The sequence below is a fragment of the Hibiscus syriacus genome, unplaced genomic scaffold, assembly GCF_006381635.1.
Source record: "Hibiscus syriacus cultivar Baekdansim isolate YM2019G1 unplaced genomic scaffold, ASM638163v2 tig00111398_pilon, whole genome shotgun sequence".
Taxonomy (NCBI): Eukaryota; Viridiplantae; Streptophyta; class Magnoliopsida; order Malvales; family Malvaceae; genus Hibiscus; species Hibiscus syriacus.
The window spans coordinates 2646421-2768316 of record NW_024063081.1 but is presented as its reverse complement, the minus strand read 5'-3'; the positions used below and the strand labels follow the sequence as shown (position 1 = coordinate 2768316).

The 121896-nt window shown below is 34.2% G+C and overlaps 13 protein-coding genes and 3 pseudogenes across 14 annotated transcripts; 7 read left to right on the top strand and 9 right to left on the bottom strand.

Annotated features, from left to right (window-relative positions):
• Positions 1-4201: 4201 nt before the first annotated feature.
• LOC120161226 lies at positions 4202-6098 on the top strand. The gene is made up of 3 exons (XM_039171489.1): positions 4202-4505; positions 4612-4849; positions 5790-6098. Exons 1-3 carry the CDS (start codon positions 4245-4247, stop codon positions 5912-5914), a joined length of 624 nt encoding a protein of 207 aa, XP_039027420.1. The 5' UTR covers positions 4202-4244; the 3' UTR covers positions 5915-6098.
• A 2478-nt stretch (positions 6099-8576) lies between these two features.
• LOC120161139 (expansin-A13-like) lies at positions 8577-9720 on the bottom strand. The gene is made up of 2 exons (XM_039171402.1): positions 9162-9720; positions 8577-8948 (listed from the first exon to the last, which is right to left on the bottom strand). Exons 1-2 carry the CDS (start codon positions 9647-9649, stop codon positions 8639-8641), a joined length of 798 nt encoding a protein of 265 aa, XP_039027333.1. The 5' UTR covers positions 9650-9720; the 3' UTR covers positions 8577-8638.
• Positions 9721-10819: 1099 nt separating this feature from the next.
• LOC120160997 (N6-adenosine-methyltransferase non-catalytic subunit MTB-like) lies at positions 10820-16306 on the bottom strand. The gene is made up of 7 exons (XM_039171305.1): positions 16001-16306; positions 13141-15887; positions 12796-12879; positions 12577-12681; positions 12344-12452; positions 11828-11979; positions 10820-11334 (listed from the first exon to the last, which is right to left on the bottom strand). Exons 2-7 carry the CDS (start codon positions 15793-15795, stop codon positions 10897-10899), a joined length of 3543 nt encoding a protein of 1180 aa, XP_039027236.1. The 5' UTR covers positions 15796-15887; positions 16001-16306; the 3' UTR covers positions 10820-10896.
• Positions 16307-24453: 8147 nt separating this feature from the next.
• On the top strand, positions 24454-25334 carry LOC120161133 (annotated as a pseudogene).
• Positions 25335-26298: 964 nt separating this feature from the next.
• LOC120161132 (protein DETOXIFICATION 6-like) lies at positions 26299-31774 on the bottom strand. Its single transcript, XM_039171398.1, has 8 exons — positions 31536-31774; positions 30912-31454; positions 30739-30825; positions 30522-30578; positions 30154-30392; positions 29914-30072; positions 26445-26572; positions 26299-26361 (listed from the first exon to the last, which is right to left on the bottom strand). Exons 2-8 carry the CDS (start codon positions 31319-31321, stop codon positions 26299-26301), a joined length of 1143 nt encoding a protein of 380 aa, XP_039027329.1. The 5' UTR covers positions 31322-31454; positions 31536-31774.
• A 12202-nt stretch (positions 31775-43976) lies between these two features.
• Positions 43977-44621, bottom strand: LOC120161188 (histone chaperone ASF1B-like). Its single transcript, XM_039171451.1, has one exon. It carries the CDS (start codon positions 44595-44597, stop codon positions 44265-44267), a length of 333 nt encoding a protein of 110 aa, XP_039027382.1. The 5' UTR covers positions 44598-44621; the 3' UTR covers positions 43977-44264.
• Positions 44622-53290: 8669 nt separating this feature from the next.
• LOC120161009 (loganic acid O-methyltransferase-like) lies at positions 53291-54539 on the top strand. Its single transcript, XM_039171318.1, has 3 exons — positions 53291-53386; positions 53470-54120; positions 54189-54539. The coding sequence occupies exons 1-3, from the start codon at positions 53291-53293 to the stop codon at positions 54528-54530; spliced, it is 1089 nt and encodes a 362-aa protein (XP_039027249.1). The 3' UTR covers positions 54531-54539.
• Positions 54540-55625: 1086 nt separating this feature from the next.
• On the top strand, positions 55626-60135 carry LOC120161010 (EEF1A lysine methyltransferase 2-like). The gene is made up of 7 exons (XM_039171319.1): positions 55626-55956; positions 57195-57320; positions 57630-57830; positions 58701-58797; positions 59173-59276; positions 59549-59600; positions 59879-60135. Exons 1-7 carry the CDS (start codon positions 55715-55717, stop codon positions 60080-60082), a joined length of 1026 nt encoding a protein of 341 aa, XP_039027250.1. The 5' UTR covers positions 55626-55714; the 3' UTR covers positions 60083-60135.
• A 7398-nt stretch (positions 60136-67533) lies between these two features.
• LOC120161131 lies at positions 67534-70285 on the top strand (annotated as a pseudogene).
• An 11898-nt stretch (positions 70286-82183) lies between these two features.
• On the bottom strand, positions 82184-85462 carry LOC120161322 (beta-glucosidase 44-like). Its single transcript, XM_039171598.1, has 11 exons — positions 85215-85462; positions 84795-84853; positions 84614-84689; positions 84431-84502; positions 84203-84290; positions 83836-84088; positions 83559-83674; positions 83006-83223; positions 82879-82910; positions 82647-82749; positions 82184-82498 (listed from the first exon to the last, which is right to left on the bottom strand). Exons 1-11 carry the CDS (start codon positions 85441-85443, stop codon positions 82224-82226), a joined length of 1521 nt encoding a protein of 506 aa, XP_039027529.1. The 5' UTR covers positions 85444-85462; the 3' UTR covers positions 82184-82223.
• A 1352-nt stretch (positions 85463-86814) lies between these two features.
• LOC120161324 lies at positions 86815-88743 on the bottom strand. 2 transcript variants are annotated; one of them, XM_039171600.1, is made up of 2 exons: positions 88576-88743; positions 86815-87592 (listed from the first exon to the last, which is right to left on the bottom strand). In XM_039171600.1, exon 2 carries the CDS (start codon positions 87582-87584, stop codon positions 87138-87140), a length of 447 nt encoding a protein of 148 aa, XP_039027531.1. In that variant the 5' UTR covers positions 87585-87592; positions 88576-88743; the 3' UTR covers positions 86815-87137. The 2 variants fall into 2 exon arrangements, with proteins under 2 accessions (XP_039027531.1, XP_039027530.1); XM_039171599.1 differs by having other exon boundaries at positions 86815-87589; positions 88576-88737.
• A 2372-nt stretch (positions 88744-91115) lies between these two features.
• On the top strand, positions 91116-93907 carry LOC120161243 (annotated as a pseudogene).
• Positions 93908-99903: 5996 nt separating this feature from the next.
• Positions 99904-100545, top strand: LOC120161039 (uncharacterized protein At1g66480-like). Its single transcript, XM_039171344.1, has one exon. It carries the CDS (start codon positions 99994-99996, stop codon positions 100528-100530), a length of 537 nt encoding a protein of 178 aa, XP_039027275.1. The 5' UTR covers positions 99904-99993; the 3' UTR covers positions 100531-100545.
• Positions 100546-102589: 2044 nt separating this feature from the next.
• Positions 102590-105573, bottom strand: LOC120161042 (U-box domain-containing protein 4-like). Its single transcript, XM_039171346.1, has 2 exons — positions 105219-105573; positions 102590-103597 (listed from the first exon to the last, which is right to left on the bottom strand). The coding sequence occupies exons 1-2, from the start codon at positions 105509-105511 to the stop codon at positions 102781-102783; spliced, it is 1110 nt and encodes a 369-aa protein (XP_039027277.1). The 5' UTR covers positions 105512-105573; the 3' UTR covers positions 102590-102780.
• A 6757-nt stretch (positions 105574-112330) lies between these two features.
• LOC120161130 (putative transcription factor bHLH086) lies at positions 112331-113871 on the bottom strand. The gene is made up of 6 exons (XM_039171397.1): positions 113749-113871; positions 113033-113590; positions 112840-112941; positions 112673-112738; positions 112523-112588; positions 112331-112441 (listed from the first exon to the last, which is right to left on the bottom strand). The coding sequence occupies exons 1-6, from the start codon at positions 113869-113871 to the stop codon at positions 112331-112333; spliced, it is 1026 nt and encodes a 341-aa protein (XP_039027328.1).
• Positions 113872-114882: 1011 nt separating this feature from the next.
• Positions 114883-115236, bottom strand: LOC120161174 (probable calcium-binding protein CML28). The gene has a single exon (XM_039171439.1). The coding sequence runs from the start codon at positions 115191-115193 to the stop codon at positions 114945-114947; it is 249 nt and encodes an 82-aa protein (XP_039027370.1). The 5' UTR covers positions 115194-115236; the 3' UTR covers positions 114883-114944.
• Between the last annotated feature and the right edge of the window lie 6660 nt (positions 115237-121896).

The following is a 121896-nucleotide window of genomic DNA, read 5'->3' as shown; positions in this document are numbered from 1 at the left end:
ACTATCGCAACGCGAATTAAACTATCGTTGCGATTTTCATTTCGCGTTGCGATCCTCGATTTCAAATAGTCATTGTCTAAAATTGAAACTTGAATGAATTGCATTACTTCAACCAAAAGACAAAACAAAGACAAATACTAACTTTACAAGGTTAAAGACTAAACAATTTAGCAGTATTGGCAGCAATCGAAAGAATTTAATAAGCAATCTACGTGAAATGGTTAATCTATTATTGAAATTACCAGTAAACTTATCATCAATTTCAATATGAAAAACCTAATAATAATGCAAAAATTTCAAAATAAAAATAATTAAAAAAACTAACCCTCGGTGGTTGATTTGGTTGATTTTCCATTTCTGACCGTGAATGATTATGAGGGTGGCTCTGAGAGATGGAGATAGACGGATTTCGCCGGATATGGGGACAGATTTCGTCGGAGATGAGGACGGATGTCGCCGTAGAGAGTGAGAATGGAGATGGGACTGAGTTGTGATTTAGGGTTTTAGGTTAAGAGTTGAAATTACGGGATGTATTAATATTCGTGTTTGAAATTTGAAAATAAAATACGCGTTGCAATACTAATGGCGCTTTGAAAATCGCATTGTGATTTTGTATTATCTCATTGCGATTATGTATTATCTCGTTGCGATAGTCATAATCGCGTTGCGATTTACATATTCGCATTGCGATTTTCTAAAATAGCAACGCGAATTTGGAAAATCGCAATATGATAGTAAAAATCACGTTGCGAATCTAGAAACTGATTTGCGATACTGGAGATCGCGTTGCGATTTAGAGATCGTATTACGATTTTGTTGGTCATTTTGGCAAAACGAAAAAAAGTTGGTCAAATTCGTATATTATAAGGAATTTTCGGTCACTGAGATTATTTTCTCTATTATTATTACCTTTTGCGGGTGACAGTGCAGATATTTGTAGTAGTAGTTTTACCTACTAGATTTATGTAGTCAATTTGTCATAACATAATTTTGATGCTCATTTAATAACTAAACCAACTATAACTTGTTTTCTTCTTTATAGCTAATAAAAAAACTTATGAACATTAATGATTTTATATTATTTAAAAGGTAAAATATCATCTTCATAGACTCAATTTATCATTTTTCGTCTCTATCGTATTTTCGCATCAATTTAGTTTTCGAAGTTGTTCAATTGCATCATTTTATACCCTACCCCTCCCTTGAAATCCTAAATTGAGGGTTTTAAGCTAGAGATTAAGGTAAGGTTTAGGGTTATCAATTTAGGATTTTAAGTTAGAAATAAATTATAGAATGTTGCAATTAAACAACTTTGAGTACTAAATTGATGCGAAAAAATGATAAGGATGAAAATGATAAATTAGGTCTACTACAAGGACAAAAATGACCCTTTCACCTATTTTAAAAATAGTTTCTTTACGGTTTTCGTACAATTATTACATTGTATAGGGTAAGATAAATGCAAGAAATTAACACAATGATTTTGGACCTTCAAAGTGGATAACAACTTTTCCTCTACCCCAATTTAACATTAGTTGTATTAGTATGAAACAAACGATCTCAATGATAAAAAAATTATTGTTATTCTTTTAGGTTCTAGGTTCAAGCACTATGAATACTAAGATTGCGAGCGATTGATGTTAAATGGTTGAGAATTATCTTTGAACAGATACTACTTTATACTTATCCCAGATTAATAAAAAAAATACTAGTTGTACTACAATGTTTATAGGGCACTCTAAACAACCAACTATATTATTACATAAACACTAAAAAATTGATTAATAAATATTGGATGCAATGACAAAACACGTTATATTAATTTTAAAAGAAAAATCAGATTTAAATATTGAACAAAATATTATTAGTATAAAAATTCGATAATATCTAGGTTAAATCATTTTATATTAACATATCGAACTTGAACAGATAATTTCCAATGATTTGTAGCATATAGCTGCCATTGATTTGATTGTAAGGTTTAACAGTATTATCTAATTTGATTAATATTTTAAATTTTATTAATTATAATTATCTCTTAAAATGGTTGGTTCAAAAAATATAAAAGATAAATATAGTTTATTTTAGGTTTTTATCTCTTTTTATTAATATGTCTCGTTATCAAACTAATGAAAGTTAATAATTTAATCATTAAATTATAACAAATCGATAATTTATGTAACAAAAATATAACCTTTTTTTAAAAATAATTATCAAAATAGGATAAACCAAAAATAAAAATAAAGTATAGTATAATTTGCACTTAATAAATTGATTAAAAATAAGAGATATTTAAATTCAGTATCTTAATTCCAATACCGGTAAATTTAATATTTTATATCAAAATATATTTTTCAATAGTAGAATGATTTTTTTTTTGGTAATAAAGGAGCTTTTAATAGACTTTAAATGTCCTCTATTAACATATTTATTTTATTTGGCTTAATGTATTGTTAAGCTCTAAACTATGTACTTTGCACCGTTATTTTTAAAATATTTTTTGAGATATTTTATTCTTTAAAATTTAAATTATTATTATATTTGTCTCAAATGTTAACTCCATTTAAAAGTAAGGATAAAATTACATATTTAGTCACTCAATTGTTTATGCAGTTCTATTTTAGTCACTTAACTATTCTTTTTCAAAACTATCATTAAATTTAACTTTTTATTTCATTTTAGTCACTAAATTATTTATGCGGTTCCATTTAGGTCACCCAGCTTTTTTTTTCAAAATCATCACTAAAGTTACTTTTTATTTCATTTTAGTCACCCAACTATTTTTTTCTTTATTTTTTTTATATATATGAACCATAAGCCAATTTGAAAAAATTTCCCCCTTCCTATCATGAGCCCAACCAACCCAACTCGAATTTTTTCAACATTTGATTCAACAAAAAAGCAGGATCTCAACGACTTCATTACCCACGTCTCCATCGTCGGCAATGACTAATCTTGCTAGGAACGCCGATGATATTAGCATCCCTTTATCCAACCGCAAGCCCTACGGCACTGCAACTGCTTCATCACCCCTTTATCTAAGACCAGACTATGGTGGAATCAACAAAACTCAATTTAGTTGATGAAGCTTCACTGAATAGCTTCTATGGAAGCCGATATATGGCACATACCTTCCCCAAAATTTCCCTTTCCATTTGATTGATGTATCAGTCGCACGTTCAAATCAATGAGAGACTCTTAAGCAGTGTCCAATACATATTCGGACATGAGTACAAAGATATAAATATCTTAAAAAAAGAAAAAAAAAATACACGTATTACTAAATCTCACTCGAATATTCATATCTAATACTCCCACTTAATTCGAGTAATAAGAATCCAAATTTACAACCGAGTTCATGTCCATATCAGCTAAGCACTGTTCTGAAGTAAGAGGAGGAAGTTGTCTGGTTTTGTGTTTTAAATTATGCATTGCATGTGCTGCACTTGTGTTGCTTTGCCTCCCCTGAAGACATGGCCGCATGCTCTTGCATTTTCTCATTTCGTTGGAGGACTGAATCAGAAGATTCCGTAGGTAAACCAAAGATTGAGCACTTGAACGACTCCTGGTTTTTAAATTGGGTTAGGGTTAATAATTTATATTAAAATAAAGATAAAAATAATTGAGTGACTAAAATGAAAAAAATTAATGATTATTTTAAAGAAAATAACAATTTGATGATCAGAATAGAATATATAAATATTTGTTTTATCATTATGTTTTTAACGAGTTTTAATGATTTAAATATACGTCTCAAAAAAGATATTTTAAAAAATAACTCAATATAAAATTTATAATTTAAAGGAGAATGATACATTTAAACTATTTTGTTTAAAAGTAAACCCACATGACATACAGACAACACACATTGAGTTATTGTAAACAAAGGCTTAATTAATGATTTTTCAAATCCCATATTTTTTTCACGTTCTGCATCTTAATTTTTTTCGTGGTTCGTCTCTTAAAGTATTTATTATAAGTTTGAGTTATACTGCATGGTGAACATCTTGGTCCTTTTATTATTAACTATTCACCTAAATGAAATAAATTATAGTGCATGGTGAAAGAGAGAGAGAAAAACATTAATTAAGCCTTAAAAAATTAAGATTAAATTATAATAATCATAAAAAAATCCCAACAAACAAACCAGAAAATATTATTTATATTCTACTTGTCGGTGATGTGGTCAACTTCAATCTTCTGTCATCATTCTTCAACTTACAGCCAGAAATTACACATCAACTATGGCAGTGAAAACGAACGGTGCGACCGTTGACGAAAATAACTTCATCCACAAAGAGGAAATGCTCCAGGATGCCCTCCACAGTTTGGTTTCGTCGATCATCTACCCCGAAGCATCGGCATCTACTTCGCTGCTGCAGCGTATCAAGATCTCTGTTTCGGAGAACTTGCCTCGCCTTGGCGAAGCCTCCAGAAACACTGGTCGTTCTGTTCTACAGTGGACCCGTAGTGGAAGCCCCCTTCGCGCTCTTCTCGTCATTTCTGTGAGTTTTTCCTGCAAATTGCTTGACTCTTGCTTCTTGTCTGCTAGCTGCCTTAATTTACATTCTTCAGAATCCTCTGACCGTCCCTTTACCAACACTTGTGCAGGTTGGAACCGTTACTTTTCTTACCTTGACTGGATTGCTTCTTTTTACGCTTTTCTTTCTAGCTGCGACTATCGATGCTATCATCATCTCTTCCCTCATCGCTTTGGCTGCTGCAGGCGTCTTCTTCGCTATTTTCTTTGCCTGCGTAACAGTTATTTACATTGTAGCCTTGTCAGTTGCTGCTTTTGTTATTTCTACTGCAACAATTTCAGCAATTATAGCTGCTGTTGTCGTTACAGGTATATCTTTCTCAGCATCTAATTTTAGTTTTTATTTTGCTTCATTCTTATAATGTTAAGATTATATGCTTGGCTTAGAAACTACAAGATGAAGTCTTTTCATTTATATCTTTTTATAGGGTTGAACCCCTTTATAATTATTTTCTGGAACCTATGTCCCTAAATGAATTTCAGTCCTATGAATTTGCTGTGGGTTATTTTAGATGATAATCAAAATGAAGTTTCAACAAGTATGCATACAGTATGTTGGGATAAAATCATTGCCATTATTTTCTCCTTGAAGCGTATTCACGTGGCGTCAAAACTTAGTAGAAAAGAAATATGATGAAAAACTAGTATGTGCAGAATTGGAAAACAGAATTTACTAATGCCTATAAATGGGGGATTTGAATTAGATTTATTACTCTGCACCTTCTATCATCATCATGTGCATGTTCATTAATCGGTCTGTCTCTCGCTCTCTCATGCTGTGACCAATATTCCTTTTACTGACCAAATTTGCTGATTGGTGTGAGTGAGCAAGTTTTTGTGAGTTTGCATGCCCTCGTATTACTGTATTTTTCTTCTTTTTACATTTCAAATTCAAGCTATTCTGGTGTTTTGTACCCTCAAAATTGGAATGAATGGTATAAGATGTTTCAATGGCAAAGTTGATATTCTTCATTGTGCACATTAAGTAGCTTTGCTATTGGGTGTATCTGCAATGTTTTCTGCGGCTTTTGCTAAAATTGCCGTCTGTTTTTTTTGGCACAGTTCACAATTTTTATACTAATTGGGTAATTATGAGTAATTACGTTGTTTCATGTCCTCCTAATTGCTATCTCAAACTGTCTGGACCTGAAGCTTGAAATTATCCAGAGTGAAAATCGTTTAAGGCTTTGACTAGGCAACTTAATTTTCTGGAGTAGTGCTTTTCATTTGATGTTTCGATATGCATCAGGCTGGATTGGATTCTTTTGGGCTCTATGGTTGGGTACTAAGAAAAGCATGGACCTGGCAAAGCACTCGTTCAGCATGACTGGATATGCTATTTCAGCTTGGGGGCCGAACAAAGTTTCAGACTGAAACACTTTGGTGAACGTAAGACCCCAACTCCACGCACTGGTTCAGCATGTATATGTTGTCGGATGCCATTGATTAATCATAGATGAGAAGCATGTGAATGCGTTTTGAGTTTTGACAATTTAGCAATAATATAGTCTGCTCGCGACCGGCTTGCAATGGATAGGATGTTTGATTTTCCGGTTTACTTTTCAAGTTTAGTTAGCCTGTTTTGGGTAAGCACAACTTTGGTGTCAGAAGTATCTGTCTGTGTTTGGGGTTCATTCCTTTACGGATGAATGGTGTTGTACTGCTGTTCCTCTAGAATTTAAATGGACGGATCATTAGGTTTTAGCCATGAACTGGATAGAATTTTATGTGATCACTGCTTCTTTATTATCATTACTAGATCTTGCCACTTTATATGAATTCATCATGAAAAACTGAGTTAGTGTTTAAGTTAATTTAATGGTCATTTTATATTATTCACTTCTCATAAAAAAACTATACGGGTGGTTCCTTATGTTTTTAGTCCGTCTAATTTTAGTCATTGGTAAAAAAAAACGGTTTTGGTCTCTTGCGTTGGCCCGTTCAGTTTTAGTCTTTTTCTTCTTTCGAAAACCCATTTAAGGAGCTGGGAAAGCTGTTGATCTGACTTACTGGGAGAGTGCTGCTCATATGATTGCTGATGTATCGAATCTAACAAGATTGTGGTTGAGAAATCAACTGTTCCTGTTAATACAGCTGAGGCGATAGAGAAAATTGTGAACCACAGTAGCAAAGGCATTGATTTTCAGAATGGATAACAAAGCATGGAGGTATGATCATTTCTACTCTGGAGCTCATAGTAAGCACTGCAAGAATGCCAAGAAACATGTTTTGTACAGTTATATGCCTTTAACTCATAAGTAACAGGATAATAAACACAAGAAGTTTAGCAGAATAATAATTTTAGTGTTAATTCAAGAAGAGCATGAGGGAGCAAATAGCCTACCAAATGTAAAAATTCCTCCCAAGGATATATTGCCAAGCCATGCTTCTTAGCTTCTGCCTTGTGCTCAGGTGTTACCTTCCCAAAACTAACAATGCCTGCATAACAAACATACATGCACATAAATTATTTGTAACACCCTATAAAAGCCCTGCCCCCACCCCCAAACCAAAAATAAATAAATTAAAAGAAAGGTTTTAAACAGTTGAAAGGGAAAAGAAAATCTTACATGAGAACCCAAAAAATCTGTGAATTTACAGATTTTCAATTCAAAACCAGCTATTGCAAAACTGAGCAGCATGCATAGAAGTAAATGTTGATGATAAGAAAACAATACTAGGATTTCAAATATAGGCGTAAATATGCATATCTCATTAATCTTCTTTTCCTCTACAAAAGCAATAGAAACTTGTGCATGGCATATGATCAACTCCACAGCACCAGCACCTATAAATAGATAACAAAGGATCAAATCAAGCATTCATAAACAGTAGCAGCTGTGTTGAAATGCACGAATAAGGTAAAGGGATGTTCATGATATCCAAAAATGAGGAAGCCTGTATCAATGTTGTAGCATTAGTAAACATTTTGGTAGCAAAATGAATGCTACACAGAAACAAGTTATAGTGTCATCTAAGTAACTGGAGATGTCTACTCCGCAAATCATACAAAACATGCCAGAAATGATCATACCTGCATGCTTATTATCCACTCTGGACAATTGGCACCAGAAATACCACATTTTCAGATTGGTTTGGAGAAGAAACATGGATTTTTTTTTAATTATCAACTCAGATTTCCGTAAATAAGAGTTAACAGTTGAGGGACTAAAATCGAACGGACCAATAACGTAAGCATCAAAACTGCTCTTTTTTTGAACTAGTGACCGAAATCAGATGGAACAAAAACATAAAGGATCATCTGTATAATTTACCCTAAAAAAATATATAGCGAATATAGTTGTTATTCTTCTAAACTTGAGCAAAAAAAATAATCAATAATACAGTGTAAATCTGAATGTGGCAGTTAAGTAGTAAGGTGACTATTATTTTAATATTTGGAAAAGAAAAATGAAAGCCACCTAACAACAAAACAAAAGAAATAACGGAAAATCAAAATATTTGATTTTTTTTTGTCTGTTATATTAAAATAATAATTTTGATTCCCAGTCATTGACTTGTAATTGTGGGCCGCATTGTACATCCGACGGTATGCATTACGATGGAGCAATCTACGAAGCCGCCGTTCAGATAATGCTAAATACGTTGCTTATTGAATCTCATCAGAGGTTTGATTATAATTATGATTTTACAGCAACCTTGAGAAAGACAGACCGCCCATCTACAATGTTTGGATTAACACACGAGTAAGCTCTTTGTATGGCAAAACTCTTGTTCTTTCGTATGTTTGAAAACCAAATATCCATTATTGTTACACTTTGTATGATTCACATCTAATTTTGCTTTGACCGAATTTGATGGTTGTACATCATTTTTGCAATATATAGAAACAACAGGCAATCGAGTAGTTGGAAATCGTGTATATAGTGGGCGTGCGTTTATTTAAAGAAGGAATAATGATGAAGAACAAAATTAATTAAATTAATGGCAAAATTTTAGTAACACGCTGAGAAACGTCACCACCTGAGCCTCCATTTCCAATCAGTGCAAAGCAACAGATAGCAGAAAGAAAAGAAAAGATGATGGCAGTGTTGTGTATATATATAATAATAAGACACATTGCATTACGTTGGGTGCTTAGGACTCGAATTGTTTTCCTTCGAAAGTTTGGCCGAAGTTCCAATTCTTTGGAGCAACATTGTAGGATGTGAGTGTGAGGCCGTCACTACTAGTGACCTCAAACGACAGTGCCTGATTCCTCAGATCAGAATTTATATGCCAATTCTGTCCCCAATTCCGGCCCATCTGCAACCACCCAGTTCTCGATCCCTTTATCTTCACTGCAACTATGTCCCCCGCTCCTGCAACGTTGCTTATGAGCACCGACACGAAGATCCCCGAACCATCAATAGTAAATCGAACACCTCCTTCCTTTCTGCACTTTATTCTGTTTTATACCCAACCAACAGATGTTTTAAGCGAAAGAAAAGACTGTTAATTAACCCATTCAAGACAGAGAATTCCACATGACACTACAATACAGTCCCCAGCCTTGGGTTTTGCCTAAATTGCAGCTTTACCTACCTGACTTGGTGGTGTTAATTAAAATCAAAAGGAGAAAATAGTTTATATGAAATGTGGGAAGAGTTTGTTATGTTACCTTTGGTACTGAACAGGTATGTTGCCAGCTTTCCAAATGGCTATCTTTTCAAAAGATTCAATGGGAAGCACAAAGTGTTTGTTGGGGGGATTACAACGGCCTCCGCCCTCCGCCGTGAACCCGTAGTTGGGAGCACAGAAATTGGTGGCGGTGACAATGATAGAGGTCCCAGGTATGCACCATCGCAGGTCATCCACGCACCTCAGCTCGAAGCACGCGCCGCAGATCTGTCCACGCTGAAAGAAAGCCTCGCTCAAACCTGCCGTGGCCATGCCGTAACCAGCCTTGACGAGGTCCCCATACCCGCAGGCACCACTCACGGCGCCCTGAGGATCCGAAGCTGCGTAGTAAGTGGCGCGTGCGGGATGCCAGAGGGAGGACTGCGACGGCGGAAGGGTGGAAGAAGAGGAGGAGTAATGAGAAGTAACGGTGGAGAGGAGTGTAGCGAGGAGGAGCGAGAGGAGAGGAGCTGCTTCAGTTAAAGACATTTCTCGAGAGACAGAGACAGTAAAGAGGAAAGTAGAAAGAAGCAGAAAACATTAATTAGTTTGGGTTAGTGGTCTGAATGAAAATATGCAAAAGTAATGCAAATAAATAATTACTAGTGCTTTTTTCCGGTCTTCTTTTCTTGTTTTGGGCCATCTTTTTTATTTATTCAAAAAGCACATGGGGGTTTGTGCATCACTCACTGATCCAGTTTCATTCACCACTCAAAAATAAAATTTTGTTTTATTTATTAAATCACTCTAATTTATTTCTTGTTAGAGTCAATTATAGGTTTGAGTCTGATTCATCACTTGCTAAAGGTACACTTTTTTTGTCCTGTTAAAATTTCGAGAACAAGCATAAATTCCCTGCATCCCATACTCAATACCTTGTTTGCATAATTTTTCCAGGTGATTAAAACAAGACACCGAGTCAGTGCTTTAGCATTGCAAATCACCATGATTATAACTTAACGTTGCAACCCATCTGTTGAAAATTGATTCGATTGGCATTTCACAAAGAAATCAGCCATTCTGTTGCTCGACTCATCTCCATTGGTGGGCTTAAAGTGGAAACCGGAAACCACAGTTCATTGCCTCCATGACCTTAAGATGGAATGTTTCATACAGAGCTGGCTGAACAAAAGCACCCTTTGTATCAGCGATGCAGCGGTAGAGTTTGCCATTTCTTTTCCGGCCGCTATTCATCTGAACTGGTCCTTGAGTTGATGCTTCTCTATAAGTGCATGCATCATTCTCTAAGCTTCCTGCGAGAATTTGAATGACTAAATTAGAAATAATTGATAAATTCAATTATCAAAATGAATTTTTAAAACTTTTACAATTAAAACAAAAGAAAAGAATTGAGTGACGATCGTATAAGAAAAATAATTTGAAGTATGGGTAGAAGGGATGAAATGTAAAACTTGCGTTTTCTCATTCAATTTAATCGATAATGATAGCATTTACAAAATATAAGATAAAATAGAGAATAAAAGAAAAATAAATGATTTAATTTCCTTTAACAATTATAATAAAAAAGAAATGTTCAATTTTCATACTAAATTTGATCAGAAACGCATTCCCCATATTTCCATTTTCCGTTGCAAATTTCAGACCAAAGCTCAACTATTAGATTTTGCCTGCTGAAAAATTGGCCTTTTGTCCACCTACAATGAAATTTACATCTCTCTATCCAATCGCATTTTATTTTAACTGCAAAAATCAAAACATTGTTTCACTGCAATTTGTTACATTAAATTCATTGGTCTATGAGAATCAAAATCCAGGTATTCCCCGTTTGTCTGGCCACCGTAGCCATACATATCAAACACCCTATCATCTGATGACATGTTTACGCCTTCCCTCCCCCTGAATGCCTCCATCGGTGAAGCCCAAGCAGCAGGAGTTGACGGGTTGGAGCTTGACCCTTCTTGATTCAAACCCAGCACGCTTGGGTTCTGAGGTGAATTTCCGGCAGGTCTTTTGCCGGAGGAATTGGACGTCAGAGATATAGATGTTGACTGTTGCTGTTGCATCTGCTGCTGATTCTTGATTGGCGACTTGGGACGCAGTGCCTCAATATCTGGGGTTGTCTTCACTAAATGAGGTGCATCCGGCGGCGGATTTCGTCCTCCCCCACCTTGCCACACTTTACCATCCTTGTCAGCAAAGTTTCTATTATATGCCTGGAGATCAACAGCAGAAGACATGAAGCTTATGATTTTATGCTCCACATGATTTTTATGTTTTGATTGATAGAACCAATCATCATCAAAGTAAAATGTATACGGGGTTTTTATTCTAAAGGGTTTGTATAGCTCTGTTTGAGTTTCACAGCAGTCAAATGCTATGTTACTCTCGACTTTTGTATTGAAGTATCCGTATCTGGAACTCATGTCCGACATATGGATATGAGGATACGACTCCCAAAGACCCTCCAAATATATGAAAAAACTTGGAAAATCTGATTATACCAGTATCCAACAAACCTAAGTCTAACATAGATTAGATGGTCATCAAAACACTGCTTTCATTTATACATACAATGCAAAGAACCTTTTTCCTTTTCTCTTTGGAATGTTTTGTATCTCATATAGCAAGTTTACCATTTGAAAGGATCAACCAAGATAAAAATAGTTCAACGATCATTGTCAATCTTGTTTCTAAAAGATAGCATACCTCTGCATTAAAATTTGATGAGGACAGTCCTTTACCAACAGTCAGCCAACCAGATCGAATATTGTGATCTTCACCGAAAAGCTCAAGCCTTCTGCGGCCAAGAGCAAAATGCTCAATAATTCGATACATATCTTCAGGCTTTTGAGTTGAACCTGCAGAACAGTTGGCACGAAAAATTTAAACAATTTCTCATCTACACAATTGACATTGCAAAATCAGGGAGTACACAATAAGACATTATCAATAAGTATTTTCCATCCAAAGCAAATAGTTGAGATAAAAATCCCAAAACACGAATACCCAATCCTTTCCAAGACTATGATTTGACTAGCAGAGTTATTTTTACTGCACTTATAATCTTTTTAACGAAAGGAAAAGACCATATAAATCTCAAACTGATCCATCAAACTTAGTCTCAATTGATTTGCAAAATTGCAAAGAAAGAAGTCAATATGCATATATCAAATGGTTGGATAGAAAAAGTCAATAAAGTAAACAATATGCATAAGTACTAACCATAAGAAGGTTCCTCCGCAATAATTACATCAGTATCAATGTTGGCATGAATTATATGACCATCAGTACTACGTCGAACAGTTCCTTTTATACCCATCAGGCAGTGTTCCTTCAGTGAAATAATGTGGGGTCCGTTTAGGAAAGAGTGCAGGGGTTGCAGATTGCTCAAGAAAATTCTATGAAAACAGAGTATAAAAGCTTTAAAACGTGGAGGGGGAACCAATATTACAAACCTTGGAGTGCTGAAATATAGAATGAGAATCATGACGTAAGCTTGGGGTTGAATTTGTTTTGTTAGTCTTCACCCAGCATATATCTTCACACCTCCGGAAACCCCACTGCAACACATAGAACAAGCAGCCAAAATATAATGCTATTACACCTATAAATTCCGTTAGTGCTAAAGGCAAAGAACAGCCAAATCGTATTCGAGCTAAATTTTAATCGTGTACCTTCTTTAAGCACTGACGACCCTGCTCAAGTCCCACACCATCACCCACCCAAAGGAAGAGAAAGGATGGAGTGTCAGCTATTGCCTACATACATGAAGTAAAAGCAATAGGTACATTTCTAGTTGGTAAAACGCTCATAGGTTAAAAAAATAATATGAACATAAAATAATAACTCTGATATCCATAAGCTATGTAGAGAGAGCCTGCATGGATGCTAATATATAAGAGACAGCAATACTAGAGATGTTAGCATTAAAACACTACCTGCAAGAATATATAACCGTATCTTTCTTTTCTTTTTTGGTAAAAGGTAATTAAAAAGAACGTGATGTAGAAATTGATTACCTCAATCTTAAGATTCATGATCTCTTCAAATGTCCAGTATTCAATATGGTCAGCAAATCCAGGAGCCCGGTGAACATATTCTTCCCAAGGGGGATCTATAAGAATAACATCAAATTTTGTCCCAAAGAAATCAGGAGACAATTCAAATTCACGGAGGTCACACTTCATATACATGGGAGGAGAGGCAGATTTAGCTACAATCTCATCCTTTTTCTGTATAAGCTCCCTTAGCTTTGGATAGTCCTCCACAACATTGGTAAGCTCTAGCTCCCTGATGAAGTTCTGCGGTCGCATACCAGTATCAACAAAATTTTGTGAATAATCATTTTGTTCTCCTCTTGAAGGAGCTTTACCAGGAGGACCACCCGTTCTAGGAGGAACCCAACCCCCAGATGTTCTCTCAGGTGGTGTTCCTCGTCCCATTGCCCCTGCCCCATTAAAGCTAGCCATAGACACATTTGAAGGTCCTCTTCCAGGTCCTGACTGATTAAAGTCCATACCAGGGTTTGGCAGACCTCCCATATTATGAGGGAACCTTGGTCCAGGGGGGACAGGAGAGAAACCAGGTGGAACACCTAGCATATTCATATCAACTGCTCGAGGCCCATGCCATACCACAGGCGGGGAAAACGGTGGAATGAAGACACCTGGAGAAATTGGAGGGCCAGGAGCAGGAGACATACTAGGGTTAATTTGTTGCATGGGTCCAGGTGGTGGCATCCCGAGATGGGCAAATGGTGATCCCGTCATAGGTATGGCAAGACCAATCTGTTGATTGTCCCTCCCTGAAGACCTTCCTCTTCCTCCTCTGCCTATCCTACTCCCTTTCATGCCTTGAGGAGGAACACGGCCAAAAGTTCCTACATCCTGATTCCCGTAAGGTGGTTGAGACGCCGCACTAGAATTTTGGCCACCAAACCCAAGGCCAGATAAGGTAAGTTTCTGGCCTCGCCATTTCCCTCCACCGTAATCAAGTTCATCATTCAGGACATTTGGATCTTGTGCTGAATTACTTTCCTCTGTATATTTCTCCCTTGAACCTTCATCCAAGGGACCAGAACCATATGCATCACTCCTCCTTCCTCTATTTTCTTGCATATATCCCCACTCTTCCTCATTTGGGGCAGACTTAATGTCAGACTGCTGACCAATTTCAGTTTTCCGGGGAAAGTTGGATCCAAACTCGGCTCTTCCATAATCAAGAGGCTTGGTTTGGATCTCTATAACATCATAATTATAATTTGAGATTCCAAAATTTGATGACGTTTTGAAAGCTTCACCTCGATTTCCATCTTTTCTATTTCCTGGCCGACCATGAGGCCTTTCATTTTCATTCTTTTCCCGGCCATGCCTTGGCAAATCCCAATCTCTACCACGATCATATGCATTGTCTCCATCTTTGGACTCTTTATCATTATTACTCGATTGCCTCCTTTTCCAGTTTTCCTTTGAATCTTCTCGGTCCCTACTCCTGTCACTCCAATTATCAACCCTGCTTTTGGATCTGTCATCCCTTTCAAATTCTTTTGTTTTGAGTTCCAAGCTTCTTTCAAAATCCATCTCAGAGGGATCTGATTCTTGATATCGCCTACTACTTCTCTCAGGGGTCCTAGACCTGTTTGTTTGCCCTCCTTCTCTTGAAATTTTGTCCCTCATAGATGCTACCCCATCATCACCCATATTGTATGTCTTTTCTCGGCTATCAACATCTCGACCAGGAGTTCTCTGCTGTCTGTGCTTCTCAATTTTCTCCCTACCTGATCTGTCTTCACGATTCAATGGACTAGGTCTATTGTCTTCTTCTAGGGCATCTGATCCACCTTTGCTCTTCTCATCATCAATTCTTCTCTCATCCCTACTGCTGGATTTGGCACTCTTCTCATTGTTTGAATCAGCAGCAATGCTTTTAATCTCACTAGGCTCATTTCGAGCAGAAGCACTATTCTCTCTAGCACTGTCATACTTCAGACCAGAATTTTTCCCACTAGTCGGATCAGGTTTTTCATAATTACTTTCTTCAGCTTTCTTGGAAGCATTCAACTCATCCCATCTTCTTTTAGAGTTTCTTGACAATTCAGAAGAGCCATGACCCTTATCACGGCTGCTTTCCCTCCTTTCTGAATACCTAGAATCTCTATCGAGTGACTTCTCAACTTCTCCATCATGGGACCTTTCTTCTTTGCTTCTACTTAGTTTCCAGGCCACCTTCTTTCTATCAGTTTCATCAGCCCAAGCATTTCCTTTACCAGAAGATTTCTCAGCACCATCTTGCCTGCTTTCGGGTTCTCCATCCTGGTACCAACTACTCAATTTCTCCAAGGAACTTTCCTCTTGTTTTCTTCTGATCTGCTTGGAACGGGAAGGTTTTTGTGCATCACAATCCTCTTCGTCGGTATCAGCTCTAGTGGAAGCACCTGATCTTTTACGGCTCTCACTTCTATCCCCAGAATTTCTCCTCCTTCCACTGCCGCTTTCCACTCCCTCACCTTCTTCGACATTGCTAGTTTTTCTAGACTTGCTAGACTTATGCTTCTTCTTACCATCAATTGCCTCCCATTCTTCTTCATCCCCAGCCGCCCTATCACTTTTCAAGTCTGAACTATCCTCTCTATCACGTCTTGCGTGACTCCGACTGCTACGCTCAGGAGAATCCATTGAAATGGAGACGTATTTATTTACTTTTCCCTTGAAGAAACCGATACAAAATAAAGGTCGAATCCGGTGCAGGTTCCCACTATAAGCAGAATCTAACGAGACAAATATGTGTTACAGAAAACCGCAACGATTTCGGTTCTAAGAATTCAAATTATCAAAATAAAAATAAAAAAAGAGGCAAAGGAAGGTTGAAAGGTGAAATTACCTGTACAATCGTAAGGGACAAGCGAGACACAAAGGTGTTGAGAAAGACAGAATAATTTCACTTATTTTAGGGTTTCAGATACTGCCTTTTGGGGATTAGTTGATTCTGGAGAAAGCTTGTAAATAAAATAAGAATATAAAGAAACAATGAAAGGAGATTGAGGGAACTGAGGTGGAACGCCGGTGAATGACGGCGGCAGTATAGAAATAGGGTTTTAAGAATATGAGGACGAGGCGGCCGATTCAATCGAAGAAAGAATTGAATGGTGGTAGTTTTTCCCCTAAAGGGCAGTTTTTGCATTTGCGCCTACACCCTTCGTTTGGATAAACTACACCATTCACTACTAAACTTTACTTTCTTTCCTATTTTACTCGTATACTTTTAATATTTTCCATTTACTCAACAAACTTTCGAATTGCTCCTATTTTGGTCACTCGAATTATTTTATTATTATTTTTGCATGACATGACATTTATTATTATTATTTAATATAAAAATAAATGAAAATATAAAATTAAAATCAGACGATGGTCGTCCAATGTTCGTATCGTTAGATGCCACCGTCGACGGTCGTAGATGGTGATTGTTCAGTTCTAAATTCCATCGATCGCTTCATCTCGACCCCCTGAGTCTGAATTCGACCTCCATTTTTTCATAACATGCTCTGAATCTGATCAAAAGTGAGGAAAATGAAACACTCACCGCCGTAGATGGTGGTCGTTTGGTCTCATATTTCATAGGTCACTTCGCCTCGGCCCCCTAAGTTCGAATCCGACCTCCTAAGTTCGAATCCGACCTCCATTTTATTTGAACATACTCCGAAGTCCACAAATAAGATAACGAAAGTGAGGAAATCCCAATGTTTTAGCTGAGATTCACGAGTTTTAGGACATTTTTCGGTGAAACAACCACCAGATTCGGACTCAACGTGTCAAAGCAAGCCTCTCGGTACAATTTGGAATCAAACAGTTGTCGATTCCGAATGCCAACGATCATCGATGGTGATGAGAAGGGGCGGAAGGAGCAATGATTATATTAAAGCTTTTTAAATTTAATAATAAAAATATTATTTTATTATTTATTTTATTATTTATTTTTATATTTTAATAATGATAAAAATACCACGTCATAAAATAATAATAATAAAATAATTTAATGTGATCAAAACATGAATAATTTAAAAATTTAGAGAAGTAAATTGAAAAAATTAAAAGTATATTAAGTAAAATATGAGAGAGCAAAGAACAGGGATTAATGTTATAGTTTATCCCGTTGCCTTTTAGAGTTTGGAGCTCACAATTCATAAGTCTAAGATATCTAGGGATGGGCATTTATCCATATCCAATGTGTTTCAACTTGATTTAATCTTATAGAAACAGATTTAAAAAGAAATTAAATTTGAGTCATGCTAATTCTTTTTAAGAACAAACTCATATCAAGTTAGGTTTAGTTTAAGATAAAAAAAAACTCTGATCTGACTTATCCTGAGATAATGGTATAATCAATTATTATATATTTAACGATAATTATAATAATATCTATTTCTATAAAAAAAATTCATTTAAATCTCTATTTTATAAGTTTTAAGTTTTTTGAGCTCGAGACAAACTTTAATTTTTTATTTTGAGTTCGAGTTGGTCTTGATAATTTTTAACACCTCGAGCTTTTCAACGAGTCGATATTAATTTAAAATTTTTCAAGTTCGAGTCGAGATTAACAATGCTCAAAATCAACTCCTCTCGTTTACACTCATAGTAGAAAGAATGTTGCAAAATCATATCTTAATTCTAGGTTGAATTATTGATATTTAAATAACATAATTAAAATATAAAAAAATTCTTAAAATAGTTGAATCAACAATGATTAAATTAACTTGATTATTGCAATAAAATTTAACATTTAGTACATTCAAGTATGATTGACGGTAAAATATGAGTTATGATGATCAAGAGCATTCCACTTTTTTAATTTAAACGAAGAGTTATAGCTTCTGATTCTGTAAGAGAGAAAGAGATAAGAATCATATGATAATATGTGGAAGAATATTAATAGTAGAGAGAGTTAGGATTTTGAGGGGGAAAAGAGAGTGAGTCCTTTTATTTTGTACGGCAACTTATATATCTCATCTTAGTATCGGTGTCAAACTTAGGGTAATGATGGTTATTTGTAAGTCAACAAGATGTGTAGACCTAACAATCATATAATAGATTTAGTCGGTGATAGAATTGACAACGTTCATATAAAAAAATCGTAACATTTTAGGGGACATGAAATTTCGCAGGCTTTTTAGGGACTCTGAAGGTTTTGATAGGTGAAGAATTAACAACGGATATATGATTTACGAAGAAGATCAAAATATCCCAAGGAGATACATCAAATATAAAATATCATAGCATTCAACACATTTGAAGGATCTCGTTAACCCATCATTTAGCACTGATGACAATGTTATATCCTTTAGATGAAGATACAACCTCTATAGTCATTGTTTGTCACCCCTTGGCCTTCCATTGATAACAGGGGATAAAGATATATCACTTTTCTTCTTCTTCTTTTGCATACAAATTAGCAACACGTTTGTATGTTTGGTTGTGAGTTATCTGAGCTTAAACAAGAGAAATTTTAGAAATAAGCTTGTGAGCTGAACTCTTACATTACAATGGTCCAATATGTGTAATAAAGTTGTATTGTGTGGGTGGTTGTTGGAAGTTGGAACTGTATGATTGTGCATCGTGTGAAAACTCCAAATATTATTGATTAGAATATAGAGAATAGTGATGGTGGTGGTTGGTTATATAACAAGATATTAGCCAATATATCTTGATTGAAGAGGCCCATGGTTAGTTAAAGCTGTGAAATAGAAGCAACAAACCCACAATTATCATTATTAATCTTACCTAAATATGAATGCATCCCGTAACTCACCATTTTAACACACTAGTGTAAATGTTTTAAAATCTATATCTCTTAACGACAAAGTATGTTATATTTTTAAGAGAAGAATCTAGGTTCAGATACTCTAAAAGATATTTACTAAATTTTGAGTGTAAATAGAGGAATTTTTTTTTTGATAATACAAGCATTCCCTCCTGTTGGGAAATAAACCAAGTACAAGTAATTTTCCTATAGTCAGATTTGTGAGAATACGAAATAAAAGCGAAAAAATAATACCCGAAATTGATAACGGAGTTCAGCCAATTGTTCTTACGTCTCCGGACTGCTGCAGATCTTTTACTAAGAGAGAAAATTTACAGGTGTTTACAAAACACTCACTACTCACAAGAAAGCTCTCTAGTATTGGGAGAAAGAAATGATTTTTGGGATGGTTTTGAAACTAAATGAGCTAGGGTATTTATAGTTGAAACTTAAGGACTTAATCTTATAAATACCCTAAAACCTAGGGATTAATTGTGATTATCCCATTATTATTTTTCAACAAACATCTACCAAACTTTGAAAAACTATTTTTCAAAGAAACATTTACCAAACTTTGAAAACCATTTTCAAAGAAACATTTACCAAACTTTGAAAACCATTTTTTCAAGGTTGGTTACCAAACTTGAAAACCATTTTAATAATTTCAACAATCTCCCACTTGAAGACTGATTTTAATCTGTCTTCACACCTCGATCAATGCAACAGCTTTTCTAGTCTTGTTACTCTAGCATGCCAACTGAAGTTGAACACAACTTCAGTTTGTCTGTAGTCACCGTCTTTGTCAACATGTCTGCCGGATTTTGAGCTCCACTGATCTTTTCAAGTTTCAAAATCCCATCTTCCAGAAGAGACCGGATAAAATGATATCACAATTGTATGTGCTTTGTCCTAGAATGAAAAGACGGATTCTTTGCTAGATGTATATCACTTTGACTGTCACAATACAAGACATTGTTTTCTTGTTTCTTGCCTAACTCTTCCAAGAAACTTTAGAGCCAAACCATCTCCTTACTGGCTTCCGTAACAACGACATATTCTGCTTCAGTTGTGGAGAGAGCAACTATCTTCTGTAGTTGAGAAACCTAACTCACTGCGGTTCCTTCTAGAGTATAGATATACCCTGTAGTGCTCCTTCTGATGTCAATATTTCCGGCTAAGTCAGCATCTACATAGCCTGTCAGTATCGTATCTCCACCTTTGAAACAAAGTGCTTTGTTTGTGGTACCCCGCAGATATCCGAGGATCCATTTGACTGCTTCCCAGTGTACCTTGCCCGGATTATTCATGTACATGCTAACAACTCCCACTGCTTGAGCAATATATGGTCTGGTACAAACCATGGCATACATCAGACTTCCAATCGTTGAGGCATACGGTACCTTCACCATGTGTGCACGTTCTTCCTCCGTCTTTGGTGACTGTTCTTTGGAGAGTCTGAAATGAACACCTAAAGGTGTACTTATTGGTTTAGCATCTTGCATGTTGAACCTGGAGAGTACTTTGTTGATGTACTCAGCCTGTGATAATATCAAAGTCCCCGACTTTGTGTCTCTCTTGATCCTCATCCCAAGAATCTGCTTTGCAGCGCCCAGATCCTTCATAGCAAACTGCTTTGACAATTTTTGCTTCAAGTTTATAATCTCTTGCATGTCTGAGCCTGCAACGAGCATGTCATCAACGTACAACAATAAAATAATGAAGCTATTATCGAACCTCTTAATGTAGCAACAATGATCTGCTTGGCATCTGGTAAAACCAATGCTACTCATGAAACTATCGAACTTCTTGTACCACTGTCTAGGAGCTTGTTTTAAACCATACAAGCTCTTCTTCAACTTGCATACCAGGTTTTTCTTGCCTACCTCTATGAAGCCTTCTGGCTGCCTCATATAGATTTCTTCCTCCAAATCACCATGAAGGAAAGTTGCCTTTACATCTAACTGCTCAAGATGTAAATTCTCTGCAGCTACAATTTTCAACACCAGTCTGATAGTAGACAGTTTCACGACTGGAGAGAAAATTTCATTGTAGTCAATACCTTCTTTTTGCTGAAAACCTTTGACAACCAATCTCGCTTTGTAGCATTTGCTCTCATCGTGCTCTTCTTTGATCCTGTAAATCCACTTGTTGTGAAGCGCTTTCTTGCCTGGTGGTAATTCAGCTAATTCCCACGTTTGATTTGACAAAAGCGAGTCCATCTCATCTTTCATGGAAGACTCCCACTTGACTGAATCCTCCACTTGCATTGCTTCATCATAGCACTCTGGTTCACCATTGTCAGTCAGCAACAAGTAGTGCAAAGAAGGAGAATACCGTTGGGTTGGTTTAGGAATTCTGGAGGAGCGTCTTAGTTCCGGTGTGCCTAGTTCTTCTTGAACTGCTTCAGGACTGATCTGAACATCATTTCCAAAAATCTCCTCAAACTCAGCAAATTCCTTTGTTTCAGCTTTGGTATTGGAGCTGCTTGATTCTACAGTTGACCTGTCTTTGTACATCACATTCTCATTGAAAATGACATCTCTGCTTCTAATGATCTTCCGATTTTCATAGTCCCAAAACCGGTAACTGAACTCATCACCGTCGTAACCAACAAAGGAACATTTTTTGGACTTAGCATCAAGTTTACTTCTTTCAGCAGAGTCTATGTGTACATAAGAAATACAACCAAACACTCTTAAGTGTGAAAGGTTTATTTCTTTCTTGCTCCAAACTTCCTCTAGTATTCTGCCATCCAAAGGAACTGAGGGCCCACGGTTGATCAAGTAAGTTGCAGTGTTGATAGCTTCAGCCCATAGAAATTTGGGCAATCCGGCATGTATCATCATGCTTCTGGCACGTTCATTCAGAGTTCTGTTCATGCGTTCTGCTACGCCATTCTGCTGCGGTGTCATGGGAACTGTTGTCTCCATCTTGATTCCATTGTTTGCGCAAAAATCTCTGAATCTCCTATTTCTGTACTCTCCTCCATTGTCAGACCTCAACCGCTTGACTTTCATACCAGTCTCGTTTTCCACCATGGCCTTCCATTTTCTGAAGGTATCAAAGACTTCTGATTTTTTCTTCATAAAATAAACCCACACCTTCCTTGTAGAATCATCGATGAAGGTGACATAATATAATGAGCCTGCAAGAGATGGAACTGGAGATGGTCCCCATACATCAGTATGAACCAATTATAACCTTTCTGCCTTGGGTGTCTTGCCAATCTTTGCAAAACTGACTTTCTTTTGTTTGCCAAAGATGCAATCCTCGCATAGTCCGACATCTACATTCTTTAGATCTGGCAGCTTCCCCTTTGACTAAAGTGTCTTCATCCATTTCTCGCTCATATGGCCAAGCCTTTGGTGCCATAGGTTTGATTTTCCATCAGCATCTGCTACTGTAATGATATTCTCTAAATTTGAGGTTACATAGAGAGTATCAGTCTTCTTACCACGAGCAATGACGAGTGCTCCTTTGGTAATCTTCCATTCACAACCTGAAAAGGTTGTATTGCATCCTTCTCCGTCAAGCTGTCCTACAGAAATCAAATTTCTTTTGAGATTAGGAATATGTCTCACTCCTGTCAGCTTCCAGGTGGTCTGTTTTTGCAGCTTTAGTCGGATGTCTCCTTTTCCGACGATCTTCAAGGTTTCATCATCAGCAAGATGAACCTTCCCAAAATCACCACTGACATAGTTCTCCATGATTTCTTGGCATGGCGTGGAGTGGAAAGATGCCCCTGAATCCAAAATCCATGATTCAATCGGACTGTTGACGCTTAAAATCATGGCATCACCTGTCTCCTCCGTCATGTTGGCAGATTCCTGTGCGCCGGTATTTTTCTTCGGTGCTCGGCAATCTCTTTTGAAGTGACCCTTCTTGCCGCAATTATAACAGGTAAAATCTTTATTTCCTGTTCTTGATTTTCCCCTTCTGGATTTCGATCTGCCACGATTTGAATTTCTTTCTGAAGTTCTCCCTATGGACTCCGTGTGCAAGGCTGAGGAGGTTGATGCTTCACCCGATTCTCTCCGTCGAATTTCTTCGCTCAGTACCAGATCCCGAACATCGTCGAATTTTAATTTGCTGTTTCCCGACGAACTGCTGACTGCTGTAACAATAGCATTCCAACTGTCTGGTAAAGATGATAAGAGAATTAAAGCTCGAACTTCATCATCAAATTCAATTTTCACTGAACTCAACTGGGTTGTGATTGTGTTGAGTTCATTTAGGTGTTGTGCCACCGATGCCCATTCCGTCATCCGCAAATTGAATAATCGCCTCATCAAATGAACTTTGTTTGAGGCCGATGGCTTCTCATACATACTGGAGAGAGTCGTCATAACACCCGCCATGGTCTTTTCCTTTGCTATGTTGAAAGCAATATTGCGGGATAATGTTAGTCGGATAACTCCGAGGGCTTGTTTGTCGAGAAGAGCCCAGTCATCATTCTTCATGCCCTCTGGTTGCTTTCCTGAAAGAGGTTGATATAGATTTTTCTGGTACAGAAAATCTTCAATCTGCATCTTCCAAAAGCCAAAGTCCGCACCATCGAACTTTTCAATTTTCACCTTCCCTTCTTCTGCAGCCATCGCTCCCACTCGAATCTGGCTTCGTTTGGATCGTTTCTGACAATTTTTGCGAACCGCCGTGTATTAGAACACATCCGTCGACAAACTCGTATCGCCAACCGAATTTCACTATTCACGTGAATAATAACCCGAATAGTAACCTCGAAAAAAATTGACAAAATTCACAACCCAAAAGCTCTGATACCAGTTGTTGGGAAATAAATCAAGTACAAGTAATTTCCCTATAGTCAGATTTGTGAGAATACAAAATAAAAGCGAAAAAATAATACCCGAAATTGATAACGGAGTTCAGCCAATTGTTCTTACGTCTCCGAACTGCTGCAGATCTTTTACTAAGAGAGAAAATTTACAGGTGTTTACAAAACACTCACTACTCACAAGAAAGCTCTCTAGTATTGGGAGAAAGAAATGATTTTTGGGATGGTTTTGAAACTAAATGAGCTAGGGTATTTATAGTTGAAACTTAAGGACTTAATCTTGTAAATACCCTAAAACCTAGGGATTAATTGTGATTATCCCATTATCATTTTTCAACAAACATCTACCAAACTTTGAAAAACTATTTTTCAAAGAAACATTTACCAAACTTTGAAAACCATTTTCAAAGAATATTTACCAATCTTTGAAAACTATTTTTTCAAAATTGATTACCTAAATATGAATGCATCCCGTAACTCACCATTTTAACACACTAGTGTAACTGTTTTAAAATCTATATCTCTTAACGACAAAGTATGTTATATTTTTAAGAGAGGAATCTAGGTTCAGATACTCTAAAAGATATTTACTAAATTTTGAGTGTAAATAGAGGAATTTTTTTTTTTTTTTTGATAATACAAGCATTCCCTCCAACCAAACACCTTTTGCCCCCACTAGTCTTTGTAACTAAAATCTCCATATAAATGTCTTTATTTTATCCTTATTTCTCACCTTTTCTTTCTTCTACGCCAACCATCTTCCAATCTAAACGCCACCTTCGCCACGGTGGAGAACACTAACTATGTGTCGCCGGCGGCATCTCCATTTCAATATTATTATGATCAAGATCTAACCACCGACTTCTCCTCGATATATAACTTCATTTTCTCACCCAGTTCTACTCTCCCTCAGTCCCTTTCCATCACCCCTTCCTCTTGCTCTTCCTCCGATGACATCAAGCATGCTTCCGATGATGTAGCCACCGAGCACCGCCTGAACCACGCTCGTCTCATCCTTGAGTATCAACAACTGAGTGACCACTTCGACCTTTGCTTTTCTCGCCTACATGCACTCATGGGAGCTTGAATCGTTCCGTAAAGAGAACAGAGATCTTCGGGTGGCCAACACTGAGTTGATCAAGCTTCTGCACCCGTCGTCCCAAGCAACTGCCATGAATAACAGAAATATCCAATGCGAAAAACTGCCGGACCTAAACACAAAATATGGGAGAGGGGACAGAAGAATTCAGTTCCCAAGAGCGTTACTTATCATAAGGTCAACCAACACTCGGTGGGAAGAAGAGAAGAGAAGGGCATTGAAATGGAGATATACAATCAAGGAATGGTGAAGACGGAGCTCTCCAACAAATGGCAAGAGACAGGGTCATGCCCTTACGGCGACCATTTCCAGTTTGCCCATGGTATCGCTAAGCTACGTCCGGTTATTAGGCATCCAAGGTACAAGACTCAGGTTTGCCGGGTGGTCCTTGCCGGCGAGGCCTGTCCATACGGTCACAGTTGCCACTTCGGCCATTCCCTTACGGAACAAGAGCAACTATTACTCTCGCCCTAATTCTTATTACTCATCTATAAAATTAATGTAAATATCTTAATTCGGGAATTTCATAGCATGGAAATAAGTTTCCGATGTCGTAATTATAATACAGTAATATTTGGTAATCAATGGACAATGGGGTTATACACCAAACTTACGTGGGAAAGGAACTGTTTTTGGTTGTACGTTATGCAAGGGAATTGTTTCTAAGAGGAATCGATTTGTAATCAGTAAAATAATTCAAAATACTTCTCTTCTGTTTCTAAACTTCAAATTTTATTTTCTTTTTATCGTGTCATTTTTTTGAAATTTTGAATTTAAGTAATTAAGTTTAAATTAATAGTTAGATAGTATTGGTGCAATTGTTTCAGACGATGATCAAATATACGGTATTAGGTATAATACTCAAATAAAAAGCGTAGACAAAAAAAAGCATACAAGAGTTGTTTACGCATATCAGATTGAAATAGCGAATTTATATCTATAGAGATTTTGGTGGGCGGGTCTTTGAGCGGGAATTTTTTGCATATAAGACCTCAAACTCGAAAGTGATATCAAATTGTTTACTACTTGAACCAACCGTAGTTGATTAAATATCATGTTTGTATTGATCAGATAAGAATCAAACTTGGTATCCTATTTCATTGATGGCGAATTATTTATTAAGTACCGTATTTGCTTTTGAATCAGAATTCAGTATAGATGACAAAGATATCAAAAAGAAAGAAAGAAAAAGAATAGAGAAGAAGATTTTGGCTAAGATCTCATAGTGCAAAAATATTTATTAGCTCTTGGATATTTGGAAGTGGTAACGGTGCAATATCCTTCAGCTTCCATCTTCACTTGTGTTCTTAGAATTCAAGTATAGATATGCATGATTCTATATTAGTGAGAATAAATTTATAAAATTTTAGGGGTAAAAATAGGTTATTGATAGAAAATATTAAGTTATATAAGAAATTTAAAATTTCACCCCCCACTAGCCCTCTCCATCTATCTCTGTTATGATCCAAATTCGAATAGAGCATAGTTGGTTCAGGATAATGCACTGTCACCTGCAAATGTTCCCAGAAATATTCTCTCCCTTGCCTTGGTAGCCTGCAAAGCCATATATGCATTTAGATAGAGTAAGCAGGCAGTAGAGTTGAAGCATTTGAGAAGAAAAGTAAAAGCATTGAAACCTGCTTCTTCCAATTTGTAAAAGCAATGAAAAAGGCAAGAAGAAGGCCTTGAACGAGCAGCAAAAGCTCATGTACATAATGTTCCCCTCTCAGATTTCTATGGTGAAAGGTGGCCTGCCCACTTGCCCCTAATCAGCTCCAACCAAAATTGCTTTGTAACTATTGTTGACATGATATGTTTTATCATCTCTACGCTAATTGGTAGCAAGAAAAACATCATTGTCATCTCATGTATAGTGGCATCCATGCAATTCCATTTAATAATTAAAAGTCATGACGTTAAAAATAACCCTAAAAAGGGCCATTTCTCTCAAATAGATGAGCAAATTAAAGACAATAACTTAAAGCTACCTAATATCAAATAACCCTAATTTGTAGTTTTATCATCTCTACATAAATGTTATTTTATTCGAAAAAAGTAAAAAATTTCTAAAACCCAATATTTACAGTGAGATTGATCATTAAAGTTCAAACAAACATAAATGATAAAAAGGGAAGAATCTCTCAAATAGATGATCAAATTTCTAAACTCATCACCAATAGTTACTAAGAGCAAAAAAGTCCAGCAGTTACTAATTTGCATGACATGGCTGCATGATCAAATTTCTAAAACCCAATATTTGTAGTAAAGATGTAAAACCCAAATCTTTATTCAAAATTTGCATGGCATGGCTGCCATTCTCATCTCATCTCATTTCATGCTAATTACTAATTTTCTCATCTCATTTGAATTTCTAGTAAAGATGTAAAACCACTTTGCTCAATTTAATTGGGAGAATTGTACTCGTTTAAGGCATGGCTGCATCGAGAAAACAACAATTAAAACCCTAAACCAAGAAACAACTAAATGATAGTTACTAATTTTCTCTGAAATTGAAACCCTAAATCTAACAATAGGTTGAATAGAAACATGATTTTCACATATATAAAATCAGCAGAAAATCAAAAACAAAAAGAGAAAATACTTACCTTAATAAAATTGAAATTCTTCACTCTTACAAAGCACCGATTGTGAGAAGACAAGTTTAAAAAATGGAACTCTTGAAGGCATAAACTGAAAAAGAAAGATTTGAGTTTTAGTGGGTGATGAAATGGGTGATGAAATGATGAACTAAAACTCCATAAAATTCAATTTTTTGCACGAAAATGAAGAGAGAGAGAAAAACTTACCTTTCTTTCGTGAGTTCTCTACGCAGAGACACAATGAAAAACTAAGACTGTTGGATAGCTGCCTATTGGTAGTACAAAAGCTCACTAAACAAAGTCACAAATGGTGAAAGAACTTTAAACTTAGTACTTCATTTACAGTATTCTGTACGAAATGAGTGACATGATAACCTAACTTGTGGTAACAACGCAAAGCCCTTCCGTAGCAAACCTTTGGAACCCTTAACCTTGTGGTTCAAAAGACCCTACAAAAATTCAGTTTAGTGATCCAATCGAACTGAAGTCACGGTAGAGCTGAAATACCTCAAGATTGCATTCAATTCAACAATCTCCAAATTTTAAGCAGAAACTGTCTAGCATCAATACTCACAATGTTATGTATAATTAAATGACACCCCGAGATGAAATCGTTGAACTCTTTAACACCCCGACCCTCTCTTAACCAATGCTCCATGACCTCTGATATTCCAGTCCAAACAAATCATTTTACAAAACTCAACGCATCATAACGGGAGTTTACTTTGAATCTAGCAAAAACCGAAACCTCTCTTAACCAAACTACACTCAATGAAGTTACCCGACATGGGATTTGGACTAAATTACTCAACAAAGCTTGCCAAGAGTTCCTAAACTATGGAAATAAATGCAAGAAAAGAGACCATTTATGTATAATTTACTTCAACTCATGATGAATGTCATTACCACAAGACAAACAAGTATGGATGCGAATGTATCATACAAGCTCAAAATGTCAGCAGGTTATTCAACCTGAAGCAAATACTTTGAGTTAGCAAATCACTTCAATATCATAACTAAAATTATTGCATACCAAATCATACATACATTGGTCATGTACTTTCAATTAAAACCAGATTCTAATCATTAGCATGTTTAAACCAGCTTTTTCAGCAATGAAGCTAATGTCATGTGCAATACAGAGCTCATAAGCACAAAAGCACTTAAAAACATTAGAGAAATGCATATTTATTTCATCAGAACCCTATTTAATGCTAGCATAACCAAGCAGAAGTGATAAACTTACTTCATCAAACATTTATCGAACACCTTTTTTGATATTCCGTTAAATTTCTTCGAAATTTCTTGGATTTGATTTCCTAATTCATATTCAATAACTGTCTAAAACAACATTCCCTTAATTACGAAACATCATTCGTGTTCAGTAAAAAACATTTCGTGTTCAGTAAAAAACTAATTGTTCGTTAAGTTTGTTAAATTAACTCCACTCGAGCATGAGGAAACAAATCCAACCAGGAAAAGAAACTAGAACCCTATGAAGCTTCGAATAGACTAAGAGAACAAAAATTGAACAGAGTTTACTAACCTTTGAACAGAACTAAGATCTGAAGGCCTACCAAAAATTGAGTCACCAATGAGCTTTGCCAAATCTGGATTCCCTCGTTGAAAACTTTCGTTGGAGGTTTAACGACAAGAACCCTATCTAAAATTTAAGGAGGAATAAACTGCAATGGTTGGTCTTCTCCAACCGCAAACAAATGCCTGTAACTTAGTTTCCCTGACCCAGCACCGACTTCCAAAGAACGAGAATCAAAATGGGAAAAGGAAATCTAGAAAGAAAAATAAACAAGTGATAGATCAACTAACCGTTTGTTCACAAAATTATAAATTCGTAATGAATAGGTATGGAGAATCAAAATGAAGAGAAGCTGTTGTATATACTAATCGTTTGTTCTCGCACTGCTAATTCGAGGAAGAAGATTTGGGGATAAAATAAATAAGGGGTTCGGGCTGAGCAATTAGGGATATCTGATAAATTAAAGGACAATTGTGGCGTTTATATTAAAAACGCCGCAAAATAACTACTCTATTGTTGCGTTTTTTACGAAAACGCCACTAAGGAACTATTCTATTGCGGCGTTTTAGGAACAAACGCCACTATATGTGTAATATATTACGGCGTTTTTTTGTCAAAACGCCGCCAATTTACCGCTCTATTGCGGCGTTTTGACTCAATCGCCGCAAAATTTATACTCTATTGTGGCGTTTGTGGTAAAAACGCTGCCAGTTTACCACTATATTGCGGCGTTTTGGCTAAATCGCCGCAAAATTTATAATCTATTGAAGCGTTTGTGATATAAACGCCGCTAATTTAGCACCCTATTGCGGCGTTTTTCTAAAACCGCCGCTATATGTCAATTATATTGCAGCGTTTTTACTAAAAACGCCGCTAAAGTATCAATTAGTGGCGCTACGATTGTAAACGCTACTATATGTTTAACTTTTGTGGCATTTTCTCTCCAAACGCCGCTAAAAACGACGCTACATATCAGTTTTGCTGTAGTGAACATTCCAATCCACAGGCCTTCCGCTCTTAATTTCAAAACAAAACCACATAAAATCCCTGCCGGAATCCCACCCAGATAATACGCCGCAAGATTAGCATAAGCTCCAATATGTTGCCACCCAATTCCTCTCACAATCCCTGCATGCACCACATATCAAATCAAATATATAGAGACAGAATCCGTTTACGCAATATAATTTTTTTGGGGGGGATACCGACCGCAACCAGTTGCATGTAAACCATCGGCAATAAATGAGAGGCAGACCAGGGGAACTATTTGTGCAACTTTGAGCACGACTTCGTTTTCACTGCTGTAAGCATATCCGAAAACATGGCGACAGCAGAAAAGAATTGAACTTGCAATGAGTGTTTCTAAGAGTGTATGGAGCACTGAGACGAAGGAGGTTACTTGAGCTGCCTGTGGATTTCCAGCTCCTAATGCATTTGAAATTCGTGTACTGTAAAGATGGTGACAGAATTATTGCACAAAATATCAGTTTATCATTGTTAATAAGCACACTTGGTGATCGAGTGTGTGTGTGTGTGTATAAAACTACGTGAACTAAATGTAATGGAAAAGATCAAACCTGGCAGCTATACTGATCCCAAGTGGTATATGATAATGCAATGAGTCGCTTGAAAGGCTGCAGATTAACAGAAACAGTTATAGTTAGAGGTATAGCTTTTTTTTGTAATAGTCTGGACTCTCGGGTGAATATAATGCACGTACATTCTGCAAACATTTTTTTTAATTAAAAGTCCTACAAAAACAGTTACTTTATAAAAATATAAACAGTTGCATACCATATAGAAAGAACTGAAGTTTCGAGCTTTGAATTTGGCAGAAGACCAGACATTAGTACAAGAATCTCAAAAGACCACCATTCGAGGCTGCAAAGAAGACCCGACACAGTAAGAATAAACAATAAACATGACAAAACGGACAGTCCCAAAGGATAATGATGCTGGTCGTTTACCAGGCCATTACAGCAGAAGGTACAGCGAACAGGAAAAACTCCTGGACACTCATGAAAACATCCTTCAACTGGAGGGTTCGGGTTTTCTGACATGATGATGAGTATCCCATGTAGAATCCGAGCAAAATCACGTTGAACCAATACGAGAAACTGATAGCCAATGCCGCCCCGGTATAACCGAATCCGGATTCGAATACCAAAACCCAGCAAAGGGACACATGGAAACACAGTGTTGCGATCGAGGTGTACAACAATGGAAGGACCAAGCTCTGGGATTGGAGGAAACGAACCTGAGATTGAAGAATGGAGTAGGCAAAGAGTGCAGGCATGAGGCACATTGCGTATCTATAAGCTATCTCTGCAACTTGAGGGTCTTGGCCGATCAGCACCAATAGTTTGTTCATGTACATCCAGAGGAGACACAGGGAGGCAAATCGGAAGGGCACATATTATGGAGCAATAAGTGTAGCTTCCTATTCTATGGTATTGCTTTGCTCCGTAGGCTTGTCCGTTTAGAGTTTCCAGTCCACCGGAAAGTCCGCACTGTTAGTCACAAAATATTATGCTTCCATTGTAATGAAGGCATTAAAGTGCAAAAAAAAAATGTAAGAGAAGTGTGTTTACAAGGAGGCTAAAGCCGGTGACATTGCAGAAAGCGGTGGCAATGGCAATACCGGACAACGGGAGCTCACCGAGGTGTCCGGCCATCGTCATCGACACGACCTTCAAAAGGTACTGCGAAAAAAGCCACCGTCAGAAATGGTGCGGCGACAAAGCTCAGTTTCTTGAGCTCTTCCAGCACGAGTTCCCATGTTAATATCTCCCATATCCTCCCTCCTTTCTTTGGAAGCAACGCCTCATCCATTTTTTTCTTTTTGTTGACGAAAGATCTCCCCACACTGTGATTAGTTCAAGTGCAATGCCCAAATTTCCATAAAAAACAATATAGAACTGATGATATTGTTTTCGGACAGTTGTCACTGATTATATTATTAATATTTTTATCAGTTACTCTGATCCTCGTGATTTTATTTTATTATGTAATTCATATTTTTTTTAAATATTATGTAACTGATTGTTGATTCAGAGATTAGATCTTATGTTTTGATCTGGGTGCAGTCCGGTTCCTAATATTATAAAACCGTAATTAAAGTTAAGTTTGGTATTACTTTTTTAAAATATATTTTTAAATTATTTTATAAAATTATTTTAAAGAAATTAATTTAAGATTGATATTATTAAAATTATTTTTGACGAGAAAAAATGGTTCTTTTTAAGTATAATAATATAAATTAGAAATACATTAATTTAATTAATGTTCATATGTAGTTATTATCATTATGATTTGTAAATGTAAAATAAATCAACTTAAAAATATTAAAAATATATGACAACGCATCAATAAACATATAATTATGAATTTTTTTCTATAACCATCTATACAAGAAACTAGTCGTTTAATATTACACAAAAACTATATAAGAAAAAGACTAAAAAATCCTAACAAAAAAAACTTGAACATAAGATAGATACGAACAGGTTTGACTGTATCGACAAAGAATGTAACCCCCCAGACCTAGCCTATAAGTTAAACCCAAACTTAAGTGGTCACATATCTCATTCAGAGTTTTTTTTATCTTATAATACATTAGAATAATAATACAAATATATCCAAAAACGATAGCAAATACATGTCACCAGATACAACGGAAAACATATAGAGATATATGTTCGTACAAAATAAGTAGTTGATCTCCCTTATGCCAAATATGCTAGCTTACGGTCTGTTGTTATCTGAAAAAGGGTAAAAACTATAGAATGAGCGAAAAGCCTAGTGTGTTCCATACAGTGTATATAAAAACATACTGATAAAAATATTCCCGTAATGTCGGTTTATGCAAGTATGTCGTTTTAAAAAAATATGAACACTACCCCCAGCCCATCACATCAGAATGTGTAGGTTTCCCAGAACCATACACCCAGCCCACACATCAAATAAGGCCATGAGCACAAAGCCGAGGAACCTGCGGATATACTTCCTTTAACAATACCCCTCCAATGATTGTTCATGAATGTATTTGAATGAAAACAATTATTAATTCTTTAAAACATAAAAGTGTTTATGCTTAAAAATCATATACAGAAATACGGAAATCAGAAGACAAGTCAGTAGTATACAAAATTTCAGATATCGGATAATCAATATTCAGAAAATCGATATAAAATACCGTAACCAGAGATCATATCAGAAATATGCGGTAAATCAGATATCAGATACATAATGTTCATATGTATATTTTAAAACAGAAATAATTAACACTGTCGGGAAACACACCTGTAACAGTCTGAGAAATCAGATAGGGAAGCTTATTACTGGGTTTGTCGATCACGTTCTACTGCAGCGCTAGATCCTACGAATTGGAAAAATCCAAATTGGAATCCTAATATAAATAATCTAAATATTATTTAAATAATATACGGAAACCTACGGGTAATTCTCGTAGTACGCAGTTCAGACTGATCTAACGAACGGATAACACCGGACCTAATTGATCATTGCTCAGGTGAAATACGAGTACCTTCATAAAATATTTTTATTGAATCAATCCTTGACCAAATCTCAATTAAATAATCAAAATATTAAAATATTAAGCCTTTTGGGTTTACAAGCTCGATTCGGGAATTTCGGGTCAAATTTTGACAAAACGGACTAAGGAATCAGATTCAGGACGTCGAAAAACATAAAGTATGACTTTCCAAAAATTTGAATTCTTGGTCAAAATCAAAGTCAACGGGTTTGACTGAAGATTCGGAGACTTTTGGTTTTGAATTTTGTGAAACCGACTCCAAAAACGGATTCAGAACGTCGAAAACTGTCAGGATAGGTATTCTCGGAAAAGATTAACGGCTATTTAATAGCCGGTCAAAGTTATGGTCAAAGGTGGTCAACAAATTGTCAATTATTTTACAGAAATAGCACATTTTTTAAAATAATTAGCAATCTAGCATCTTTTCAAATTAAATTGCCAAAATAGCAATTTTCGAATTAAATTCCCAAAATAGCACCTTTTTCCGAATAAATTCCCAAAATAGCACACTTTTCGAATTAATTCCCAAAATAGCACCCATTTCAAATTAATTCTCAAAATATCACCCGGTCAACGGTCGGGTCGGGCCGGATCAACGAGTCGGGTCAAAAATGGTCAAACCCTTCGAAAAATCGGTTGAACCGGTCATTTCTGTCTTCCCCACACGCCGTCACTGTGCGTGGGGGCGCGTGAGACGCCTTCCGGCGTCCTAAAAATCATGAAAAAATTCCTAAAAATTATTTTGAGCGATTTCGAGATACTTACAAAGCTCGGTTTAAATTTTTGAACGGCGGAGAGCTCGATTCCAACAAATCAGAAACTTTGACTGCTTCACATCCACACGTGCCGTCGCCGCCGGAGAAACGGAGGACACCGGTAGACTCGGAACGGCACAAGGAACACGATGGTACGGGAGGTGTCGAAAACAGATCGACTATCGGCGATGAATTTAGGATTTTCTAGGCGGTTGTGCTAAAACAAACGTCGATGCTTTGACTTGAAATTCACGGTGTTTGGCAGCGTTTAACTTCAATTAACTTAAGGGATTTGTTCCTGACTCGATAACGAACACGATGGTAGTTTCAAAATGACGATCAGAATTCGGACGGCGTCGGGATCGTCATCGGAAGTTGAGGTTGGGAGAGGGAAATTTGGGAGAATATATGAGTAATTGGTTTCTGAAATCAGAAACCAATTGCCGTATATAATGCCCAACATTACCAACTTTTCTTGGGCAAATTCAGGGCTTGGTCCCTGAATTTACTTTAACTCTAAAACAAGCTACAAATTTTAAATTCTTTCAATTTAGTCCCTAAATTTTCACCAATAACACAATTAAATCTTCAAATTCCAATTAAATATTATTTTTGAAATTTTCAGGTTGTTACAATTCTCCCCCTCTACAAGAAATTTCATCCTCGAAATTTACCTTATGAAAATAGATGAGGGAATTGAGCCTCCATTGACTCCAAAGTCTCCCAAGTAGCTTCTGAGGGGCTACGATTACTCCACTGAACTTTGACCATTGGAATACGCCTATTCCGAAGAACTCGCTCATCCCTCTCTAAAACCTGAATAGGCTCTTCCTCATATGACAAATCAGGTCTCAGCTCTACCTCATCAACTTGAATGATGTGATCCGGATCTGGACGGTATCGCCTCAACATAGACACATGAAAAACATCATGAATTCGACTGAGCTGTGGAGGCAACTCAAGTTGATAAGCAACATGTCCGACTTTCTTCATAACACGATACGGCACAATAAATCTCGGACTCAGTTTACATTTACGTCCAAATCTCAATACCTTCTTCCATGAAGATACTTTAAGAAAAACCTGATCTTCAACCTCAAACTCGATATCCTTACGTCGCTTATCTGCATATGATTTATGCCTATCAAATGCCTCTCTTAAGCGATCACGGATCAGTCTGACAGTGTCTTCAGTCTCTCGAACCAAATCTGGACCCAAAGTTTTTCTATCATGTAACTCTGTCCAACATATAGGAGTACGTCATCTACATCCATACAGAACCTCGTAAGGTGCCATGCGAATACTCGCCTGATAACTATTATTGTAAGCAAACTCAGCCAATGGCAAGAAATCTTCCCAACTACCACGGAAATCAATCACACAACCCCGTAACATATCCTTCAACACCTGAATCACTCGCTCAGACTGTCCATCAGTCTGAGGATGAAAAGTTGTACTGAAATTCAAACGAGTACCCAGAGCCTCGTGCAAAGCTTTCCAGAACCTGAAAGTAAATCTCGGATCTCGATCAGATATGATAGACAACGGAACACCATGAAGTCTAACGATCTCATAAATGTACAACTTAGCCAGTTTGTCTAGAGAATAATTAACCCGAATAGGGATAAAATGCGCTGACTTGGTGAGTCGATCAACTATAACCCAAATAGAATCCTTTTTAGAAGGAGTCAGAGGAAGACCAGTAACGAAGTTCATCGTAATGCGCTCCCATTTCCACTCATGAATCTTGATTGACTGTAACAATCCAGATGGATGTTAGTGCTCTGCCTTAACCTGCTGAAAAGTCAAACATCTCGCCACAAAATCTGAAATATTTTTCTTCATACTAGTCCAAAAGTAAAGCTCCTTGAGATTATTATACATTTTGTCCCCGCCAGGAGGCCCATATGCATAGTATAAGAACTACTATGGGCCTCCTGAAGAATAACTCGCCTCAAATCATCATCTTTAGGTACGCAGTAACAACCATGAAAACACAAAATACCATCCTGATCCATAGTATACTCTGAACTTGAACCTTGTTTAACTTGCTCAATAATGGAAAGCAATGAGCTATCCAGAAGTTGTTTGGTCTTAATCTCCTCGGCCAAAGTAGGCTTAACCTGCAACTCTGCTAACAGACTATTATCATCAAATAAACTCAAGTTGGCGAATAAGGCTATGAGATCTGATATCGCCTTACGGCTCAAGGCATCTGCCACTACATTAGCTTTCCCCGGATAATATTCTATCTCCAAATCGTAGTCATTTAGAAGCTCCAACCAGCGACGCTGTCTCAAATTCAATTCTTTCTGAGTAAGCAGATATTTCAGACTCTTATGATCAGTATAAATATAACATTTTTCTCTGTATAGGTAGTGTCTCCAGATCTTTAAAGCAAAAAACTACGGCAGCTAACTCCAGATCGTAGATAGGATAGTTACGCTCATGCGGCTTTAATTGACGCGAATCATAAGCGACAACCTTCCTATCTTGCATCAAAACACAGCCTAATCCAGAGTGAGAAGCATCACTGTAGACAGAAAAATCCCTCCCAGATTCAGGCTGAATCAGTACTGGGCTTGAGTTAGAACAGTCTTCAGTTTCTCAAAGCTAGCTTGTTGGTTCTCAGACCAGATAAATGAAACATCTTTCCTCAATAGTTTCGTCAGAGGAGCTGCAATAAGGGAGAACCCCTCAACAAAACGACGGTAGTAACCAGCTAAGCCCAAGAAACTACGAATCTCAGAAACGTTCCTGGGTTGCTTCCAGTTCAGAATAGCCTCCATTTTGCTTGGATCCACCCGAATACCATCAGCAGAAACAATATGTCCAAGAAAAGTCACTTCGCTGAGCCAGAATTCACACTTGCTCAACTTAGCGTATAGCTTATTCTCCCTTAGAGTCTGTAAAACAATCTTTAAATGCTTCTCATGTTCTTCTTCACTTCTAGAATACACCAGTATGTCATCGATGAACACAACTACAAACTGGTCCAAATAAGGTCGAAACACCCTATGCATCAGATCTATAAAAGCAGCAGGGGCATTTGTTAACCCGAACGATATCACTAAAAACTCATAATGCCCATACCGAGTTTGAAAAGTAGTCTTCGGAATATCCGAATCTTTCACTTTGAGTTGATAATACCCAGACCTCAAGTCTTTTTTTGAGAAGATAGAAGGCCCTCGAAATTGGTCAAATAGATCATCGATTCTGGGCAAAGGATATTTGTTTTTAACCGTGAGCTTGTTCGGTTTCCTATAATCGATACAAAGTCTCAATGTCCCATCTTTTTTCATGACAAAGAGAACTAGGGCTCCCCACGGTGATACACTGGGTCGGATAAATCCCCTGTCCAACAACTCCTAGAGTTGGACTTTCAGTTCTTTAAGTTCCTTTGGGGCCATACGATAAGGAGTCATTGAAACTGGAGTGGAACCAAAATAGATTTCAATCTCAAACTCAACTTCTCTATCCGGAGGTAATCCAGGCAACTCCTCAGGAAAAACATCGAAAAATTCATTGACAATCCGGATACCTTCAATATCAGATTGATAACTCCTAGTATCCAATATATAAGCAAGAAACGCCTCAGAACCTTTCCTGATCATCTTCTCAGCTATCAAAGCAGATACAACATTTGTCAGAAATCCACGACGTTCCCCGATCATTACAATCTTTCAATTATTCGGGGACTTCAGAACAACTCTATTAGTCTCAAAATCAATATTTACTCGATGTTTGTCCAACCAATCTAAACCGAGAATCAAATCAAACTCTTTCAAAGGTAACTCCATAAGGTCAGCCAGAAAAATCTCTTTATTGATCTCAATAAGGCACTCTTTATAAATACGATCCAACACAATGGATTTGCCTAAGGGACTTTGAACTATCACCGAATGCTCAGTATTCTCAAGAGGAATATTTAGACCCTCATAAACAGAATGCGATACATAGGAATTGGTAGAGCCGCTATCAAACAATGCAAAGTATGGAACTGAATGAATAGTAACAGTACCTGCAGTCACATTAGGCCCATCACGATCTTGTCGAAGTCTGGCAGTGTAAACCAATGCAGGCTGTCTGGCCTCAGATCTGACTGGACCCCTACTCTGAGATGCTCGGCCTCTGCTAACCGATCCAGGTGCTCTCTCCTGAGTACGACCACCCGCATGAGTCTGAATAGTACTCTGAGTACGAGCGGGAATACGAGCTGGTGTCTGAACTGAAGTAACTGACATTGAATAATCCTTTATAAAATGGTCACCAGAACCATATTTAAAACAGGTGCCAAATTTTCTCCTACATTCCCCAAGATGATGTTTCCCACAATAATCACATGTCCGCAAAGATTGTAACCCAGAAGATCCACCATGTCTAGAAGGCTGAACAGCTGAAGAACCAGATGCAGCAGGTCTGACACTCACACCGCCTCTCTGAAATGAATCACCCCTGCCTCTTTTGCTAGGATATACAGAAGAATCAACAGAACCATAAGGCCTCCTAAATCGGGTTTGAGCTTGATCACTATCTCTCTTGTGCTCCATACCCAGTCGCTCTATTTCCTCAGCAGTCTTGGCTATCTCAACCAAAGCATCAAAATTCCTCTCTCGGTGGGTAGCGACTCGACTCTTGATCTCATACCTGAGTCCATTCTCGAACCTCAAGCATCGATCTGTCTTAGTATCAACAAGTCCAGGAGCATAACGGCTCAATTGGATGAACTCCACCTCGTAATCCCTAACAGACATATTACCCTGCTCCAGATTCTGAAACTCCTGGCATCGCTCCTGCAGATATCTCTCTCCTATGTAGCGACTCCGGAAGCACGTCTTGAAAAGATCTCATGTTAATTGGTTCCTTGGAATACTACCAGAAATGGATTGCCACCATCTAAAGCTTTCTTTCTTCAACATATTTAGTGCTCCCTTTAACTTTTGCTCAGGTCTGAGGTCCATCTCATCCATAATCCTCCGGCCAATACTCAGCATCTGTCGGAGGTCCACCAGTAATACCCTCGAATGGAACTACACCAGCAGCAACCAGAGAATTTGAAATCTCCACTGCAGTCATGTTACTAGGGGCTCTAGCAGCTCTCTGAAACATGCGGAAAATAGCTCTGTTAATGGCGTCTTCATTCATCTTAGTATCCTCATCTTCAATGACGAGAGGGTCTCTCACAGGAGTAAACTGATCATCATGAGAAAGAGTCAGATCTACTTGCGTAACAGGAGGATCACGTGATGATATCGGATCGTCTATCGTAACAGAAGGTCGAGTGACTCGCCCTCGACCACGTCCACGTCCTGTCCTACGACCTCTAGCAGTATTCATCGTTGGATCTATAAGGCTCTACAGAAAGAATTTAAAACATATGTCAGATTAGCATCAAGGATCTCGAGAAAACTTTTAAATCATAACATAAGGTGACACATTTTTTTTCTTCAAAATTTCTTAAAAATCCAAAGTTTAAGACCCATATACAGTCCGAGTGTTTAAAACCGAAAGCTCTGATACCACCAAATGTAACCCCCCAGACCCGGTCTGTAAGTTAAACCCAAACCTAAGTGGTCACATGTCTCATTCAGAGTTTTTTTATCTTATAATACATTATAATAATAATACAGATATATCCAAAAACGATAGCAAATACATGTCACCAGATACAACGGAAAACATATAGAGATATATGTTCGTACAAAATAAGTAGTTGATCTCCCTTATGCCAAATCTGCTAGCTTACGGTTTGCTGTTATCTGAAAAGGGGTAAAAACTATAGAATGAGCGAAAAGCCCAGTGTGTTCCATACAGTGTATATAAAAACATACTCATAAAAATATTCCCGTAATGTCGGTTTATGCAAGCATGTCGTTTTAAAAAAAATATGAACACTACCCCCAACCCATCACATCAGAATGTGTAGGTTTCCCAGAACCATACACCCAGCCCACACATCAAATAAGACCCTGAGCACAAAGCCGAGGAACCTGCAGATATACTTCCTTCAACAATACCCCTCCAATGATTATTCATGAATGTATTTGAATGAAAACAATGATTAATTCTTTAAAACATAAAAGTGTTCATTCTTAAAAATCATATACAGAAATACGGAAATCGGAAGACAAATTAGTAGTATACAAAATTTCAGATATCGGATAATCAATATTCAGAAAATCGGTATAAAATACCGTAACCAGAGATCATATCATAAATATGCGGTAAATCAGATATCATATACATAATGTTCATATGTATATTTTAAAACATAAATAATTAACACTGTCGGGAAACACACTTGTAACAGTCTGAGAAATCAGATAGGGAAGCTTATTACTGGGTTTGTCGATCACGTTCTGCTGCAGCGCTAGATCCTACGAATTGGAAAAATCCATATTGGAATCCTAATATAAATAATCTAAATATTATTTAAATAATATACGGAAATCTACGGGTAATTCTCGTAGTACGCGGTTCAGGCTGATCTAACGAACGGATAACTTCAGACCTAATTGATCATTGCTCAGGTGAAACACGAGTACCTTCATAAAATATTTTTATTGAATCAATCCTTGAACAAATCTCAATTAAATAATCAAAATATTAAAATATTAAGCCTTTTGGGTTTACAAGCTCGATTCGAGAATTTCGGGTCAGAATTTGGCAAAACGGACTTCGGAATCAGATTCAAGACGTCAAAAAACATAAAGTATGACTTTCCGAAAATTTGAATTCTTGGTCAAAATCAAAGTCAACGGGTTTGACTGACGATTCGGAGACTTTCGATTTTGAATTTTGTGAAACCAACCCCGAAAACGGATTCGAAACGTCGAAAACTGTCAGGATAGGTATTCTCGGAAAAGATTAACGGCTATTTAATAGCCGGTCAAAGCTGGTCAAAGTTCTGGTCAAAAGTGGTCAACAAATTGTCAATCATTTTACAGAAATAGCACCCTTTTTAAAATAATTATCAAACTTGCACCTTTTCGAATTAAATTCCCAAAATAACACTTTTTCGAATTAAATTCCCAAAATAGCACTTTTTTCTGAATAAATTCCTAAAATAGCACCCTTTTCGAATTAATTCTCAAAATAACACCCATTTCGAATTAATTCCCAAAATATCACCCGGTCAACGGTCGGGTCAGGTCAAAACGGTCAAACCCTTTGAAAAACCGGTTGAACCGGTCATTTCTGCCTTCCCCACGCGCAGTGACGGCACGTGGGGGCGCATGAGACGTCTTCCGGCGTCTTAAAAATCATGTAAAAATTCCTAAAAATTATTTTGAGCGATTTCGAGATACTTACAAAGCTCGGTTCAAATTTTTGAACGGCGGAGAGTTCGATTCCAACAAATCGGAAACTTTGACCGCTTCACCTCCACACGCGTCGCCGCCGTCGGAGAAAAGGAGGACACCGGTGGACTCGGAACGACACAATGAACACGATGGTACGGGAGGTGTCAAAAACGGAGCGACGATCGGCGATGAATTTAGGATTTTCTAGGCGGTTGTGCTAAAAAAACGTCGATGCTTTGACTTAAAATTCACGACGTTTGGCAGCGTTTCACTTCAATTAACTTAAGGGATTTGTTCCTGACTCGATAACGAACACGATGGTAGTTTCAAAATGACGATCGGAATTCGGACGGCGTCGGGATCATTGTCGGAAGTTGAGGTTGGAAGAGGGAAATTTGGGAGAATATATGAGCAATTGCCGTATATAATGCCCAACATTACCAACTTTTCTTGGGCAAATTTAGGGTTTGGTCCCTGAATTTGTTTTAACTCTAAAACAAGTTACAAATTTTAAAATCTTTTAATTTAGTCCCTAAATTTTCACCAATAACACAATTAAATCTTCAAATTCCAATTAAATATTATTTTGAAATTTCCAGGTTGTTACAAAGAATTAGAAAATAAGATCAAGCTACTGAAATATCGTTGACAAATCACAAATCAGAGCCAAACGACATAAGAAAATTATCCATGAACGCAAATCGTGTATCCAAATTCAATTCGAGAATTCAAAGCATGGAAGATCAACATGCTAACAAATATGCACACTATTTTCATCAATCGTAAATATATCAAATCCAACATTGAGGAAAAAAACGAAAACAACAGCCAAACGACTAAAAACATACTAAACAAAAAAACGTGTCATGAAAGCATAGAAAATGTAGCATAAAATAATGAAAAATATGTCATAAAAACAAAATTATTAAAAAAATAAAAGAAATAATGAAAAAACATTAAAAAAATACCGACAACAACAACCATAAACATATTGAATATTTTTTATTTTACATCGTTTTGTATATTATATTATTAATAATATCAATTAAATTAAACTTAATTAATCATGAATAATATTTTTCCATTTTTTTATTGATGTTTACTTTACATCGTAATTATTATTTTTAATTTTTTTATATTGAACATCATGTTTTTCCTATTGTATATTAGTGTTTACTTTATGTTGTAGTTATTATTTTTAATTACATCAAAGAATAATAGTAAGAAAGTACAACTACTGAACAATTAGTATAATAATTATATTATCACGTAAAACTCTAAAAGTTATAGATATTTATTGATAAAGTACAATTATTCACAATACAATAAGATTGGTTAATTAGAGAATAGTTACCCACAAAAGGTTAATCAAAGAGTATTGCAAATAAATAAACTCAAGGCCGCTCACACTTTTTCCCTAGGTTTTTTTTTTTCATTTGGGTCGCTTACTCTTTTATTTTTAATTGGTCGACGACAACATTAATTTTAGTAATAATTATAGACCGTCGGTACTTTTTATTTTTATTTATTTTATTATATTATACATTTGTTTCCCTTTTGATTTTTAATTTTAATAATATTATCTTTATGATACGTTTTTTCTATATTTATGACACATTTTCAATCGTTCTTTTTGTTTTTTTATCTTTTTCTCAGTGTTAGATTTAACAACGTCTCGACTGATCAAGACGTTTATTTATTATCCTGGTGATCTTTTCTACTTTAGACCCTCATAATGGATTGAATACGGGATTATGTTCATAGATAATTTTTTCACGTCGTTCGACTCTAATATATGATTTATCAGTGATCTTTCAATAATTTTCACCCTTTTTATAATTTTCATCTCATTGTGATCTTAAATAACTAGTTTATTATCTTAATAATTATATAAAAAATCTTAATTATATATTTAATTTATGATTATCTTAATAGTTATATAAAAAAATCTTAATTATGTTTTTAATTTACAATTATGAAGATTCATTATAATTCTAAGTATCTTTCTTTTAATAAAACCCGCGACTTCTGTTAAAAAAATTAATTAGCCACGTAATTCCTCGATTCCCAATTAGAGTCAACAATTACACACAAATCCATTTTCCAACCACACCCTGTATGTTTGAATGTTTAAAGGAATAAGTTAATTTCAAAACAAGCTCCTCAACTATGATTCAAATTTTAATTTACTCCTTAAACTTGAAAATGTTCTAATTAAATCTGTCACTTTGACCTTATTTGGGCTTCTCAAATTCAATTCATAAAGTTGAATGTCCACTTCTTTTAGTCAAAGATGAAATAAATATAGAAGATACAGCAAAATAAATAGCCAAACAGAACCACAATGAAAACCATTTTTAATGCCAAATTAAGAATGACACTGCTGGCAACAGTCTGTCAACATAATCAAAATGCCTGTAAAGGATGGCACTGTTCATGATAGTAAAAGCTAAACCAAATGAAACTTTTCCTTGGGAAGTATATTCCAAACTTGGAACAACTTTAAGTCCCCAAGGCAAATCATCTAACCGAAACAGTTATCCTATCAAATGAATCTAATGAACAAATGTGTGAACCAAACACGACATTTTTGGACCTTTACTTCATTAAGCATCTTCATTCTGTGGTTCAAATTGTGAGTGCAATCCCCAGAAAAGTTACCTGGTTATCTATCTTGGATACCGACAATGGCTGCAGGATGAAATGCTCCTATATTTGATTTGGTGAAGCAAGAACTTCCTTGGTTTCAACAGGGTGATCGGCTGACGAGGGTTCTTCATTTCCCCCATTCTCAGGGTGGAAATTTATGGGGAACTTTGTCACCCTGGGTTTATCAGATGGAATATTTCTTTGGATTTTCTCAATCAACACCTTCGGGGGAGGTTCCACTCTAAGCTGTTCGTCATCATAATCATTGTTAAAATAGTAGCCCACTCGCACAAATTCTTGGCCAAGATATGAACAAGTCAAGAGAAGCACTGTCACACCTGTAACATCTTCTTCTCGAATCCTTGATGGATCTGGTGGGTCAGCCTGCAACATTTCAAGGACAGATAGAATGTTGAAACAGATACATCAAATTCATAAACTGTAAAGAAATAAAAGCCGAGTCAGTAGAGATTGCCTGAAATACAAAGCGGTAATTTCCAACATTAACAGGTCCAACAAGTACACTTTCCAATAGTTGATCATAAGTTTCATCTTCTGCAGATCCCACGTAGATAAGTTTCCATTCTAAATCTGGCAAGCCAATACAACATGAGAACAATTTAACCTCATTTATATATATATATATATATATATATATATATATATGTTATGTGAACAAAATAAAAACCTGTTGTCGTTATATATGACAGATAAAAAACTGTCAATAGTAAGAAGTTACTATTCTAAAAAGATTTTAATTTAAATTTTATGCTCAGGACTCCTCCCCAGACTGGAAAAGAAAGAAAACAAACAGTGTTACTCTAGCCAGAGTTTTGGGACAAGCTATTGACATGAGAAACAAACTGAATGCTCTAGTGCAGATTAACTTGCATCACTGTTTCAACATTTAATGGGATGTTTCAGTTTCCCTTTGATGAGCTGGGGGGTTTCAGTCCCCTTCCAACGAGCTGAATCATTAATCCGACACACAATATTGTAATAACATAACATGCGTCAAAGCATACCTAAGACTCTGCATGTTAGTAGGTCATCCACAGACGTAAAGTCAAACTACCACAATTTATTTATTTTTTAATAGAAAAAAATATATATCTCAAAAGAAAGACAACCTAACATGGTTAAGTATTACTGCACCACATGATTTTATGCCATGACACATGCTGTAAATTTTAGATTGACTTGATTTCCAAATAATGGATCCTCTATGCCTTTCACGGTCAGGGGCTCAGGGCACCAATTACATATGCATTCATGCTGCTCTTACCAGCAATATGGCCAACTATATTGCGGTACTGACATATTGTGAATTGTAGAAGGAGAAGTTAATAAATAGTTCCCACAAACTAGAAATAAATTGTAGAAGACTCAAAAGTAAAGGATTCACCTTAAGGTTATTTTTGTGAAGAGAAAATAATCTCAGTGACCAAAAATCCCAGATAATATACGATTTTGACCAACTTTTTTTGGATTTGCGAAAATGACCAACAAAATCGCAATACGATCTCTAATTCGCATTGCGATCTCCACTATCGCAAATTCGCGTTGCATTTTGCGTTGCGATAATTGAAAATCGCGTTGCGATAGTTGGAAATCGCGTTGCGATTTTCCAAATTCGTTGCGATAGTTAAAAAAAAGATTTTGTTTCTTAAGAATTTTCTCTTAAAAAGATAGTATCCGCGCGGACGTGTCGAAGACACGTATTACCACGACCCCGACCCCGACCCCGACCCCGACCCCGACGGACGGTGGCGGCAACGCGCGAGAGTCCCCCTTGTTCTCTATCACTCAACAAGGAAGTGGGAAAGCCATGCCTTAAATACCATTCTCAATTGTGTTTCCAATACTATGTGGGATTGAGCATTACCAACACTTGTTTCCAATATAATGTGATTATTCAGGAAATAATTAACAATCATACACCTTAAAACAATTGAATCAGCAACCAATTGCATTAGTATTATACGATTAAATATGTCATAATTAAAAGTCAATCTACAATCAATCGCGATTATTGCAATTTTAAGCAAAACATTCAAAAATAATATCACTATTTAAGGCTCAATCCCACATAGTATTGAGAACACGTGTTGGTAATGCTCAAATCCCACATAGTATTAGAAACACTATTGGGAATTATATTTAAGGCTTGGCTTTCCCACTTCCTTATTGAGTGATAGAGAACAAGGGGGACTCTCGAGCGCCGCCGCCGCCGCCGTCTGTCTCGTCTCGTGGTCGTGGTCGTGGTAATACGTGTCTTCGACACGTCCGCGCGGATATTATATTTTTAGAGAAAATTCTTAAGAAACAAAATCTTTTTTTTTAACTATCGCAACGAATTTGGAAAATCGTAACAACAACTGTAGACTATCGCAACGAATTTGGAAAATCGCAACGACATTGTAGACTATCGCAACGCGAAATGGAAAATCGCAACGACAACTGTAGACTTTCGCAACGACAATTGTAGACTATCACAACGAATTTGGAAAATCGCAACGACATTGTAGACTATCGCAATGAAAAACCGCAACGCGATTTTCAACTATCGCAACGCGAAATGCAACGCGAATTTGTGATAGTGGAGATCGCAATGCGAATTAAAGATCGCATTGCGATTTTGTTGGTCATTTTCGCAAATCCAAAAAAAGTTGGTCAAAATCGTATATTATCTGAGATTTTTTGTCACTGAGGTTATTTTCTCTTTTGTGAATCTTCACCTTCCACAAGCACCCATTTGGATGCATTCGAACTCAGAAAGTGGATTTATATGGAATTCAAACCTTCCAAATGTAACAAGAGACTTCAGAAAAATAGAAAGCATCCATGTTACACGTATCCAAGCCTGAAACTTAAGTCCAAGTAACATTCAATGGTGTCTTCCCAGCTAAGACACAAAAGCAGGCCCATGAGCTGAAATGCTACTTTTCTAAAATTACAATTGGCATTCCTACATTTCTCTTTTATAAGAACTTGAAAATGCTTACGCATATGATAACTATGAGCAACCAATTAACTTTTAAGTCAATTCCCAAGGTCGTCTGAAATATCCAGATTATGCATCCTTAAAATTTGAAAATCGTGTACATGTGTCAGCTAGGCTCATGTATCCTAACAGCATTCAATTGGGAATCAGACTGCATATCCCATTAACTTGGAGATCACACTAAGGAAAGTTAACTGTATCTGAAATTGCTTTACAGCTCAAAAAAGTTTCTTCTTCAAACACAAGGAAATATAATTACATTTGCCAACTCCCACAAAGCTTAATCTTTCTCAAGAACAGAACTTCCAGAAAATTCCAACTTCCAAGTTTCAATCATGAAAAAAAGCCTTTTATTTAAGCTCATAAAAAATCGAAACATGCAAACAAAACTTGAAAGTAAAGTTCCACTTAAGCCTAACCAAAATCTCAATTCAATGACATTGCAATCGTAGCCCAACATTATACCACCAATTACCTAAATAGTCTCATTTAGACCATGCTAAATCCTTTGTTTCCCACCATTTACTCATAAAACAAATAGAAGAAAGTTAAAAAAAATGGACAAACCCAATAGCCTTGACCACAAGACAAATCGAAACCAATAATAATAATAATAAAATAAACTCAGAATAATCATGCATCGAACTAATAAAGGCATTAGGTAAAAAAAACGGGTACCGTCTTTAAGAGGAGTCAAACACTCATACGAAATTTCGAACTGAAATGGAGTCAAGAATGAAGCTGGATTATTCAAAACGGAGACATTTGTAATGTTGGCGGCAATCATTGTCAGGAATCAGAAGAAATCACAATATTTTCTAGCCAACTAATCCAAACCCTAACTTCTCGCACCTTCATTGAACTCTAAATAAAAAAACCATAGAATGATAAAGACCTGGCCAGAAGAAATTGATAATTAAAAAATTCAACAACAAAGATATTTAATTTATGGAAAAGTAAATTTTCGCGGAACTATTTTTCATTTTGGTGGAAAATTAAATTTCAGTATTTGGAAGGAGAAGCTAAAGAACATAGGAGGGAAACAAATAACTAATTTTGGGGGGGAAACTACTTGGATAAACTACATTAGTGGCCATCTCATTTTTACTTATCTTGCATTATGGCTATATTTTCATTTTTTTTAACAATGTCTACCTAGGGGAGGATACTGAGAATTTTACTTCTAATGAAAAATTTTATTTTTAACTGAAAATCTTTAATCATATATTATAAAAAAAATTACAATTATTATTATTTAAAATATTTAAACATTATCTTTTTTGTAAAACAATTATTTCAGTCAACCGTTCAGTTCTTAACCATGTTTTAGTCAACATGTCATTTTTTTTACGTGTCATATTTTTAATAAATAAATGATGTGATAATACATATCATAAAAATCAAGAACTTTGACTGAAGGCTCCTAGCCCTTAATTACTACATCAAACTAAAAAAAATATGATATAAAATAAAAAAAATATTTTTAGGCTAAACAAGCATTAAAATTAATTATATTTACTTATGAAAATATATTAATTATAAACTATTATAAACTATTATAAAAATTTATTTATATTATTTATTAAAATATATTAATTCTATAAAAAATATTTATAATTTATATTATAAAAACTAAAAGAATAATAAAAATGAGTTAAAAAAATAAAAACATTAATCCTTTTTATTAAATTTAAAATAAAAAATATTTTGAATATCGACATTAAAATATAGTATGTTTATATTTTTCTTAAACAATTTTTAACTAGAAGGGGAGGACAAATTTTTCTCCTTATCTAAAAAAAATGAGATGTGTTAATTGAAAAATTTTAATCAATTGCTCTATAGAGTATTGACAATATAAGATTTATTTATATGTTTTTACATATAAAATAAATTTAATTATGATTTTAATATATCATTGTCATTAGTGATAGTGGAAAATAGCCCTAAAATCAAAATATTCGTTGATAGATCTACAAAAACCCTTTATGAACGACCAAAATACTATTTCGGCAAAGAAAATGTTATTGTCGAATGTAACGTACGTCCAAATTCTTTTTAATAGTCTAAGATGATTATAAGATAATATTTGTTTAAAAAAATTTAATCAATTGATAACGCACACGCTTTGTAGATATAACTGCTCGAATTCAATTTTTTTAAAAAAAAAATTATTTTCTTTTACCATTAAGACCATTTAATAAATTTTTAACCTCATACTTTTACCGAAAAATTATGACCGATGAAATAGGTACGAATGTTTAAGCATTAGAACTATTGTAATCAAATAATAATCAACAATTATGTATTTTATCTTCTTTTACCAAAATTTATATATAATTTTAAGATTTATTCCTTAAATTCAATATTAATTGGAATGATATGGATAATTTGAACACTATAATTTATTAAAAAACAAAGATTATTTATCACTGCCTAAAAAACTGGCCAAAATGCCTATTATTAATGTAAAAACTACTCAGGGATAAATAACAAAACAATAATAAAACTATTTTAAATAAGTACTATATATATATATATATATATATATATATCATTACGAATACATGAAATATAAGATTTTTGTGTCAATTCGCCCACAAAGCCGGCTACTTGCAAATAATATAGCAGAAATTGAAACTTCATAGGTAGCATTCCACAGAAATCCTTGATATGATTAATTATCTTGGTTTTACAATTGCCAGCACCTCATCTGCCACGAATTGGCTCCTCGGCTATGGTTTCTAGCAATGCTTTCTTGGACCTTGACATTGATAACCTATGCATAAATTCTAGAGTTGAAAACTCTTCCGCATCATCCAAGTTAAGCTTCGCCTGCATTGTACTTTTCTCCTCTTCACCGGTTTCCGGCAAGATCCTTACCTTTCCGGTAAAACTAAAACCCTTTTTGGATCCCGAAATCGCAGCAATAAGCAAAGCTCCCATGTCAGCTGCGGTGACCGTAGACTTCACTTTCTTCATCGGAAGCATGACGTGTACGTTGGCCAATTCTAAATCTTCGTCTGCATTGAGAGGAGAGAACCTGTGGCCGAGCTTGAGGGACCTACAGTTTACGACAAAGAAGTTTGGGTTTCAAGCATTAGCTCGACTGCTTTGATGGGTTCATGGAATTCACTGGTTTCGCCGATCGGGAGAATCACTTTGGTTGTTTTGATAAGACATTCAAATTTAGTATAGTATAATTAAAAATGTTAATAATTGAACTTTAACTTTCAAATCAAATATGTGAGGATACTGAATTACTAAATTATAAGGGATTAAATTATAAAACTTCAAAAAATACGTGGAGTGGAGGGATAATAGACCAAATGGATGCCGAAAAATGTGTTGGAAGATTCTTCGAGGGTGGATGAGGTTTGTGCCGCCGTGAGACGGAAATGGTTGACATTGATTGGCCAAGCCAACTCCAAGCCCCGCGTCAAGGAGGAGAGTAAAGTTCCAGTGATGTAATTTGGAAGCTACAATCTCTAAGCTGTCGGAATCAATATAAAATGTGATCTCAAACTCAATGATCCTTGTCAAATAAGACTAAATTATACTAAATATCACAAAGCATTTATTTTTTTTGTCAAAAATGGCATTGAATGGTACATTATTATTAAATTTTAGTTTTAAGTTTAATTATATTATTAGGTTATTAAGTAGTAAATAGCGTTTGACATGAAGGACAGTTTCCGTTAATGCGATGATACGATCAAAACAACATCATTTTGGTGTAAATATATTGATGTTCAAAACGACATGGTTTTGGAAGATTATATAAATATTTTAGATTATGTATTAATTTTGACAAAACACTTTAAAACACTTCAATTTTAGATATTGAATTTTTTGGTTCACAAAGGCAGTCAATCGTTCTCCGTCGCCGATCGTCATTCGAACTGAGAACGGTATCAAAATGTTTGCATTTCACTCCTCTTTTTTCTTCGCATATTGGATTTTCATGAAACTCGATCAAAATCGACACAAATTCATCTAAAAGTTTAACATGCTAATATTTTGATCCCTCTCGATGATCATCTAATAAGACTAGTTGTGAGTTAAATTATTCATCTTCTTGAGAGTTTTAAATAGACTTTGGAAATTTTTAAACTTACAAAATGGTAGAAGATGAAGAAACAAATTTATCAATGTATAGGGTGATAACAAAAGACATCGAAGAATAGTGATTTTTAACCACGACTAAAAGTGAGTGAAAAAACCCTTAACTTTGATAAAGAAGATGATAAGGTGAAGTAAAAATTTATTTTTTTTCTTTAACTTTCAGTCGTTACCAAATATTTATATCATTTTTTACAAAATATAGTGTGTTATTAATGAATTAACAATGTAAGATATAATTGTACGTAAAATTAGAATTTATTATTATAACCATATCAATTTATAGTTTAATAATAAACTAACATTATAATATAAAAATAAAATTTTAAGAAAATTTAATGTAATTTGTCCTAAATAAGAAAGCTAGTCATCCCATCTTGTTTGCTTTATTTTTTCTTACAACATCACCATCAATTAATCCAAGATAACTTCCTGCCAACTCAACCAAAACTCAAAAAGATGTATTCCATTAAAAATGTATATTTTCTATGCTTTGATTTTTTATTTTATTTTTTGTGATAGACCTTGATTAATTTAATTAAATTCAAAGATAAAGGAGATCATTCACATCCATAATTTGGTGACCCAAGCAATGGGAAAAGCTTGTGAAGCTTAGTTATTGACTTTCAGTTAAAATAGTCGACGACTTGGATGGAATGAAATTATTCTTGTGGTTACTGCTACAGTTTTCTTATTGGTACAGATGGGTTCCAGTAGCGGCGGCATTGACGGTGGTGGTGTCGGTGTCGGTTAATCGGAATACAATTCAAATCGGCTTATCGTTTACCGTTGCTGCTTCAGGGGATTTTTGGTGCCAGCAACTTCCTCGTTCAATTCCTTTTATTATTTGGATTTTTTATGTCCTAAAAATGTATAAATTAAGTTACGGCCAAATAATCAAATCAATTGGTTTATTCTTAGCAAATTGGTAAATCAATTTTAATCTGATTAATAAGTTATCCAATATTTGGATTTCGTTGAAAAAATCGATGCATTGTAGTTTATTTTATTTTATTTTTGGACTAAATGCACTATAAGTTATTCATTATCTACCGCATACTGAGAAAGCTCTTGTATAAAAGTAAACTATATATATATATACACACACACGTGTGTGTGAACGAAAATAAACAAAACTCTTAAATCCATATCGAATTGAAAAAGTTGTTGATGGAAAAATAAGATTGTAGTGATTATAAATGTAGTCGATGAGAGAGAATCGACCAACTAAAGACGATGATAGAGATAGTGGGAGAAAGTTTATCCTTTAGCCTTATACGGTGATTTATATATAAATCTTTAATGTTTATGTAAGTTTAGGATATAATTATTTGTAGGTTAATATAGCGAATATATCTGACTATCAATAAATACAATTGGTAGATCACGTGACCTGTCAGTAATCATGTCAATAGGTCATAATTGACTTAAAAATATAAAACGACGAAGGTTTCGAAAAACTCTAGAGATTTTAGAAAATTTAAAAGATTTCAAGATTCTATAAACGGAAGTATGACATACTGACATGCATGTAAAGAAAATCCAGAAGAAGTACAACTAAAGCATTTTAGGTTTTATCCATTTTGCTTTGCTTGCTACGTTGTTCGGCGTTGAATTGTGTGTGAGCAGAACATTTTTGTTGGCAGGCAGTTGGATAAGCCCAGGAGAGACGGCCAGACATATTGATTCTGAACTTGTATAGAATCTTTCGTGAAAATTAAAGTTTTCCACTTGCTTGATGTCTTTATAATCGGTTTACAAAGTAATAGTATTTACAACTCTTATCTTGGATTTTCTTTGTACGAATAGGATTTACTATGTAAGTAATGGCCGAATGGGATAGTGACTTTGGTAAAGACAATATCGTTCTTGAGCATGGAGTCCTTCAAGGAATAATATATAAACCTCATCATTCCATTGAACTTAAAACCACAAAAAAGCTTCTCCTCTCTCGAACAAAATGGAATTGGCCTATGAAGAAACGACAACGTCTCAATCAATCACCATGAAAGGTGGGGATGGCCCATTAAGCTATGCCAAAAACTCTAGCTTGCAGGTAATCCTTATGAAAAACTTATTAGTAATTCTTTAGGGTTGATATGAAATATTCCAGTTATTAACAATCTTAATTCGTTGCAGAAAGGAGTTGTGGACGCTACAAAAGAAATGATGATACACGCGATTGCAGATAAGCTTGACATGGAGAAGCTTTGTTCCGAAGCATTTCGCATAGCTGACTTCGGGTGTTCCACAGGACCAAACACTTTTTTCTCCATGCAAAACATCATACAAGCAGTGGAGCAAAAGCACCGTCAAACCAACCCTGAAACTGCTCTGGAGTTTCAGTTGTTCTTCAATGATCACTCCAGCAACGATTTCAACACCCTTTTCAAATCCCTCCCACCCTCGTGGCCACACTTCATTGCCGGAGTTCCGGGTTCGTTCTACGGACGATTGTTCCCTAAATCCTCGATCCATATCGGACACTCGGCGAATGCATTGCAATGGCTGTCCAAAGTTCCCAATCAAGTGGTTGATTGCGGTTCTTCAGCTTACAACAGCGGAAGCATATATTGCACTGGAACTGAATCAGAAGTGGCAAAAGCGTTTGCGTCTCAGTTTGAGAATGATATGGAAACCTTTTTGAACGCCAGAGCTGAAGAGCTTGTAAATGGAGGGTTGATTGTAATCCTTATGGGTGGAATTCCGGATGGAATCTCTCTATCTCAGACTGCAATCGGCAAATTTTATGATCTTCTTGGATCTTGCCTTGTGGATTTGACTAACAAGGTATTTTTTTACCTTTTTTTTTTTGGTAATCATCGATCCCATTCCTGTGTTCTGATTCCTTATGGCAGGGATTAATCGATGAAGAAAAGGTGAAGTCTTTTAACTTGCCCCTACACTTTCCAACAGCCAAGGAGCTAAAGGCATTGATCGAGAGAAATGGACGTCTCTGCATCGAGAGTATTGATGAAATGACAGGACAGGTAAAGCGTGTGCCGGCGTTGCCGAGTACCGAGAACTATATATCCCTCGTAAGAGCTGGATTTGAAGTATTGATTAAAAAGCATTTCGGAAATGAGATGGTTGATGAGTTCTTCACATATTATGGTCAGAAACATTTGGAGTCTAGCTTCGTTTTTGGAGAGAATGCTGTTGATAATACCCTGATAAGTGTGATTCTTAAGCGCATCTAAAGTCTTAAAATAAAGTGAACAAGGCTCCCTATGTGAATTGAGCTCTTTTCTAGATGAACATATGTTTCATTCACAATAAACATACATTGGAGCTCTTTTTCATGTTGGAAGCTCGCCAAAACTACCTTATAAATGTACCTCGCCATTCATTTTGTTGGGGGATTCTTGTCTAGTTTTGCATGTTTCATGCTTTTAATAAGTTAAAATGGTTGATGTAAAGAAATAAAAACACTATAAAAAATTATTGATATTTGTTATACCCCGACTGAATTCTATATATTTTTTAAGGATATCACTTCTCCGTAATTAATTAAATTATCTAATCCATCATCTTTTGATAAAAACAATTGATAAACCTAAGAAATTTGATAAGACCTAAATCTATTAATAGACATTTACATTAAATCATCTTATCAATCTACGGACAACAATTATAATCCTAGGTATGACACCATAAAATATAAGAGGTCATTATATAAGCTCTCATAGACCCAAAAAAAGAAAATGGAACGAATAATCCGCCTATACTCTCCTTCATTCTCCATAATTAATTGGTTAACAACTAATTGATTATCAACTGTGATTGTTCATCTAAACAAGATGAAATGAACCATCATCGTCAATCAATAATATTAAAAAGTAAATATGTGAAAGAATAGGCGGTGACTTTTTTAAGAAAATTAAGCTATTTATTTAACCTTATTAATGTATTAATTATGTTATGTTATGATTTTATTTTATTTATCTTTTCTTTGATTAAAATATTATATAATAAATTATACGGATAAGTTTTTTGTATTTTTTTATATTTATTTTTTATTAATTGATAATACCAAATTAAATCGATGATTTAAGAAAAATCAAAGTTAATAAAATAACATCTAATTCAAAGTAACGTCGTTTTTTAATAAAAAAAATACGAGTTTATAATATATGAATAGTTGAGTTTTATACTTTTAATAGTCGAAGGATCATTTCGTAATTTTTAATAATTATATTACTTAAAAAAGTATCACTCTATAATTGGGTGACATTTGTGTGTTTAAAAAAAAAACTCCCATTTTTCTTCATTCGTTCGACAACACCGAAGTTGTTAACAGAATCAACTTCCCTTCTTTCTTCACTCACGAACAAATTAATAAAATTTTCTTTCCTCTTATTCTAAATTTAAATACTGTAAAATCATGGCAGTATTCAGATTGGCGCCGGAAGAGTCCTCACCGGATCCAACCCAGCAACATCCACCGCCGCAACAACAGCTGCAAACCGATCGAGATGTGGCGTCCGACGACGAGCGGTCGGTGGCTGCCGATTCCTGGTCAATAAAGAGCGATTATGGAAGCACACTTGACGATGAGCAGCGTCACGTTGATGCCGCCGAAGCCCTCTCCTCCGCTGCCAATTCCCGTGCTTCCCCATATTACAGGTTTTTCTGTTCTAATTCTATCGATCTTTCATTTTCACCGTTTTTTAATCGAATGAATGACTAGATTTTGAGTTTTTAAGAGAGCTAATAAATAAGTGTGCTGCCGTCGTAGAAAATGACATCTAGCTTGCTTGCTCAAATTTATATTACATTATTTATTATGTATTGTTGGGTTGTGGATTTTAAGCATGAGATTTGATCTATTGACAATTGAAATTAAAATATTTAACTTTCTTGGATTGACTTTTGAATGGGAAAATTTCATAGCATACTTTGCCTTGCTTATTTTTCTGGAAAATAATTTTTGCATCACTGTTCTAAAAAACCATTTCTGAATGGATCAATTCAATGCTATTAAGAATGAAAACAAAAATTATTGAAATGATCAATTATAGCATTTTGAGTTCTTCACAGCCAAATAATAGATCTTTGGATTTCAGTATATGATTGTTTATCTGCTATGTTGTCCTAACTCATGGTGAGTGTCAGATACAAATATCTGTTTGTCATGGGTATGTTTAATTTTGTTTAAGTTTTTCCATATATTTGAAGGATCCTAGCCCTATACCCATGCCTTGTCTGGAACATGTCTAGCGCATAAGTGATTTATAGAAAAACAAAAAGTCCAGGCAACATAGTTTATCAGTACAAATTTATAAATGAACACAACCCCGAAGCAAATTCTTGCTTCTATTTTGATCCTTTCTTTAATTGCATTTTTCAGAAATTTCTATAAAGCAAGTGCCAATAGTCTAAAACCAAAATCCTATATGATTACAATGTTGTGCTTAGCACGATGGTCAATTTCTGTTGATTATAACACAAGTTTAAGCCCTGGAAACAGCTTCTCTTGGAAATAGGGTGAGACTGCATACGTTGAGACTTCTCTAAACCCTGCTTATAGGAGGAGTCTCGTGAGCTGGGTAGGACCTTTTAAAAAGGTCCAGATGGTTTGTTTGTTCTCTATGTAATTTTTGTTCTCAATTCTTCTACATTATTATTATTATTATTATATCCAAAAGCACATTGTACTTTTGTCTGTCAAGTAGGAAAAGTAACAACCAAATGCAGGGTTACTAGTTTAATTTTTAGGATATTTCTTTTATGGGTGGAATTGTCAGAGTATTATACTTTTAATCCATTGCTAAGAATATTTGATATAATGTATCTGTCATGCTGATATGCTTAACATGGATTTGTATGGTTTTCTGTTTCTGTTATATACACTCTATACACAGCTCTGACAAGGATGAACCAGATGCCGATGCAATGACAACAGTGCTCAGTCTTCAGAGTTATAGGAATGGTGCAAATTCAGATGAGTTGGCAAATTCTCATGAACATGGCCATGCTGCTGAAATTTGGTCAGTATAACCATAACTATGTAGTTTTGCATTCATTATTGGCACGATCTTCATACTATAGAAAAAAATTGTTAATCACATAATTACGTAATTTATATTTATAAATATGTTAAATGGAATTTAATAAAATATGCATTTCAATGGTTCTTCCCCCCAGTAACCTACTGACTCAATAACTCCGCATTATCTGGGGCAGGTTTAAGAACTTTCTCATTATTGAAAGATTCTAAGAGCTTTCTCATTACGCTGATTTCACTTTAGATCTTTGATTAATTTGTCTCTTCTTTACTGTTTTACTTCTCTCAATAGGATTGGAGCTGATATCATTGATACTTTTACTTCTTGGACCAAAAGCTTGTGTATTGATATTTCTCAAGGTCACATGCCAAATCATGTTGATGAGGCCAAGTGCGAGCCTGTTTCACAGGATGAAAAATATTTGTCTTGCTGGAGTGTACTTGACATTGGCACTGGCAACGGTCTGCTTCTTCAGGAACTTGCTAAGCAGGGGTATGCTCTGAGATTAGCTTGTGGTTCTGGTATTATATGCTACTAAAATCAATTCAAGATAAAATAAATTCAGTGTTCAACAATAATTGGGCTTGCATATTGTTCATTCTATTGCTCCACTGGGATAAAATAAAATATTATTTGAATATATTCTCAAGCAGTTAATTGTTGGTAATTTTTTTTCTAAGGCTTATTATTATGTGTTATAGAGACATGCTAATGATTGGATTAACAGGGAAAACCTCTACAGTTGACTGGGGTGTAAAATTTGTTTTTCATTGTATGTCACTTTGGTGTTGTTTTATTCTATAAAATTTTTGTCAGTGTTGTCAAGTTATGTGACCAGGCAGGCCTGGGTGTTGCACCTTAGTGCCAGACCCAGACAAAAAAAGCACCTCATACTCATTCGGGTGAGGCACTTTGATCAAGCACATGCCTGGTGTGCCTAGGTACACTTATTTGTAAGGAAAGGGGAAAAAAGAGTCTAAATTAAGTTCTCTTTAGTATCTTTTATATTTAACTTATTTTCTTAAGCTTTACCCTTACTATTAATAATGGGAATAATGCCAAACAAAAGAAGAAAAAAGAGCATGTTCCTTGGATAAACTGGTCCAATCTCTGGAGTCAATTATCCTGAATTTGTGCTTTGCGGATATGAAGATTCTAGTGCTTAGAGTGTACCTTGTGCCCATCACAGCAGTGTTTTTTTTATTAAATTAATGATGCTGTGAGATACGTGTAGGCCTTGGGTCAACTTTCTGATAAATATATTTTGGGGATAACAAACGTTTCTTTTTATCATTGCATTTATGGTAATGATATGAACTTTCAGAAAAATATGAAGTGAATGCTTTGCATTTTTCAATCCAGGTTCACAGATTTGACTGGTATTGATTACAGTGAGGGTACAATTGACGTTGCTCGAAGTCATGCCGACCGAGATGGATTTTCAAGCATCAAGTTTCTGGTATGGATGGGACTTCTGACCTATAACTGAAATCTGGAGACATTTCATGGGTCTTTTTAGATATTTTTTTCACCTTTAAAACTTCACCAACCTCAAAAAGGGCTCTATAAATAAAAGTATACTTGAGGGAGTTGGTGTGAATTATGTGGCCCAAAAAGGAAATTGATATTCCATGTTGTGAAGATAACGATTTATTAAGACTTCAATCAACCATTTGAAGAGGTAAAGATCAAGTAGTAGATTTCTTATGCCAATAATGATGCATAAACAGATTCCTGTTTGTTGAATTCCTACATATTGGTAGTTTCTCTTACTGGCTTGATTATTCTCAAAGCACCTTGACTATTTCCATTTTCGTTTGTAATTGTTCCTTAGGTTGATGATATTATTGAGACAAAGTTGGAAAAACAATTTCAACTTGTGATGGATAAGGGGACTCTTGATGCTATTGGTTTGCATCCTGATGGGCCTATCAAAAGGTAATAACGACACCATCTTTACTGCAATTCTGCCCTTTGCCCTTTCTGTTTCCTTTATAAGCCAATATATATTAACAAATAGCTAAGTATCAGGGCGTTCTAGTTGATGCCGGTTGAATCTCATCATATGAATTGTATAATTTGCACTTATGAATAAGATACTGCAGTCTATTTATCAGCTTTTAAATTTTTCAGTAGCTCTAACTTGTGCATTTGTTTTTATTTTCTATATGACCACCTTCTAAAAATTCCTTAAAACTTCTCCCTTTCAGGATGATGTACTGGGATTCGGTTTCAAAATTGGTGGCCCCTGGTGGAGTATTAGTAAGCATCATTTATTGTTTTATTTTATTTTGATAAATTTGCATGCTTATCTGAAACAAGAGCATTTGGAACCAAAGCTCGAGTTCGAGTACGAGCTCTTTGTTTCACCTGCTAGTTGCCCGAGTCTACTCGAGCTTGAGCTTTAAGTTTAAATATTCTTCGAGTCCTGAGATTAGCTCTGAGAAGGCTTAGACATCAGTTGTCTGAGAATTTTGTTTAAAAGAAATATAGTAAAAAATTCCACTAAAATCTTTTTCTTGGTAAAACGCTGCTTGTAGGTAATTACATCTTGCAACCATACAAAAGATGAGCTGGTGCATGAGGTGGAAAGTTTCAATCAAAGAAATACTGGAATGCCCCAAGAAACACACACAGATCGTCCCCGGTTCCGGTATCTGAACCATGTTCGAACGTATCCTACGTTCATGTTCGGTGGATCGTTGGGAACACATGTTGCCACCGTTGCATTTCAACGGAACTAAAATCTTAGATTTTAAACCTTAAACCTACTGGATGCCACCTATTAAGGATGATTACATGGATTAACTAAGCTAAACTTTGTATACAAATTTCCTTTTCTCATTTTTCTTAATATCTTCAATTAACAAATAATAAAGGTTTTAGCTTTCTATTTATTATTTACGCAAAAGGGTACACGAGGTCATTGTACATTTAGAACAATAAACTTGTCTATGCAAAATAAAAATAAAATAAAACTCACATTAGATTGATATGTACGAACATAATAAAATAAATATATTATTAAATAAAATAAAACTCAAATTAGAATTTGTCTCTTAATTCAGTGAATCATTTAATAATAACATTTTCAGTCACTCTGGTTTATGTATATATTTTTAATTTTTAGTATAATTTTTATATTTAATTTTTTTTGTATATTTGTGTATTTTAAATTTAAAATAATTTTTCAAATAAATAAATAAATCTCTGAACTTTGAAAAACCTCAATATGACCTTCGAACTTAATAAAAAAATTAATTTAATCCATCTGTCACATCATCGGCCATGTCACCAGCCATAGTTAACCGCCCTGTCAACATAGTAGATCACCATATCAGCATCGGGAAATGTCACGTCAGTATCGTAACGGTCAACGACGAAAATTGTTGGTCAAAGAGCAACCTTGAGTTCTTTTTCTAAATTTGAGTATCACATTTATTATAAAAATAATTTAAGCGCCTCATTAATATTTTTAAAAAGTATAAGGACCTTAGGTACTTTTTTACTTATTATTTAGGTTAATCAATACTAACATTTTCATTTTGTATGAATATTTTTTACTAATAAAAGTAACCAGTAACGTAGGACAGTGATGGTCTTGTGCATGATGTCTTTTTGGTCCAGTGAATGCTGCCGGCTGACCTGTCCAATTGAAGCCGATATTATGACAATTGCTCTAAACTCAAAATTACTTTAAGAAACAATTTAATACAAAGTACATAATTTAAAAGATAATAATGCATTTAAACCTAAAGAGAACACCAAAAACATAATACAAACTAGACACAGTAAGCAAAATGTTAACGCAAATCATTAGGTTGTTTTCCATAGATTTTGAGTATCCTAACGCTAATGATGAATAATAATAAAAAATTGACATTGAATCTGTACCAAGTTGAATTATTATATTAAATAAAAGTTATATATATATATATATATGGAGTAGCCAACTAACAAGCACTCCCCTCCAAAAAAAAATAGTGGTTACAAGGATCAATCAAAATGTTTACAACTATTTTACATGATCAACATACAAATAAAAGAATTTGAATTCTACTTCAAACTACGTGGGAACAAAAAGAGTTCATTTCCTAGTACTACAAGTCTACACGTATATGTTTGAATATATTTATCTATGCTGTTTTGTCTTGTTTTCTAAACAATGGGCTATCTTTTTTAAGGTCTCTGCAACAGTTCTAGATGCTCTCTTCAATGCCTCTGCTGCGCCAAGTTCTTCTTTTGAGGTACTGGAGAGAAAAAAAGTTTGAATTTTTTACCGTTGTTTGGTCCTTTATAAGCTCTTTGATAATGTTTTTTTTAGTTGTTGAAAATATGTTCTCCTTTGGAGATAATGTAAAGGAGAACATATTCATTGATATTTAGCTAAAAAATTATGGGTTTCGGCTCCATAGCAGTCCGATTGTGTTTTACTTAAAGCGACGGTTCAAGTACATGAGAAATCCATTTCAGAAGTGGGAGTCAGCCTATCAGTTGGTATCCCCAATTTTTAGCATTTTCCGGGATATGATATCCAATATCTTAAAACCCAAATTGTGTTCAATTGAAACACTGGTTTTCTTGTCGTTGTACCTTGAATTAGTCGGTGTAGGCATTGGCTGACGTAAGAGATTAAAATACTCGTTTATTGGCAGCATTGTTTTATCACTTTCATAATTTCATTGATAGTCATTGCTAAATTTGTAATTTCAGATTGCAGCACTTGTTACTCAGCCACCTTCTAGAAGAGATAGGGGCAGAAAGATGATGCCTTCACCAGTGGCTCAGTATGCTCTTAATAGAGGCTTTTCTGCTGACCTCATCTTTACACCTGAACGTGCAGTAGAGGTAGTTTTTCTCTCAGTTTTCCAATTTAGTATAGTTTCGAAGATTAAGTCATTCATCGTTTCTTATGGAAAATCTAAAACTGCATGATAATGTTCTCATTCGATTAGTCTAATTTTACTGCTATCTTGTTCTGATAATCTTGAACTTTTGGTCCAGTTAGAAATTGAGAAATCTTGTTAACTAGAAATCTTTGTACGGAAAAAGGAAAAGAGGGGTGGGGGTGAGAATCTGGAGCCTAGCCAGTTAGAGCCTATATCCTGTTTGTATATGATCTAATTACTTTTCAATCTCAATATTTTTAAAAGCTCTTATTGAGTTGTTGAGTGGAATGTAATGTTTGTGTTAATTCAAATCAGTATAAAAGTCTAGTCTCCATAATGATCCGTTCATATGTTCTGTTTTTGTGATCATATATGTAGTTATCTGTTTCTTTTTACCTTTTTAACTTGCGGTTGGGTTGATAAAAGCGTGGGTCTTGATTAGTTATTCCTTGGTTTGGTATGCTTCAGTTTGTATTTATACACTTTTGAAGCAACCAAAATAAGGTAGAAGTATTTCTACTTTGTGTAATGTAGTACTATATAAAAGCCATTAACTTTTCTAACCTGCTTATAAGAAGTATTTCTTCCTACTTTATATAGGAGATCTTCTTGTCCAGTTTAAGAGCTTTGCAGCCTGAACTTTGCACTACTGCAGCATATGGGAATATTTTACCCACCAAGTTTTTCAACATTCCACCATTAGGTTAGTCCATGATATTTTTGTTAATGGATTTGGAGTTTAATGTTTCTGCTTGTTTGCCATGTCTATGTTTGTGCTTGTCTAATGTTTGTTCTCCTGTCAACAAACACTGCAACTATTTTTTCTTTGAATGTATAGTAGTAATGCTATCTTTACTGATTCAGCTTTCCACAAATGCTAGACTTCTAGCTTCTTTCATAAAATGTTATTGCTAGTTTTGTTGACTTGAACTTGTGAAACATCTACCACTTAGCAGAGAGGTTTTTCGTTGTAGTTGGTGTCTTAACTATGCCAACTATATGTATTGTCGGATAGTTAAACAGCTTAGGATTAGTATCTCTAAGGTATTTTGGAGCTCTTTTTTTTTTCATGATTTGATCTTCACTTCTTTTCAAAGTTTCCATCAACATAACTATAGGTGAAAAGGAGGAAAGTACAATTGTTAAGAATTTGCATGTAGTTTCTATCAAAAAAATTTTTTTTGCATGTAGTTTATTTATTATATGATCCCTTGTGTTATTATGAATTACTTGCATAAAAATCAAATCTAGGCTTCAAATTGTGCATATAATATTTGCATTTTTAAGAATCTTTTGGTATTAAGAACAATGATCTTGTTAAGGATAAAGGATGTGCTATCTTACTTGAGAAGTTGCAACGCATCCTTCTGTCTTCTCAGGAACAGTCAACATACACCCAAGTCTACTGCCTTTGTACCATTCAGTCTCTTCATTAGGATGGTGTTCAAGAGACGGGGGTCTCATTAGCATTTACTGTACGTGCCTTAGATGCTGGACCGGTCATTGCCCATGAAATAGTGGAAGTTGATGATCAAATTAAGGTAAGGATATTGATTTTCCGAAGTAGTTCCTAAATTAATAATCACTGATAGAATCTGTGATTAAATGGTAGGTTAATTAATGTTTTACCTTTCTGAACCAAATAATGTTAAATTGCTCCAGACCAGGTGCTGAGAACAATATGCATATGGTCAAGGTTTACCATGATAAATGGACATTTTCTTTCATCTATAATACTTATTTACCTTATTTCTTTTCTACTTTTCCCCTTCTGTTTTACCTTTTCTTGCCTCTGCCATCGTTTCAGTTTTAGCGTACAAAATTGATTTTCTGCATTCTGCATTATTTACAAGATGTAACCTCATAAATTATCTGAGTTTATGAATGCTTGTACAATTTACGTGCAGGCACCAGATCTTCTTGCATCACTATTTGCTGAAGGTGCTCCTATTGTCTTCTCTAAATTTCTCGTATCTTGTTCTGCTTCATACCCAAAACACTTTTGCAGTTTATCTACTATTCCGCAAACAAGTTGCATGAAACTTATTGGTTGTTGATAATTTTATCTTTTCCTGCATATTACAGGGTTACGACTTTGCATATCTTAAAGCAATCGTATTTTTCATATAGTTGGAGATATCAATTTACAACATCGAACTGTTACTTGGTTAAGAAATTTACAATTATCATCAGGATTTACGAAACAGTTTAACTCTTCCATCTATTTTTATTTTTGAAAGAGCTCATGCAATTTCCTTAACAGCTTTGCTATATATTTTCCACATGCAATATACATTTTGTCTTATTAAGACATAAATTGCTTTTATTTCCCATTCTCGTATCCTTTTGCAGGCATCTATTAGTCTCAGGAATGAATTTACGGGACAAACTATAAAACTATAAGACCTGCTTTCTTGTCAGTAAATCATATTTCTCATAGATTCTCCTGCATAGGCACTGTATTTAGTGTATGACATCATCTGTTCATTGGTTTATGTTTATTTATGTTGTTCAATCATACAGTTAAATCTAAGTTTCTATTTTGTTCGGTCCCCTTTACCTTATTTTTATCTCCAGTTATGCAGGGTCTAAACTTCTTATACGCAAACTTCCTTCTATATTTGACGGATCCGCTAAAGTGAATGCAGAACCTCGAGATGAATCTAAAGTTACATTGGCTCCAAAGGCAAGGGTTCCATTTTCTTTTATTTCTTTATCTGTTTTCTGAGTATCCTTCATATAAATTATTTGAATACTCTTTCCTGATCTGCATTGCCTATTTCTACATGATAAATCATGAAGGGCATACATAGTTTCTTATGTTTATAAATGCTGGTATGCAATTATTAAAAAGTTTACAGTATGCTTCCAAATATTTGGTACCATTTATACATTCTTCAGAATTCCAATATCATGTGTCATCATATCTGGTAGATAACTGGATGTTTTGATACCAGATAATGCCTACTGTCTGCACTCTGCAAGCTGAAGCCTATGGTTTTCTGTGTTAAAGTTTAATTGGTTTATGAGTAAACAATGTGAAATAATGTATGTTCATTCATGCATTTGGTAGATCTATCGGTGACCATTGATGTGTACATGATGTTAATTTTTTTTTTCTAACATAAGCAGATAAGTCCCGAAGAATCGTGGCTATCCTTTGATGAAGAAGCTTTCGTTCTGCATAATAAGATTGGCTTCTCTTCCATTTTATCTGAATCTTAGAATGCAGTCATGACGCACAACTTGCTTTAGGTTCGTGCATTCGCAGGTTGGCCGGGGACCCGAGCTAAAGTTTTAGTTGTTGACCGTAACATTCTGGAACTTAAAATCCTCAACACAAGAGTAGGGCCTGATGATAAAATTCAGGGCAATGATGTAAATGGCATTGCTTTTGTTGAGGATGCATTGGTGTTCCCCTGTGGAGGATGTACAACTCTTGAGGTGCATGAAAATTTCATGGGGTTTTTTGGCTATGTTTTATTTACCAAGAAACCTTCATTTTGTATCCTAAAGCTTAATTATTATTATTTTTTTTTTTGAAGAAACTCTGATTAATTTTCTTGTGCTGAAACAGGTATTGGAGGTTCAACTTCCTGGTAAGGTGACAAGTGCAGCAGCCTTTTGGAATGGTTTACGTGGTCAGAAACTGAAGACACTATAACTGACGAGGCGTTTTGTTTTCAAAAATGGTTATTTCAAACAAATTCTTTCTTTTTATTGTTTTGGGTAGATGTGTAAATTAACAGAGCATTCAATGAACTATTCGTACAATGGTCACTTACGTTTGTAAATCGTTCGTATAACATTCGTTTTTTAAGTTAAATAAACGAATATGAACACATTTTTTATTTTCATTTAATAAACAAACAGGCACAAACATGTTGGTTCAGTTCGTTTATATTCATGAACAAATTTACTTATTGACTTGTTTATAAGTTTGTTTACCCGCTTTTATTTCCCTTTTGTTTTATACATTTTAAATATTGGTGTTGTGAGGGACTAAATTAGACACATGATTAACTTTGGAGATTAAACTATAAGGCCTAAGGAGTTTAAGAACTAATTGTGTAATTTCACCATTTTTAGTTTTCACTAGCTTTTGAACTTAAAAACAAACAAACGAACATAATATTAAAAAATTAAAGAGATAAATACCGTACATGAATATCTTAAAAATAAATAAACTAACATAAATATAGTCTTGTTCATTCAAACTCGATCCATTATTAATACTCTAATTTTGCGTTTAAACGTTTAAGCCAACATCATGTATAATGAAAAATAACACAACCCCACGGCCACAAGAATCGTAGCTTTCTATAGGAATCTCGAGGAGGAAAGATGAGCGTTGACGGAATGTAAAGCAATAAAGATGGAAAATGAAAAGGTTTCTACTTTTCCTTTTTAAGTCTCACCCTTTCAAAATGGAAGGCTTTTTTTTTTAATTTTGGGCTTAATTCACAAATTGGTACTTCAACTATATCATTTTTTTCTCAGTCCCTAAAATTTGTATCTAAACTTTATTTGAAAAAAACAAGTATAATTTAGGTACCAATTTGAAAAATAATCCTTCAAAGTAAATACATTTTTCTTTTCATTTTACACCTAACTCAAACACAGGAAATATTCTTCTCTTTATTAATGTTCTTTTCCTTGCCTTTTTTTGCCCTTTCCTCTTTTGGATTTTATTCCTTTATGCTATTGCAAATTGAATGTAAAGACTAGAGGTGTCAGAACTTTGAATAAAATATTTTCAGCTTTAAATAGAGTTTACCTAAACTAAATTACATGATGATAATTTAAAATTTAATTATAAAACTGTTATTGAAATAATTCACTACCTTATATAGCTAAACGGGTCGACTGGTAGAGGTTTTTTAATCCTTGTATTATAATTTGATCATTTATAATCAATTTTTTAAATTTTAAAATTCCAATCCTACTCTAAGCGATATTCGCTTCATCTATCATGTAAATCTTCTTTCAATCCATGTATCATGCGTAGGTTGTTACATGTTTATGAATAAATGAATTTCACTCATCAATGATTGAGGCCAACCAACGCTGCAGCCCCCCTAGAATATGAGCCTGTAGGTAAATATGGAACAACTGGTTTGTTAATTTTCAAGAAAAATACTAATATGGAATCCACCAAAAAAGATGACAGATAAAGCATGGTTTGTGGACATATCTTCCTTTTCTGTATAAATACCAAATCTCATGGTGTGTCTACTCTCTGCATTTCTTTTTCGTTTTCTCTCTCAACTCTCTGTTTTGTGCACCCTTTGCAACAAAAAAGAAACATGGGAGCTCTGGATTATATTTCAAACTTCTGCGCTGTCTCCGAAGGAAGGAGCAAACGCAAGCCAATGCAGGTACCTTTTACTTCTTTGAATGAACAATGCCCGGAAAACTCTAGTTTCCTACTAAGGCCTCCATCCCTCATCTCTACTCTACAGCATCTCTATCTCTACTCTAAAGATGAAACAGTAATTCATCTTCAGCATCATCTCTACATTACCAACAACTCTACTTTATTCACAATATTTAACTATTATAATATTGATTTTGCAAATATAAAATAAAACATATACATTTCTAATAAATATCAAGATAAAAACATAAATAAAACATTCATAAATAACATTGCGAAAATATAAATAAATAAGAAAATTACAATTCATAATAATAATGAGAAAAAAAACACTAACTATTTTTTATTTGTGTTCCATGTAATTACAAGTTTAATATTTATTTTATAACTTTTAAAAGTTAATTGACCAAAATATTATTGTAGAATAGTTCAGTGACCGATTTTGAACTTTACCCAATAAATAAACACAAGCGTTTACCACATCTGCTTTAAAATTCTTTCTTCTATGCTCGTCTTCTTCTAGCCTCATAAAAATTTGCAGAGTAGCAGATATGCATGTAAATGAACTGAACGTTCAACGTACCATTCATGAACCGTGCGGCGGGAAGTTCGTTTATGTGCGTTTATTTATTAAATGAACGAACATGAATAAGATTTTGTGTTCGTTTAATTAAATGAACAAACATGAACATAGGTCTCGTTCGTTCATTTACGTTCGTGAACGTTCGGTTATGTCTGTTCGGTTTCGTTCGGTTATGTTCATTCATTTATGTTTAACCCAATCTTCTTAAATCAATTTTGGTGACCAATTTGTAAGTATCTTAAAAATATTAATTAATATGATATTCTGATGACCAATTCCATAATTAACCTAATTTTATTTGGAGATTAAATCCAATATGTTAACCTGTGAGACACCTCACACCTATATTCATTTCACTTTTTTTCCTAAACCCTAGTGTTCACTAGAGAGTGGAGACGATCGCTGAAAGCTTCAAAATAAGTTATATTATAGTGCAATCTGAAGTTTTACAGGTATGTTTTCATCTCTTTCTCTATTTTATTTGGTTTAATAGTTGATATGTAAAGTTATTGCAGGTATCTTCCCATCTAAAACTCAAGAAAACATCATACTTCTTTTTAGAAATAGATGGAAGATAAAGGTAACAATCGAAAGTATATGAGCATCAGTAAAGAGAAAAATATATAGAATTTGCCAGAAAACAAAACAAATGTTTATATGCAATTTATGCAAAAGAGTGTAATAGCGGAAGTAATATGTTTTCTAGGAAGAACTCATTAATAAGTAGAAAATACACTTTGACAATGAACTTTTGTTTTCATAGTTCTTGTGTGGCCTTTAGTTGTGGAGTATACTTTAGGTACGTTAAAATTTTGAATGGTGGTTTAGCAATAATATCAGTTACGATATGTATCATCGAAGGGATTTCAGATCTATGTTATTGCCTTGTAGTACAATTTGTTCCGTTCGAAATCTTCATGCTGTTAAATTTTCTACTTTGCCAACGGAAATGACCATTATTAACAAACCTCACTAAAGTCTGACATTGATGTCACAAAACTTTTAGCTGGTGAATTTATTAGAATAACGTAATGGAAAATGATTGTTCATATGTAATCATGAACCACTAAGATAAATGTTATATCGTTAAATTAAAGTCGTGTAAATCATTTAATATCTTTAAAAGATCGATCGAAAAATTTGATATCTTCAAACATTTCATCACTGCTAATCAGCTCTTACGCTATTTATCACTGTAGATTTGCATTGTTGACTATTTTTCATGAAAGAACAATGGAAGGTAGGGTCTCCAACGTTTATATTCGTGTTCGTTTATGTTTGTTTATTTATTAAATGAACGAACATGAACAAGTTATATTCCTTAATAAACGAACATGAACAAAAAAAAATTATTCGTTTATGTTCGTTTATTTATTAAATGAACGAACATAAATATACCTCCGTTCGTGTGCGTTCGGTTCATTTACAGGCCTAATAGCAGACACATTCTTTTCCTCCCCCACCAAAATAACCCATAATTCCCACAAGTCCACCCAGATCCATCTTCATATGATAGCTATTTCGTTCATTTATTTAAAATCTGCTCTTTATTCTTCAAAATAAAGATACCTCGATCTTCAAACCAAAAAAATATAATATGTAGTGCAACTATAATGTAACGCCAGTTATAGCGTGCAACTGTAGTTGTCGCCATAATCCAGCATTAAAGTAACGATGGATTGGAGTTAAAAACATACGTCAAAGTGGAAATGAATGCCACTCCAGCGATGCGCTGGAGTTGGCCTAAATCTAATGATAACTCTTTTAAAATTTGACAGACGGTTGAAATCAAGGTTAAAATGGATTGTGATGGGTGTGAAAGAAGAGTGAGAAAAGCTGTTACCAACGTGAAAGTCCAATTTCCAACCTCCTTTTTTTTTCATAAACATCTGTTTAACAAAGAGCATAGTAACAGGTGTTGCAAACAAGTGTAAAAAGTGTGGAAGTAATCCGGAAACAAAGCCGGTGACGGGGAACGTGGATCCGAACAGGGTGTTAAATAGGGTGAAGGGCACGGGGAAGAGGGCGGAGTTCTGGCCATATATCCCACAGCATGTGGCCTTACATCCGTATGCAACCCGCATATGACAAAAGTTGATAACGTTCGTGCATGTTCCATCATGTAGAGAAGTTCATGCATGTTCCGCTGTTTATATTTTTAACGTTTCCGCATAACTGTTCATTCGGATATATATATATATATATATATAGAAAGAGAGTTAGATCCACTCACAACTTAAAACTTTTACACTCGTCTTTTGAATTTTTAGATTAATTGAGATTAAAACTTTTAAAGTAAAAATATTTATCTTCTTCTATAAAAAAATCTCTTTATTTACTCCCTACTATACTTAAGTTTGGTATTTAATCTATTTACTTCAATTTGACATAATTTAATCCTGGTCCAAACATTACAAGAACACTATAACTAAATTATGAATACTTAAAATGATTAAGTTGGAGAACAAGAACTAAATCTATTAACTTACACATATTGCATTAATTAGTAAAAAAGTTGATTTAATACAAAATTTTCGTAATGGGATTAGAATGAAATTATAAATTTTTGGAGAGGTCAAAGTGTAATTTTTTGTTATTTTGTAAAAATATAAAACTTATTAAAGAAAATAAATAATGCATCACATTATTGTTTTTTTTATTATTATCTTTAGTCACAATTATTTATTTATCTAATTAACTTTTAAAAAATCTTTTTTGTGAAATTAAAATCCCTCCGTCTATGACAATGTCTACGTTTAAGCAAGTAGGAGAATGAGATTCATTAATTATGAGAATATTTGGAGATGGTTTAATTTGGAATATCAAATGTTTATGCTTTTCCTTAACGCAAATTAAAAAGGGAAAGGAAAAATCAGCATTGACTGTTGAAAGATCCAATGTGTCAACACACCTTTTCGTCCTACTAGAATTCAAACTCCTAAAGATAGGATAGAATTTTGCTAGGATTCAAAAAATAGGATAGAGTTCTACTATTATTTAAATTCCTAAAGATAGGATCTACAAGCACTATAAATAGCCATTGTAACTCACCATTGTAGAACACGATTTACACACAAAACATAGAGGAAAGCACGAGAAGATACAAAGACAAAGCTATTGTAAAGGATTCGAAAAGAAAATAAAAGGTAGCATTTTCTTTTTTTTTCTTTTGCATGTGCACGTTATTTTTCTTGAGATTTGATTCGAATAACCCAAAACGTGGGTTGCGCCGATGACCAAAATGGGTAGGGTTTCGAAGTTTCGAACCTAGATCTACCCCGAGGCTTATTTTGAAAAACCGGTTTGATTTTCGGTTAAAGGAGGGGAATAGCTTTTTAAAAATCTATATTAATCCCTTTATTTATTATATAGATATTTTATTCATTTATTTTTATTATTTATGTTATTATATATATATATATATATATATTTCTTTAATATTCTACTTATAAGTCTATTATTACTATATATATTGTAATTATCTTTATCTAGTCATATATATTTTTTAATACTTTTAATGGTTGATTTATATACCTATTATTAATATATATATATTCTTAATTATTTTTATTTGATTATTTTTTATTTACGTATATATCTTATAACTTTATATATATATATATATATATATATATATATTATTTTCGTTTTTTTTATTTATTATTATTATATTATTTTTTAAAAAATCTTGTGTCTTTATCATTATTATTATTAAACATTATATTATATATTACTAACCTAGAGGATCCATTTTTTTGTCTTATTTCTGACTAAAGCCCCTCACTTTCGGTGAAGTGAGAGGGTAACTTTTCTATTTTTTAATACTTTGATGTATATATATATATATATATATATTTTTTTCCTTTTTCAAATATTACTATATATAATTATTACTTTACTATTTTTTTCCTTTATCTTATTTATTTATTTTATTTATTTTATTTTTCCCTTTTACCTTATTTGTTTTATTTACCTTGTTTATCTAACACATTTCTCGATTTTTTAAGGATATTTTCAAATCAATAAAGGGTAAGTAATTGGGGTCGAAACTTTACATTTTAATTTAACTTGTTATTTTTCTTAATTAAGACAACTGGAAATTACGTAGTACCGAAAGGGCGGTTCAAGGGTGCTAATCATTCCTTGACCGTAACCGACTCCCGAGCCCGACATATTTCTGGTAAGACGCAGATCAGGTAAGAAATAGGGTATCCAATCAACCCATTTATTTTTAAATAAATGATCGGTGGCGACTCCAATCCATTTTCCTAAGTCGAAGCCCAATTCCGGGGCCCAACCGAAAGACGGTTGCGACAGCTTGGCGACTCCGCTGGGGACACAGGTAAGTGAGTCAAGCTAAGGTAATTTCCAGTTGTCTTTTTAATGAAAATGGTAAGTTTAAATTTTAAGGTAACATTTCGATCCTTATTACTTACTTTTGATTATATTTTCGAGTAATTAGTTGTACTAACCGTTTTCTCAATGATTTCAGCCCTTAAAGTCTTTTTTCATCTAAGGCTCTAAACCCGAGCTCCGAACCCGTTTTAAGTGGGGGTGAAAGCGACGCATTCGTGTGAATTTATTCACCGCATATGCCTAGCAAGTAGCCTTCGGGATTCATATACCTTATGTCTTCGTGTGAATTTATTCTCCGCATAGACATAAGGGAATGTGTCCTCTCGAGTTTAACTTAGTCCACACAAACCTGTGATGGGTTTAGGACTAAGGGTCTGGCAAGCCCAAAGGGGCACCAGCAAGGAGAACTCGGGTACCGTTTTTTTAGAACCTAAACCGGGAGACTATGGAGAATTAGAGCCCACCCCAAAACCTCACTTCAAACCCTAGGCTGCTTTATTTCATGCTTTACTTTCTGTTCAAAGCATGCGAACTAGACAAATATGCGGTTAGGATTTGTTTGAAATTAGCATGCGGGATAGAGATCATGTCCGGGTAGGAATAATAAGCATGTGGGGTAGGTATCATGTGGGGTAGGACTTTCATTTTTATGATCGTTTTTGATTATTTTTCACCTCACTAACTCTTTTCATCTTTATTTTATTTTATTTTCATCACTTACATCATTAAAAAGAGGTCATTGATCCATTAAAACGTGTTTGTTAAAACTCGAATAATCTGAATCCATGGACAAAGGTGTTGTAATACAAGAGATGAAAATACAAAGGATAGTCTACAAGGCGACTATGTGTCACATTCAATCCAGAAGACGTGGTGCCCACAATTGAAGAGTATATCACTCTGCTGCATTATAAAAGACTCAAAATGAACCGTGTCTACATCAAGCACAATGAAAGCTTATCTTTGAAGAACTGACTGGCAGAGGTTGCAGGGGCAAGATGAAGGTTATGTATCTCGGAAGTCCCTTTGAACACAACAATGGCAAAATGATAGCTGAAATTGGAGACCATTGCCGGCGAATTCAAGAAACAGATTAATGAACTTCACATAGTTCCTATCAATTAAGGGCTCCAATGACGAATTCGTTGGGAACAGGCTCAACAAAAGTAAATGCTCGAGATGCGATCATTCGAGACTTCTTGGACTAGTACAAAAAACAACTCAATATTTTCACGGTTCATCCAGAGAGACCGGAGCGGTTCGACAGGTTATTCAACCGGTGAAAGACGAAAGCAGAAGACTAGTCAACATGTCAGAAGCTGTCAGGATATTTTTTTCTCTTAAAAGATAAAACATTTTTGTCCCAAATAAGGATTATTCATAATAACAGTCACATTTCTTGGATCAATGCCTCGAACATTTCATGCATTCTTGCATTCTTGCATTTTTGCATCTTCATCTACATTTTTAAGCATTTTCATAAACATGAAATTAAATCACGGAGGATTCGATGAAGTGGTCTTAACCACATTACACCACATGGAAGCCAGATTTTAACAATTAAAGAAAAACTGAAATCAGTATAGGGGGAGCTGGATCAGCTGATTGTAGGACTAAGCCTGCCAGGATGATATGAGAAAAGAGTACCCATCTCCTAAGGGCTACAATGTTGAAATTGTTGCCACATAAGGATTCCCAAACATTCTTCTGAAAACTGTAAGGCGCTTGCCGAAGAAGGGGGCATGGCATATACCATTTGCACTTAGAGGATTATTTTGTTTGAACACTTATTTTAAACGTTTGAATTCATGTTACTTTCTAAGGTGGAGCAATTGAACAAATTTTAATCTTTAGTTCTTTGAATATTAAATGAATTAAGGATTCTTTTAATTCTTCAAGAATTATAGATTTTTGACATATGACAAGATTAGACCTTTCTTACCCTGTCTCAAACCCTAGAATAAAACACCTTGATTCTTTACCCAAAATAACTCATGGTCATTATCAAAAAACCAAATTTTGACATTACCTCCATTTGAAATTCTTGAACATTACCTTTATCTTTTTTGATACACCCACACCTTTCTTTGAGTCAATAAGATCACACAACTGTCTTTTTAGACTCAAAATTAACCTTTTTTACCATTAAAACCCAAGGCATTGAGTTGTTCATTTGAACATGAGCATTCTTCCAAGATACAGTTTGGGGCATCTCGCCAGGAGCCTGAACATTGAGACATGTTGGGAGCAAGGAGCAGAAAAAATAATTCATTCGAAATAATTCTATCATGCATTAACTACACTGTTTTCATGTGAATATAATTAATCCTGAAAATCTATCCCCCTGGGGATACCTCTTCTGTGAAGACTTACATGTATGAAATGATGAACGGCTTTCTTTCTTTATCCCTTCACAACAGGAGAAAATATATATCCCTTGCGTCCCCTTTTGAGCCTATAGTATTTTTTTTTCTTCTGATTCAACCCTAACCAAGGATCACCCTCCATACTGGGGGGCAAGGTGGAGAAAATCTGCTCACATGAGTGAAGACATTGATTCAGATGAGATACCGAAAGGTGAACCAAATGCCAAGTGCGATGATTCAATCAGAACAAAAAGGGCAAAAAAAAAAAGAAAAGAAGCAAAAAAAGGAAAAAACAAGAACAAAAAAGAAAGAACAAAAATAAAAAAGGGAACAAAAAACACATGCAAAAATTCCCTAAAGACAAATGGTGCATCAAGCTTCAATGAGATTGATCAAGCACAATCATTCCCGAATCACTGAATCCCTTCACTCAAAGATCATAGAGCATCAAGAGAAAGAGACATTTTGAGGAAGACAAGATCGATGGCATCAGAATGAATTGATCCTTGGTTCAATACCCTGAAACACTTATTTGGGCCTATTTATCCTTTTCTTTCATAACCACGAACCCTGGCCTACATTACGTGCCTTAAAAGTCCCTTCTAATCATACATGGATTTCTAAACAGAAGAGACTATCTTCAGATTTCATCCCGCCCATCAGGATTAATCTTTGTTTGCAAAAAAAAAACAATGTAATTAATGTATGGTAGAGAAAAATAACAAAGGGGGAGTTCAAGACGTAAATCCTGAATAACGTCTTGAAACCCAAAGGCGGATTCGAGTTGAAAACCTGAAAAGGCGGCTCGAATATAAAAATTGTGCAACTGAGGCGATCACACAAATTCCTTGATACGGCATCACACAACCCGAGTATGACCACGAAGGTTGGGAGTCAGAGAACACTTCTAGTAGAGGAGCATGCAAGTTACCCCATCAAACCGTTGAGCATCAAATGCCAAACCTATGAGCATCAAATGCCAAACCTTTGAGCATCAAATGCCAAACCTTTAACCAAACATAATAACCTGAGATTTTTTTTATCCTTTCCTTACTTAACCACTTCCCAAAAATAGCTTTGATCTTGGCACTTGTCAAATAGCTATAATTCATTAAAGGATTAACATTGTAATTAATTCTTTGATATCCAATGAACTCTAGCTTTATGATTCGTCTCAATTGTAAAACCGTGAAAGGGGCAATATTTTTAAAACTTGGGATTAAACATTTTTTGAAACTCTTTTAATTGATATTAAAAGAGAAAGAAAAACATTTTTTTCAAACAAGACAGTCTCTCTAGAGTGGATCTTGGTAAATGACATGTGACTCTTAGACACAAAACTCATGCTCAGAATCAATGCTGAAGCAAGAAATGAGGAACATTTGGGGCATCTTTGAAGATTCAACATGAAATATTGGGGCATTTTTTGGGCATATTTGGGGATTCAACATCCTAATGCGAATTATCAGGCCTTTTTCAAGAGAAAAAATATAACCAATTCATGTTATATGCATCTTATGCATACATTTTAGAGCATCATTTTTTCCCACATACATAATTTTTGCAGCTTTTAAAGTCAAGTTTCGACTTCAAGACGAATGATACTCGAATCAAAAGCACCTTTAAAGATTGATGTTGGTTGCTTAACTCAGCAGCAAGAAGCTACACTTCAACTAATTTGACATATTGAAAGATCGACAGATCTTAGAATCAACTTCAGAGGAGTTCGAGAGATAATTCAGAACCGATCCAGTTCGCATTTTCAAGTTGGATTTCAACTTCACGACGAAGGATATCCAATTCCTGGCTCAACTTCACGACTAAGGGGCCACCCACGATTTCAACTTCACGACGAAGGGAATCGTGCTCACCATTGTCTCTCTTGAGACAGTTTCCCTTGAAACAAACTTTGTCTCTCTTGAGACAGTTTCCCTTGAAACAAAATTTTTTCTCCCTTGAGACAGTTTCTCTTGAAACATAAACATTGAAAACATTTTCCTTGAAATGAGTTTTGTCTCTCTTGAGATAGTTTCCCTTGAAACAAAATTTTTTCTCCCTTGAGACAGTTTCTCTTGAAACATAAACATTGGAAACATTTCCCTTGAAATGAATTTTGTCTCTCTTGAGATAGTTTCCCTTGAAACAAAATTTTGTCTCCCTTGAGACAGTTTCTCCTGAAACATAAACATTGAAAACATTTCCCTTGAAATGAATTTCGTCTCTCTTGAGATAATTTCCCTTGAAACAAATTTTGTCTCCCTTGAGACAGTTTCTCTTAAAACACAAAACCTTTGAGATTGTTTCCCTCGAAACAAATTTTGTCTCCTACGAGACAGTTTCTCTTGAAACACAAAATCTTTGAATTTATCTCCCTTAAAACAAAATTTCGTTTCTCATGAAACAACAGATATCTTTGAAATCGTTTCCCTTGAAACGAATTATGTCGCTTTTGAGGCAATTTCTCTTGAAGCATCATCTTTGAATATGTTTTCCTTGGAACTAATTTCATCTCCCCGTGAGACAATTTCTTTTGGAACTAAGTTTTGTCTCTCTTGAGACAGTTTTTCTTAAAACAAAATTTTGTCTCCCTTAAGACCGTTTCCCTTGAAACAACATATATCTTTGAGATCGTTTCCCTTGAAACGAATTCTATCTCTTTCAAGACAACTTCTTTTGAAGCATCATCTGAACTGTTACACTCAGCTCAGGCACATACTTGAGATGGTCGAGAAGCATTTCTCAAATCAAAAATAGAATGTGCACATCAGATTTGAACATTTGAAGAATTCAAGATCAGGGATCAAAATTTGAAGATTCAAGAATCAAGATTCCAAATAGGCAACTGGAGATCGAGATTTCTCTCCAGAGCCCCAAGATAACATATGTTGCATATGCATTTTAGGCACACCTAAGAGCATTGCATCCATAACATCACATATATGCATAACTTTTTCAGGTTTTAGCTAGAGTCAATTTCAACTTCGCGGCGAAGGATATTGCACTCAAAGCGACATAATTTGCTCGAGAGTGGATTTCAACTTCACGACGAAGGATATGTAGCTCGAAGCTAAACTTCACAATAAAGGGGTCTCCACGATTTCAACTTCACGGCGAAGGGAATTGTTTCCACCCGCAACATACAATACTTGGATTTCAACTTCACGACGAAGGATATTCAAGTCAAGGCTCAACTTCACAACGAAGGGGCCATCCGCGATTTCAACTCCACGACGGAGGATATCGTGGCACTCGAGACAACACAAGTTCAACTTCACAACAAAGGGACGGCTGGTTGTCAACAAACAACTTCTCAATTTCAGAGCCAATTTCAACTTCACAACGAAGGATATTGGACTCCAGACAACGCAAGTTCAACTTCACGACGAAGGGACTGCTGGTTGTCAATAAATAATTTTCCCAATTTCAGAGCCAATTTCAACTTCACAACGAAGGATATTGGACTCCAGACAACGCAAGTTCAACTTCACGACGAAGGGACCGCTGGTTGTCAACAACAACTTCCCAATCTCAGAGCCAATTTCAACTTCACAACAAAGGATATTGGACTCCAGACAATGCAAGTTCAACTTCACGACGAAGGGACCGCTGCTTGTCAACAACAACTTTCCAATCTCAGAGCCAATTTCAACTTCACAACGAAGGATATTGGACTCCAGACAACGCAAGTTCAACTTCACGACGAAGGGACCGCTGCTTGTCAACAAAATTTCATTCAGAGCCAATTTCAACTTCACAGCGAAGGATATTGGACTCCAGAAAATGCAAGTTCAACTTCACGACGAAGGGACCGCTGCTTGTCAACAACAACTTTCCAATCTCAGAGCCAATTTTAACTTCACAACGAAGGATATTGGACTCCAGACAACGTAAGTTCAACTTCACGACGAAGGGATCGCTGCTTGTCAACAAAATTTCATTCAGAGCCAATTTCAACTTCACAGCGAAGGATATTGGACTCCAGACAATGCAAGTTCAACTTCACGACGAAGGGACCGCTGTTTGTCGACAACAACTTCCCAATCCCAGAGCCAATTTCAACTTCACAACGAAAGATATTGGACTCCAGACAACGCAAGTTCAACTTCACGACGAAGGGACCGCTGCTTGTCAACAAAATTTCATTCAGATTCAATTTCAACTTCACAACGAAGGATATTGGACTCGAGACAACACAAGTTCAACTTCACAACGAAGGGACGGCTGGTTGTCAACAAATAATTTCCCGGTTCCAGAGCCAATTTCAACTTCACGACGGAGGATATTGGACTTGGAACAATGTTACTTACTTGGATTTCAACTTCACGACGAAGGATATCCAACTCAAAGAAAGATTATCTGCCATCAAAATTGTCGAGTTCGACTCCATTCAGCTCGATGACACATCAATCACACTACTTTTCGGTTGCAGTCGAGGTTTTCAAGTCGAGAAGAGGACATGGGTTAGCCGTGCCTTAGTGACAAGCAACCATTTTCAAACAGCATAGCTTAAGTCAAGAAAAAACTATCTGTCAATGAAGATTTCTGAGTTCGATTCCAATCCAAGGTCTTTAAACCGAGAAGAAGACCGAAGGGTAACGGGAAGCCACGTGCTGATTCAAATTCCGAACTACGGCTTTAATTTCATATCATTTCAAGATGAACTCGACTTCACGATGGAGGAGTCATCCGTAACTCAATTCGACAGGGAGTTATTGAAACATCAGAGTCAATTTTCAACTCCACCGAACGAAAAGTGTGTCTTTTAATCTTTGCCCTATCCCCGTTACACGACTATGGGCAAAAAGGGGCAGCTGTCAACACACCTTTTCGTCCTACTAGAATTCAAATTCCTAAAGATATGATAGAATTTTGCTAGGATTCAAAAAATAGGATAGAGTTCTACTATTATTTAAATTCCTAAAGATAGGATCTACAAGCACTATAAATAGCCATTGTAACTCACCATTGTAGGACACGATTTACACACAAAACATAGAGGAAAGCACGGGAAGATACAAAGGCAAAGCTATTGTAAAGGATTCGAAAAGGAAATAAAAGGTAGCATTTTCTTTTTTTTTCTTTTGCATGTGCACGTTATTTTTCTTGAGATTTGGTTCGAATAACCCAAAACGTGGGTTGCGCCGATGACCAAAATGGGTAGGGTTTCGAAGTTTCGAACCTAGATCTACCCCGAGGCTTATTTTGAAAAACCGGTTTGATTTTCGGTTAAAGGAGGGGAATAGCTTTTTAAAATCTATATAATCCCTTTATTTATATGGATATTTATTCATTTATTTTTATTATTTATGTTATTATTATATATATATATATATATATATATATATTTCTTTAATATTCTACTTATAAGTCTATTATTACTATATATTGTAATTATCTTTATCTAGTCATATATTTTTTATACTTTTAATGGTTGATTTATATACCTATTATTAATATATATATATATCTTAATTATTTTATTTGATTATTTTTTTATTTACGTAAATATCTTATAACTTATATATATATATATATATATATATATTATTTTCGTTTTTTTATTTATTATTATATTATTTTTTAAAAAATCTTGTGTCTTTATCATTATTATTATTAAACATTATATTATATATTACTAACCTAGAGGATCCATTTTTGTCTTATTCTGACTAAAGCCCCTCACTTTCGGTGAAGTGAGAGGGTAACTTTTCTATTTTTAATACTTTGATGTATATATATATATATATATTTTCCTTTTTCAAATATTACTATATATAATTATTACTTTACTATTTTTTCCTTTATCTTATTTATTTATTTTATTTATTTATTTTTCCCTTTTACCTTATTTGTTTTATTTACCTTGTTTATCTAACACATTCTCGATTTTTTAAGGATATTTTCAAATCAATAAAGGGTAAGTAATGGGGTCGAAACTTTACATTTAATTTAACTTGTTATTTTTCTTAATTAAGACAACTGGAAATTACGTAGTACCGAAAGGGCGGTTCAAGGGTGCTAATCCTTCCTTGACCGTAACCGACTCCCGAGCCCGACATATTTCTGGTAAGACGCAGATCAGGTAAGAAATAGAGTATCCAATCAACCCATTTATTTTTAAATAAATGATCGGTAGCGACTCCAATCCATTTTCCTAAGTCGAAGCCCAATTCCGGGGCCCAACCGAAAGACGGTTGCGACACAATGCATCATCAAAAGCTACATTTTTAGATTTAATTTGTCAAAAAGATTATTCCAAGGACTCGGAGAATGTATATATTTCGGAAAGCATTTGAGAGAGATGGAAAGCTTCAAGAGGCGAATCAAGTCAACTTTTTTTATAAAAAAAAAAAGATTGAAATTAATTTATTAAACCCAAAATTAATAATGACTTGGAATAAGGGATTATAAATTAGTGATTAGAAGAAAGATTGAGGACTTTGGAGTTAGTGAAGCATATGATTCTTGCTTCCCACAACAAACATATTATGATCCAAATTCTCTTAATTCTTTAAAACATTAGTATATATATATATATATATGGACTGTGCTCTATGATTTCACCCTATTGAATTGTATGATATGCTTATATAAGGAAAATAATTAACTCACTTATCAATTTAACAATTTAAGAAATATTTGGCTTTGGGGTTGGGATTATATAGAAGATATATAATTAGGGATAAACTAAGGAGAGGATATTGTTCATTCTAAAAATTTTAAATTTTATATATATATTGACAAATTCTAAATCTAATCTTAATATTGCTCTTGCTCAAAGGCGAAGGGAATGCCCAATGGGTGTTTAGAACTCATAACCTAAGAGAATATAAGAGAATAAATATAAGTAACTTAACCAATTGGCCAAATATGTTTACTCAAATCATCATATATTTTAAATATTTTCTTTATATTTTTATTAATAATTTATTTTTCGTTTTCCCTAAAATGTTAGAAGTTTACCCATACTCTAAAATCATGTAAATGATGGATATTGAACATTATAATATTGTTGGAAGAGTTAACGATGAAACATGATAATTAATCTCAATAGGAACATGCAATGAAAAAAGAACAACTAATTAATCACACTTAATTGAAAGAAAGAAAAAAAACCACTCTTCCATTTTTTTTATTCTTCAAATCTAAAATCACTGCACTAGATTTCAAAACAGGACCTACAAGTACAAACTAAATATTTGGATTAGAAAAGAACTGCCTAACCATAAAGGAACGCTGCAATAATTATGCATTTTGGCAACTTCAGTTCAACGAGCCATTTTTTTGCTCTGGGAAAGGACAATCTGTTTCGGGTCATCGCTTCTTTTCAAGTACTTTCTTGAACCAATAGGCAGACATCTTGGGGTATCTGCGGAGGTTGCTGCGGTCAACATAAACAATGCCGAACCTCGACGTATATCCTAACAACCATTCGAAGTTATCTAGCAACGACCATGCAAAATAGCCGGTCACATTTGCTCCTTCATCCATAGCTTTCTTCAACTGAGTCATGTAACCCTTGAAAAACTCTATCCTTGAGGTGTCCTTCAATCCATTTGAAAGTGTAGCGTTCCCTGGATCATCCATACCTGTCACAATTTTCACCAATATTTACTTCATTTTCGAATTCGGAATCCTTACATCCCTTCTTTGTATAAGAAAAAAGAACACCCAAATAGAATAACTGTAAATATATATATATATATATATATATATATATATATTGCCAATACTTACCATTTTCGGAGATAAATATATTTACATCCCCATACCGCTCTTTCAAATAAGTCACAGTTTTGTACATACCCCAAGGTACAATATAAAGCCACCAAGAATTTGCCTGCAAATTTTAGAAGCGTATAATTACTTCAATAGAATAGAATATGGGTATGTTTCCATTTAATATGAAAAAAAGGCTAAAATAGAAGGAAATACTGTTGGTTATAACTTCTAATCCTATTGAAATTACCTTTGGACCAATTTGCACTCCATTCTTTGCATCTGCAGATGGTGAACACAATGTAGAACATTGGTTTCATATATTGAAATAAAATCACAAAGCATTAGCTAAAATCTGCTCACTAGGGAGGACTTACTGGCAAAGGCTGCATTCCAGTCGTTCTGGTAGCTTGTGACGTTTGGTTTAGGCCCTTTAGGATTAGAAATATAGCTTGTAGTATATTGATTGATGCCTACATAATCCGCTGAGCCATTCACCATCTTAACCTCTTCCTCGGTAAACTTTGGCAATCTTTCTCCCACAATTTCTTGCATCGTTCTTGGATACTCACCATATCGAATGGGATGCAGAAACCTATCCAGAATGTGAAATAATATTTAAGATTCTCTAAACTACACAAGACAGCTCCTGATCTTCTTCAGGTTAAAAGGAAAGAAAATCAAGAGAATTGAGATTTCAACGTGATCAAAGGGTAAAGGAAGCTATCAATGCCAAAGAAGGGTCATGATAAAATGCTGTTACATTTCAATTTTGGTTTGAGGGTCACATTCCGTACACATCTGAATAGAAGTTTTGGACGAAGAGAAACAGGTTTGTTGTATAATTAAGTGCAAAATCAGATGATACAGTGATAATTTTCCAACAAAAGAAATCTAGAATAGAAATTTTAATATAAGATTGAGACATACCAGCCAACATGAAAATCTCTAGCTCTTTGAGCTGCATAGTTATCAGCCTTTGATCTTGTAAGAGGTTCGTACCAATTAAAATCCAAGAGAATTCCAATCCTCCCTTGTTGCTTTTCCTGAAGATACATCCAGTTCCAGGTCAATTTATAATCCTCAAGATTATTACAATCAATTATGATAAATATCGAAGGTGAATATTAACTGCAGAGAGCCTAAACTGTATAATATAAACCTTAAGGCTGCGATCTGGACATGTACAATGGAGACATTAACTGACCTGGTATTTTTGACGATATCTTTTCACTGCTTCAGCATGGCATAAGAGTAGATTATGGGCAGCAATGTAAGGCTCAGTTGCAGAGTTTCCAGCAGTACAGTTTGCAACTTCCTTGGAGCACCTTGAAGGAGGATTGAGGCCATTATCAAAGCCAAGAGCAGCCACAATCCTTGGTTCATTAAATGTAAACCAGTTCTTGACTCTATCGCCAAATGTCTTGAAGCAAAACTCTGCATAATTCACATAATCCTCCCTGAAATATTTGAATCAAATTAAATGCTAACCATTTGAGACAAGATTTCCAAGAATACAGGGTTCAATAATTTATGAGAACCACAAGAAAAGAAGAAAAAAATGTTCTACTAACACAATTTGGCGGTTCAGGTAACCACCATACTTTTCCTGAAGAGCTAGAGGGAGGTCATAATGGTTTAAGTTCCCGTAGGGAGTAATGCCTACAAAAGGAATGAATCAGCAGAGGTTTTCATTTCGTAGAGAAAGCTTTTAAAGCATTTCATACAGATCATAACCACCGTGAAAAACATGTCATGGAATTGAAAATTGGTGTCAAGCAATGGGAATTCATTTCATTCACCTTTCTTAACCATGTAGTTGATCAATCTATTGTAATAAGCAACTCCCTCCCAATTTATTCTTCCAACTCCCTCTACAAAAATATATATAAACAACTCAATTTAAACAACAATAATTAAAAAGAGTCAAATGAATAATATTTAATAAAGCAATAATTAAAACAATTGAGCCATTGGTGCAATACCAGGAAAGATCCTTGACCATGAAATAGAAAACCGATAAGCATCGAAGTTGAATTTCGCCAGTAAATCTATATCTTCCTGTAGAATTATAGAGGGACATGGATAAACAGAATTACATGTTAATATTAATCGGATCATATTTATTAAATCATTACAAACAAATTTTTAAGTGAAGACAGTAACCTTGTAGCGGTGGTACTGATCCACAGCCACGTCAGCTGTATCATTATTGGCAATGTGGCCTGTTCAAACAAAAGGAGAGAAAATTTACAAAAATAAATAAATAAATAATGACGAAGATTCATTAAAATTAGTAAAATATTGTAATTAATTTATGTTTTTAGTCCAAACATCCCACGAACAATCTCTTGAGAGTTGAGCACGGTGATATTCCACATGCTATTTTATTTTAAAATCATTACTATGAGTCAGTAAATTTTTATAAAAGTTGAATCAAATTAACCCCCAAAAAAAAAACCAATTTGAATGCAGAAAGAAACGATTTGAACAACAGTAGGTAAACTTCAATCGATTCGAATTTGAATGGACTCAAAACAGAAATGACATTGTTTTTCAGAAATTATAATAAAAAGGTGGTATTACCTGGTTGTTTGACATAAACATCCCAGATGCAGGGCCCTCGGCCGCCCTGACCGCTCATCCCTTCAACTTGATAAGCAGAAGTAGCAGTTCCAAATACAAATCCCTTGGGGAAGCTTTCTCTGCTAAGCCCTCCGGTGTCGCTCACTGTCTCCACATTCCGGCGCTGCCTAGCCGCATGTGCAATGCACAGAATCGCAGTAAAAGCATAACACAAGAGCCACAGCTTCATCACTGTAAACCTCACTTCACTGCTAAAATCAAAGAAACAACAGTGCAAGTGATTGAGATTGAGATTGAGATTGAGATTGAGATTGAGATTGAGGACACGGCTATTTATAGATAGGATTTATTTATTTATTTATAGATAGGAAATTTTGTTCTCATCTATACGGAGCCCAATTTACTTGGTCTAAGATTTTTTAATTATTTTTTCATAGCTATATATTATATATTAAACATTTTATAAATATATTTTAACAGTATAATCATTTTAAAATTTTATTTAATATTTATATAATTTTTTGGGGGAAATTATAGGTTAAACTCATTCCATTTTCTTAAAAATGACCGATTCTTCTTTCTTTCTAGAAATTGTCAAATAATTATGGAATATTAATTAGGAAAACAATAATCTTGAGTTCAATATAATTTTAGTAGTGCATTTCTGAACCTTAGTTTAATTAGTTTAAAGATAAATTAATATGTTGAAAATTTTAAACTTTAATTAAAGAAATTAAAAGTAATAATGGTATAGTTAAAAAATCAAATCTAAACTGAATTGATTTGAAATTGACTCAAACCCCTTTTTTTATCTGTTTCGGAATGCGGTTGGCTCATTTCAATATTTTTATAAAAATATTTTTAACAGTATAATTTAGTTTTTCAATAGTTATCTAAATAGATATTTATTTTATATATTATAAGACGAAAAAATAAATGTTTTGGGTGATTCAAAAATAATAATTTAAAATAAAAATTAATTCTGTTTGAATAATTAAAATGTGAATTTTTATCATTATGTTTTTTTCCTAAAAGTATGAGATGTTTATAAGGTAATATATATTCAAAGTATTTATTAAGTTATTGACAATACACACGTAATTGTTCAAACTCGAGATATCTAAGAAAAATAACTCTCTTACCACTGAAGTTTTTTCTTTTTTACTACTAAAGTTACTTGACGGAAAAAATACCCTCTTTCCCTCCTAAAAATTAACATTTGTATATACAATCATTTTAAATATTAATAATATTGTATATATACAATAACAATAAAGTATTATCAAATATATTTTATTTAGTATTCATCTATTTAAAAATAAAACATATTTTTATCTTATACTGACATTTCTCTTCATTATTATAGAAATTAAAAATCATGAAGATGAATAAATTTCATTTTATACGAAAATAATTGTAAATAAACAAAATGTTGATAAGGTGGATAAATAAAAATTATTTTATAAAAAAAGGTGAATGATCCAAATATATGACGAGGTGTGCATGATTCTCTCCACTCGCAAATTCCAAGAAGATGAAAAACAAACCAACCTAAACGACAAATGAGGCCCAAAATATGGCATTTGTGTGCAAATAAATCAATAAAAAAGAAATTAATCTCCATTCATTTGCCCTACATTGTCCATTTGGGAATCTTATCAATGGAATACATCACTTGTGATTTCAACCTCTTTGAATTCATAGAAGCAGCTAAACTCTACTATCAAAAAAATCCCAATACTGCTGAATATTGAAGTTTCATTTACGTAACGCTTGTCGGTTAAACCTGCACAACATAACCCAGAATTCTCTTTAAGAGCTCACGCTCTAGGCCAAGGCAACATCTTAGTAGTTCCATGTATTCTTGCAGCACTCATCGCCAGAAAGAACTACTAAAATCACTTAAAAAAGTACCGTATAGTACTATGCTCCATGAGATTGCATTTCTGAAGGATCTATTAGACCTTCTAATACAACAAGCTGATCCAGTAGGGCAAACTTTTCATCTTCAAGACCCTTGACCTCATCTTCAACTTCTTTAAGCTCTTTACCCAATGTGAAGCTTTCTTCCTCCAGTAGCAAATACTTGCGCCTCAGCATGCGGTACTCGTTTCCAGATGTAGAAGAGTCTGGTAATGAATCTGAGTTAGATCTCTCAGGTTGCTGAAATATTGAAGCCATTTCATACTTCGAGTTCCTTTTCAATGTTTTCTTCCCTGTTTTTAATGGTAGGGATCCCTGTAGCTGCTGAGCCCCTTTAATATTATTTCTTTCTACTGGAAACAGGGGCCCTTTGTTAGTGGAGCTTTTCTTTTTCCGCATTTTAGGATTCAAATCCTCCTCTGATGGTGGCATCCTTGGATCTTGCATTCTCACTGCTGAAAACAACACAATGATTAAAGAATTAGCATATAAGTTTTCTTTTTCCTCTATAGCTTCTGAGAATCATGTATGCAAGCATAACTTTAAAGATCCTCACTGATAAACACATGATTTTGGCATGCTTAACACTCTAAAAAGTCTCGGTAAGAATCGTACTTATCAAAAACAATTATAGATACACGGATGAGAGAGGCATGGGAAATGATTAATGTAGTATCAAACCCTCTAAAGGTTAACGCAAAACATACGAAATCAGTTTATGCATATTATACGACTATCCAACTCATCCCTAAATCCCATTTCAACTTTAGAGCAGACTACGCAGAAGCAACAACGCATGATGAAAATATGTTTTTATGCCCTATATCCTTATCTACCCAGAATCAGGAAATGATTAAAGTTAAATTGTCTCATCCTCACGAGGCTTACGGATGATTCAAGTTCAAACTAATATCGTAGTCGCCGAGGGAGCATTTCAAACAGTTAAAAGCCCATACACATTAGGTTCAAAGATAGGGAAATTAGAAAACATTGTGAAGGAACTATGTACGTAAACAACCCATATTTAATCTATTACAAATGGAACCTTACAACCGCTTGAGTAAACATCCAAATTACGCCTGCAAATCCCGATTTCCAAACTCTCCAATTACAAGGAATAAAACCCAACCATCTATTCTTCATAACCAGCACCGTTTAGAACAAAACAGATCCCCCATAATTTCAAATAAATGAAACATCATGTTACTTACAAACAGGAAATTAACATTATACCTTAATTAAGATGCTAATAAAAACATGAATATCTAAAAAAAGACTCAATTGAAGTTAATTATGCCCTGAATTTTTCAACTAAAACAGAACACTTACTACAGGAACATATGCAAACCGTGAATATGAAAACAGTTTTTGATCATCTAGAAGCCGTAATCTAAAATAGAAATTCATCAAAAGTGATAATCAATGAGAGAAACTTTACCTTGGGAAACAGAAGACGGAGTTTGGGTTCAGAAAAATAGGATTGGCTTAATAATCGAAGGAAGGGGAATTGGGTAGGTTTTGAAATCGAGGGTTCTGATTTAGGGTAAAGAAAAAGAAAACGGGAAAGAGGATATAGAGGAAGATTGGAGTAGGAAACAGTAAAACCTTGTATTACGAGCATTGTTCATCCTCTCTATCCGTATTTGGTGATGTCTTGTTTTACCGTATTTTTTTTCCTTTATAAGGGTCGGGTGACCCATTCGAAAAATGTATTTTGAAAAAAAAAATTTGTAAATATCACCGATTATAAGTAATTATTTTATTGAATTATCTATTAAAAACTACAAAATAATTCTTTTACTTTAAGACTTTGTTTTATTGAGTTTCCGATTATTTAAAGTTATAAAATGGTCACTGACTATTCATATGTTCCAAAATTATTTTTTTATGTTTAAAAAATTGATGTTCGTCTAATTTGGATGTTAACTCGTTGATTGAATATGATGAAACTATATTTTAATGGTGTATGCCGGTATTGTCATTACTTTTAAGCATTGATTCAACAACATAGTGTAAACGGAGATTCGATCCGTAAAATATAACTAAAATGATTTTGGGACTAGATTTTATCGTATCTTAATCAATAGGTTAACGTTAATCTCAAACGATCATCATTTTTTTAATAAAAATGACGATTTTAGAATATATGAATAGTAAGATGACCATTTTATAACTTTTAATAGTCGTATGACTCAACAAAGTAGTGTCCTATAATCGAGGGATCATTTTGTAACTTTTAATAATAAAGAGACTTAACAAAACAATACCATATAGTTGGATCAAACTTTTAATATATTCTTATTTCTTACTGTTACTCTCAACATTCTATTTCCACCCATTCAATGATCCTATATTTATTTAAAATTAAAATATTTTACACTATGTAATTGGATCATCTCTTTCTAAAATTATAATTTTAATGATAAGATGACATGGACATGTGAGGAGAGAGATGAGTGAAATATGAATGTTTTGATATTAATATTGTCGCAAAGGGCAATTGGTGACAGTCAATATTTCACTGTTAACGGTGGTTGAAAAACTTCAACGCCTATAACTGGACCTTTTAAAAGTTTAGTGATAAAATCGATACACCCGTAAAGATTCAATGTCTAAAACAATGACTTTTTGGACATCAATAACCTATTAAAACGACGTCATCTTATCTATAATATCACAATAATAGAAAGATCTGTCCACATAATTGTGCGTAAAATTTAGTGGTTCAATGATATTATTGGAGTTAAAAATCAATGGTTAGTGCTAAAATTGAAGCAATTAAAAGTTTAATGATATAAATAATATATCATCTAAAGTTTAACAATTTCTAGTGTAGTTTACCTGTATACATATATATATATACAGGAGTTTATATATTTAAATTTTTTTGGGTTGAGTATTTTTAGAAGGGATTAAGTTAGATCAGATTTTGTTTTAGGAGGAAAAAAACTAATTGACCTTATTTTTATATATTTAGATGATTACAATAATACAATTATTTATATTATTTGTTAATTAGATCCTTATTTTAGTGTATGTGTATACATGGGTCGTGTTGAGACAAATGTGGATTTTTATCTTAAAAATCAAGTTGAGTAGAGTTCATCTAAATTTAAATCGGGTTAGATGCAGATGAAAATATTTGACTTTCTAGTCAAATTTAGGTAAACAAATTTAGTTTTATTGAAATTAAGTCTTCATATTATATCGAAGTCTAAAATGATTTTTTATATAAATTTCAAATCTAATTCTAGTTCTACTAAGAGAGGAGGAGAAGAGAAACTCTAAGGAAAAGAATGAGAGTACTATTGATGAGTCTAGAACCAGGACCTTAGAAAATATGAAATAATAAAGATGAGTAGCTTGAACAACCAACCAAATACGGTTACTCATGCCTAAGATGAATTTTAAATTAATGTACCAATTAAAAAGTTATATATAAAATAAATCCAAAAATAATGCTAATTAAAAAATAAGTTTAAGTATTAAATAAACTTTAAAAATCATATACTCTATTCATCCTACTAAAATTCTCATTGACTTTTTTATAGTTAATTTTTTAATTTTATTTTTTATTAATAAAATTTTTAAAAATATATTTTAAAAATCATAATTAAATATTTAAATTATTTATTATCAAAATTAAAAAAATGATTACCGAACGATAATGAAAGACAAATTTAATAAGACCGGAGAGTATTATTAAGTATTTAAAGGCAAGTTGGATAAAAAGAAAAAGGGAAAGGAATTTAAAAAACGAGGGAAAACAAAATCTCATCAGGTGGAGGTAACATGAATAAAGTAAGCAAATACAGTAGTTTTCCTACAAAAACAGAGCATATAAATTATGAATGCATAAAGTGACAAACTTTGTTATTATTAAATAATTTCCAATTCCAGTTTTTCAATGGAAAGTTTTGTTTTTTGCTCACAATTTGTTAATCGAAAGCTGCAAACGATATGACTAAAAGGCCTATTAAAATCAGCTCTCTTTCCTGGATGGAGCGTCGTATAAATTAAATTAATAAAATAACGAGAGAGATTCGATGAAAAAAAAGGGTCTATAGATTGATGATGCTCGATGTTTTCCAGCATCTTCCTCCTTTTTATGAAAAGAAGACCAGTTCCAGAAGCTGCAGCTTTGAAAAATGATGGGTCAAGTTGTATGGCTTACTGTGTTCTTGATTTTACATTTAATGGCGGCTATGGCAGAAACCCAGAATCTGAAAACAGAAACCTACCCGTTTGGGCCATTTGACAGTTCCTATTACGACAATTTCGACGTCATAAAGCCAGCTACAATCAGCAACGATGCCCTTCAATCATACATTTAAGCTTTGGGATGGAGATTCCAAAAAGAAAACAGTTCGCAAGGTAGCTTCATTTAATACGTCTTTTCTTATCAATATCTTTCGAGTTAATAACTCGGTTCCCGGAGAAGGTGTCGCTTTCCTCGTTGCCTCAAACACCGCCCTTCCTCCCGGCAGTTCCGGACAGTATCTAGGACTGACGAACTCATCCACTGATGGTCTTTCCTCCAACAACCTTGAGGCCATCGAGCTCGATACTTTTAAACAGGATTTTGATCCGGACGACAATCATATTGGTCTAAACATCAACGGCGTTCGCTCTAAAAAGACTGTGTCTTTGTCCGATTTTGGCATCCAAATTGCTCCGAATGGCACCAAGTTTTACGTTGTGTGGATTGAATATAATGGCTTAAACAAGTCGATACAAGTTTACATAGCCGAGCAGGGTCAGGTTTCTTCCCCAACACCTCCCAAACCCTCCAAGCCAGTCCTCAGCACTGATCTTGATCTCAGCAGCATTGTCAAACAATAATCATATTTTGGCTTTTCAGGATCAACAGGCAGCCATGTTCAGCTCAACTGTGTGCTGAGATGGAACTTGACTGTCGAAATACTTCCTGGTGGGAACAGAGGATCAGATTTGTTCAAGATTTGGATTGCAGTTGGAGTCACAGTATTTGTTCTTGTCCTTCTCGGAGGATTAACTTACTATTGGTACAAGAAACGTAAAGCCAGGTCTGATCCTAACATACTAGGAGCACTCAAGAGTCTTCCGGGGACTCCCAGGGAGTTCAAGTTTAGAGATTTGAAAAATGCCACCAATAAATTTGATGACAAGCACGAGCTCGGCCAAGGCGGATTCGGAGTCGTCTATAAAGGGTCGCTTCCAAAGGAGAATCTCGAAATCGCGGTGAAAAAGTTCTCTGGAGACATCAAGGGAAAAGATGATTTCGTGGCTTAGCTTACCATCATCAACCGGTTGCGCCACAAGCATCTTGTCCCCTTGCTAGGTAACTTATGTTTACAAACCCTTGTCTCCATTGTTATCATTAAGATTTAGGCCATTCTATAAAACTTGACTTTAACAAGTTTACTTAAACTCTTAATTAATTGTTAGCCATCTCTTTTCTTGAAATCTTCCATGGTCTGTTTAATGAAAAATACAAGGTATCTAATATTGCTGCGTATCTGTCATACTTGACAATGAGAGAACCTATCCTTATATTATTTGATAAATAGAATATTTTTTAAATGACAATGTTTAATAACTGTGAATTCAAACTCAGCATTTGTATTATTTATTAACTTATTGTGACGTTTGTTCCTTTTTATTTGCAACAAAATACTAAAAAATATCTACATCACTTGGTAGTTGATCATAAAGTATACTTTTTTTCCAAACGTGATAATTTTTTGCTTGTTGGAAAACATTATCATTCGTATTGTCCAATGCAACATCACATGGCAACGTGCAAGAGTTGGATGGCTGCAGTTCTAAGAATCTAAACGCATATATATATATAGTTTATTAGCACCAGTTATCTTCAATCCTAAGTATATTAAGTTCATTGAAATTTTGAATAAACTTGCAGGGTGGTGCCACAAGAACGGCATGCTGCTTTTAGTATATGATTACATGCCGAATGGGAGCTTAGACGCTCATATATTTTGTGGCCCGGAGAAGACTACACTTGATTGGAGTTTAAGATACAAAATCGTATCAGGAGTAGCCTCTGCTCTACACTACCTTCACAACGAATATGACCAAAAAGTGGTACACCGGGACCTTAAGGCTAGCAACATTATGTTGGACTCTAACTTCAATGCCCGGTTAGGTGATTTCGGGTTGGCTCGAGCTATAGAAAACGAGAAGACATCTTACGCAGAGCTTGAAGGAGTGCCTGGCACCATGGGGTACATTGCCCCCGAGTGTTTCCACACCGCAAAGGCCACCAGGGAGTCCGATGTTTACGGATTCGGTGCGGTTTTGCTAGAAGTGGTGTGTGGGCAACGTCCTTGGACTAAGATAGGTGAGTTCCTGCTATTGGTAGATTGGGTCTGGTGTCTACATAGAGAAGGGAGGATACTCGAGGCAGTCGATGAGAGGCTAGGCAATAACTATGTAGTTGAAGAAGCCGAGAGATTGTTGTTACTTGGCCTTGCATGTTCGCATCCTATTGCAAGTGAAAGGCCTAAAAACACAGGCAATCATTCAGATTCTATCAGGGTCCATGGCAGTGCCCCATGTTCCGCCTTTCAAACCGGCATTTGTTTGGGCTTCAATGCCGGGACCGGACAGTTTTAGCATCACCTCGAGCTTCACCAACACCGCCGTTATCACTCCGGTGTGGTCGGTATGGACTCCACATTATTTTAGCAGAGATGTTCAGGTGAATTAAGTGACGGGAGCGCTCTCATGTGAAAACTAATAGATGGCCTTACATTCAACATTTATGCTTTATTAGGAAAGTGGGAAAGTCCCCCTTTCTTTTACTGTTTTAAACCTTTTTTTCCTTTTTATTGTTTTGCTAATTTATCTTTGGGGGAAAAGGAATTGTAAATGTACATTTTGAATTAAATATATATAAATTTTATGTTCAACGCACTTTTAAAAGAATATTTATTTTTCATGCTTGATTTATAATTGTTGTACCTATAATAATTAAAGAAATGACAAAAACATAGATGGAACCCGAGGAAGGCCTCATCCACCCTAAAATGAGTAGACGACTGCAATACGAAGGGATAAACTATATTGGTGATCCCTCTTGTTTTTGGTTTGTCTTATTTTAGTCACTAGTTTTGAAAAGTTATGTTTGAAAAGTTATTTTGGTCACTGGACTGTTAACTCCGTTAGTTTGATGATGTGGTACGTTATTAAAAATGATTAAATTTTAACTTGTGTAACAACCCGAATATTTACAAAATAATATTTAATTGAAATTGGAGGTTAATTGTGAAAATTGGTAAATTGTTGGTGACTAAATTAAAATTATGAGAGTTTATAGGCCATTTTAGAAGTAAAGAAAATCCAGGGACCAAGCCTTGAATTTACCTTAAAACTGTTGACAGCTTTGGGTGATTATAAGCGTGAAATGCTCCCAATTTTCCTTTCTCATACGCTGTTTCCAACTCCGATTCCGACGCCGTCCAAATTCCGATCTTCATTTTAAAACCACCGTTGTGTTCATCATCGAGCGTGGAATAAATCCTTCAATTTAATTGAAGCGAAACGCTCCAAACGTCGGGAATTTACAGTCAAAGTCTCGACGTTTTTGTTAGCTCTATCGCCGGGAAAATCTTAAATTCACCGCCGATAGTTGATCCGTTTACGACACCTCCTGCACCATAGTGTTCCTTGTGTCGTTTCGAGTCCGCCGGTGTCAACCTTGTTCGCTGTCGACGGCGGCACGTGAGGAGGTGGAGCAGTCAAAGATTCGGTCGAGTTGAAATCGAGCTCTTGAACCGATCTTTGTAAGTATCTCGAAATCGCTTAAAATAATTTTTAGAAATTTTTCCGGAATTTTTAGACCCCCGGAGGAGGCCTCACGCGCCACACTGCCGCCGCAGGGAGAGTGGAGGGCTGGAAACCGGTTTGACCGGTTTTCAACCGGTTCGAACCGGTTTGACCGGTCTGACCCGACCCGACTGACCCGACCGACCGACCCGACCGTTGACCGTTGATCGTTGACTTCCTTTGACCAAAACTTAAAATGGCTTTGACCGACCCTTAAACGACCGTAAATCTTTTCTGAATATACCTATTCTGATAGTTTTCGACGTCCCGAATCCGTTTCCGAAGTCCGTTTCATCAAATTCGAACCCGAAGGCCTCCAAATTGATGGTCAAATTGGTTGACTTTGACTTTGACCAAGAATCTTAATTTTCAAAAATTAATTCTTTATGTTTTTCGACGTCCTGATTCCGATTCCGTAATCCGTTTGGCCAAATTCAGACTCAAAATACCCAAAATGATAGTCAAACCCGAAAAATGCTTATATACTTAAGAATTTTACCCTAATTATTATTGTTTAAAGGTACAAGAGACTCTCCGGATCGTTCGACAGCTCAACCCAGCTCTTATAGATCAGTTAAACCACGTATACCAGTATTCACCCGTTCGAAAACTGTAGCAGAGCGTGGTGAAACCAGCAATCAGTAGATCTACTATCTGAACCCATTATCGAGGTGTGTTCATGTTTACTACATAATAGTTTTATATGTTTTGAAATATGGTACATTGAAATCTATGGATTATTATCGTTGGTACACCGAATTATTGTTGATGATTTATGGACTTTGATGACTGGTATATGGATATTGATTTTTGGATGGATTGAACTACAATTGTATAGCTCTGATCAAGCTAATAAACGGGCCTAATGTGACTCTTGAGGGCCCCAAGATGTTTCATTAGGTCGGCTTTCCTTTGCTGTGTGCTTAGGGTAAGCTATATGGACTTATTGACTTGGGCTTAAGGATACAAGCTTCATAGCCTATCCTTAAGTCGGCTTTCTTTTTGCTATGTGCATAAAGTAAGCTATATGGAAAATAATTTTGGGAACTACTGATGGTGTACCAGAAAATGGTTTAAACTATGATTTTCAAAAGTTAAACTCTTTTACGAATTTGTGAGATTTACTGAACTATGATTTGTTTAATGTACCTATTGTGATTTTATGGTAATGCTGGGACACAATGAGCCTAGCTCACCTTTCGAAAATGTTTTTCCCCTTTCAGATACTGTTGGTTAGATACCTCGGTTCGAGCACTTGGAGGATCAACATATCTCTTGAAGTATATCTGATTGTAATATTTTAAACTTGCAAGTTGACTATATTCTAGTGACATAGACCTATTTTAAAGTATTGGATTTTATAATGATGATACTTTTGCTATTACTATTCAGTTTATCGTGGTTTTGATTTTTAAGATATGTTTTAAATTAATTTATTACTGATTGGTTTTATATTTAAAAGTTGAGTTTTAATAGTATAATTTATTATAATTTCATGTCATGAATAATGTGGTTTTACATTGATTGGATATCGGTTTTGGAAAATGTCTTTGTGATCCACTAGACTTAGTCGAAACGCATAGGCCGGGTCTAGGGGGTTACAACTTGACTCCTGAATTTTAAATAGAATATTATTTTAAATCAATCTTTAGATAAAATACTAATCTAACCTTTAAATTAAATAAGATATTAATTTAACTCCTTAATCCAAACAAAATCCCTATCATCGGTACATAATGAATTACGCCTTCATATTAGGTTGCAAGCCGGGAACCGAGTTGGGCTCTCGACAAGTTTTGCTTATGAGCTTCGGCCTTGGAACATCCAAACTTGATATGCAAATGGATTCCAAAGCAAAAGACTATACAACCTTCACCCAACTTCTTCCTTTATTATTGGTCCTGTTAACTAAGATCAACATTCAACAATCAGTTTAGTCAATATTTTGGTCCCATTGATCTTCAAAACAAACATGCACACATTTTGTAATTTATACTCGTCATCTTGTTCCTGTCATTCAACATTTTGTATCGATTAAGTCGAATCTTCCTCCTCACATGCTTGTTTTATTGTATCCGAGTTCCTCTATACAAGGTAAATTAAACAGAAAATGTGAATCATTTCCACATTAAAGTTAATCATAATTGTGGATTTAACATATCTTTTCATATTGCAGGTCACACTCTCAGATTTCTTCTTAGTTGATCAATTAACTAGTCAGATTTGGGTGAAAAATATACTCTTTTCATTTTTGTCATCTTTCCAATTGGTTTTATATCTGAAAGTGCTTATAATGTCAGAACCTTGTGATTAATTTTGCAGGTGCAAGCCATTAAGAGCTTGGAAGTTTACGTTTGCTATTATGTCTGGGGGGATTTTAAGCATAGTAAGCACACTTGCAAAAGGAGTGATGTGTTCCAAACTTTCTACTTCATCGTGGCAGTGCTTTCGTACATGGGTTGTCTCCTCCAGTGCTTGTATCGTATGTTCGAAGAGAGAGATCCAATCCAAGGATACAAAATGGACTCAAATATTTCCTCACCATTTGTAGCTGTTTGTTTGAGAACAGCCTACCATGTTAACACGGGAATTGGATGGAGAGTTATAGTTGAGATTGTCGATCATTGCATCAATATTTTGTATATATTGGGATTTCGTTTATGATTGGGGCTCCTGAACTGACACTCCAAGAATCCTTGGTTGAGAGAAAAACTTTTTGTTTATTAAAAAAATTAATAGTTTACCTAAAGTTTTGGGATCAAATTAAATTTAAAATCAAAATCATATTGTATTTATATTTTAGGGTTAATTTAAAATTTAATCATTTTTATTAATATGTACCATCATCAAACTAACTAAAATTCCAATAACTAAAATATAATAAATTGATAACGTAAATGATCAAAATTTAATTTTTTTAAAAAAAATCAAAATAAAATAGATAAAAAATAAAAGGATAAAAAATTACCCTAATTATATAGTTAAAACAGTTTCTATATGTGATTGAGCGGTTTTAATGGTTAGAATGAGTGTTGTTCTCTCTTTAAATTTTGAATTCAAATAGCTACGATTACAGGGTATGGTAAGTTATCAATTATAAACACGATTACAAGCATATAAAAGATGATATACGTTCCGTAATTAAGAATTTTAATTAAATTATTAAGGTGATAAAATCAAATCCCTAGAGGAGTGGTCTGATTCTCATCCAAAGCATAGAGGGTGGAAATAACGGTCATTGGAAATTGAAAAAGGATAATTACTTTTTCAGCAAACCTGAAACTAAAAGAAATAAATACTCCTATTCAAAAAAAAAATACTAAACTCAATGGTTAAAGATTATGTTATTTTTTCGTAAGGTTCTCGATTCGAGTAGTTATATCTATAACATGTACATGCATTATCAATAATTAATTTTTTTTGAACAATTACTACTCTTATAATTACCTTAAATTATTTAAAAATAAAATAAAATGAAATACTCAAATCAAGTTGTTAGGTATGTGGAATGCATAAGTCATAAATTATGATTGGGTGGTCGGTCCATGCATGTGAACTATGTATGGTGTAATATCAAGTATGATTTTTATTTCATACTTAAATAGTTGGAATTTGACACCTAACACTCATGGATGGAATCCCATCAAGTATTTTATAGTTAAAAAATATTTCTTAAAATCCAAGACGAATCGCCTGTGGTTAACCTATGTTTCTTTTACTTTAATCAAGTTATTATTATTATAAATAATTTATTTTCTGACAAAATAAACATAAGAATATGTCTAATAGTTTGAATTGAATAAGGGATGGAAGCTTGCAATGATGGAAAGACTATCGTAAAATGAGTATTGCTTAGGCTAGCTTCCTTTCATTTAAACAGTGTATCTTTAAAATTAAAAAAAAAAAAAGAATTTAACGTATACTTTAATATTTCTCATTTTATGAAAGTAGATTAAACATTTTATGAAAGTCGACTCATAATGCATAGAATGATGAATAATCATCGGGTAATATTAACCATTCGTAAAATATTCAAAGCTAAAAGCAAGCTAAGTACGTAGAAATGTACGTACCCACTCATATTCTCATGCAAAAGCTTTAAATATGTCCAAAACTAATTTACTTTAGTGTGCGAATAAGTCTTAAAATAATAATTTTTATAACTCAATGTTAGACACTATAATTATCAGTAATTATGATAAATTAAATAATCACAATGACTCTTTGAATTAAAATCTATTTATTCGACATTAAAAATTAAAAATGATAGAATTTTTAGGATGAGTATACTGTCTCAAAATATATTTTCAATAGTTATATAAAAGTTGTCATATATGTTATTTTGTTAGAGATAAATGACTCTTCATTGATTATGCATGAATTACTTATACATATCTCGTGTTAATCAATTAAAGATATATATCTTTAATTAAAAAATATTTTATTAGAAATTCATCATTGTAATCAAATGATCATAAAAATTCTGATTTGTTATAATGCATAAACAATAAAAAAAAGGAAGAAGAAGAAGGATTGGAGGCCTCTGTTCCCCTTTGCTTGATTATTAATATTGAATTAAATTTGAAATCTGATCGTTATGAAGTGATCATTATGATATGAGTGGAGTAATTAAAGATGGAAAAACGTTGAGGTTGGCCTAAACCACATTATCCCACAAAGTGAATAGCCGTCGCGTTTAAGTTTTTTTAGCCATTTTGGATTCATCCTTATCCTTAATTCAAAGGTTATCGTTCCACCCACAATCTCTTGCGTTTCATGGTTATGATGTGACATTAATTAAACACCATAACCCACACCCACCCACTATTTCCCAGAATCAAATCATATCAAGGTCCATTGTTGGTTTGGCAAAATCACCCCCACTTTCAATTCCCCAAAAAAGGCCTATCGTCAAATCGTAAGCAAATTTGGAATCTTTTTATGAAATTTCTGCAAATTCACACCACCGTTGAATCCCAAATAGTATCATACTATAAATCCAAAAACAAAGCCATTGTTTTACAGGGAAATGGGGAACAGCATGGGAGGAAGAAACAAGGCAAAGGTGATGAAAATCGACGGGGAAACAATCAAGTTAAAGACACAAATCCGAGCTTGGGACTTGTTGAAGGATTATCCAGGCCATGCCTTGTTGGATTCAGAGACCGTCAAGCATTACGGGATCCGTTCTAAGCCATTAGAGCCACAACAAGGTTTGAAGCCCAAGAGAATTTACTTCCTGCTGGAGTTGCCCGATGATAAAGCACCCAGGAGAGTCCGATCAGGAGGGATTCATATGAGCGCCAGAGATAGGTTAGAGTGCTTAATGTTGTCGAGAAGAACGGTCTCCGACTTGTCCGTGGTTAGAACATCGTCCAGCCTAGGGTCTGATGGGGTCGGAGCAACAGGGTCCCGGGGAATGATGAGTGTCAAAATGAGGCTGACCAAGTCTCAAATGGCCAAGTTGGTTGAAGAGAGCAGAGATGGTGTCGAGGTGGCGGAGAAGATACTACATCTTTATATAAAAAAAGGTGGCAGTGACGGCGATGATCATATCCATCGTTAAGCGCCCTGGAAACCTGGCCTTGGCAGCGTTGGAGAAAACTTTAAGGCCAGACGTGAGGTATGCTAATTTTTTATTGGGTGAACAACGTATTAATCACCAACTATTATTGCAATTCTGTTTTGGTCATTCAACTATCCCAAAATCATATAAAATGTTACATTTTCATCATCCTTCCTTAAAAAAAATTAATGGTGATATTGATGTATTACTATAAGATAATGTCACGTCATCATTAAAAAAACTATAATATCAGCATTTTTATTAATTTTTTAAGACATGATCAAAACGAATTAAAATGTAATGTGAGGTATGCTTTTAGAAAAAAAATAGTTGGGTAACCAAAAAGGAACAGTAGAAATAATTGGATGACTAAATATGTCGTTTAGCTTTCTCTATTTTATGTTTACATTTACTTCAATTAATTTCAAACAAAGAAAATCCAGGAAAGTTCACCTGTTAACAACTGAATTTTAAATGGTTTTTTTTAGTTTCTAATTTGGAATACATAACATATATTTTTACTATGTCCTAATCTTTGTACATTTTGAAATTTAGTTTTTAGTTTAAAAATTATAGTTTAATTGATAACATTTGTTAAACGTGAACTTGTTGGTTTTAGTTGTAATTATTCGAAAATAATATTAGAAATTTCATCTAAAATATAAGATTAATTGATAGCACATTTCAATCTGAATTATCATATTATTATTGATTGAACTTTGTTTTAACCTATCATCTAAGAAAAAAAATTATCAAAAAAAACAAATGATCCCTTGATTCTTGAACATTATTATAAAGCTTGCACCAATTATCTACCGGCATGCTCCCATGCCCAACTTCTTAACCTGTCCTTATTCCTTAGTTGGAAGTAGGGTTTAGGGTTTAGGGTTTAGGATTTAGAGTTTAGGGTTTAGGTAGCATAGGGTTATTAAGCAGAATGAAACGTCATCGTTAATAAGCAAATGAAAAGTACAATTAGGAGGAGGGAGTACTCTCTCATTAAATCGTGGGTCTATGTGGGGACGTAATTTTAATGTTGCAGATTCAAAGTTGCTCACTTTAAGCTGCTCAAGTAGGCACAGCCTTATAAGTGACTGATAGCTTAGTTATGCGTACTTTTTCTTTTTGATGATCATGCAAGCATGGTCAAGTTGTATAATAAAAGTATTTAAGATATTTATTTAAATTTTAATACATTGAAAATTTTGTATTGTTTAAATTAATTGTGAGTTGTTTATGTTTTCATGTTATATTTTTAAATCAAAATAAAAATTAAATAAAACTCAAACGTAACATAATATCGAGTAAGACTCAAATATAAAACTTTAAAATTATAAGACCTCACCTTTTATCATCGGTGTGAAGGCCTCATTGGCAGAGTTTCAATACATATATTAAGCTATGAACAAGTCCAAAGACAAGATAGCCTAGTTAATGAGTGTGCTTAATTAGGATGGGACCAACCCAACTTCCAATTAGACTTGGGATTTAATTAAGTCCAATCGTGCACGAATCAATTGACCTCAATGATTAAATAAATATTTGTTATCCTTAAAAATTTTAAGTTCGAGTACAATGTCTGTAAGATTGTTTGAGAGTTCATTGTCAAATAATTGAAAGCTTTGTGAACGTATAATATCTTGTAATCACGAGAAACTAATAAAAAGAATAATGAAGGCGCATAGCTAACACTCCATTCCAATTTCAAACATCACATTTTTGCTCATTACTTGACCAATTGTATCTCACCATAAGGATGATGATGATTACTTGGGGAAATACGAGGACCGTAAAAGAAAGCATGAAAACGAATCCACTTTGGACTGCCCAATTGGGAAATTCTCAGCCGTTTAACTTGACTTATCCATCATTAACAAATAAAACAATTCAAGTACTGATGTGCCAAAATAATCGACATTGATGCTGACTTGATTCAATTGAAACCTGCCCCATCTCCAATAAGAACCGAGTGCCACTTGGACCAGGCAACAACATCATATACAATTACAAACCATGGAGAAAGTAAGAAACAAGAACTTGATTGATTTTATAATGTACTACAAATGACAGTTTCTTTACAAGCAAACTATAAACTATACACATGCGTACAACATCATCATATAAATTTCCGGTTTATTCACATATTTCCTTTACCAGTCACCCGACACCACCACAAACGGCCTGGACTGGCATTTTTCACTATATGGTAACATACACCAGCAAAAAGAAAAAAAGGAAAAACAGAAGCAATCATAAATCAGTCGGGGTGCAAACCAGAGCTCTGTGCTGTAAATTTCTCAAGCTCTGCTCCATGCTGACTTGGACCATCTCAGCCACCATCTTCTTTGCCTTACTAGATTGGTCGTCTCCATCCATCTGACAGATTATGTTGCAAACAATGTTCTCTAGTGTGTCCGGTTGAAGCTCGGATCTCGGATATGGACTCTCCCTCAATAACCTCAATAGGGTCTTAGCTTTTGTCTGAGACTTGGGTGTTCCTTGCACTGTTAGCTCCAGTAGTCCAGGAATCACACCTTCTCTAAGAATCGGTTCCCTATATTTACATCGATCACTCTCGCATGTTGTCAGCAGTGCCCCAACAGCATGTTCCCTAGCTTGGAGAGTGCCGTTCTCGAGCACCTCGACAACTGCTAATATTCCACCTTCTTCAGCTGCCAAAGCTGTTCTTCCTTCATCGAAACCCACCAAGAAAGCTATCACGGAACAACATTTCTCGGCTGTTTTTGAGGACTTTTTCGAGGCTTTCAGTAAACTAACAATGGAGGGGATGGGACTGGTTTCACTAATGACGGTAAGATTGTTAGCATGTGTGGAGAGATTGGATAGAGCCGTCACAGCATCAACCTTAGCTTGTGTGGTTCCATGTCTAAGCATACGTCCAAGCAAAGGAATGGCACCGGATGCGCCGATAATAGGCTTGTTGTTGACAGAAGCAGATAGAGTGAGCAATGCTGCTGTTGCAGACCCTTGCAGGTTTAAGTTATCACTTTGAAGGAATCTAATAATTGGATCCAAAGCACCTGCTTCCACAATGCTCATCTTATTCCTGCACAATTTGATGCAAAACAATATTTTAATAACATTTTCTCCTCACTCAAACATCAAATTTAAGGTAGAGGAATGTAATATCAATCAACATCAAAATATTCCTGCCAGATTGGATTAAAGTTTTTATAATGATTTCCTCGTGATTGTTAATTTTCTAGGCAATAAAAAATCAAGATCATTGTCTTCATCTTAACATAGGATTATTAGCTAGACTAATAGTTGTACAAACTACCGGAATCAGGATTAGTATCAAAACAATTGAATATTACTCAAAAGTTGTAACTTCTCCTATGTGAAAGATCATATATGTGACAAATATTCGTAATATAACGAAAATAAAATTGTAAAACAAGGAACGCATAGATTTACGTGTAAAACTCAAAACATAGAAAATCATGAGCAAGGGATAAAATTCACTAAATGTTGAAAATAACGTAATACAAGAAGATTTACAATACCCTAAACCACCACACCGCTTCTCTTTAACCGCACACCTTAAACGATTAATTCCTACCTCTATTTGTAACTTGTAAGATCACCTCACCGTTTCTCTCTAACCGCACACCTTAGAGTCTTAGAAGACTAATTCCTATCTCTATTTATAAGATCAATTATTTGATTACGAAGAAAACTTGAGGAACAAGAAATTTACTTCAATAAAGTTTTCTACTTTTCAAACAAAAGCTAACATTAGAAGTATACTCTTGCACGGATTAGATGTGCAGAAAGACCAATTTCGACCATAGGACGTAGGACTTTTTTTCCCTATTTCACTTCTTCATCAAGCTAGCTGCACCATGAACCTTTTGAGCCACCAAATTGAAATTTGAATCATAAAATCTACATAATATCTTATAGTATTTTGAAGAAAAAAGCATAGAATGATATAGGTTACTAGATTAATTAACAAGTAAAAGTTTTAATTAATCTGCGATTATAAATCTAGAAGGCTTTTAATTAATCCTATCGGATTGAAAGGACACTCTGTTATATTAATCCTATCGGATTTAAATCCTCTTCGGATAGAAGTAGATATATATATATTCCTCCATCACCAAACGAATCGCCATGTCAAAATGATAACTTCAACAAGAAGATAACAGAAAGAAAAAGGAATGTTTCAATAAAGAAGAACAACCACACTTTATAATCAAATTAATCAAAAATATATATACACCCTCCAAACTAAAAGCAGCACCTAATTCTTTGTAAAGGAATAATCCCATAATCAAATTCATCTTCACCATAAATGAGAAGAAAATTAGCCTTATTCAAGTATATTATACGGTAAAAATATTCTGGGGGAAAAGCCAACTTATATTTTGATGGTCTGCTCTGCAGATTTTTCTGAATTACCAATCAGGAAATATATAGTAGTATTTATAAATTATTATTATTTTTCATGTTTAAAAAAAAAGAAACATGTAAAGTAATGAATAATCAACGTGAAGATTAATCCGTTACGAACTCCAATTCCCAATAAAAACTACCCAAAATCATTACACTAATTCTAAAAACCCGAATCACTAAAAAAGTAATTTGAAACGAGCATGTTAGAAAACTTCATTCATAATAAGTAAACACTAGTTGTGGAGGAGATTATTAAAGGGTGAACATACTTTTCATCTTTAACGGCAAGGTTAAGGAGGGCGAGAAGGGCGGACTCGTGGTGGGACTCAGGTGAATCAACTCGGAGCATAGAAACGAGTGGGATAACAGCAACGGAGAGGAGCCGCCGACACCTCTGGGAAGTTTTGGTGAGACGGCGGATTTCCTTGGCGGCTTGCAGCTTGGAATTGGGGTCGTTGTATTGGATTAATTGCAGGGATCGAAGGACGGCAGAGGTTTCTCCACGCAGCGTGACATCCACGTCCGACGAAGAAGGACTGTGAGTGACTGCGGCGGTGTCCATTGGAAGAAGAAAATAGTCGGTGGTGGGAGAGAAAGAAAGGGAAGAAAAAAATCCGAGTGAAAGTAAATAAGAGCGAGAGACATAAATTAAAAAGTTGGTTTTTTTAAGAGGTGGCGTCAAGCAACAGTTTAAACGACATGTCATAATTATTAATATACAAATAAATAAGCGAAAAATATATTTAGGGTGTTTAAAAAATTTAGAACCGTTAATTCTAATCGTTAAGTAATATAATAATTATATTTAATAAGTTAATTAATCAAATCATTAGTATTAAACAATTTTAATTAATTATACCGCTAAAAATGATAGTTTAACCACTAACGTTGCGATTATGAATTTTTACAAACGATTAATCAACTATTAACAAATTAAATTCATACTTATATATTTATTTTAAAATACTAATAGAGATAGAAGTAAATTTCAGTCATATTCCTAAAATTTATTCATAAGATTGGATTCGTTAATCGCGAGGCGCTCTTATAATAGAGAAAAGTTTTCTTGAGTTGGAAAGTTTAGAGGATTGTTAGTCTTTGTAAATTATAATTTAATTTATAGTTCTTTTTTTATCTTTACTTTGTTAGTATTGCATTATATTTTAAATTGTAACTTCTTTGACATAGACCCTCGGACTCAAAGTGGATACACGAGTTTGCTATCGTTGATAGTGTCTCACGACGTTTGGCTCTGATTTACAGTTTTCAGTGATTCTTTAATAGTTTAATCTCCTCTTGTGGTTTGTTTGTCGATGCAGTCATATTTGTTTGTATATATTTTTTGTTCGACTCTTTTAGTTAGGTTTTTAAACTTTTCCGTCTATGTCCTTGTATGATCTAAAGTGACTAGTTCAATGTTGTAGAAAAATGTTCAGATTATGCATCTAGTGAATAAAAAAAATTAAGCATTAATGATACAAATGAAAATAAAATATTGCATAAAACATAGCATTTGGTGCAACTAACTCTATGAAACAATAAAAATTGACCAAACACCTAATTCTTATTCAACTTGACACCAATTATATTTTAAAATAAAAAATTTATAGATATTAAGATTAAAATCTCAAAGTGTATTACATAAATAAAAATGTCAAGGATTTAATTAATCGAGATTTAGTTGATTTTGTTTTAATTTTATTAAAATGATTTTTATGGTAACATTTAAAAACTATAATTTTGAACATATTTAAATACAATTATTTTTATTTAAATATTAAAAATTATATATAGTTTTATACTTTATATCTTTAGATAATCAAGAACAATTCACAAAGTCAGTAGATAGTAATTATAGATTCCGATGTTCATGTACATGAATATAGCAATCAATTAGATTATCTCACATTTATTAAAAAAAATCCGTAAAGTACATATCTTTTAAATTAATCATAATTTTTGAGAGAATATTTTTTTTTCTTTAAGAAAGAATGATACTGTTTTAAGAAATATATTTCAAAACTATATTCAATAATAATATAAAGACATGAAAGAAGTATATGATATCATTTGATTTATTAACAAAGTTATTATTAAATTAATATCACTTGGTTTATGGACACAAAAGTGTATCGACATTTTTTTTAATAAAATGTTGTATATAAATATAATTGATACAACTAGTTAAAACAATAAATAGATTAAATTTTAATCCACTAAATATAATTGTTGCAGCAATTATTTTACAAGATAGAAGTCCCTAATTTTATTAAAATTAGAAAAATATTCAAATTATAATGTAAATTTATAATCAAACATGTAAATTAAAATACATAATAAGAACATTTTTATGTAACATTTAATACAAGAAACTAGCCATTTAAGATCACAAAGACCATATAATGAAAATGTTAAAAACCTAAACAAATAAACTTTAATAAAAGGTATACACGAATAAATCTGATTGCATCGACAAAAAAACTACAAAAGAAGATCGAGTTATTGAAAGAATATCGACAAACTACAAATCATAATCGAGTGACGTGAGAAAACTATTCATGAATGCAAATTGCGTATCCAAATCCAATCAGGAGCTCCAAAGCATGAAAGATCAACATGATAACAAATGAGCGCCACTTTTATTAGTCATGACAATGTCAAATATAACATTGAGAAGAAAGATAAGCGAAAATAACGATCAAAATACAGAGTAAAACGTGTCATAATGACATAATTATTGAAAATTAAGAACAAGAAAAAAAAAATACAAAGATTAAAAAGGAAAAAAAAATACTAACTACCACATAAGAAAAAATTATAGTTAAAATACCGTAAGGGTTTAAGATATATTGCATTTAATTCAAAAGTTTTTTTAATTGAATAATTAATAGGTATTGTATAAAATAATTAAGATATAATGACAAATTTACTTTGCAATGTTTGCATAAAAAGTTTACTATTATTTTTCTGAACTATTATAGTTTTCAACGATATAATTTTTGATCAAAATATTTCATGTTGGAAGGAAATCATTAGTTGATTAACGATTAACACATGTTATTAACGTGATATTTTTACATATGTTTAATTCTTAATACGAACACATCATCACTATAAAATAATGTAATACATACCATACCATCATTTTGAATAACATAACATATGTCATATCATCACTATAGATGACATAATATGTGTCACTTTAGTACTTAAATATATATGAAGAATGAAGATGACATGTCAACAACGTGTGTAGAAACGATGGATAATAATTATCATTACACGAAAAATTGATTAGGAACCAACCCGTTGGGCCCTTTATGGATGGACCCAGTAGAAGGGACCATTTATAGTTGGGGCGTAGGCTTGGATGGATTAAAAGAAAAGGCAATTAATTAATTAATCAATGAGCTTTTTAATCAGGTGATGGGGAGATCTCACATCTACTAATTAGTAATTAACGATGTGTGGTAGCCGCACCTCATTGGCTACTTTTTTTGTGGGCCCTTCTCATTGAGTTTTTTGAAGTACACAATTATATTTCAAATACAATTTCCTTTTTCTTTTGTATGCTTTTATTTTGTGAAAAATAGTTTATTAATTGACAATTCAAAGAATTTGGGTAAACAAAAACTTAAGCAATTTATCATAAAAAAAAAAATACTTGGACGCGTCCTTGTACATTTTTCCATGTATGAGAAATCAATCCATTCTACTATATCAATGCTATTATTTAATGAACATATATATTTTTAAATGTTGTTTCTCAAGGCAGAAAGAGAAAAATATGGTTCTTTATGTTAGACAATGCTGCTTTGTTTCACAGTCTGATGAATGATAATTTATTCATAAATGGGTCGACATAATAAATAATAAAGTTAAATGCTTATCTCTTTAGAGCAGCGAGATATAATTGCATGTCGTAACTTTAGATATTTTATTCTATTTTTTAATATTCTTATTATCAATTAATTTAATCGATTTGTATCAAAAAATTAACTGATCCTATTCCCATATGTAATGGGGTAAGAGAGAGTTAGGATAGTAGGCTGCCCCCAACGCCAGGTTGAGAACAGCTTCCGTGAGAGACCTCTAGCATTATGAATTGCCTACCGTGAGACTCGATCACACGACCACAAGGTTAAGAGCCTTGCGCTCTACCAACTGAGCTGGACGAGCAATTCTAAAATTTCATCACAAACCCCCTGAATTAAAGCAAGAATCCATCAAACTGACATTGCATCACAAACCCTAAAATTCCAACAAAGCCCAAGAAATTTCAAGCAAGAAGAATATGAAAATGAAAACCTAAGGAACTGACTCACAAGCCCATAAAATCAGTACAATGCAAGAACCTGTTTTAATACCTTAAACCCATTGTTTACTTTCATCAAAGAAGAACACCTCGAATTCAAGCAAGAAGCCAAACATTAAAGGATGTTTGTAATACGGGTTGATGCATGTGGAGACCGGGACTAATCACATGGCCAATTAATGATGATGACGCACATGCAACTTCTCGGATATATCTTATTCTTTTTAAATTCCCAATCACAATATAATATATATTCTCAGCATATATATAATATATTTTATACATCTCTTATAAAATTATATATATCTTATCTTAGATTTATGGAATTCCATAATGCATATATTGGATGCAAATATTATATATATGTGTGTGATTTTTTTATTTTTGTGGAAAATGAACTCAAAACCTATAATATAATTTCAAATTGGAAAAAGAAAGTAAATTAAAAAAAGAATTGAATAGGTGGCAAACTGAAATTATTATGGTTGAAATTCATTATTAATTTTATTTTGGTGATAGTCGAGAATTATAATTTAATGGTCGGAAAGACAGGAAATGAATCATTGGCATTGGTCAAACGGGAAAACAAAAAGAAAATTTGAAAAGCAACTTTGGGTGTTTAATTAGGAGATTGCAAATAATATATTAAATGCAGCTTAATGCAAATTAAGTAATAAATATATCACTCAATCTTATAAAAAAAATAATTTCGTACGTAGCATACAAATAAACACCCTTTGGGTCTAGTCAAGTTTTCTATGGGAAAGGTTGAACCGGGTTTAATGGGATTGGACATGTGATTTCCATCTCAACACTATGTAGAAGCTGGTAATGTGTATTACCCCCTACAAGAATATTCAATATATACATATGAATATATTGAGTATTTTAATGGTAAAAGAAAATGTTATTTTTTAGAGGACTTAGATTCGAGTAAACGCGTTTGCATAATGTGTATGCGTTATCAATGATTACGAAACTACCTTATAATCAACTCATATTTTTAAAATACATATAAATGCACAAAATGTGCATAGCATTATAAAAGTGACCAGGCATGAACACAACATACTATGGAATTCTAGTTTAATTTATATATTAAAGCAGGTGTCAAATGTTGTCATTGTTAAACAGTAGCTCATTTCTAGTGGAGTTTAACCAATCGAAAAAGTCAATGATTTGTTCATTATAATATTAAAAAATCTAATTAAATTTTAATAAAACTTAAGTTGGTGCCTTCATACTCATATTAACAAGCCAAACATTCTTACACCACTTAATTGGCAATGTGAAGTAAAAATATCAAAATAATTAAGGTGCCTTGTGTTTAAAGTAACTTGGCAGATTTTATTTACTATTTCGATGGTTGTGCCGGATTTTGTATTGAATTTAGATAATAATGTATTAGTTTATCAAATATTAGGCATTTTTATATTATATAAAAATGTATTTTACAAATTCATTAAGTGATTTAAGTGATTAAAGAAATTATTATTTATTTTAAAGATTATAGGTTTGAACAATTACGTCTGCAATGTGTGTATATATTATTATTAATAGATTAAAAATATCTTGTAATCAATTCAAATTATCTAATAAATGTGTTATAAGGAAATCCAATATATATGTTTTATGTGTCACTCATAAGACAGATCAAGTCAAAATTCCCACATTACACCTTATATTAATATATATTTCAACACTTCCATTTCCCAATGCCAGTAGTTTTCCATGTTCCAAAGCAAATAAAATAAATAAGCTTTGATTAAAGTAATCTTAATTTGTCTTGAAAGTTGTCAACATGAAACATCTTTAAATTGATTCTTAGTCTGCCTTCAGATTGGACCATATCCTTCAATATTTGCATAAATTGTTATTTTATTCATTATTCTTTATGTGAAGTATTTTATTCTAAACGTTTCAATTTTGATCAAAATAATATTAAAAAAAATTATTAATTGATTAATAATCGACATATATTGTTGACATGATATTTTCATATATATTTAATTGATGACATGATATATACATCACATCAACAATTTGATTATATGACACATGATATATCATCACTTTGAATTATGAGACACATGTCACATCATCACCTTACTTTAGGTGATGTGTCACATGTTACATTGTTGTTTTGGGTGATGTAACATATGTCATGTAATCTTTTTAGGTTATATGACACGTGTCACATAATCAATTAAATACATGTGAAAATGTCACTTTAGCAATATGTGTTGATCGTTAGTCAACTTATATATTTCATCCAACAAATGCTATTTTGACCAAAAATTAAAACATTTAAAGCTAAAATACTCTAAAAGAAGTGAATATTTCATCCAACAAATGCTATTTTGACCAAAAATTAAAACATTTAAAGCTAAAATACTCTAAAAGAAGTGAATAGAGGGCAAAGTGACCATTTATACAAATATTGAAAAGCTAATTTTGTATTATACCTATATTTTATGAAGTCCAATTATTTGAGCCATTGGAATTGTACATTATATTATCAAATTCCACAATGTCACATGATGCTTTATTTTCAATTCTTTGATGATCAAAGGGAATATTCTTTTGAAGGTATTTGCTGAGGCAAAAAGATGCTAAAGCCCCCACATTGTTTATCTTGTGTATATGAAAATTAAACTATTCAGGTTTGAGCTTTGGATGAATGTTAATTAAAAATTTGTGCTTCACTTTAAGTGGGATTAGCATGTGATTAATCCTGGTTAAAAGTCATATTGAGTCGGATGGTCCCCTTATATGAACAAACTAGCAGAGAGCTAATCGGAGTTAATTAATAGGGTTAAGAGGAGATTCTTTACATGTTCATGCATAAGGCTACATGGATGCATGTATTCTTTTTAATGCCTGACATGTAAAGGAAAATGATTAAGTTGAAGATCTTAGTTCAAATTAGTTAAAGAAAAAAAAATCTATTACAACATGTTTTTCATTAAATCACCATTAACACACAAACAAAAAGCTTTCCGTTGCCTGGGTGTTGTCCTTCAATTAACATTATTCTAAATTAAAATCTCTTAAACTTTCAACCCATCACTCCCTGTCTTTCTGAGATGAGAGTATAGCATCAATGGCTTCCTTAACTTGAGAAATATCAGGAGCTTTCCCACCTTGAACCGGCCAAAATTCATCTGTTGCCAACACCTGCATTTATCATATGCAATGGTTAATTCAAGTTAAAGATCTGTTATAAAACCCAATGATTAGAAGCTGAAAATCTCTCACCTTCACTTGCAACTGAAGAAACTTGACATAACTAATTGCTTTCTCTAGCATGGTAACCAGATCAACCTGTGAAATGAGCAATAAGGTAAATACATATATACAGTTTCCAGCTTTTACCATGAATGCAATTGCAAATATCATTTTCCTTACCTTGGAGCCATTGGGTACCAGTTCTTGTAGTATCTTCAACCGCTCACTGATCCTCTCACGTCGATTCTGGTTATGGAAACAATCTCTATATGTTCATTTTCATTCTGGATTTTGATTACTTTTTGATCAAACTTAACCAAATTTACTGAAAATACATGTCGACAAACCTTGGCGGCAATACTTTGGGGGTCCTTTGATGGACCGGACTTAGTTTTCGCCTTCTTAGCTTCGTTGCTGCACTGTTTCTTCAAAGCTTGGTTGCTGTCTCCCTATAAAATACCAAATATATCGGCAGTTAAATCAGTAGCTTTCTTATGAATTGACTGTTAATTATTTGGATTGAATGGAAAAGAACAGTACTGTATTCGGACGCTTGACGCCAGGTGCTTCGGGTGATTGCAACTCCGGGATACTATCAGCAACCACTGCTGCTTCAGAGTAGAACCAATCTCCATTGTTTTCTTTTGTTATGGAACTAAAACTGCTGGCAGTTTCAAAGCAGCTAAAATCTTCCAGCAGGCGAGGATCGGTACCGCTCTTCGTGATCATCGGATTCCATTGATAATTCGGACTCAAACCACCCTCCCACATCGAATAATCATCTTTGTGACTGCTGGTTTTCAAGTAAGTGCTTTGGAGAGCCTTGTCATTTTGCTCAAAGCTAAGCAGAGATCCACAATTAGTCTCATGAATGAAACCATCGTACACTGAACTTTTGAAGTTTATCGAAGAGTGAACTTCCTTGGGTGACCGGAACATGAAACCATCGGAATCCGAAATAGTCATCGGAAAATTCTTGACAATCCCACCAGGCTTTTTCAAGTCACCTCCTTCATCAAATCTGTAAGGCTCAGAGGATTGAAGAGAGCAGGTAGGGTCCTTGGCAAGTGCCACTGAAACACAACTTCCCCACAAGGTCTACAAGAAACCTGCAGATTAAATACTGGTGTTATTGCATAGACGCAATGAAATAGCAATTTATATAATATAATATGATTGCATCGGGATTGTTAGCTGGCAGGTCGATCGAAGAAGATTAAAGGATAACAAAAGAGAGAAAGAAAAGAATGGGAAACGCAGCATAAGGATCGGCGGATTTTCCTCCATCCCACGTCTCTGAGTTTAGCTTTGAGGCAACTTCCTACATTGTTTCCTTTCGCTTGTGCATGTGAAGTATTCCACTGTTTTCCATTGTTCATGCTGGCTTGTAAGTCAATAATCATGGAATAAACATTTAATGAGATGCAAGACGGTTAATCGAATTGTATCGATAATTACTGTGATAAATCTTTTGGGAACCCAATGAAAATCATCCTCCACATGTTCCTGTTGGACGGTCTAGGGAAAACGCACAAGAGCAAAGTTGGCCCTTGGGAAAAACAGCAATTCCATGTTTTTAGGAGAACTGTTTGCTTTCTTTTTGGACACCATCCACAAAAATTAACTAGAAGATTATTTTAGAGAATCGGGATTTGCATAAGTGTTGATGTATGATGCTAATTTGCAATCATTTTATAAGAGTAAAAGTGACTTCAAGGCCCAAAAAAGTCAGAAGCAAAAAAGGCCCAAAATTAATATTTAATTGAATTTAACAACTTAATATTTAATTACACTCATAAACAAAATAAAACTTAAATTTGGAGCAATGATAGTAAAATAATGTTGGTCTTCTTAGCAGGGCCGTGGCTAGGTTTTCGGGGGCCCTGTATAAATTCTTATAAAGGGGCCCCTATTTTTAGATATATTCGATTTTGGGGTAATAATAGTGGCGTTTTTTGACAAACGCCGCAATAGATCCATCTATAGTGGCGTTTTTTTCAATAAAATTACAACAATAGTGACGTTTTATTTTTGAAAACGTCACAATAGTTCCATATATAGTGGCGTTTATTAAAAAACGCTACTATAGATATACTTTTTTGGGCCCCTTTTTTGGGGCCCTGCGCCGTCGCACAGTTCGCACCGCCCCAGCCACGGAACTGCTTCTTAGATAAACATCATAATATAGATTGCTCCATCTTATTAGGACCCCATGCAAGTTACATTAATATAAATGCTTACTATATCAAATAATAATAATAACAATATAAATTCTTACATTTTATTGTCTAAAAATAAGGAAATGTGTAGCTCAATTCATTAGAACTAGTAAGTAATTATAAATAGACGGTTCGCAGTTTAACTACCAACAAGTTCTATCCATAAAAATAAAATAGCATTGAGTTAGAGGATTAAATCTCCCAACAAAGCCAAACCTTGAAAAATGAAAGAATTAAAATATTTTAGACAGATCTTTCATGAGGCCACGGTTGGCAGCAGCAAAATCAATGTACTCCCGATACGAAATGTAACCGTCCCCGTCGGTGTCGATCTCCGACATCATCGACGTCACTTCTTCCTCCGTTACGCTGCCGAGTGTCTGCAGTGCCTCTCCCAGCTCCGATGAGGAGATTTTGCCATCCCCATTCTTGTCGAAACGCTTGAAGATGCGATCGAAGATAGCCTTCTCTTCATCATCCATTTATTTTCTACCCTTTGTTTTTTGTTTTTTTTTAAATGAGCAACTTTGATTTTCAAAGATATGTTGTAAAACTCGAGTGTGTTCTTAAAAGAAACAAGGATGCTGCATTATGAACGGATCACCTGTAATAACCATCCAACTGTTTTACTGAAATTAAGGCAAGACATGTCTAGTTCTTAGGTAATTAAAAACAATAATAAAAACTTTAAAATCTCATAAAAACTTTTATTTATAAAAATGAAATTAAAACTTTTATTTATAATAAGAATAACATTTTGGCACTCAATTGTCAACAATGGAATGGTATTTAACAACATATTCATTTTATCATTTTATGTTTATTCATGTGTTTTGAGACGAAAGGTTTAGATGTTGGTGTGCATATATTGTTAATGATCAATAAATTTTTTGAACATTTATTATTTTGTAATTAATCTAAACTACTAAAAAGAATATATAAAATATGTTGGTTTTTGGTTAGAAATTTAGTACTTTGAATACAATTTTTGGACTTCGTGTCTTCTAACAACCTGATTTTGATTGATTATTTGTTCCATCTGGAATTTCATTTTGCATGCAGTCTCATCTTTTATTTTGGACCTCATATATTATTGTAATATTCTGATTCCACGTACCATCTGGAATTTTTGGGTTCATGAGGGTCAGAGTAGCGGGGTCATCAATTTCATGTTCATTGGCAGTATTTTCATTGATGGAGAATGAGTGCCGCACCATTTCATCACCCTTTTCATCCGGTGGTCGTTCGTACCTATGTCATGGCGATGCAACTCCGAGGTGATTCCCACCTTACTGGTGCTAGGAGATTTCATCACTTCTGTATTGACAGCGCCAAGCCTGCACTCAATGGAGTCGACCTCCTAAACTTCTATATTTAATGTATTAATTATATAATAAAACATTAAATGTAATTATATATAAGTTATATTGGCATAAATGTTAATTGTATAAAAATGTGCATATATTTTAAAATATTATTATATTTATAATAAGTTAAATATAAAATTGAGGTAGAATTCAACATAAATAATTTAATGAATTTTCATGTCAACAGTGATAGATCGGAAATTTGGATTCTAATATCAATTATTTTAAAGATTATGCCAATATCCTTTTAAAATGATGTCAATTTTGTTTTTAATATTTGGGTAAATTATATCATTCATCACTTAATTATCTTCTCACTCCTATTTTAATCACTAAAGTTTAAAACTTTTCAATTTAATCACTCAACTTTTGATTTATTTTTATTTAAATCACTCTTACTTATTTTATTAATTTTTCCCATGACATGGCATATTATATTAATACATTTTACCACATTAGATTATAATAAATAAATAAAATTTAAAACTCAAAATCATTCCTTTAACCCTAGACTCAAACTCTAAACCTAAAATCATAAACCCAAACCCTAAACCCTAAAATCAAACTCACCCTACACTCACCCTGAACGGCAGCACATCTTTGCCGTTCCTCACAATAATAATATTACTAACTTTGATGAATCAAATGTCCTTAAAGTAAATGATGTGGTCAATTATCTTGAAAATTATGATTGATTTGTTGAAGTTGATTGAAGCTTCATTTCTTTAGAAGACTATAGATTTGAGAGAAAGTATAATAATAACGGATGAAATCATAGTGGAAGATACTAAATTATACGTTTACAAAGTTAATAGAAATCTAATAAATATTTTTTCTTTAAAAAATTAAAATTTAATTTTATAAATATTTAAATTAATAAAAGCTAAAATTTTCATTGAGATAAAAAATGCCTTTTGAATTGTCGGCCGAAGGTTATATATTTAGTAAACTAATTTGATGAGTGAATCTTTACTAGAAGTACAAGTGTGAGGCTATAATAATTTTGTGTTCCGCATTTGTACTTAGGTTTTAACAAGTTAGCAACAACAACATTTTCGCATTCAATTATTTTTGCTTTAGAATTTTAATTTTTATTAATCTAAAAAAAAATTATAGTTGTAGTTGTCTAAGTTTGCCATGGTTGAATATTTTAGGATTTCTCTTTACAAGTGTTTTTCCCAATATCTTTTTACTGCCTTCCTCTTTCCTTTTGATTTTTGTTTAGTCGACTGTGAAACTAATCTTAATAATTATTAGATCTCTTGTTTTTTCATACTATGTTTTTTTTTTCTTGATTTATTTCTTTTCAATTTTGAATAAAATTTATTGTAATTGTGACACGTTTTTCTCAACTCTAGTGACACTTTTTTTCTCAGTTCTTGTGGCACATTCTTTATGACTTTTGTAACGTTTTTTGTAACACCCTCAGACCCGTACCTGACCCGATAACGAGTCTGATGTGTCATATTGACTTTTCAAACTTTGACTCTTGACCAAAATTCAAAGAAAATTTAAAACTTTCATTAAAATAAAAGCGATTTATCTATATAAATTGACCAAAATAACCAAAATCGATCAGAGCATATTCAATTCAATCACTTAGTACATGCCAACTATATTCAAATTAACCAAACACATTTAAATCATCTATTTTCTGGTCTAAAATTTTGTAAGGAAGATGCTGACCTGTCTTGCTCTTCTTCCCTTCTCTTCTCGCTTCTCTTCTCGCTTCTGTAACCTACGTGTGAAACAATCACACGCTAAGTCTATGACTTAGTGAGGCAATAAACATATAATGTAACTATAACTTGTAATAATGTTGTAGCAATCACTGATATCATATCCTATCACTCATATCCTTATTCATGTAACAAATACCTAGAACACCTATACAATATATAATTACATGTAAGAACATACACACATATACTCATCACTCATCATTTCCATCATTAGCCTTATTTTACCATCAATATTATTATCATTTATATCCCTTAACCACACCCTCTTATACCTATCATTTTAATCAATATATGACTCATTCATTCATACAATCCAAATATAATCATATATAACATGTAATATAATTCATAGCACAAAAGCATATAAATCACATGTAATATGGTTATTGTTATCTCTTTATTAGCCCATGTACACATGTGAGAACTATAGATATGTGAGTCTATAGAGGTTGTGCACAAATATTGTCACCATAGCTCGTATAAATGCACCGAAGTGCCGCGTAAAAATGCACCGTAGTGCCGCGTAGAAATGCACCGTAGTGCCACGTAGAATTGCACCGAAGTGCCATATAAAATGTCCCTAAGGACCACGTAGAAAATTCCTTAAGAATCATATACATATACAAAGGATCAAGTATGTGTCTCAAAAGACATCACACATGTTCCAAGGAATACATATATGTCCCGAAGGACCGCGTAGACCCTCGACTCTTGGCATGCCAACTATACCCCTAGCTCTCATGACACATAACATGGGCATTATTATCTATATCATTTCATATTCACACATTCATAACACTTATCTCTTATCGCATGTCTGATCTCTTATAATCATGTAATCACATAACTCATGTCATTTCTTGTGAAATCATACATATCAGACATGTACACACAAATCACTTCCATATAATTCACATGATTTATTATCTCGTAGATCATATCACATTTTCATACAATTTCACAAATCATTGTCATATATGGATATCACATTTGTACTTAATCACATAGATAATGTTATATATCACTAAAATCCCACAGTTCCTATTTCGTAGCTTATATATATTGTTCTTATATCTTTTTATAGACATATAAACACCTAGATCATAATTCCCTAATTTATTGTACATAATCATATCATCATTTATATTCATAACCCCTAGCTCATATTTTGTTCTCTTATGCTTACATAGATCCTATAACATATATTGTAGCATACTAACATATATCACCTATATAAATTCATTTATATACAAATTTCTTATATTCTCTTAATTCAAGTTTACATATTTCGTTTCCATATAACCCATATCATATAAATTCACACATCATAACATATAATATGAACAAAGCATATACACATAATACCAACTTAATCATGCTTCTATTCATGCAAACATATAAAATATTGTAAACAAACTTATCACAAGTCTAATTTCCATATAATAATATGCACAATCTAATAATATGCACTCATCTTGGCCTCACTAAGTTCCAATCCACTTTTACGATTGCCTCTCTTTCGATAGAATCTTAACTTGATAATCGTTCTGGAACTTGTTCATGTTCGATATCTACATAATCATACATTGATACATATCAGTATCTAATTGATATAATCTAATCTATCATTTCTTAGACCAAAAGAAATGTCTATTTCAATTTCCCCTTGAAGTGTATCGATGCATTCTACAGTGTATCGATGCATCCCTTAACATGTGCATCGATGCACTCCTTATGCATCAATGCATTTGTAACACCCCCAACCCGGATACGAGTTAGAGATATTACATTGACTTTTAAAACACAACTCATTACAAATAATAGCAAAATACTTGAACTTATATTACGAAAAATACAATAATATACATATGGTAATATAAGTTTACCAAAATATTCAGAGCATACACAACTTAACTCTTTAGTTACATGCCAACATCTATTTTCATAACAAAATGACCTACTGATTAAGTTGCTTCTGATCTGATAGTTGCAGGAGTAATGTTGTCCAGCTGCTTAACCTCGATTGTCTACTTTATCAGATCCTACGTGTGAAACACTCACACGCTAAGTCATCGACTTAGTGAGGCAATATAATAATAATATCAATAAATATAAAGTAATTTCCAAAATAAGATGAGTTGCAATGATAAGATGTATGTAAACAATGCAATAACCAGAACCATGTTTCTTACACATATACTTATCAAATTCACATTCATAAGTTCACCTTAGTAAGTTCATTAGCCCATGGTACCATACAGAGAACCTAAGGTATGTGAGTATTGTGAGATTGTGCACTATGCTGTCACCACAACTCATATAATTGCACCTAAGTGCCACGTAGAATTACACCGGAGTGCCGCGTAGAATTGCACCGTAGTGCCATATAATAATGTCCATAAGGACCACATATCATTCCTTAAGAATCATATACATATGCCAAGGATCAAGTATGTGTCTCACCAGACTTCACACATGTTCCAAAGAATACATATATGTCTCGAAGGACCACATATCATTCCTTAAGAATCATATACATATGCCAAGGATCAAGTATGTGTCTCACCAGACCTCACACATGTTCCAAAGAATACATATATGTCCCGAAGGACCACATAAACCCTCTACCCTTGGCATGCCAACTATACATATAGTTCTCATTTACATAACATGGGCTTTCACAATTTATCTAATTTATATCACGTAGACATATTATTTTCATACCTTTATCACATAACTCATATAACTTCTTCTTGTATATTCATGTCCCATAATGCATATGGTATGGATTCATGTCGTATATCATAATATGAAATACGATCATGTATCAAAATATTGAATCTAGACTTATCACAAGTCTATAACTGAATAAAATACATATTCATGCTATGCATGTGCACTCACCTAGATTTCTTTGTCTTTCCCTCGATTGATCCTACTTGTCGATGGTTCAAGAACTCGATTAGGCTCAATATCTACATAAGCAAAATTTTCAAGATGATTATCAGAGGCCTAAGTCTTAAAATTAACCTCTAATAGCCTAACAATTCAAGGGATTAATAGTTAGTCTCTCTTCTTCTTTTTTTTTATGGGGGTATCGATTCCCCTCTAGCATTCTGTAAATTCATATTCGTTTGAGGGGGGATCGATTCCCCTTGAATGGGTACCGATTCCCCTAGCCCAAAAATCCCATTTTGAGCTCGAAAATCACCTTATTTCAGCTCAAACCTTCCTCTTTTACTCCCTTTAATATTCCTAACTTTAATACACATACTTAAACTCATTTCTACTCCATAATCACTTCTTTAAACTCCAAATCTAGTCATTCCTATGTAATTGCAAAAATTATACTAGTTTTGCAACATGTTCAAATTCCTATTCTAACACTTCCTATCCCTTAATTAACTTGATGACAAGTCAAATCTCACTTCCAATTCTTATTATGAACTCTAATCTAAGATTTCACTTTTCTACTTCATTTCTTTAATTCTTCATATACTTCTCATCTTGAGGTTTTAAAATAATTTGAACTTCCTTTAAGCATAACTATTGCCTAATGGTCATGAATCAACCATAAATTCATCAAGAAATTCACTAACAAGAGATCTTACCTTAACTTGGGTCTCACTTATGAAGGAGAAGAAAGAAGAAGATGATTCTGGAAGCTTGTTTGATTTCCTATACTTCCACGTGGTAATATAATACTAACCCCAAATAATTATATTACTATAAAAAAGACCATTTTATCCTTCTAATCCTCCTTCTTTATAATTCAATCATACACAAAATAACTCAAATAAGTCATTGAACTTTTCCATCATTCTACTTTAAATCACCAAATGCTGAAACTTTACAATTTAATCACTAACCCGGCATGGAGGATGTTACAGCATTAATTGCATTCGATGTTTCCATTTTTAAGGGGTGCATCGATGCACTTCCTGTGCATCGATACACACTGAACAATTTCTGGAAATTTACCCTTGATGCATCGGTACATGATGAATGTGTACCGATGCACACTAGCCCAGAAATCCAATTTATACCCGAAAATCCACTCTTTTCAGCTTAATTAC

Bases quoted from the DNA above. Each gene is read 5' to 3' on its own strand.
- LOC120161139 (XM_039171402.1), bottom strand. From the start codon at position 9,649: ATGTCTTTAACTGAAGCAGCTCCTCTCCTCTCGCTCCTCCTCGCTACA. The intron at 8,949-9,161 runs GTAACATAACAA...GGTATAAAACAG, and splicing joins ATACCTGTTCAGTACCAAAG to AATAAAGTGCAGAAAGGAAG.
- LOC120161010 (XM_039171319.1), top strand. From the start codon at position 55,715: ATGGCAGTATTCAGATTGGCGCCGGAAGAGTCCTCACCGGATCCAACC. The intron at 58,798-59,172 runs GTATGGATGGGA...ATTGTTCCTTAG, and splicing joins TTTCAAGCATCAAGTTTCTG to GTTGATGATATTATTGAGAC. The intron at 59,277-59,548 runs GTAATAACGACA...TCTCCCTTTCAG, and splicing joins CCTGATGGGCCTATCAAAAG to GATGATGTACTGGGATTCGG.
- LOC120160997 (XM_039171305.1), bottom strand. From the start codon at position 15,795: ATGGATTCTCCTGAGCGTAGCAGTCGGAGTCACGCAAGACGTGATAGA. The intron at 12,682-12,795 runs GTACACGATTAA...TATGTGTTGCAG, and splicing joins GTCGTCAGTGCTTAAAGAAG to TGGGGTTTCCGGAGGTGTGA. The intron at 11,980-12,343 runs GTTAGTACTTAT...ACTGTTCTGCAG, and splicing joins TGCGGAGGAACCTTCTTATG to GTTCAACTCAAAAGCCTGAA.
- LOC120161130 (XM_039171397.1), bottom strand. From the start codon at position 113,871: ATGAACAATGGAAAACAGTGGAATACTTCACATGCACAAGCGAAAGGA. The intron at 112,589-112,672 runs GTAAGGAAAATG...CTCATTTCACAG, and splicing joins TGGTACCCAATGGCTCCAAG to GTTGATCTGGTTACCATGCT. The intron at 112,442-112,522 runs GTGAGAGATTTT...TGATAAATGCAG, and splicing joins TTCTTCAGTTGCAAGTGAAG to GTGTTGGCAACAGATGAATT.
- LOC120161042 (XM_039171346.1), bottom strand. From the start codon at position 105,511: ATGGACACCGCCGCAGTCACTCACAGTCCTTCTTCGTCGGACGTGGAT. The intron at 103,598-105,218 runs GTATGTTCACCC...CAAATTGTGCAG, and splicing joins CTTGCCGTTAAAGATGAAAA to GAATAAGATGAGCATTGTGG.
- LOC120161039 (XM_039171344.1), top strand. From the start codon at position 99,994: ATGGGGAACAGCATGGGAGGAAGAAACAAGGCAAAGGTGATGAAAATC.
- LOC120161174 (XM_039171439.1), bottom strand. From the start codon at position 115,193: ATGGATGATGAAGAGAAGGCTATCTTCGATCGCATCTTCAAGCGTTTC.
- LOC120161322 (XM_039171598.1), bottom strand. From the start codon at position 85,443: ATGAAGCTGTGGCTCTTGTGTTATGCTTTTACTGCGATTCTGTGCATT. The intron at 84,854-85,214 runs GTAATACCACCT...TTGTTTGAACAG, and splicing joins TGTTTATGTCAAACAACCAG to GCCACATTGCCAATAATGAT. The intron at 82,499-82,646 runs GTAAGTATTGGC...AAATTGTGACAG, and splicing joins TATATTTATCTCCGAAAATG to GTATGGATGATCCAGGGAAC.
- LOC120161009 (XM_039171318.1), top strand. From the start codon at position 53,291: ATGGAATTGGCCTATGAAGAAACGACAACGTCTCAATCAATCACCATG. The intron at 53,387-53,469 runs GTAATCCTTATG...AATTCGTTGCAG, and splicing joins CCAAAAACTCTAGCTTGCAG to AAAGGAGTTGTGGACGCTAC. The intron at 54,121-54,188 runs GTATTTTTTTAC...TCCTTATGGCAG, and splicing joins TTGTGGATTTGACTAACAAG to GGATTAATCGATGAAGAAAA.
- LOC120161132 (XM_039171398.1), bottom strand. From the start codon at position 31,321: ATGTACATGAACAAACTATTGGTGCTGATCGGCCAAGACCCTCAAGTT. The intron at 30,826-30,911 runs GTAAACGACCAG...TCTTCTTTGCAG, and splicing joins CCTTCTGCTGTAATGGCCTG to CCTCGAATGGTGGTCTTTTG. The intron at 26,573-29,913 runs GTAGCGTCGTTT...GGAGCTGATTAG, and splicing joins CACTACAGCAAAACTGATAT to GGGCAAGTGGGCAGGCCACC.
- LOC120161188 (XM_039171451.1), bottom strand. From the start codon at position 44,597: ATGTTGCAGGCTGACCCACCAGATCCATCAAGGATTCGAGAAGAAGAT.
- LOC120161226 (XM_039171489.1), top strand. From the start codon at position 4,245: ATGGCAGTGAAAACGAACGGTGCGACCGTTGACGAAAATAACTTCATC. The intron at 4,506-4,611 runs GTGAGTTTTTCC...ACACTTGTGCAG, and splicing joins GCGCTCTTCTCGTCATTTCT to GTTGGAACCGTTACTTTTCT. The intron at 4,850-5,789 runs GTATATCTTTCT...GATATGCATCAG, and splicing joins AGCTGCTGTTGTCGTTACAG to GCTGGATTGGATTCTTTTGG.
- LOC120161324 (XM_039171600.1), bottom strand. From the start codon at position 87,584: ATGCAAGATCCAAGGATGCCACCATCAGAGGAGGATTTGAATCCTAAA.